Below are 144,179 nucleotides of genomic sequence, written 5' to 3'. Positions count from 1 at the left end.
TAAAGAGACAAAAATAATTTTGATTTGTTTCCACCTGAAAATCTTTTTTTTTTAAAGAATATCTACTGTTACACATTTTTTTTCTTTTTTTTTTATGATAATTATAAATAATAAAATAGTGTCATTAAAAAAAAGAAAAGAGGAAATATTACTTTGGAAAATATAGTACACTACAAAACTGAAAGACAGTAAAATGTTGGTACATGTCAAAACTGAAAAGGTTCGTTTTTATCCAAAAATTAATTTAATAAACAAGGAAAATTGCCATGAGAAAAACATTCCAGCACCGAAAGTAAAAGAGTTGAAATAGATGCAATGATACTCTAAAATTAGTGGTTTCTTTTCACAAAGGGAATGAAGTAATGAGACAAGAGAACGATTTAGAGCCAAGATTTTTCTACCATTCTTTTTTCTACCCTTCTTTTTTTCTTACCCCTTTTTATAAAGGTACAAGGTAAGATAGTAGTAGAATAATTCTAATTCAATAGTGAAAAACTATCACCTCACTGAATTCTCAGCATCTAACTATGCTATCCATTACCATGAATGCACAAAGGCAACAACAAAAAGCACCACCTATCTCCAAGTTTACCTATTTAATCGCGTATGGAACCTCCTCGAAAATTTAGACATGAATACACCGTACAACATCCCAACCTATAACAAATCCAATTTCAAGACTAAACTGAAATGATACATCCTAAACAATATAGTACTTTGTGTTACTACCGGTTGAACGATTAGATTAACCAAGTTAATGAGACTTTGTAATTTGCTTTTTTTTCTACCCAATCCACTCTTAAGTTAATCCAGAATAGAAATTGTTTGACCAAGAGAAATATGAGAGAAGACATTTAATTCACAAGATAACCAAATACCAAGTATAAACAAAAGAAAATATTTATCTGCCAATAGGGAAGAAATTAATTGCATTGAAGATGTACAAAAATAGCACCATGTTAATGGTTTACAGAATGAGGCAATGAATTCAATGGAAAAGAGATGGAAGATACATGAGATATATAGTTTCTTTAATGAAACATATTGCTAAGCATACAAAGCAAAATCGACTAGGCCAAGGCCAAGCCTTTCAAAATAATGGCCGAGAAGCACCATGATTCATAAGAAACATGGTGCAACAAGATTTTACCCTTTCTAACTACATTAGCAAGAATAGTCAGAATGAATATCATTCAACTAACAAAATAGAAAAAAATAGCATACTTCTATCTGCTTACCTTGCTCCATTCTTTCTGCTACCTATATCTTGCCTCGTTGCTACCAATCAAAATTCAGAAAGCAAAGGACAAGTAATATTATTCGTTAATTAATATCTTTCTGCCATATCCACTACTTCAGCTTGTGCGCTCGAATAAGAACTGTCAACTACTGATGAAACGGAACCTCCAACCTTCTCTTTAACGTCAGTAGGTGATTCTTTCACAAGTGACTGAACCCAAGAAAGATCAGGCTCTTCACCATTGTTGCCAAGCTCAAAAGACGAAGATCTCCTGAGTTTACCCAGTTCATCTGTGTTTGTACCCCAGTCTGGCTTACCGTTGGAGGAACCCCATCTTGACCAAGAATGAACAGGAGAACCCACAATGGCACCCAAGCTGGTTCCAAGATCCCGAGAGCTGAGACTGCGGAACTGATGAAGCTGTTGCTCCCGTTGAGCAAGCATAGAAGCCCGAGCACTCATTGGGGAGATGGGTTCCACACTTCTTGGAGACATTCTTCCTGACAATAATGGATGGTCAGCTACACCCTTAGGGGAGAAATTTGTATTGATTGGAGAGAGCATGCTTTGCTGCTGCTGTTGAAACTGGTTGAAAACAGCAGATTTATGAGTAGGCGAGTAAAGACATGAACCCAATCCTTGATCATTGTACCGCGGAGACAAGCTTTCAGCAGAAAAAATATCATCCAGGTTAGAAGGGTTCAGAGTTTTTGAGCGGTTAGAGCGGTTTAAAGAATTAGGGGTCATAGAAAGGCAAGAAAATTCACTCAGGAGCTGTTGCTGTTGTTGCAAGTCATAATCTTGCAGCATATCAAACTCTTCAGCTGCAATATCTCTTGCATTAAGAGATGACCTCAGCCTACTGGACTGAAGATTGCTGCCTGGAAGACGTAAAGACGGAACATTTGGCTGTGGCCAAGCCAAGGAAGAATGAGAAATTCCATTAGCAGCTGAAGGTGACATTGGTGGAGTGAAAGCAGAAGGAGACATAAGAGATGAGGGAGATCCTGGCATGAAGTTCATAGCAGCAGCAAAATCCATAGAACTAGAAGCGCTTGAGCGGGGTGAGGGAACAGCAGAACCAGTAGACACATAAAGAGGTCTCAGTTCCTCAGGTATATGAGCAAAGAAACAAACTCTTCTAGCGCAACTTGGGCCATCCTTGCAGAGACGTGTCCTATATTGAGCTGGATGGAGCCAACACTCAAAAACCCCATGAGCATATTCACACATATCCCCTCTCCTACAAGCTCCTTTTCTAAAATCAGGGCAAGGAACACAGCTGTAATGGTACTTCCGCGGATCTCGTCTCCTAGCATTTTCACCTGGATGAACAAAAGGGCATTCTGTCCAATCATGAGAATAGGCACGAGAACAAGGGCGAATCTTGAAAGAGTACATACGGAATTCATCAGTTGCATAAATGCTGTTCTTAATATCAGGTATGGATGGATCAATGGGGTATTCTTTCTTCTCAGATGTGTAAGATGTAGCTTGGATATCATCAAACTTTGAGTTGATTGGTGAAGGTGGTGAGTCTGAGTAAGACGAAGGAGATCCATTCACTGGTGAAGATGAGAGTGGTGGTGAGTTTGAATTAGAAGTGGCGCTTGACAGCCTCAAAATGCGCTCACTAATAGAACCATGACCAGCAAGGAGTTCTTCAAGAGCAATTTTAACATCATTTTGCCTTGGTGAGACCATGATAACATCAAAAGGCCGATGTCCATTGGCATCAAGTGCATTATGATCAGCACCTGCCTCCAGAAGCAACCTCACAGCATCAACAGCATTCATAGAACCACCAGATGCAGCACAGTGTAGTGCAGTGCTTTTATCCTCACCACATGACCGGTTAACATCAGTGATGGAGAGAGAAAGAATCAATTTCAGAACATCCATACTGCCGTAAATTGAAGCAACCATCAAAGGAGTTCTATGCTCATAGACCATCTGTTTGGAGCCTTTTTTCCGGACATACCACAACCCAGGCTCATCAATTCCAGACGGATCTTCTTCAATCAACCGTTTAAATGCTTCCACATCATTATTTGCAGAAACTTCAAGCAGGCTTGAAAATGTATCTACGGTCTCAACAGTCAAGTTATTCATGTCTTTGACAGAAGGCAACCAACAAAAAGAGGAAATGCAGGCCAGAAATCAACAGGTTCCAATCACCCAACTTTACAGCGCATGATATGACTATCTAGACCTCCATCTGCAACAATATAAACCACAACCACAATTAAACATCAAACCCTAGTACTCGGAAGCATGGAGGGAAACATAGAGGAAATGTAAAAGACGAGTGCTACAAGCAAATGAGCCTATTTTCATCCACATATGAAGATTATGAAACATCGCCAAAACAATGAATTCCAAGAATTATTTCAGGAACAAACTTTATCTCACAAGAATCTCTCACAAGTCATGTACTTACATGTAAGAACAAGAGCAGACAGATAATCAACATTCAGCAACAGTCAAAAAGTTTAAATCCAACAAACCCATGGGACCAAGTTCCTGTTGATACAAGCAAAAGATTTTGTTTTCGAAACAAAGCACAACTTCCGATTAGTACAACACTAAAACCCGAAAAATTAATCAACAATCAAAAGCAACCCAGCCCCCCTTCCTCCCCCTCCAAATATGCAGGCATCAACAAACTGATCTACAATCATGAACATAAAACATTCAAAAGAAAGCAAAAGGCAAACTTTGCAGCAAAACCAATAGCTTTTCTAGTTTAGGGTTTCACCTCATCTTCTTACCAATTACACACATTTCCGACAGTGGGTCACATGCAATAATTCCTACTGAATCTGTACTATTCATTAACCATTCAAATTGATAAATTCACAGGCATGTGACCAAATTCTATAATCAGAAAAATTCATAAGCCCTAAAAATTAAAACCAAAACCAAATCCAATACACTACACCTAATTCTGTTTATCAACCAAAAACCCGGAAAATAAAATTAAGGGTTTTTGTCACAAACACAAGCATACTTCGGATGAACATGCAATAAAACAAAGCTTATTGGCCCAAATATAAATTTGGGTTCAAATTAATTTTCCCCAAAAAAGTTGAAACAATCAGAAAACATCACAAAAGCAACAGAAACTTCTGATTTTCACAAAAACTGGACTAAAGTCAAAAGATTAGAGAAAAAACAGGGAAAACCATAAAACCCCACATCATATTTTAATAAATTAATCCAACCCAAAAAACAGAAAATTTATAATCGGAAGAAATTAATTAATTGGGGAAATTACAAAAAGCAAGAATAAACAATAAAAAAATCAAATACATGCAAGTAGAGCAAAGAACAAATCAAACCCATTAATTCAAACAAAACCCAGAAAAAATTGGTCAAGTACAATAAAATTAGACAAGCAAACTTCCAAGTAAACAACTGAAATAAACTATCCAACAAGAAAACCCAATGATCAAAGGGATTATAAATTTGATTTTTAAAAAAATGGGGGAAAAATCAAAGAAAGACAAAAAAGTTACCTTTATTTATTAAATATAGTTTTTGTGAAGCTACTGCAGCAAAGAGAGAGATCGCATATGAGTAGAGAGAGAGAGGAAGAAGGGAGTTGAGAGATCTAGTAGAAGTAGAGAGAGAAAGAAGAGGGGTTAAGAGTTGAGAGATCTAGTCTTGTAGTAGTAGAAACAAGAGAGAGAAAGAGAAGAGGGAAGCAGTAGAAGAAGAAGGAAAATGAAAAAGTTGTGAGTAAAAAAAAAAAAAAAAGAAATAAAACAGAAGATCGCGTCTTTTCTTTTTCTGTTCTCTTCGTTTCACCATTGCCTATGAACAAGGGCTTTTTTAAAAAATTAAAAATATTGCAAATATTTTGTATTCTGATTAATTACAATTCTTTACCCAAAAAAAAAAAGGATTAATTAAAGTTTACGAAAAGTTTTTGTTTTATAAATGATTACTCCGTACTAACATATGAAGTATAAGGATCTATTCTCATTTACTAAACAGTTGAACTGAACTTAACTAAACTGAATTGAATTGTTTATGAGAGAAGAAAATGAGAAACTGAATTGAAATTAAGTTGAAGGAAAGGCCCTAAGTGAAGAAGGGAGGGAGGGGTGAACCGTAGGTGTCCAAATTATGGACTACTCAAAATATCCCTCCTTCGCTTTACTTTATATTTTACAAAAAATTAGATAATTTAATCAATAAAATATAAATCAATGATGAACATTGACCAAACTAGAGAAATTTAACCCTATTGACAATTGATTGATAGGCTTTAAAAACCAATATAGGCAAACACTAAAATTTAATATTGTCAAATCTTGAAAATTAGATAAGAGAAAATGATAAAAAGATTATTTTTAAACAAAAACTTTTTATGAGTGGTTAGTCACATAGTGTGGCTAGTCACATGGTGTGGCTAGCCGTCATAGGATTACTCTGCTAGTGTTATATGGGTTACTTTGTTAAGGTTATAGGGGTTATTCCGTTAGTGATGTAAAAAAAGAGTCTCCTTTCTTATAACTATCTTTATTGTTTTATTTAGGTACTCTCTTGGTTTTACCTTATTCTTAAAGTGGAGGTTTTACAAGTGAATTTTAATAATGTTTTTATTATTTTGTTAGTAGTAGTTATGAGCCCTTGGGCTTCCAAAGTGGGCTATCTTGGTTCATTAATTAATTATTAATAAGTTAATCTAGCTTACTTGCGGAGCAAGTAGGATAGATTTATTTTTCCTATATATACTAGTTGTATGTCAATTATTTTAATAGGATGTTTTTTATAATAAAAGTTGAGTTTATTGAGATTTTGCTTGAAGAGAACTTTATTAAGGTTCAAACTAAATTCAAACAGTAAAAAAATGCGTATTCGTTAGTCTAGATTATTCCGTCAGTGTAATTGAGTTACTATGTTAGTGTTATAGGGATTACTCTTTTTTTTTTTTACAACACAGGAATAAGATATGTCCAGCCGCACTGCAAAACACGTTGATTTTTTAATTATATCATTTTCTTCAATTATAAGGTAAAGTGGTAATCATAAACTTAAATTTGGTAGATATATTTTGATTAATTAATTTGTATGTTTGTTAACAAGAGAATGAATTAGGTGGGGAAATCCAATTGCCAAGTTTGAAATTAAATAGGAAAATTATGGAATTTTTTAAATCATTTTTATTCAAACACAAAATTTAAAAATGGTTTAGACAATACTCCGTAATATTTATTAAGTTATAACCACGAACATCTTTCCATTGATAAAGTATTTTAATACGTTTGATGAATGCGTGCATAGAGTACTAGTATCTAACACTTTAAGGGCTTAACGCTAATTAAATATACTCCCTCCGTGTTTTTTTAAGTGATACATATTAACCGTTACATAGTTTTAGGCAATTTAATTGACTTAAATAAAATAAGAGGTAAGTGGGGTAGTGGAGTATTAAAAAACTGTTAAAGAAAGATAGTGGGGTTAATAGTTTATTAAAAAGTAATATATATATGAGAGGAAAGATATAATAAAAAAGTAGTAGTGGGTTTGGGTGGGGACCATGAGAGGAGAGAGATATAATATTTTAATGTATTGTTTTGCCAAAAAAGAAAATGTATCACTTAAAAAAACACGGCCGGAAATGGAATATGTATCACTTAAAAAAACACGGAGGGAGTATACTGTATTTCAAAACATTGCAAGTAAGAATATGATTTGTTGGATGCATGTCAATTCATAATTTTTATACTCCCTCCATCCCTTTATTAGAGTATCATTTATCTTTATTATGTGAATAATAAATGTTAGAAATGAGACTCTAATAAGGGGATAGAGGGAGTACTTCTTTTGTAAATAAGTATATTGAGATATTCGAAGTTCAGTTTGTGCATTGAACATTGTGCAGAAAAAAATAAATAAAACAATTTAGGCAAATAAAAAGAAATAAAGGTAAATATCACGATGTTTATTTTTATCATACTTTGTATTACTGCGTAACATTTTCTAGTTTCAACTAACATATTATTAGTAATACTCCCGTTGTCCCTTTTTTCCTACTCTATTTGACTTTTCATGGTTTCCAAACGCATCTCAAAACATACTTCCTCCATTTTTTTTTTTGTTGATAGCTTTTGACTTTTACACTATTCATACAACACGTTTTGACTTGTTTTTTTAGTTAATAGATACAATAAAACATTTTCATGTGGGATCTTGCTTGAATCATTTCAATGTATATTTTATTAATATCCACTTTTTATAATTTTACAATGTTGATAATTAAAGATATTAATCTTTAAAAACATGCGTTGGCAAGCGTGATAATCGAATGTGTCAACTAAAAAAAAAGAGGAAGTATATAACTCCAATTTTATATACATAAAAAATCTATAACTTGATATTAATAAAATATATATACAATGAGACGAATTCAATAGCACACCGCTTAATTATATATTATCTCTTATATATAAGATTAAAGAGAATTTACGGTTAAAGTTTTAAAAATTTGATCCATTTATTTGCTGTAGGACAAAAAGGGGAGGGGGGGTGGAGGGGACAGAGAGAGTACTAATTATCAAAGTTTACATTGATTCATGTTTAACGTAGACATAACACATAAAATAAAGAATATTTAAGGTAAAATTGAATAAGTAATTTCAAATTTTGGATATTTTACTCCAAAGCTTCAAAGAACCAAACAATCTGCAAGCTAGTCTTGAAAAATTACTTTACTCGGTATATATTGAAGAAGTCGGTAAGTAGGTCATTTTATGATTTATTTAAATAGTTTGGTCGAGCCGTTTGATTGGATGTATGTAACCAAAAAAATAATATAATAAGAAAAATAAAAAGAAAATAAAATATGGTTAGTACAAACAACAGTTTTTTAAGAGCCAAAAGTTATTTTGTTTAATTTAGTTGAATAAATGGTCTATGTCTGTCCAATAGAATTAGAAGACATGATAGTTTATAAATTTATATAATAAAAATTTGTTTAAGCACGTATGCAGTTTGTCGTCGTCGCTTTCTTGCATTAATGTGATTTACTCTTTTTTAATTATTAATTTATTTTCTGGTGAAAATCTAATGTGATTATGTCTACATTCTGAGTTTGTACCAATCACTTGTCGCATGCATGCAGCATGCGTATGATTGAGATAGATTAATACAGTAGCTACGGGCCTGTTTTTAATACAATTATTTTCAATTCAGTTCAGTTCAACTCTAATAAGGGTCTGTACTCATACATTGAAATTCAGTTTAGTTCAGTTGAGCTCCTAATTTCCTTCTCTTATAAAATATTCATTTCATTTCAGTTCAGTTCAGTTCAGCTCCTAATTTCCTTCTCTTATAAAGTATTCATTCCAGTTCAGATCAGCTCCTAATTTCCTTCTCTTATAAAATATCCATTTCAGTTCAGTTCAGCTGAGTTCAATCAATGAGAACAGGCCCTAAGTTCAGTTCAGTTCAGTTCAATTCAACTCCTAATTTCCTTCTTTTATAAAATATTCATTTTAATTCAGTTCAGTTCAGCTCTAATAAGTTTAGCTTAGTTCAGTTCAGTTAAGCTAATTTCAGTCAATGAGAACAGACCCTACTAACTACTTTTCGGCTCCGAACAATGCCTCATATTATTACTCAAATATCATTTGTTTGAGCTCGGTGTGAAATAAAGTCCCGTACTCGCTCTAATACAACATACACTCTTCGTATTTTAATAAGTGTTACAGTTTGACTTTTTTTATTATTTATTTAGTGATTTTCGACTAAAAAGGTTCATATGAAAATTCGAGTAGTTTATAAGTTTGAAAGATTCTTCTAAAAAATGATAAAATGTAAGTTTATTTCCTATTTGCGCCGGTTTAAAAACTTATTCCACCATATTGTCCACGTAGGATTGGTGGAAGGTTCGTTAAAGCAATGAACCGCTAACGGTGATATCAGTTAGCGGTACTATACATTAACAAAACCAAAATATTGGTGTTAAAGCTTTTATTTTCAATGCACATATTCTCATTTTCAAAATTAATTTAATGTCTTAATACTTGGTATATGTGACATCTAATCATTGCTTTTCATAGTCATTTCTTTTTTAAGCGTGTAAATCACAAACATAACTTTATTTTGAAAACAGAGGGAGTTTGTTTGTTTGGTTTTTTTTTCTTTTCTTTTTTTATATATTTTTTGAAAATCTCTAAACTTATTCTCTTTCAAAACATGAAAAAAGGAAAATTTGTCAGAAAAAACCTTTTAAAAGGCTCATTTTGCAAGAAAAAACCTTTTAAACCATTATTTGTTAGAAAAAACCACCACGATCACTTTTTTTGTTGAATGAAACCTGGGCCCTCTTTTCCGGCATTGACCAAGACTTTCAGGCATTGACTCCCTTATTTTCCTACTTGCTGCCCTTTGTTTTATTAATTGCACTCCGCCTTTTATTTCTTCCCCTAATTTCCCTCCAAACTATTTCCTCTGTACTCTCTCTCTCTCTCTCCTATCCTCCATGAATGCTCTGCAACATATCACATCAAATTGGATGGGTTTCTCTCTCTCTCTCTCTCTCTCTCTTTCTCTCAACTCGCCATTAATACTTGATCAATGAATTGAGGTAAGTCCGTAAGTGTAAAGTAATCATTCTTAAAATCGAAAATCGCCAAAAAAAAATTGGGGTTTTACTGTGTGTTCAAGACAAGCAAACTTCTCTTTTTTTTTTTTTTTAACTGTTTTCAATGGGTAAAAGATGAAGGAAGAAGACGCTTAGATGCATATCTACGTTTTCCAATTACGTAGTGAAGTACAAACCTAGGTATGTTCTTCATTTGCTCAATTTGGGGTTAAATTGTTAGGTTTTTTCACCAAAAATCAACATAAATCAAACAAAATTAACCTAATTGTTGTTCTTTGTTTGATGATTTTGAACTACAAAAACAGAGGTATTAGTGAAAGAAATTGATGAAAAACCCTAATTTACCTATTAATTGATCTGATTTTGGGGGAAAAGTTGCCCTAATTTGGAATTGAGTGATTTGGGGAAGGCTTTCCTAGACTATATATAAGGGAGAAGTAAGGGAGCAAAAAAAAGGAGGGAAAAGGTAGTTACTGTAGGTAGGGGTGTTTAAAAAAAAAAACCGGCCGATTGTCCCGTCCCGATTTCCCGATGACCCGCAAAATACCCGACGGGAAATTGACCTTTTTTTCAGTTTTTTTCGGGTCGGGTACCCATCCCGCTAAAATAGTAGTTTCGTGGGCCGGGACATGGGACATGTTCAGCTCTTCTCGAGTACCCGGATTCCCGATAGAATTAAAAAAAATATATAAAATACCCCTAACTTTCCAAGCCAGCCCACTTACTCACTTAGGGTTTTAGTTTTCCTCTTTAGCCGTCACTCTCTTTCCCTCTCCTCACTATCTCTCCTTTGTACAATCTCTCTTTCCTTCTCTACAAACTCTCTTAATCTCTTTCTCCCTCTTTACAAACCACGCAGTGCTGTCCAGACAGAGGGCTCGGCGGTGGTTGCGGACCATATGACAGTGGCCGCGGAAGCCGACCCACTTCCCAGAATTTGTTCTCACTCCTTTCATTTCCGTCGAAAGATCTAGCATTTCCTTTGATATTGATATCATTTCTGCCAATAATGTCTAATGCAACCCAATTTTCAATTATTATATACCTTAATTCCATTGACTCTTCTCTAATTTGGTGTGCGCCTATCTCCTCTCTTTTCAAGATGATGTATTATAAATGGTAAATAAAAGAGTTAGTATAAAAACAGTTATGTAAATTTATTTTTGGTTAGATTCAAGCAGACTTACCTATTTAAAAAAAGAAAAAAATAATTGTCAAGCAGATTTCAAATTTAACGGGTACCCGATGACCCGGCCCGAGAAAATCGCGTACCCGATTTCTCGGGTCGGGACATGGGTCAACTTTCAAACTACCCGAAGATCCGGGTACCCGCCGAAAACCCGGGAACCCGGATTTGATCACCCTTAACTGTAGGCTACAAGTAGGAAAATAAGGGAGTCAACGCCTGAAAGTCTTGGTCAATGCCGGAAAAGAGGGCCCAGGTTTCATTTAACAAAAAAAGTGATCATGGTGGTTTTTTTAACAAAGTATGCTTTAAAAGGTTTTTTCTTGCAAAATGAGCCTTTTAAAAGGTTTTTTCTGACAAATTTTCCAAAAAAAATTACTCCTAAATAAAATGAATACTCAGAAGTTTTTCAAAAAAAAAAAAAATGAATACTCAGAACAAATAAAATTGGGGGAGTAGCAATTTTTCCCAAGTCCCCAAAAGTGGCTTTCCCAAAAAAAAAAAAAAAAAAAAAAAAAAAAATTCCCCCCAAAGTTTCACATCTTTGACGGAACTAGAGAGTTAAGCACACAATTAGGTACTCAATTCTTTAAAATTTCACCTTTTAGGTACTCAATTATTTTTACTTTGATTTTGGGTACTGAGTTAAGAATTCAGGCCAAAAAAATTAAATCAGCCAAAGAATTGAGTACCTTGGGTTAAAGAATTTAGTACCCTTGGTTAAGTATGTGGGCACCACCCGATTAAAAAATTAATATTTATAAAAAAAATGTATTAAATTAGACTAAGAAACTAGCCGTTGGTTTCTCTATTTAAAGAGGCATGAACCTGGCAGAAAATTTATCAAAAACAGCAAGAAAATTCATCAAAAAAATTTCTTAGTGTAAACCTGCAGGCATTCGATTAAAAGAAACAGATGGGCAGTCCTCCATCCACAGCTGCTCCTCAATCAAATTGAGGGAAAGTTTTGCTTAGAATATCATCCACAGCCACCTTATTACAAGTTCTAGACTGAAAAGAAAAGCAACAAACATCAAACAAACTAGCCATGCTTAGAACATCAAACAGACAGCAGCAAGTTGATTAGATGAAGGCAATCCGAAGAGGCCTTCAATCTCCTAAGCCCAGCATCATATTAAACATGGCATGAGCTTTTGCATTACAAGCACCAATTGAACCAGAAAAAGACTTGCTCCTAGCCATAAGTTCATCAACAACAGCAGCTTAACCAGCAACAAAACAGGTTCATTGAGCATGTTATTTAGGCATAAATTCTACAAGGTTTTGCCAGATTTTGTAGAAAAAAACAAACCAGAAACAGAAGGGTTGCTGCTTTCATTTGATGCCGGTACTTCAACTCTGCCACAAAACCAGAGACAAATTTGTGAGAATTACAAGTGCATATCAAAGCCTTGTTATATTTTTTCTAATTTTTGTTGTTACTAACAGTTTGCACAGTTTGAACACCCATAATTTCATTTTCAGCTCCTCCCTGCTCCATTCTTCGCTAAACAGAACAATTACCATATTTTGAAGTTAGGCACTTCAAATGCACAACAAAAACACACACACAACACCATGTATCACACATACACAATTTCAGCAAAACCTCCCCTGTTTTAGTGCGAAACTTCACACATACACAATTTCACACATACACAACATGAAATCAAAATTCTGCTACAATGGAACTTCCAAATTATGACATGGGCCACTAAATCAAATGATCAACCAAAACTTCGAATATTCTGTGAAGACACAAATTCAGCATATATACACAATATCACCAAAAAGTCTCCCCTGTTTTAGTGCGAAAAACATGTATAATAATCCAACCCTTGCACATTGTAAACAACAAGAAATCAACATTCAACAACAACACTACCTTAATCCAACAACAAACAACAACAAAGCAACAAATTTAACACAAAAACCACAACCAATCGACATCATCAATTTGTTAAAAAAAAAACCCCAAAATTCGAAAACCCTAGGTCGCAACAAACATCATCAAATGGGCAAAAAATCCAAAATTTATATCAAATTCACGACATAAATGATGAGAAATTGAGGTTACCTCAAAAAAATGGCGGCTTTTGGTATCGTTTTCACCAGATTCGAGCACAAAGAAAGAATCTGGTGTCGTTGTTCTTCGACAATGGAGTACGCAGCAAATTTCCTGAAAAGGGAAAAAATTAACTCGCAAAAAGGGGAATAAAGAAATAGAAAGGGAAAAAAAATGGGTTGACCCACGAATTTTTTAATCGGGTGAGGCCCACATACTTAACCAAGGGTACTAAATTCTTTAACCCAAGGTACTCAATTCTTTGGTTGATTTAATTTTTTTCACCTGAATTCTTAACTCAGTACCCAAAAGCAAAGTAAAAATAATTGAGTACCTAAAAGGTGAAATTTTAAAGAATTGAGTATCTAATTGTGTGCTTAACTCCGGAACTTGATTAAGTTTAATAATATAGTCTGACTAACATTTTTTCCAAAAAAAAATAAATAAAAAAATGGGGGAGTAGTATGATTCATGATCTAGACTCGACACTCGACCTAATTACTTAATTAGTCCCAACTCTCGGTTTAAAAAAAAAAAAAAAATTAGTCCCAACTCTCAACCAAATCCAATGACCCGAATGGACACCTCTAGACTCGACCTGATCATTTTGGCCCGACCTAACAAATTTACGTTTCTTCCCCACCCCCCTGCGACCCTTCTCCTACATTGAAGCGTACTCTGAATTCTTCATTTCTCTCCTCCATTGAAGCAGCTTCTGAGGTAACATATTTCTTTAATTATCGCATACTCCGTATCATTTTCATAAACAGTTCCACACTTACGTTAGTTTAATTAATTGTCAGTATAGTTAATTTAGGTTTCGGATTATTGAATAATTACTCGAACAAGTTATCGTGATTTTTGGAGTCTAATTTGATGATTAATTCATATTTTGTTGCTAATGTGATGTAGGTTTTTGTTTGTACAACCCTTTAATGTCAACGTTTTGGTTCTTAATTGATAATTTGTTCTTGATTTTCTTATTATTTGAATAAATTTATTTACAATACTCTATACACATGATGACATAAATGTTGTGAAGTGGGTAGATTACTCTTATAAATCAAACATCCTCAAAGTATACTAGTACTCAGTTTGGGAGTAGGAATTTCTTTTCAAATTCTGGATTTGGATTAATTCATTTGTTTTGAAAGTTCAAGAATTTGGATTTGTATTTGCTTCAATACCCTGACATTGAAAATTACTACAAAATTTGAAGATTTCAAATTCTTTGTGAAATACTGTCATTTACAAATCTCTTCCCATGACTTTAATATCATGTTTATCCTTACTTAGATGATCTTAAAATGTTGTCAAACTAAATTGGACCTTTAGAAATGGTTACTTCAATCTATTTCATTTGTTTTGGCAGGAGATGGCAGATGTTTTCTACATAAGTTTCCTAGGAGAAAATAAACCAACAATGTTTTTGAGTGAAATATGTTTGTGGGTTCTATCACTTGCTTCAGATTTAGTTTCGGGTTAACATGTCCATTTAGACCAGATTGCAATGCACAGGTCTAATTCCTGTTTTCATAAATTTCTCACAAAACCGTTGGTATAAAAAATGTTTTCCAATTCTCTCTTTTCCAAAATCATCAAACAATCAAATTCCTCCTTCCTCCATCATCTCCTCCAACGATTCACCCATCACAGAACATTCATTGATGCAAGAATCAAATGGGTGCGAGACCCATTCCTCGATTTTGCAGTTGAGCGAGAGAAAAACCTCCGCCATTGTTGTTCTCTCAAAAACCTTCTACTCTCTTCCCCTTCTTACACTCTCCCTATCTCCCTCGCCTCCCTTCATAAGTCTCTCTTAAACCTCCCTTCACACACCACTGCACTCTACTTCTTCCAAAGGTACCCTTCTCTTTTCACTCTTTCTCCTCCTAATGTCAAACTCACCCCTCAATTTCTTACCCTTCACAAGGAAGAGCAGGAGATTCATGATTCAATGTTGCAAAAAGAATCCGCTGTTCAGAGGTTAGTGAGGTTGTTAATGATTGCTCGAAGCTGTAGAATTCCTGTTAGTGTTATTGATGATTTGAAATTTGATCTGGGTTTGCCTGATAATTATGTTCTCGATTTTGTTTCGTATTATCCTGAGTATTTTAGGCTGTGTAAGTTAAAATGTAGTGAAATTGGTGGTATGGGTAGTGATGATTGTGAGAATTGGGAGGGTTTTGAAGTTGGATTGGAGTTGATTAAATGGAGGAAAGAATTGGGGGTGCCGATGATTTTGAGGGAGTGTGAGGATGACTTGGGGTGTAAAAAGGGGAGGATTGTGAAATTTCCAATGAATTTTCCACCAGGATTTGATTTGCAGAAGAAGGTGAAGGATTGGGTTGATGAGTGGCAATGTTTGCCTTACATTTCACCTTATGAGGATGCATTTCATTTAGCGCCTCGAAGCGATCAAGCTGAGAAATGGACTGTGGCTGTGCTCCATGAAATCCTGAGTCTATTGGTTTCGAAAAAGACTGAAATGAGAAATATCTTAAGATTAGGGGACTATTTAGGTTTTGGGATGAGGTTTAAAAAGGCAATTGTTCATCATCCTGGGATATTTTATGTTTCGAATAAGATTAAGACACAGACAGTGGTACTTAGAGAAGCTTTCAGGAAAGACCGTCTGCTAGAAAACCATCCTTTGGTTGGTATGCGGCACCGGTATATTTACCTTATGAACAAATCCAGGAAAGGAAGGAAACCTGTTAAAGACTTGAGTTCTGGATATGGCTTGCAGATGAGTAGGTCTGATTCTGACAGTCATGCAAAGTGTTTCTGAAGAATGAGAAAACAACATAAACGTATGTGACAAATGTGGTTTGAATGTTGGATGGATATAGGTTATTGATGACGATGTTATTGACTCAGGGGTGGGGGTGGGGTGGTGGAGTGCATAGAGGTGAAACTTATGCGATGAGTGTGGTTTGAATGTTGGATATTGGTTATTGATGACAATGTTATCGCCACAGGGGGAAGAAGGGGGGGGGGGGGGGGGGAGTGCATAGAGGTGACTGACGTAGATAGCATGGATGTTGCAAGAGCCTTGTTTACTTGTGGAGTGTAAGGTGGTAGTCAGTTATGCTATGGCCCTGGCCTGAATTGTTTACATCTGAAATGGGCAGTTTTTTCTCAATAATAGGGCAGGTTACATTGTTACATACCAAGTTCTTAGTTTTGTGCAACCCTCATGCGCTCCAAAGAAGACCTAGGATAAGCATCGAGAATTTGTGATGCAGTTGGGAGAGATATCGCCCAACCTAGATCAACGCAGTTACACAGAGGTCAAACTAACTAACCAAGGCAGAAGCCAGAAATTCAAGTCATGAAACACTTAGCTGGTCCTTGAAATTGTTATAGAGTTTGTAATATACTCCGTAACCTAATTTATCTATCTTAGATGTTTTCTCTTGAGTTTATGTGTATAAACAATTGATCTTGATCATATGCATAATTCTTGCTGACCTAACAAAAATCTGTGCTGGGGTTTTAACATTTTCTGGTCTTTTCATAGATGCGTGTCCATAAAAGTTACATTCAATACACAATAACTCCCTCAGTCCCTCCGCTTCGTGTTGTTTGTCACTTTGTATAATTTTTATACAATTTTTTGTACAATTTTTTATGAATATCTTTGAGCAATATGAACATAAATATCTTCAAGTACGAATTACTATATATAAAAACAAAATTAATATTTTAAAAGCAAATAAAAAAGACCAAACTTGATTATATCAAGTTATCAACCAATGAATATACATGGTCTCTCCTCGAACAAAAAGGTAATGGGACAAACTAGGAAAAGAGTTAGCAAAATATTGTTAAAATCATCTAATAAGAATAGCTTTAATTTTCTGTTAACCTTTCCACTTAATTAGCACCACCAACATAATTCTTTAATGGTAGATATATTCTTAGAATCTCAAACAGTGGAGGACAAATCATTTGTGATAAAGCACTAGTAGATCTTAAACATTAAGAATCGATCTCATTAAGGTATAAGTACAACTTACATGAAATTAGTAATTCAACTTGAAAAAAAGAGAAGAAACTAAAGAATTTTTTTTCTTGTTTTGATGATAAAAAAGTGGCTTTTATATTAAAATCCATATTTAGTAGTATTAAAAAATTATCATACAAGATTACAAGTACACACAATAAGAACTTGGAAATTTTACATTAAACCACCTTTTATAACACTTTTATTGCAAGAAACCACCTTATAAAAAAATTTTCGCAAATACACACCTTAATTGTAAATTTTTTTGCAATTACACACCTTTCCCCGGAAAAAGGCCTTTGACTTGGTTTTCAGGGGTTGACCCGACCACGTGCGTGTCACGTGTCCCCCTAAAACCACTATTCCTCACTTTCCCTTTCTCTCTCCTCTAATTTTACCCAAAATTTCCCTCCATGACAATTTACCCCCTTTTTTCCCTCTCTTTCTCTCTCCTTCTGTACTGTGCTTTCCCCCCCTCAAATTAAAGTCGATTTCTTCCTCCTCTCCTCATTAATTTTTTGCTGCTCTGCCATGGCTGCCACGAATTGAATGCTGGTTCGAGTTAAATTGTTGGGCAGGTGAAAGTAAGTTCTCATTTTCTCTCTCCTTCCTTTTTTTTCAATTGGTTTACTCTCTGCTAATTGGATGTCATCGCTTTCTGCAATGGGTAAAAAAAGGACCTCTGCTGCGTCGTCATCATCAAGAAGGAGTAGTGTGGGGACCAGATACTACATCATTCAAAAACCAAGGTACAATTTTCGATTTTTATAATGTTAGGGTTTAAAAAATTGAAATTGTTTATGTTAAAGTGGGATTGATTGTTGGGAAATCACATGCATGCGCTTGTTTATTGTAGTATATGTGATTAGTGTTAGTTGTGGGTTGGATAATTTGTTGTTTTTAAATTTCTTAATTAATTTTCTGGGAATCAGTGTTTGTTTTGTGTTTTGTATGATATGTATGTTAAGTTGTGTGTTTTGTTTATTGGGACATTGAAATTGGTATATGTGTTTGTTTTTGTATCAGGTTTAATGGTAGGATAAATATTTTTGATCCTTGGTATAAATTTATGGATCCAATTAATATTAGGCTTATGTATGGTGGTGAATTTGTTACTAAAAGGGGAAAAACAACATATGAGAAGGGGAAAAGCAATTTCTATGGACTGAGCTTACATCCTAATGTGTCTGAAGTGTGCTATTTTGAATTTGTACATTGGATAAAAAGTGAGTTAGGATATGCTGAAGTTGGAGAGATTTGGTATAGGAGGAAAGGGTGTACTTTATACTCTGGCAGAAAACAAATCTTAAGTGATGATGATATACCAGATTTTTTGGAGTCAAAAGAAAGAGATGGCTGGTACATTCTGTACTTGTACCATCCCCCCAAAGACTTAGCTTTAGAACAGGCTAAACTTAGGTATGGACCAGGGGTGGGGTTTTATACAGATTCTGATGTTTCTAGTGCTAGGACCTTTACTAAAGATGAGTCATCAGGTAGGAGTGACTCAGTAATTTGTTTGGGTGAGTCAGCAGGAGGTGGGCAAGAGTTAGGTGAGTCAGCAGGAGGTGGGGCTGAGTTAGGTGAGTCAGCAGGTTGGGTGAGTAATTTTGGTGAGTCAGCAGTAGCTGATTTAGGTGAGGCACATTCAAAAGGTGTGGGGGCCCCATTTACCAAAGATTCCCATCCAAACCCTAGATCTGAAGATAACACTTCAGTTTTGCTTCAAAACACTCACATTCCCAGCAGAAAACTAACACCCCCACCCAGAAGAGAAAAACTCCCTACTGTCTTTCAAAAAAAAAGGTAAGCAACCTGTTTCATGTTTAATTGATGTACCAGTGAGGGATTTACCCATCATACCTGAGACTGATGAGCAAGAGAGTACTGATGAGGGGAGTGACAGTGAGCAATTTGATGCCATTTTGAGTGATGATGATTGTGAAGACAAGAATGATGATGACTTATTTGCTGAAAATGTTGGGGCTGGAATCAGTGAGAGGGTGTTGCAAAGTTTAGGGGGTGTAGAGAGATAGCAGTGCAGTTAAATGCAGAGGATATAGAGGAAGAGGGTGATGAAGAGGACCTTAATGAGGTGGAAGATGATGCTGACCTTAATGATAGTGATGGTGAGGTGGTGAGAGAAGTTGGATCTGATGATGAGGGAGTAGAGTACCCCATATTCAACCCAGAAGTTGATTTCAAACAAAAAATAGACCTCAAATTTGGCCTTAAATTTCCATCAAACACATGTTTTAGAAAACCTTGAGGTATCATGCCATTGAGAATGGCTATGACTACTACTATTTGCACAACACTAAGCTGAGAGTGACTGCCTACTGTGCAAAGAGGTGTGAATGTCCATGGCAGAAAAATAGGAAGTTGTACAAGTGTGTGTGTGGGGTGCAAAGGAAGTGTAGATTTAGGATTCATTGCAGGAAAGTGAAAGGTGAGGACAGCTTTCAGATTAAGAGTTTTAGACCAGAACACATTTGTGGGCATCAACATGTGAATCCAAAAGTGAGCTCTTTATATCTTGCTGAAAGATATTTAGATGCATGGAGAGATGATCCAACCATGAAGATGAAAGCTTTCATTAGCAGAGCAACAAGAGAAGTACAAGCTGAGATCGGGTATCATAAAGCTTGGAGAGCCAAACAACTTGCCCTCAGAAATGTTGTTTGGTGATGCAGCAGTAGAGTATGAAAGGGTATGGGATTATGCATCAGCTATTTGCAAATATAACCCTGGCAGTACAGCAATAGTTAAAGTTGTAGGCATAGAAAATCCACCACCTCTGTTCCAAAGGATGTACATATGCTTGAAGCCTTGTAAGGAGGGGTTTATGGCTGGCTGCAGGCCTATTTTGGGAGTTGATGGGGCACATTTGAAGGGCCCTTATCCTGGTATATTACTGACAGCAGTGGGAAAAGATGGGAATAATAATATATTCCCAGTAGCTTGGGCTGTAGTTGAGACAGAGAATGCTGATACTTGGAAGTGGTTTCTTGAACTTCTGGTCAAAGACATTGAATCAGTTTCTCAGTCAGTGACATGGGTGCATGAGAATGAATCTCTGACCTACATGAGTGACAGACAGAAGGTATTATGCTAATACCTTATTCATTTGTTGTTACTTTGCTGTATTCATCTGCTGTATTGAATTGCTAAAGTTTGTTGTTTTCCTTTGCTTTGTTTGTTGTAGGGATTGTTGGATGCATTCAAATATGTAGTGCCTAATGCAGATATAAGGTTTTGTTGTAGACACATATGGTCTAACTTCAAAACCAAATTTCCTGGTGAGATATACAGAGAACACTTTTGGAAGGCTGCAAGGTCATCCACTAAGGTAAACAACTACATTTACAGTGAGATAGTGGTGGTTATGTTTGTTCCCTAGTGTCCTGTGCCTAATTGCATCCCATTTTATGTATCAGCATCATTTTGAGCAACACATGCAAGCTATTAAGAAGATAAACACAGAGGCATTCACATACTTGCAAGCAATTCCACCTCAAAACTGGTCAAGGCATGCTTTCACCACTAGGAGCAAATCTGGTATGCTTCTAAACAACTGTTGTGAGAGTTTTAACAATGTTTTGAGAGAGGCAAGAACTAAACCAATCATATCTCTTATGGAGTGGATAAGGAGGTATGTAATGAAGAGGTGTTGTATGAAAAGAGATGGGTTGCAAAAGTTTCAAGGCTTGATTATGCCTTCTGTTGTAAAGATGATTGAGAGAGGTATGCTGAAGGTGTCAAGTATGGGAGTGAATCAGGCAGATTTACATGAGTTTGAGGTGGATGATGAAGATGACACCTATGTTGTCAATTTGCAGACTAAGGAGTGTGGGTGCTATAGGTGGAGCTTATTAGGAATTCCTTGTTGGCATGCATTGGCATGTATTGTGAAGAGGAGGCTTCAATATGAGGATTTTGTGCACCCTGCATACCATGTGAGCACTTACAGTGCATCATATGCACCCATGTTCAAAGCTATGCCTGGTTTTAGGCAGTGGGAGGTGCAACCATTACCCAAACCTTTACCCCCTCCTTACAGAAAGATGGCAGGAAGACCAAGCAAAAAGAAAAGGAAAAAAGAACCAGGAGAAGATAAAGAAAGGGAGTTGGTGAAAAGGGCAATAAAAAGCAACAAATGCTCTAATTGTGGTGGCCTTGGGCACTACAGAACAAAGTGCAAAAATGACCCTATGCCTCAGACATTAAGCAAGGGAGGGAGACCTCCAGCTTCTAGTCAGACAGGGACGGGACCAGGACCCTCCCAGCAAGTTATTTCCGAGGTTGGTGGAGATGGAACTGGAACTGCTGGTAGTCAGTCAGTATCAACAACAACAACAGCACCAGTAGCACCCAGAACAACCACTACAGCATCTGCAAGCACAACATCACCAAAGGGAAGAAAACAAGGACCACCTAAGGCTGCAACCCAACCAAAAACCAGAGCTGCAAAAGCAAAGGCAGCAGCACCAACTACAACTTCAACAACAAAGCAACAGCACCCAAAGAAATAAAAGAAAACCTCAAGTTCTCAAACTGTGCAATCATCCCAAGCTTCTCCAATCCAGCTCCATTATCTCAAGGCAAGAGTTCATGAATAACATGTAGTTAGTTTACTTGTTTTTGTTTAGCTTATGATGTCTTAGGTATGGTTTGGTGTACTCAGTGTACTTGTTTTTGTCAGTAAACTAAGCAAGTTTTTGCTCTTTTGTAAACACTACAATTACACCCCTTTTGTGTTTATTCAAACCAGTACTAAATTTGTCTATGGTATTTCATTAACAAACATATGAAATTTTGCTCAAAAAATTGAAACAGTACAAAGCAAATAATAAATAGAGTGCATTTGATTGCATTTCATTCAAAAGACCTAATCAAGGTCAACACATTACAGTAGTGTTAGCCAAATGCAATGGCTTTGATTTCATACAACCTAACATATCATTCCATGACCAAATCCTAACCAAACAACTTAACAACAACTAGACTAACAACAACAGAAACAATAACACATGCTGCAACCATTACTCCAAGCTGATCTGTCTGCAATCTTTGTGAAGCTTTGGCTTTGTCCTGTTGCTTCCATTGCTTCTTCTCCATCCTTTCCAATTGTTCAGCCAACCTTTGTTTCTCATGGTTGCAGCAATCCATCTTTGCCTGTAACAGCCTCAGATCAGTGGTTAGTCTGTGCTTCTCAGCCAATAGCATGTTAGTCACATCTCTTTGCCAATCAAGAATATCCTCATCAATCCACTCAAAAAAATTACAACCCCTATGCCCTGTCTCGAAGTTGTAGAATTTGCATGCTTTAAACTTTCTCCCAGGGTTCTCATGCGTCCATGAGGTCCTAAGACCTATAGGAATGCCGCAAAAACACTTCTGGCCTTTGAAATCCATGCTGCAAAGAAATCGAAAAAAAACCCCAAATTATTAACCCTAATTTTCGGATTCGATCGAAGTAAACCCTAATTTCAGCAAATGCAAGCAACTAGAAGCAATTTAGACATACTTACCTGGGCCAATTGAAGTTCCTTGGAGAATTCGCCGAGAAATTTGAGCAACAATGTCTTCAATTTTGAGCAATGTCGAAGAACAGGGTCGGGGTAATAAGAGGAGAGAGAAACAGTTAGAAAGAGAGAGAGATTAGATTGAAATAAGGAGGGAAACTGAGGATTAGCGGTTTTAGGGGGACACGTGACACGCACGTGGTCGGGTCAACCCCTGAAAACCAAGTCAAAGGCCTTTTTCCGGGGAAAGGTGTGTAATTGCAAAAAAATTTACAATTAAGGTGTGTATTTGCGAAAAAAATTTTATAAGGTGGTTTCTTGCAATAAAAGTGTTATAAAAGGTGGTTTAATGTAAAATTTCCTAAGAACTTTTTTCATTTTATTAACTTTTCTCAACCGATTTGTATGGGGGTATATTCCCAAATGAACATGCAACCATTCACAAAGAAGTCTCTAGGAAGAAACTACTCAAGAAAGGAAAAAGGTTATAGTCTCTTTTTAGTACACCTACTATATTATTGTTATTTGTTCATGAGGGTGTGAACATGATCAACAATGGAACTTATTTATATGTATGCCCATCTTATTGTACTACTTGCCTCCAAAGCTGGGCAACGGGTGGGTACGCAGGTCTATATGTTATTCTTGAACGGTTAGCTACATGTCAAGTTCGTGGTTTAACCCGGTGTGTTTGTGTCAAATTTTGAAAATATTGATCATGCGCAGCCATAGTCTATCGCTGCCCCAGCAGTTTGTACCAGACTTACAACAAGGTCATGCTAAGTCGAGCCAATTTTGTGTTGGGCTAAGTGATATGCATGCTACTAGCTTGATCCATGTCGTGTTGGACTAGGGAGTTCCTGATTTTTACGTCAGAAAGTTTAGGGAGTTTATGTTATTTACCTGTTATTGTAGGTCAAAATTGATTATAGTGAGTGATTTGCAACTTTTGAAAGTTTAGCGAGTGATTTGCTTTCTCATTTCTTATCATAAGTGGGCATATGACTAGCTACTCTGTATTTGAAAACGGGTCGTTCGGGTCGGGTCACTTTCGGGTCAGCAAATATTTGGGTAGGGTGTGGGTCAGATCAATTTGGGTTTCGGGTCAAATTCAGGTCAACACTTCGGGTCATGCCTGTTCGAGTCGGGTTTGTTCAGGTCGGGTCAATCTTTAGGACCAATTTTCGGGTCAATTTCGGGTTTGATCAATTCGGGTAGGATCAAGTTTGTGTCGGGTCACTAAAATAAATTCACTTTTAAAAAAAAAAAAAGTTGAAAAAATATATTAAAATCGTTAAAAAAAAATCATGATGAGTACCTACTACTTAGGAACGAAAGAAAGAAGCCCTAAACTAGGTAATTCACCATTTCACCCTATTCACTGCAGGAATCGGGTAACTTTGGGTCGGGTCAAGTTTGGATTTTGGGTTGGGTCACTTCGGGTCATCGGGTCACATTCGGGTCAACTCCATTTCGGATCGGGGTCAGGGTCGGGTTGGGTTAGGACCTGTTCACATTTACTGAACTGAGCTGAACTAAACTGAACTGATTGGAGCTGAACTGAATTGAACTGAAATTAAGCTGAAGTGAACAAGGCCTTAGTTTGGATCACGGGTCAATGATTTCAGGTCGCGGGTCAAATCATTCGGGTCGGGTTAGGATTGCTAGGTCTGATTTGAAAGCTATCAAAACAAGCAATCACCTAAATTTTGAATCAGATCAACCAAAACACAATTTAAATCAATCTGATCGGATTTTTACTCACCCATATAGGACATTCCGATCCAGTGCCATCTTTTACCACATATAATCGTCCATATTATTCGGTCATCCCTTGTACAAAGACAGGCAACATTCTTCAAAAAAACAAAAGTCATAAATCCCTCGTGGGTCTTCGTCTTCTTCCTGGGTCCAACTTCACAAAGCTGACAGCTGACTCCTCCAAAGATAACTCGCCTACTTTTTAAAATTAAAACTTGAAATAATCAAAATCAAAAATAATAAAAATCAAAAAGTAGAACTGTACTGTACTAGACTATTACTCTACTAGACTCTGCTTTACTACACTTGACTAACAATAATGCAAGTCGTCGTCTTTCATCCTTTTCTCTCACCTCTCAATTTCTCTCCACAAAATCTTTGCCATTTTTTCATGGATTTTTGAATAGTTCATTATTTTTTCTTATCTGGGTCAAATTTGTATGGTTTGAAAATAAATCCCATTGCCCAGATTTTCGTATTTTCAATTGATTTCTAATTGGGTCCACATTATTAATTTCCAAAACCCCAGATACCAAACCCCATCAACAAATGAAATTTTCAAATACCCAGAAAAAATCTGAAAAAAAACCCTAGATTTTTGCTAATTTTTGCTCTAAACTTGCTTCATTTTTCTCATTGGGGAATTTGTACAAACACTTGGTGGGCATTATGTAACTAATTACTCCGTTGAAATTTCTGGGTTCAGATGTCATTTTCAGGCACACAAATTCTTCACCAGTACAAACTTTTTCCTCTTTAGCTGGTATGTTTTTTCTTATTGATTGTACATCTAATTGCCTAATTTATTTTGGAAAAATGTGGCCATTGAAACCATAGGTTATGTGATTTACTAGGGATTTTGTCAATCTTAGTTTGCTCAACATTATGTTAATGAAACGCTTTTACTCGAAGTACAGATTAAGTGTACAACACCCATTGTAAATCCTAGAGTAATATGTGCCATCCAAAATGCTCAATAGTTGCATTTTTGTGGGTAGTTCAGCACTTTTGCTTTGCCTATTTCTTGTGTCATTGCTGTTTTCAGTAAATGCATCAGAAATTTCTCTGGGTTCAAAGCTTTCTGTTTCTGATAGATTGTGGGTTTCTCCAAATGGGGATTTTGCTTTGGGTTTTTTCAATAATTCAGATCATGTAAATCAGTTTAGTTTAGGAATTCGGTTCGATTCGGACACTATACCTGTTGATAAGAAGGCTGTAGTTTGGGTTGCTGGTGCAGAACTCACTGTTAGTAATCAATCCTATTTACAACTCACACAGAGGGAAGGATTAGTTTTATTTGATCCTTCGAATGGTGGAGTTGTATGGACGAGTAACACGGCTGGGAAGCCTGTTGCTTCTGCCTCCCTGCAGGATGATGGAAATTTGGTTGTTTTGGATGGAAACAAGGATTTGGTGTGGCAAAGTTTCGATACACCGTCTGATACACTCCTGCCAGGCCAGTTTTTGTCTGTCCACAAAACTCTTCGTGCTCTGAGTGGAAATTTGCTTTCCAGTCACTATAGTTTATATTTGAATGACTCAAGGCAGCTACAGTTGAGGTGGGAAACCGATGTTGTGTACTGGGTAGGTGGAAGCCCTTCAAATAGGTCACTTAGGGCTTCCCTTAGTTCTAATGGTTCCTTCCAACTTCTTGATGAAAGATCTGAAGCTTTTTGGTCTGTATTTGCGGAAGATCACAATGACAATGTGACATTTCGGTTTCTTAGGTTAGATGTTGATGGAAATCTTCGAATGTACTCATGGGATGAAGATTCAGTAGCATGGAGTTCGGTGTGGCAAGCTGTTGAGAATCAGTGTGATGTTTTTGCAACATTTGGTGATCATGGAATTTGTTCCTTTGCCAATAATAGCCTCCCTACATGCAAGTGCTCATTTGGGTCAACAATGCAGCCAAACTCAAAGTGTTTGGCTCCCTATCAGCAGATATGTGACACTAATGTTAGTATGGTGGAACATATGCACACTTCAGTTTATGGGATTTATCCGCCAAATGATACAGTCATTGTAACCAATTTAGACTTTTGCCGGAATTCTTGTCAGAAAGACCCACTTTGCACTTCTGTGACATACTTGGAAGATGGAAGTGCACAATGTTGGATAAAGAAAACACGGTATATTACTGGTTATTCAGATCCATCCCTGAGTTCCATATCCTTTGTCAAGACATGTCAGGATCCCTTACCTGCCAAGCCTAACTATCCTGCTGCTGCTTCTCTGCCGCCGCCCTCTTTCTTGCCCTATAATAACCAGTCAAGTAGAAGCCATATTCGTTCTGTAATTGATGCCGCTTTAGTTAGCTTCTGTCTGTTTTGTATGCTTCAGATAGCTGTTGGATTTTGGGTCTGCAAAAGAAGAGTGGCAAATGTCAGGAAGCAAAATAGTTCGCCTTCTCATGGTTTACTTTCTGCTGGATTGATCAGATGGACATATGGTGAAATCAAGGAGCTAACTGGGAACTTCAAGGATCAATTAGGGCCACACTCATATAAAGCCGTGCTTCAAAACAACCAAATTGCACTAGTCAGGCGGCTAGAATTACAAATTGAAGAGAGGAAATTTAGAGCAATGGTTTCATTAATTGGAAGCATTCATCATAAGCATTTGGTAAAGGTGGAGGGTTTTTGTTGTGATCCAGGGCACAGATTTTTGGTGTACGAGTTTCTAAAGAACGGTTCACTAGAAGACTTCATGCATCGTCCTGCATCATGCAAAAAGCTTACTTGGAAAAATAGAATGTTGATTTGTCTCGGTGTGGCAAAAGCCATATTGTATTTGCACACAGAGTGTAGGGATTTTGTAAGCCATGGGAATTTGACTTGTAAAAATGTGATTCTGGATGAAAACTTGGAAGCTAAGGTCACAGATTTTGGCCTACAGAGACTAGATGGAATTGACACTTATGCTGAGAAAGATGTGGAAGACTTTGGAAAGATGGTACTGTATCTCATATGTGGGCGCCAAGAAGTCCATGAAGACATTTGTGAGTGGTCTTACAACAAATGGGTTAGCGGGTATGGATGGAGAGTTGTGGATAAGAGAATTGAAGGTGATGTTGACTTTGAAGAGCTAGAACGTGCTCTTAGAATCGCATTTTGGTGTTTGCAAGTCGATGAAAGAATGAGGCCATCAATGAGTGAGGTTGTGAATGTTTTGGAGGGCACGTTGACAGTTGATCCTCCACCGCCCCCATTTTCTGACTCGAGAGCTTTACTGGAAGACAGATCATCAGATTCAGAGGTGGTTTAAAGATTTTTCTCCTGCCAATTCCCATGTATAGCAGCACTAACTTTGTGGTAAGGCAACTGTAAAATTTGAAGGAATACATTGGTTAGGATAAATCTTTGATCACGTTTAGGGCTAACAAATTGTTTTTGTTTGGTGAGTGAAAGACTGACAATTGATAGCCTTCGTATGTTTAACACTCATTTTTCAATAATGATTTTTTTGAAATCTAACTCCTTCATTCCCACTCCTAATTCCTTTGTAGTAGTTTTTGACTTTTTGTTTCCTATTCCTTTTGCTTCGTGTTTCTGTTTGTCTTCCTTTCCCTTTGAAGCTTTGCTTCCACTTTTGTAGCACGCACACACACAAGTACTATGTTTGCTTCCTGCTGTTGGATTACTGGAAGACTTTTGAATTCATGTTTCGACCTTCAAAGTATATTAGTGTCTATCATTTATGGCTATCAATTTGTTGTCTATCATGTAGGCCATACTTGATTTGGGTTAAAGAATTAAGGGTATATAAAAACACTGAGAATGAAGATGGTTGGAGATGGTCGTAGACTGATGGTTGAGGTAGGGAGGATGGGTGGGGGAATTGTCACCCTACTCCACCAACGTTGTAGTTTGCTTCTCACTTAAAGTTATGCACTTGTTTTTCAACTTTTAACCAAGCATGTAGCTCATTTGATTGCATCTCTCAAGTTTCATCTGTTGTGCCAAACTCAGTTAAGCAGGGTGAAATTCCAGCAAATTGATAAGTTATGTTATTCCAAGAGAAATTGTTAATTGCTAGCGTCAATGCCACGAAAACAACTAGTATGGAATCAAATTGTTTTGTATACTGCCGGTACAATATGCAACAAACTTGATCGCTCAGAGTACTTGTTTAACGGTTTTAATTAATTTAGTACTCCGAAGTATACGGAGTAGAACTATAGATGTCGTTAAGCGACAAAACTCGTTTACCATATGCATAATCTATAGACTATAGGCACGTTTATGGTAGGAGACCCGTGAAGATTAGTTCTGTGTGTTGTTGTACTTATTAAGAGTTACAGTACAAATTCTAGTTGATGTAAATTATTGTACATTTGTACTAGTAAAGTAGTAATGTTATGGCTTCGATGATTCTAGTTATTGTACCTTTAAACCTATTTTATTATTGGGTAGTTCAGATTTATGATAGCTGAGGTATTCATGGCCACAAACTCCTTTCTACTTTGACAGCAAAGTAGAGATGATAAATAGGTTGTTCAGATTAGGTTCGAATTTCAATACAAACTGATGGTGAGTTATTTGATTCAGTTCGCTTATGGTGGTTATTAATCTTTCAAAGTACTCCGTATTACTTTAGTTTTGAATCATTACGAGTGATTACTAATTCTGTAATTCGAATCTTATGATTAATGTTTAATTTATTTTTGACGTGACTAAGGGTCTGTTCACATTTACTGAACTGAGCTGAACTAAACTGATTGGAGCTGAACTGAATTGAACTGAACTGAACTAAGCTGAAATGAATATTTTATGAGAGAAGAAAATTAGGAGCTGAGCTGAACTGAACTGATTGGAGCTGAACTGAACTGAATTGAACTGATTGGAGCTGAACTAAACTGAACTGAAATTAAGTAAATATGAACAGACCCTAAGGGCCTATTCTGTTCAACTTAATTTCAGTTCAGTTCAATTTCTAATTTTCTTCTCTCATATACAATTCATCTCAGCTCTATTCAATTCGATTCAATTAAGCTCCAATCAATTTAGTGCACTTCAGTAACTCGAACATGCCCTCAATTAAGCACTCGTAATTAGTAAAGGGGTTTTGTAATGATGCACTTGGAGTATGTTGAATAAACTTCTTACTCCAAACATTCAATTATAGAAAGAAAATAAAGGAAATTTTGTGTAGAACTACCCTAAAAATACGGTCATTTGTGAACAACTACCCATTTTTTTTATTTGTTTAGAACTACCCGCAAGTTTGGAAAAGTTTGGGTAGCACTACCCACTAACGTTTTTCGTCCAATAAAAACGTTATTTTGGGTCATTTTTTCACTTTTTTCAATTACAATGGCCAATTAATGCTAAAATAAGCAAAAACCCCAATTCAATTAAACCCCCAAACCTTATAAATTAAAATCCCCAAATAATAATACACTCATGAACCCTAAAATGAATTATGATTAAAACCCTAATTAGGTTAATTAAAATAGATTAAAACCTTTATACAAATTGGGAGAGTTAATTGGGTGGCAAAAGTGAAAAAAATGAGCCCCGATAACGTCTTAATTGGACGAAATATGTTAATGGGTAGTGATACCCAAATGTTTTCAAACTTGTGGGTAGTTCTAAACAAATAAAAAAAATGGGTAGTTATTCACAAATGAACCTATCTTTAGAGTAGTTCTACACAAAATTCCCGAAAATAAAAAGTTTGTAATATATTAAGAGAACGTTAAATAAGAAGTTAAAGAGGAAATATTGAGAGCAATTAGTTATACAGATTAGGGATTTTTTTTTTCTTTTTCTTTTTCTTTTTCTTCTTCTTGACATATACACTATTCATATACTCCATTTCAACTAATTTTGATGATTAATAATCAAAGAAAATATATTTACTCGTTAAATTCATCTCAATTTATACTTTTATATCAAATTAAGACATGAGTAGTTTTTTTTTTGGTGTTCCACCCGGTTCATCCCTTTGCCCTAATCCGGATTCGGGGGTCAGTTCTGGGTGGTTAGGTTTCAGTTCCCTCCCAATTGTTGTTGCGGGGGATCGAGCACAGGTCCTCCATATCAAGTGTAGTCCCAATCACCACTACACCAACATCCAATTAGTAGGACTTTTGTAGATGGTAGTACCATTTACATTCAAAAAATTAGGTTGATTTTGACATGTTGGCCATGAAATTGAAGGAAAAATATGTGGAAGTAGGCCTGGACTACTCCGGACATTAAATGTGTTGGGGTGTCCCAATTACTATTGTTGGCTTTGATAAAAAAAATTATTAAGGCCTACACATTTTATGAAGCTTAATTTTACTCATAATCTGTCTTAGTGGACTCGATTATACGTAATGGGCTGGATACTTTGATTTTTGTCCCATAATACAGAATTTGATCCATCAAAATGTCATAAGCACCCCAAGTTTTCCCTCATTCTCAGCCTTAGAGGGTGTGTGTTAGTTCGATGTTATGATTTTTCCTCATTTTTCCTTATTAGGTTTGTGAGGGATAGAAAATAATTTCTCCAATAATGAAAAGTGATGCTCTTAAAACAATTTCCTTTACAAAAGACGGGGATTGAGATTGCATTTCCCTCACTCCTCTTTACCTCCTCTCATCCATACTCATTTTTGCAGTTGTGGTTTTCTTCAAAAATACTACCTCCGGTCCAAATTACTCGCAACTTTGGAATATTTTATATCTCACAAATAATACTCCAAGGTTGCGAGTAATTAGGACTGGAGGTAGTACATTTTTTTTCATGAAAAATGTTTTAGGTCAAAATATATGATACATAATGTTGTTTGTTAGATTAGTGTTATTGTTTTTTCCTCTCTTCTCGGCCTATATCCTACACGTATTCTCATCCAAGGTATTTCATTTTCTTTTCCTATGCTTACTATATGCCAATACCAATACCAATACCAAGTACCAACACAACCCTAACTCTAACCACCAACAATTCCAACCACCTTAACGCCACCCATTGACATATTACCCTAATCACCGGCCAACATCGTATAAAGCGATTAATTACGAAAGCAAACGATCCACAAAGTAAGGATTGTTTAAAACTAATTCAACATGTGAATAGCTTAAAGTTGGAATTATTTTTTTTTACCAAAATTTCCTTTTTTTTTGTTTCAATTACAACATTAACTAGGTTAGAATCAGTGCGATACACGGTTTATGTAAAACCTATTTTTTAATTTGTATATTTTAAAAATAAATCGCTATAATACATGAATATAAATAAGAATTACGTATATTTAATAATTTAAAATCTTTTATTTTCAATTATGATATAATATATGTTCAACGTCGTCTAATTCATAGTTCAGTGTTGGAGGTCATTTTTTAGTGTGCTATTTAAAATTGTTTCAATTTTCTACGATAAATTGATAGGTTTTAGTTGTAAAGTAGAAGCTTCTAATATTTAAATTTTCAATGATGTTAAATATGATAGCTCTACAACAAAAATAAAAAAAGATGACATCATCATTGCATTTAGGCAGGAAATTTTTATTTAAGAGAGCGACACGTCGACGTGGTGACGTTAGCATCTTCTGTTTTTATAATAGTTTATAGAAGTGACCTCATACATATTTTCTTAAAAAATTATAACATAAGAAACAAAATGAGGGTTATAAAATATAAAGCAAATTTGGTGGGGTGTATATAATTGTTAGTGGGAGGGAGAAATAATAATAATAATAATAATAATAATAATAATAATAATAATAATAATAATAATAATAATAAAAATAATAGTGGGATTAGTGGAAGTGAAAATTAATAAACAATAATGAACCTTTACTAAAAAAATAAGTGTTGCAATTAATAAGAAACGATTATAAAATAAACATGTAGTTTAGATTAATTAGAAGTAGTTTTAACAAGAACTATTTAAATCTTCATAGAATTAATAATTCATCCTTTTTTTTATATATATTGTTGTTGTTGAAATTGATTGTCCTTATTATAATATATTTCTTAAACAATACTCTATAGCTTAAATTTGAAGTGAATGAAGTAAAATAAAACACATTGAGTTCACCCTTATTCTGATTAATGAATTAAAGTACAATATATTTAGTAACGATCTTGGGCTTTATATCCATCAACATAAGATTTAATTGACTTGGTTTTAGAAGCAAGCGTGATAAAGATTACAAATTCAAATAATCTCATTCACCATTCTTTTTAAGTAGTTGAGTTAATCCTTTAGGGACTATTTTGATTTACTAAATTGAGATGAGCTGAACTGAATTGAATATTTTATAAAAAGAGGAATTTAGAATTTGAACTAAACTAAATTTTTAAGCTGAAAAAAACAGACCCTTAGATTACATATGATGCTCAAAGTACATTCGAATATATATTGAACATTGTAATTACAAACCAAAAGAATGAATTATGAAGTCTAAACATAGAAGCATCATTTTCGGATAAGAAAAGCAAAAGAATGTGAAAGGGTTGGTGATTCATTGATATCATTAAACCAAAGTGCCCCCATCTCCCAAAGCCCTTTTGTAAGTTAGTATGAGGTGTCCCTTTTTTTCATTTTTTTATTTGATTTTTGTACACTTTTTCTTACTGTTCCCTAAATTAGCATAGGTGCGACAACTACGTGTGTTAATTCTAGGGGTTCATTTTTTTTTTTCACTTTTTAAAGTATCACCTATTTTCCAGAACTTTTGGACACGTGTAATCTTTTTTATTGGTTGCTCTTATTTGCAACGACATTGCCCATTAACAGCCACATCATGATGCTTACACGTGGGGGCCCCTCAATGGCAGGTACTAATTTATTTTTATTTTTATTTTTTATTTTATTGCATGGACACGTAGCTAGTTTGATTTGTTGATTTTGTATTTACTTTATTCTAGTTACATTTTTGAGGTTGCCCTAAAGTGCCATTAGGGTTGATAATAACCCTAACCTCCAATCCTTGGTGGTTGTTAGTTACTCGACTCAAGCTCAATTAGACCAAAACTCGAGTATTTATTATTGTAGATTAATAAGTATATCAAATTAATATTGATGCATGCTTGTCTCTAATACTGACGCTTCTTTATTTGGTGGGCTTTTAATTTCTTTTCACTCATTCTCCTCCGATCCTCAGCTACCGCATCGACTTTAACTGATACCCAATTTTTTTTTAAAAGTGCTCATAACATGACCATGATATAGATAGTTGTGATAGATTTTCTCCATTATCTATTACAACACCGAGATGAGGAATAATTTGCTCAAGACAAGGAGGGAAGTCCATTATTGAAGTCCGTCCCTAAATTAAAACTCTTTTTTCCTTTATTATGTGAGTAATAAATGCTAGAAAGAGACTTTGTATTAAGGGACGGAGGAAAAGTAATATCAGCCCAACACTTGGACTTCCAACTTTTAATAAATTGAAGTTAAACGTACTGCCTTTGTTTCAAAATGATTTCTCATTTTGATTATACACGTTTGTTAATGCATTACTTTGATCATAAATATTTTTAATTGCATATTAGTAAAAATATATAATTATTGATCGAATTTTAATAAATTACTCATTGAGAGATTTGAGACGAATCAAACATGACCCAACATGACTAAGTTATATTTTATATATAGAGTAATTTTAAAAAATCTTTTATCTTATGAATAGTGTCAAGATTCAAAGTGAGATCATCTTTTTGAAAGGGAGGAAGTACTCTTTTGTATAAAAGTTTGACCTGTCTAAACTTGTACTTGTTTATAATATATAATAATAATTTGTTTTATTTATTGAACTTGTTGTAGTTCTAAATTGGATTCATTGGTGCTTACAAATAAGTTGAATAAAGCACATTTTAAGTGACAATTGATTAATTGTCTTGATGGAAAGCTATGTCATTATGTTTCCATGTATTCTCTAATCTCTATCATAAAATGACACAATTTTCAAATTCTACTACAACCATAATCAAGGTTTTCAATATGACAATATGTAAACAGTAAAAAATAATAAACATTAACCTTTAATTAATTAGATCAATCAAAAAATATATTTTCATAATGGCTCATCCATTGTACCATGCATAAAAGTCGATCTTAATTTGGCCGACTGAAAAATATTAGTCGGCCAAACTGTTGATTTATCTTCTCTAATTTTCAGAATAAAAACTCCTTATATTTTTAATTTATATTATTGTACCGAGTAATAATAATTAAGTTGGTAGTAGATATTCCTACATTTATGAAATTTTAATAATGTTAATTGTTAAAGACTTCATGCTCGAGATAAAAGGACAAGTAGTTCAATTCCACGAATGTTTTTGATAGGTTGTATTTTGTTCACCAATAATTGTAACAATGGTACTTCAAACCTAACACTAAGAGTACTAAACATATAGAAATTGTGTTACTAATATACTATGAAGCAATTATATAACATATGAAGTTTGTAAGAGTTATTTTCCTTGTAAAAATATATGTTAGACCCATTTTTTCTTTTTCGGCGACTTTAAGGGTACAAGCCCAATTCATATATGACCCAAAGCCTAGCCCATCCAGGCCAATATAAAGTCATACAGTCCAAACAAAAGAGGATGGAGCTGAGACACGAAGCTCGAATAAGAATAGGAACTGCTATTAGTAGAGTGGAAGAAAACTAAGACACCTCAATGTGTAACTATAATTAAAGAGTTCTATATAAACAACAAGAAGCAACAAATTAATTAGTCATACAATCAAACGGCACTTTACATTTCTGTAAACTTTCTTAGTTTCTTAGTTCCTTTGCATTCTAGGTATACTAGCCTAGATTAATGTATCGATAGCAAAAACAATGGGATGTTGTGAACTCGATCTTGGAGCAAATATAATAGCAAATCTTTGATTGCGATTAATCATGGAGGTAACTCTTCCTCCTTAGATCTAACTTAATTGTCAACTTGTTCGTTGATCCCTCTAAATTCTCCTCCTTGTGTTGTATCTTCGCTTAAATCAATTAATTTTTTTTCCATTAAATTCCTTATTGCATTGGCAATCATACATAACTCGTACACTAATAAGGCCTCAAACTCAAAAACCAATAGTTTATAAGGGCATACCCCTAAGGTATTATATACCTACACAAGAGTATCATTAACTAGTTTGCATTTTTACACCAACAACTAACATATATACAAAAAACAAGAATGATCAACATCGACATTGGAACAAATACACCTATGACTTTTGGTTATTTATTATCTAGCTAACTATGACATTCTATAAGTATGAGTTTTCAAAACGGCTACAAAAAATTGATTACATCAAAGAAAACCATCGAGGGATTCTTAGAGTAAAGCCATTGGTTGCCCAAGCCAATGGTGGTCATCAAATATTTAATACATATCTCTCTCTCTTTCATCTCATTTATGCCCAATTCTCATACCCACCTATGACCATACACTCTCATTGGTTGCCCACTACTTGCCCTACTCATAAATAATTTCTTTATTATACTTGTACAAAGAAAATAAAAAATAAATACTATCAGCCAATTATAGATGGACAAGTGGCGGACTCAAATTCTTTGCCCACCTTTTGCCAAAGGTCATGGCCATGACCTGGTCATGGCATTTCTCTCTCCAAAATTGATGAAATTTTATTTTTTAAATATTATTTCATTTTCTCTCCCTCATGCCCACTACAAAAGGGCAACCAATGGCTTTACTCTTAGGTATACCTTAGTGCATGGTGTAGTACATAGTGTACATACCCATAGGTAAGTTTTGCTAATTTTTAATAATTATTGCTTATTTAATTATTAATTAGCAAAAAAATAACCTATCATAATGCACCTTGTATTTGAGTTTGTATAAGAATCTTCACAAATTATGCATGTTACACGTGTAGCTTAGGCACCATATTAACACAATTTAGTATTTTTTTAAAAAAAAACAAAGTTTTCTAAAATGACTGGAGTGATTAACATTAAAAAATTTCGTGGCTAATAATTATCGTTTGGGATTAGTAATGAAGTTTAATTTGATTAAATAAAACACGATACCAGTGAAGAAAAATTGAGCTAATAAGGTACGGACATTTCTTTCGGTGGTTCGGCCTTCAATGAGTCACACACATATAACGATCCAAAAAAGAAACACCGTATCATAATTATATTTATTCTAATAAGTTGTTACCTCAAACAAATACTTCATAGTAGCCTAGTAGGTGTAATGATAATTATAATAAACTTAGTACTATACCGCCTATACGTACCACAATTATACGTTCAACTTTTCTTTTTCTTTTTTTTTTTTTTTTTTTTTTTTGACAAGAACTTTTCTTTTTCTTTAAATTACTGTATGTACCAAAAGATTAACAATATCATATATTTTCTTAAATTTGTTTTTATTTGATGGCACCATTTGATAGTTAATTACTTAATTAAGTACTTCATCCTTTTCAAAATAAAAGTCTTACTTTGATTTATGCACCTTTTTTTTTTAATTTAAATTTTTTAATTTTAAATTTTTTTATTATTTTTTTTTTTAATAAAAAAACCAGACTCATAGTTACACATACCATTTTGACTATTATTGGTGCCTCATATACAAGTATAAGATTTACATATGGTCAAGCAAATACTATTAAAAAACGTATCACTATGCATAGTAGTCTCTCTTTTTTTTATTTTTTATAATCATTTATAATTAATAATAATACTCCTTCCGTCCCCAAATGATAGTCACTTTTGAAGAAAAATCACGGGAATTAAGGAGAATTAAAGAAAGTACATCGAAAAAGTAAATTTACATTGGGTATGCAAAAAAGTAGAGAGAGAAAGTAATTAAAGTATATTGGAAAGTAAAATTTACATGGAAAAGTTAAATTTGCACAAATATTTTTGCAAAAGTTAGAGAATTTTGATAAAAAAATAATATTAATGGTACTTGAAAAAAGCAAATGTGACTAACATTTTGGGTCACTAAAAATGGCAAAAGTGACTATCATTCGGGGACAGAGGGAGTAACAAATATAATTATTGATCAAAGTTGTACATTGAAAACTGAACTATGTTATTCAAATTGGACAAATTAAAATTTTTTGAAATGAAGGGGGTATGATCTCTTCTACTACGTATTAAAACAATTAGACATAGTTGTTCATATGATTTTCACTTACAATACCAACGCATGCAATGTGATTGCGTACCCTTGCATTTTCTCTTAAATATTATGCCAAAGAATAATGCAATTAAATAGAAATGAAGGAATTAATATAAATTATCAAAAATGTTAATGAATAGGTTTTGTTAATAATCATCTAATACAACAAACAAAAGCAACCAAAATAATTTGAAGCCCACACAATAAATTAATTATTGTCTCACTCCTCCAACGTAAGATGAACGTCATTTCGTCACCCTAGCCACAACACCATACCCAAAACAGTTGGGACCATACTTTACTAAACCCACCCCACCTTAAATTAGAAATTAAACACCCCCAAAATACAATAAATAATTATTATATTTAAAAAAAAAAAAAGGTTTTAAATAGTGAAAATAAATCAAGTTTATTCCCTAAATTAAGGTAAAGGTTTCAACGTTGTTGCCTATGGTCTTTGGAACATCAACACACAATCTTAAGGTTTCATCGTTCTTCTTAAGCCGCCGCTCATAGTAGGTTTTCTATTTAATCTCTTAAGCATCTTAATTGTTTTCATGCTCCTTGAAATTAATTATTTCGAAGCATAATATTTGTTTTTCATTTTTTTTTTAAAAATTTATTTGTATCCATTTTTTGTTGTCTAGATTTTACACAATAGTACATCTTATATGTTTATTTTGATATTATAGGAAGAATGGCTTCCATACATATAGGATGCGGAGTAGTAGATATCGACTAAACTCATTCTTGTTCAAATAGAAAATTTTAATCTCGATCTTAACTTTTACATAATTTTTATTTGCCCTTTGGTTTTTTCTTTTCACTTTACAAGATTTACTATTTCTTAAATAAGTATATTTTTTCCGGACTATAAATGGGCCAATAGTGTTGGTATATTGGATTTTTGTTATACTATTACTCCGTCTTAATTTCTTTATGGGTCTTAGTCTTCTTACTGATTATATTTTTGTTTCTCGTTACCTTTCATTAACATACAAGTAACATGACTTATCATTATTATTGAACCAAAACTAATTTCATTATGAGCTAGGCTAAACAAGTAGCTAGTTTACCATATTTTTATTGTATTTTCAGGTACTTTATTTCTCAACTAGAACTAGCAAGAAATGAATCAAAAGTTTCAACAACAATACTTTGGCAACAAATCATCAACAAAATCTCATCATCCTCAAATGATTTGTTGGTCATCAGATAATTTCTGGCAAGATCCTTCATCATCTTCTGATCTTTCAATAGAATGCAATTCAAATCATCATCACTATAATTATCTTGAAGATTCCAACAACAACCTCAAAGATGAACAACATTTTCTCATGTCGCCCTTAGGTATATTATTCAAGGATTATGTAAGTTTAATGCTTATATTTGTTGTTTATCTTTAATTAATTATTTTCATGTGTATTGTTATTAATATAATTATCCATGTATTAATCAGTGTGTGTCACATCCTTTCACTCCAAAAAAATATAAAATTGTGTCACGTAATTAATCATACATATTTGAATCATATTGTAATCTCAATGATTGATAATCCCTTCAATTTAATTAACGTGTCATTTTCATTTTTAGTAGTTTTATTTATTTTGATGGTGAATTGCTCTTCTACTAAATTGTTGAAAATTACTTAGCTTGCATAATTTAATAATATGTTTTTGAGAAATAATTTATGATTAATTAGTTCAATAATTTAAATACATAGTATAAAAGACACTTGTTTAGTTTAAAAGCTGAGTTGCACAATAATACAATAATGGCTCGATTAATTATTTCATTGGTAGGTAAATATGGTGAGCAACAGAAGCAAGAACAACATGGTGTTTTTCCAATGGATCATCATCAAATAATATATGATTACAACATGCCAATCTCTCATCAAGGACTTCCTCAACATAATACTGTCAGTAATTGTTTCTATTGTGTGCAAATTTTTTGTTTGTAACAAATCTACATATGCAATTTAATTTAACTTTTTTATTCAAATTTATGAAAGGTAATTGGATGCGCTATGTAGGGTGTAAATGATTTCATGATGTTTTTTTTTTTTTTTTTTTTTTTTTTTCAAATAAAAAAATTTACATAGCATATTATATATAGAAACAACAAAATCCAATCTAATAGAGGCCACAAGTTTTTTCAATCAACTTTTCATATACTTGAATTTAGACAATATGATAGTTATGATTCAATTTTATCTTATTGTTAGGTACAATATTTATAGTACCCTCCTACACATACTTTCTTATAATTTCCATTCTACATACACGTGGACGCGATTTAACACCCACTCACTTACTTCCCCCTATACTCATGTGCAAAGCATATGGAGAGGAGAATATGGATAGGAGAATGTTAGACAGTCTAAGACGAACAATAAACTTTATATCTAAACTCCCAACGACCTGATAAAACTTTTTTTAACCTTTGATTGTGAAAGAACTAACTAGTTGTACAAAAATCTCAAAAGTTGTAACTACCTCATACACAATTTGTTGTTGTTAGAGAGGCCCAACCATAGGTTGTATTTTTACCCCCTAATATATATGGAGGCCCACAATTTTTTTTTTTTTTTTTTTTACACTTGGATAGAAAATTAAGGACAAGAATAAAGTAAAAGGAGGACTAAGAAAACCTATCACAAATCCCATCAGGATTCAGGACACCACAAATCCAGAATAATGATCAAGTTCTTGAAGTATGGATACTTAATGTGTATTTTATCACCAAATTGTCACTCTATGCACATAACATTTTAAATTTTTAATTATCTTAAAATACTCTACTTGTAGGTAAAATTGTCATCACCCATTGATAGGTAGTAATAATCACAAGCTCATAAATTTTTGTATTGCCAATCAATAGTCAAAACCATCTCTAGAAGTATTTGAAGACGGACAAACATTACTATAAACATTTACAAAATCATGTACTCGTAATAAATTTGTTACCAATATTGGCAATATCACCATTTGAATTTATACACTGTTTTTCTACATCATTTAATTAAAACTTTTCAATCCATCCGATCCAAAACATTTTATGGTGTTGCCAGTTGTTTTATAGTCACACACTTTACAAACTCAACTTTTTTTGCTCATTAAGAATATTCTAAGTGAGCATATAAACCAAGAACAAGGTTGAATGTACCAAAGAGTTGGTTCTACTTATAAACTCTCAGGTTTCTCACCTCAAAATGATTGTCAAATTCATTTCAAGTAGAAGAAAAGTCAATAAGAAACAATATAATAGATGGATCATGGAATCATGGTAATGTATTTGAAATTTTGAATAGCAATGTCAGGGAAAGGAGGGAAGGTAACATTGGGCATGTTTTTTTTTTTTGTTGAAACTTCATTTTGTGATGTACCTGTAATTTGTAATAATTTGAAGAAGATAAATCATGTCACAATCTTGATTAACTAATTAATTTGTGATAGTGCATAGTTCTATTTCTTATATGTGATCATTTGGTTTTGTGATATGGTACATCTTTCAGTAAATTGGTTTTGTGGTAGTGCATTGTTCTTTCAATTAGTTTTATGATCCAAGCCCTCGAGTATCCCAAACGCCATTTCTAATTTTAGCAAAATTTAACATGGTATCAGAGCATTATATGGGTCTCTTCAAATAATTAATTAGGTCTTTAATCAAACTTGATTATTTTAGTTAAGGATTTGCATTAGGTTTGTCATTGATCAATAGCTATTTTGTTTTGCTCTACAATGTAATTAAGAGTACTAGCATGTGTAGGAAGCATTGAAATCTTGTATTACACACATATGACCGAGTTGTCCTATAAGCACGAGGAGTGGCATAACACATCTTATAAGCTTGAGGAGTCACTCCACCTTATTGCCAATTAATTATGGGTAAATGAAGCCTCTTCTAGGCTTGCAAACAGTCCAAATTATCCATATCATGCTCAACAATTTTCCCTAGAAGATTTTGTTTAATATGGGAATTGGAATTGAAATTGAGTCCATACATTACCTTCCCTTAGTAAATCTCTCTATTTTCTTGTTCTAATCTTTTCATCCGAGCACAATGTCAAGATTGTATCTGAAGTATAACAAATTAACATAGAAGTTGAGCTTAATAATACAAATTAACCATTAGGATGATATGAATACGTCTGAATCTATTTGGTAGAGTCGAGTTAGTTTGTGCTTTGTGTATAGCTCCTATATCCAAGTGTAGCAATAAGTAGCATTACTGAGCAATAATCACAAATCACAATGCAGGGTTACTATGAAGGAATGCATTCCAATGGAGTACCTCTTCCTGGTGAAGCAGCAAATTATGAGCCCATTTATGTAAATGCGAAGCAATACCATGGCATTATGAGGCGAAGGCAATCCAGAGCTAAAGCCGAGCTGGAAAATAGGGCTGTTAAAACCAGGAAGGTATGGTAACCCTTTCGCCCATCTTTATTTGTACTCCATACGTAATCTTTATATAAATCATGGAATGGATTTAATGACATCTAAGCTAGCTACTAAATTTCACATGAAATATTGAAATTAAAGAGATTAAAACACGAGGATAATTGTACATACTTCTATGGTCATAAATTAGTTGACACGTTGTTTTTAACTTCTAACAACAAAGATTTAAAATAAGACAACACTGACATCCTTATTGCGAAGAATGTTAATCGAGTAGTCTAGAAATCCAAGCATGAATCATATATTACCATTTTTGAAAATGTGACTATTCTTTTCGTACATTTTAGAATCTATATTGTAATATTAGGTTATGGATGGGGGAAAGAACATTACATAATGTTTTATTCAGACATTAATTCGATCCATTATTGGTATATATAGGCAATATTTTATGTAGGAACAATCTTTCGAATTGAGAATATAGCATTATAGCATTGCATGCATATGTATTAAATGTATATATAGTATTTGTTATGTAAAATTATAATAACAAAATCTCCGTTATGGGGATTCTACTTTATGAAAGATTTAAGGTGCGACCATTAACATCTTATTTTTTCTAGGTAAAGGTAAGGAAAAAAAAAATTGATAACATCAGGATACCCTTCTCACGAGGGGAAGTACATACATTGTTCATTCACTCCTACATATATAAACCTAGAATAGTGGTATAGAAGAGGGTTTTATTTAGTTAACCACAAAAGAGTTTATATAATAAAATCAATTGGCCTTGCTTAAATGCAAAATAGTACTTCGTACAATGGACCTGCTATAAGATATGATACATGGTATCCATCATTTGAGCATGTCCAAGCATAACATATAGGCATAATAATAAGGCCAGGCAAAATGTGAATATGCAGCCATATCTTCATGAATCACGGCATCTACATGCGCTGAGAAGACAAAGAGGCAGTGGTGGTCGTTTCCTTAACACAAAGCAACCGGATGGCCCGACATCTTCCAATTCCAGCAATCAATCGTCCTAGCTCATCTTTGGGACATGCAACAACACAACTACTAGTGTATTTCTTTTATTTTCGATCTTTCGAGGGGAAAAAAATGGCCGGGCAAGAGGCTTTTGTGTATATATTAACCAAGAGGAACTACCCATAATTTGCTTTCAGAGTTTTTTTTTTTTTTTTTTCACTTTCTTATGGTAGCTTTCCTTAAAAAATCCCATCCCCCATTCACCCAAAAAAAGATATGTTTTTTTTTTTTTTTTTTTTTTTGGAATGCCAAAAACAGTAAAAACACTACTCTTCACATCATCGCATATCATGCATATATAGGTTTCAATATTGTAGGTTAGACTGTTAAATGTTGATTGAGAAGTATGGTTGTTACCTTTTGCTACGATTGTGCGTTCATGAGTATAAAACACATTAATGGATGATATATTAATACATGTCATAACAAGTGTTTCACTAACTAAATTCCTTGTATTGCGATTTGATTTAAAATCTCACTTATAATTTAACTGTCTGAATTTATTTATTTTTTGAACCTTCACCATATTAAGTAACTATGTATTGATATATTTTACTCTCTTCTTACTTCGGTGTTGCAAAAAAATTTAAGAATAGTGGAAAGAGATTGACAAAACACATCTCAAATTTTATTTGAGGTTAGCCCTTCCCACTAAGCTAAGAGTAGACCTAAGTGCATGGTGCGCGCGTTTGGTTTTAATTTCCTCGACTCACCCAATGCGTTTGGGGTATCATACATACCCCTTGCTCTCGCACTAGTACTAATCCGCAAAAAAATGTGTAGTATTGGACGAGCCATCTGATCGCCTCTACATTCTTGATAAATGAAGCTTAACTAATAGGGAGTATGAATACTTTCAACCTCATGATTTTACCTAATAAGGGCCTGTTCTGATTGACTGAAGTGAATTGAACTTATTGAAGCTGAATTAAACTGAATATTTTATAAGAGAAGGAAATTATGATAAGAACTGAACTGAACTGAAAATAATCTGAAGAGAACAGACCCTAAGTCATTATGGTTTATAGCAAAGAAAGGACATGGTTTTTTATTTATTTATTTATTTTTTCGTTGTTGTTTTTGTGGAACGAAGGTTTTTAATAGGTTAAGTCTAATCAATCACAAGTATTTATTCTTTGTTTGAGTAATCAAGATATGATGCCAAATTTTAGACTATGGGACCATCGTCTCCTTCGTTCTTTCATATCTCTTCTCTTTTGTTGTTGTTGGGCCTTACTTTTATGTTTATGTTCTCTAGCCAACTAAAGTATATTTCATTCTCTCTTTCATTGGGCTAAACAAGCTCATTTTGTGAGACAACTAGAGAATATGATCACAAACAAATTCGACATGGTTCCATTTAGAAACAAATACTAATATTACATGGTTCCATTTAAAAACAAATGCTATAGGTGGAGACGTGGAGACGTGGAGTATCGAATGAGATTTATATATTTGTCATCATCTTTTTCAAATATAAGATGATTAGTCGTAAGTCGCATGTGAGTTTTCCTTAGCAAATTGAAGTAAGACATTAATTAAACCATTAAATATGAGCCTTGTACAAAAAACGAATGCAATTAAACGCATATTACTTGTTTGTTACCCTTTATATTACTTTCGTCCAATCCTTTTTTGTGTGGCCTAATTATTGTAACATCCTGGTTTTCCATCCAATAATACGGAGTAATAAATAAAAAGTAAAGGAAAATAAATAAGCTTTTACTATATAATTGTATTACCGTCATATCTATTAACTATTACTAAAACAGAAAATTGCTGACAATATCCTCTTCTCAAACTGTATATGTGTCGCTCTTTCATAAAATATTTTCCCGCCAAATGCAATTATGATGTCATATTTATTTTTGGTTTTTTTTTTGTAGGAATTTGTTATTTTTTTTATTCTTTTTTCATTTCAATCTTTTGACCGTGTCAATAAATAAATAAATATATATATATTTAACTTAGACTTTTTAGGTAACTGGTAACTACGAAGTTTTTTATTTAAAAATAAAATAAAATAAAATAAAAAAGGTTTTAATGCTATTTGTGTGTGTTTTTGTTTTTTTTTTTTTGTTTTTATTTATTTATTTTTGTTTTTTTTTTATTAATTGTACAATCAACCTAGCTATGAAGCCATGTACTAATAATATGGATGTTTGTTTTACAAAAATGAACTAGTGTTGTGGGTAAGTGTTATCATTGTTTCGTATTTCCAAGGTGCTTCACTCTTTCTATTTATTTAGATTAGAATTGATAGAGTATGAAAACATAATCCTAGGCTTCAACCATTGGCTTAATTAAACTTTTGGTTGAGTTGGTCGTTTAACAAGGATTTTTAGATTATAATTATTTTTATTTTGTATTTCGAACTCTTAGATGGAGTATATAATAAATTCATATGCATACGGTTTGATTAGATTAGGTTGGCATTCAATTTTATATTTTGTTACAGCTCATATAATTTATGATGATAGATATGTATTTATGATCTAAGTTATATGTATATATGAGAAATAATAATAGAAATAAGCTATTTTATTCAATAATTTTTGCAATCCGTGCATCGCACTGGTCTAATCTAGTTTAGTGCTAAGGCTACAAAGTCTCAACTAATACAACTTGATAAATGGATCTTGCTAACGAACGTCCTCGGAGCGTTGGATAAGCGTTTAAAATAATAGCTAAAGTGGTATTAATTTGGGAAATCATGACAAAATCACATGTCGATCGGTGAAATTAATGTTCATTTTAATTTAATCTTTCTACTTTTAAGTAACTTAGCTTATCCAACGCCCCTAGAGCGTTTGTTTGCTTTTGCCTAATAATAAGCCTAATAATAATAATAATAATAATAATAATAATAATAAAACTAATAATAATAATAATAATAATAACGACCATGATTAATAATAATAACAATAATACTACGTAGTAATAATAATAATAACAATAACAATAACAATAATACTACGTAGTAGTAGTAGTAGTAGTAGTAGTAGTAGTAGTAATAATAATAATAATAATAATAATAATAATAATAAGTAGTGTAGGTAGGGTTGGTAAGAAAGAGAAATAATAAAATATTTATGAAAATGAGGTTAGTGGGAGAGAGAAACTATAAAATAATAGTGGATCCTTAGCTTTCTAAATATAAGAAGTATTGCAATTAATATAAAATAGATGTACAAAAAAAGTGTTGCTACTAATATGAAGCGGAGGGAGTAATACAAAAGTTGAAGTGTTGCAAATAATTTTATAAGAAGGTTAATACTAAATCTTACACTTATCATAGGTTAATTAGACCAGCTACATATGTCAACGCTTGAGAGATCGAGATAAGGAGAGAGGTAAGAGAATCCCTATTTCTAAGCATATGTAGTTGGTGGGCTCAAACTTGTGATATTAAAGTCACAATGTGAATCCAGCTTGTTCTTTATATCTGGGTGTATAACAAATTCTATAAACCCCCACTCCTAAGCATATATGCCACTTAAACCAAAACACATACAGGTACTTATTTTGAACAGATAGAGCATCTAAAACTAGGTTAGATCTCAAAATAAACACCTAACCATCCTTATCAATAGGAAGGAAGGAGGTTGTTTCCAATCCTATGACCTATTAGTACTAAAAAAAGGAAGGAAACAAAGCACGATACCAACGCACATGATTGCGGCAACACAGCAATGTTATGGTAGAGACTAAAACGTGAGGGTCACAATAGCGGGCTCCACTCCATCTCTTTCTTAACTGTGCGTCGTGCACTGCTCCCGTGAGTTTGAGTAAACACTTGGAAATCTCCTTTTTCTTTTTCTTCTAGTACTAGATCTCAATTGGACCAATTCCAAACTTTCAACTAGTCCTTACAACTTATAATTATTTTCTTGTTAAATTTAATGTACGAGTAAGATATTTTTAAAATCACAGTGAAAATAATGAACATTGATTTATTACTCCCTTTCGGGCCTGTTCACATTTATTTAATTTCAGTTCAGTTCAGTTCAGTTCAGCTCCAATCAGTTCAGTTCAGTTCAGTTCAGTTCCAATCAGTTCAGTTCAGTTCAGCTCTTAATTTCCCTCTCACATAAAATATTCATTTCAGCTCAATTCAGTTCAGTTCAGTTCAGTTCCAATCAGTTCAGTTCAGTTCAGCTCCAATCAGTTCAGTTCAGTTCAGTTCAGCTCAGTTCAGTAAATATGAACAGGCCCTTTGTACTCATACGTCCTTTTTACCTTGATTAATTTTGTCTCACACAAAAGGATTTTAAATAAAAAAGAGACTCATTTATGTAAGATCATCCTATATTCTATATAATTTTCGTAAATATTTAGGGCCTGTTCACATTTACTTAATTTCAGTTCAGCTCAGCTCCAATCATTTCAGTTCAGTTCAGCTCTTAATTTCCCTCTATCATAAAATATTTATCTCACTTCAATTCAGTTCAGTTCAGCTCCAATCATTTCAGTTTAGTTCAGTTCAGCTCAGTTCAGTAAATGTGAACAGGTCCTTAGAAAACCACATGAGTATTTTTACCCAAACAAATATGCATAGTGGATTTCAAATCAAATTAGTATTATCTAACTGATTTTAGGGTTTGTTCACATTTACTTAATTTCAGTTCAGTTCAGTTCAGCTCCAATTAGTTCAGTTCAGTTCAGTTCAGCTCCAATCAGTTCAGTTCAGTTTAGCTCTTAATTTCCCTCTCACATAAAATATTCATTTCAGCTCAATTCATTTCAGTTCAGTTCAATTTAGCTCCAATCAGTTCAGTTCAGTTCAATTCAGCTTAGTTCAGTAAATGTGAACAGGCCCGTATTGCTTCAAATGTATGTAGTTTATTTATTTATTTATTTGTTTATTTATTTATTTATTTAAAGCAATTATTAGTCAAATATGCAAAGTATTTGAGTTGAAATTTTAGATTTTTTATGAAATTCTTTTATCTTTTGCCTTAATATATATATATAAAATTACTCTTGTGGATTTCTACACCATCATTATTATTAACTCCAAAACAATCTAACATATACAAAATATTTTTCTTTCGTATTTAATAAATGAAATGTTTTCCTTGTGCATGTATGTTAATATAACACTTTGACTGATAATATTTTAAATTATAAATAAATAAAAATTATCACAATTTAATTCACGTAAATTAGATAAATAGTGCAAAAAGTTAAAACTTTTCATTTTTTTTAATGGAAAACTTTTCATTTATTTAAACAAAGAGAGTATAAATATAGTACACCATTTTAACAAATTTAAATTAATTAGCTAAAATCAATAGGCCAGTCAAAATGTTGCATTTTAAAAAAAATAAACAAAGGGAGTAAAAAAATAACTATAAATTGGGAAGAAATGATAGTAACGTCTAGAACAAATCAGCTTGTCAACTAGTCCGTAATTTAGGGGTATTTAAGTGAATGGATTATTCATAGTCAAGATTCAAGAACAAGCATACTAGTAAAAGGCGGCCAAAAGAAAATAAATAAAGGAAGGCGCCTCTTGCTTTTGTCAGCTATACATTTGGTACACAACTTTAGACCTAGTCAACTTGCAACTTGAGAAGGCATCAATGGAAAACCTCCTTCCACCTAAATCGTTAAAAGTACATCATCCTTTAATAAATTATAAATATTATTACCCTCGAAAGTGCTATAATGTCCATTATACACTCGAATATACTAGGCACTGCATAGATACACCGACAATCTATCATGTTTGTTTAAACCCTCTCAAGTTAAGATGATCCTTTTGTTTTGTATAGGGCAATGCATTGAGAGTTTGACAGTAGACTTGGATCGTCAATACTTTACCCATTAAACACGTTGTTATACAAAGTTATAAGAGATAAGTTATTATAGGATTATCCATTATAATTTTAATACGTGTAGAAAAGTGAATTTAAAAGTTATTGATGCATTAGTAGGACTTTTAACATAGTGATTTTACCAAAACAGAAAATGGGCTTCCAATTCTCCGAGCAATGATAAATATATCTCCAAATTGCGGGAATAACTACACGTTACAATAATATTCCAACTAATGAGCCTCAATACGTTTGTCGATTTAACCTAAAGTAGGGGTAATTTTGAAAGGTATAACTCTTTTGGTTTTGACCAAGAATGGGGTTATCATGACCCCACAACAATCTAATCTTATGCTAGTTAACCAACCTAACACCAAATTACCAACTACTCGTAATACATTCATGAACTTTCAAGTAATAAAAGGACATGTATGTATAATCCAAACTAGAGATTCCACCCAAACAATAGCTTAATGCATCATTACTAAAATCGTCAAACAATAGATGAATGAATGTATCTCAATCGAATTTTCCTAAAATCGACCATTTGAATTCTCGAAATTTTGTGGCAAGACTGGCAACAATTGCCACTCCAATTTTGATGGTAAAGGAAATAATGGTATGGAAAAAATGACCAAAATTGAAAAAAATAAGTTGGCTGTTAGCTTGTTTAGAAGGATGTCAACTCAGCTTTCCGAACCCATTAGCCAATGAGAAAACGGAATATAGATCTAAACCTCGTGTCCGTCCGGGTGCCCCTCCTTTGAGTGAAGAGACATCCAGCACAAACCTGTTCAACCCAATAAACAAAGATTAATGAGAATATTCATATCTAACATAGCTGAATATATTCGACTGCAAGAGAGACTTACGAGTTCTTTGATGCATTTCCGAGGTCTAGCATTGTAGAATTTAAGTATATTTTGTTACCCACTTTTGATACCGAATTCACCATAGGAAAACCAATCTTTGGGACTGGAAATAACAATTTAAATATTTCATCAGGCATAATGAGCTAAGGGAGACAGATCATATGAAGCAAACGTCTCGATTTGGGAATTTACCAGATTGGTTTGTTTTGTCAGCAGATTCATCTAAGCCCAGGAGATTCTACAAGCCAAAATACATTATTTAGCATTTCACTATCAACATGCTGACTCAAAAGAATGAACTTTGAATTAGCAAATAATCACCTTTAGAGTCTGGTAACAGGCCTCAAGATCATCGTTGACCAGGACATGATCAAAGAGACCGGGAGACTTTCCCTGTTCGAGTTCTCCCTTGGCATTGCGAAGACGCTTCTGAAGCTGCTCCTCTGTCTCAGTCCCTCTGTTTAAAAGGAGAAGCAAGTTAGAATGAATCACAACACTAAACTTATATAGGCATCCCAACTGCAAGCAGCTCTAGTTTACCTAGAACGAAGCCTCTTCTCGAGATCTTCATATGATGGGGGGCATATAAAGATAAAGATCGCATCAAGAGAACTAGCCCTCACTGACTTAGCACCTTGAACATCAATGTCAAGTATGCATCTCTGCGTAAAGAGACCAATATAATCGTCTCAAGGTTTTGTAGTATAGACAAGCAATAGCTACTAATCTCTTTAAAGACGAATTGTTTACTAAATATCATATTGTTTATACAAAGACGGAAAAGAAATAGAACTTTCGTCCTCACCTTTCCTGCATCAGCAACAACCTCAACAGATTCGACACTAGTTCCATACAAGTTTCCATGAACTTGAGCAAACTCGAGGAACTTTCCGTCTTTTATGTCCTTCTCCATTACACTTCGCTCAGTAAAATGGTAATGAACCCCATTAACCTCCTTCTCTCTGGGAGCACGGGTTGTGTGGCTCACAGAGAATCCGAACATAGACGGAAACTCCTTCATCAGCATGGCAATTAAAGTACCCTTGCCCACACCAGAAGGACCACTGATAACAATAGGTTTACCAGCATAACCCATCACTCCCTTACTCCAAGCCACAACATTATCACACCCTAAAACCTTTTTCTGTTGTCTAACATATGGTGTGTCCACCTATCAATAAATTGCACATTAATTAATCATAACTGCCTCAAATCACATAAAACCAAAATATATTCCAAGAACCATCAACATTGAATGTTACAACTAATATACCCTCTTAGATTCATCATTCCACACAAATTAACTCAAATCATCATAATATTTCTCCAATTATATAGGATCCTCACCTCAAGAAACCAAAGGTTATCATCTGTTGATGCACCATTTTTGATCACCAAAACCCGATCCTCGCCTAGCGGCAGAGCCCAAAGATCAGAGCTCAGAGATGGCTTTGTGCCCAAAATTGTAGGATATACCCTATAATGTTCATAACACTATGTTATTCAACATACAATTAGAATAAAAACCAACATAATCAACACATAAAACAGCATTCATATAACTTACCACTTTTCCAAGGAGTTGTCAAAAACCTTAACTCCAATGGACAATGTTGAATCATCATAATCCCCAATTAAGTACTAAAAACAAACGAACAAAAAAAATCAATAAAATTGATACAAATTGATTAATTTTAAGTATTGGTGAAATTTCAAAATTAAAAAAAAAAAAAAAAAAAAAAAAAAAAAAAAAAAAAAGGTACTCGTTAGTTTATTATAGTATGACAAATTGCAATACCTTTGTTTTACCTACAATAGTTGTTGTTTCTCTACCCCTACAATACAAATCAACCCCATTTCCATTACTTTTCTGCAGATCATCAAACAAAAAAGCTGGCGCTTCACCCTGTCAAAAACAACCCCAGATCAGATTTCTAAAACATTACAGGTTACCCAATTTGATCCACCTATATTTCAACAAAAAAATCATCTAGTTCAGGGTATGAACCATTTTATTTAGGTGTCAGTAAGACAATGATGTAGACGATATTTGATCCGAGTCTCGAAAAAATATAACAAATCTTTTTAATAGGAAGGAAAGTGAACAGGAGCAATGAACTTACCATGGAGTAAATCTTCTTACTCCCACAAGAGACTCAAAACACCCCTAAACTGCAATTAAAACACAGAAAATAGATCAAAAACAAATTCATACACCCAAATAAAACCTAAAAATGAACACAATGTAGCACAGAAAAAAATTCTGGCAAATTTAACATAAACCCCAGATGGGAAATTACAAAAACAGGGTAAAAAACTTACCCAAATCCTAACTATAACCAAAGGATCAAAGAAGCAATGTGTAATGAACCCAGTACCTAAAATTTTGAATTTTTCTTTGTTTTATAGAACCAAAAGAGAGTTTTAATAGAGGGGTTTTAAAGCAATGGAAGAATGAAGAAAAACCTAATTAAAAAAGGAAATAAAAACCCTAAACAAAGATTGATTGACAAGGGGTGAAAGATGACAACTTTAAGTGAAAATCAAATCAAATAAAATGAATGGAATTAAAGTAAGACAAACTTAGGATTGAAAAAATCAGAAAAGTGTAGGAAGAAGAAGTAAGGAGAAAAGAAGAGAAGAATTGGCATATTTGTAGGCAAAGAGAGAGAGAAGAAGAAGAATTTAAAGTGAGGGAAGGGTTAACAGAAAGAGGTGGGGTTTGCTGGCTGCCTTTGTTTTTGGGGGTATTCCAATTTCAATTCTTTGTAGAAACACAACCCAGATTACCGGACTCCTTCCTCTTCTTTGGTGGGGAGCTTTTCCCTTTTTTTTTTTTTTTTTTTTTTTTTTTTTTTTTAACTAAAGAACATAAAAAATAAAAATAATTTATGGGGTCCTTGTTGATTTGAGTGGTTGCAATGAATTTTTATTTTTATTTTTATTTTTTGTTTTCATTTGTATATATAAATAAAATAAAAATAAAAATAAAACAACTTGCCATTGGTAAATTATGTAAATAAAATTCTTCATAAAATACTGCTATTTTCTTCGTTTTATTATTTCTAATCTGTATGTTCTTTTAATATTGCAACACAGGAGAACTGTGCTTTAGCTGTCTTAGCTTTAGTGTGGCTGGCAACGCAGAAGATAAAACGTGTGGTAAGCTGGCAATGCGCGTCGCTTCAGTAATTAACAGAACTCATTAACGACATTAAAATATAAGAAAACACGCAAATTTCGACAACAAATCAATTAATGAACTTTGATGCTTTTACTAACTCTATTTCTTTGCAAAACACGAATCAACACTTTAAATTTAAAGTAACAAAGATTTTGATAATATAGAAAAATAAATGACGAATCAAATATAATCTTCAACTTACCATTCAAAAATTCATAATATTTATTGAAAACTAGATGTGATCATCAATGACCAAGCCTAAAAAAGAGTGAATTTGAGGAAGGCTAAATAAGCATTGTTAGTTTAAAACCCAAATCCAACCCTAAAAAATCCCAAAAACCCAATTTTGGCCCAATAATCCTGACACTATTTTCGGGTTTGTGCACAGGATTTTATGCATAGGCCCAATCTGATTTTATCACCCCTACCTGCTTGAAACACACAAAATATGACAAATTAGGTAAACCATGTTATATAAACGGGTAACACATGTAACTCAAAGAGGTAATTCCATATATAAATAATGTGTTGTGACCTTCTAATATATCCTCTATTTCGTAATAATCGCAACACTAAGTATTGCACAACGTTTTAGAAAAAGTATAGGGCGGGGACTAGAGAGGAAATTCTATAATATAAAATGTAGTTAATGAGAATGTAATTAATTGTGAACTAGTTAAAGAGAGAAATAATAATAATAATAATAATTTTGCGATGGCCATTACACTGCTGCAGTTCGGGTTCTTTCTTCTTCAGGCGTTGCTCCTTATAATGACGCCACTCTTGCGGATTTACAGTCCAAGCACCCTTCATCTCCAGCTCCATCCTTGCCTGATATACCTATTGATCACCTTCATCTCGTAATGACTTCTGCTGTTGTTTTGGATCGGATTAAGAGCTTCCCCCGTGGCACATCATGTGGTAGGGATGGTTTGCGTGCTCAACATCTTATGGATTGCTTAAGTGGTGCAGCTGTGACAGTCTCAGATGAGTTGGTTGACTCTATTACCGGGGTGGTTAATCTCTTTCTAGCTGGAAGATGTCCTATGGAATTAGGAGAGTACATTGCTAGTGCTCCTCTTACGCCGCTTGTCAAGCCCGGTGGTGGTATCCGTCCTATTGCTATGGGTACGGTTTGGCGGCGTCTCGTTTCGAAGGTGGGTGCTGTTATGGTTGGTCAGTCTTTAGGGAGTTACTTTGATGGCCTTCAATTTGGTGTTGGGGTTTCTTCAGGTGGTGAGGCAATTCTTCATGCGGTGAATCGGTTAATTGAGGATCGTGGTTCTGATGTGGGTCTATCTATGTTGTTGGTGGATTTTCAAAATGCCTTCAATCTGGTTGATCGTTCGGTCATGTTAAGTGAGGTACGTCGCCGTTGTCCAGGCATTTCGCGATGGGTTGAATTCTGCTATTCTAATCCAGCCAGGTTGTACTATGGGGACCAAACCTTATGGTCATCTCAAGGGGTGCAGCAGGGTGATCCCCTTGGTCCTTTGCTTTTTCCTTTGGTTTTACAACCTCTGGTGTGTAAAATTAGAGAGACTTTTGATGTATGTCTTCAGGCTTGGTATTTAGATGACGGCACGATTATTGGAGACACTTTGGTGGTGGGGCAAGTTCTGCAGTTGATTATGGAGGAAGGACCTCGTTCTGGGTTATGTCTTAACGTGGAAAAAACTGAAGTTTTCTGGCCTACGGAAGACCCTCAAAGCAGGCTGCTGGTGGGTGTCTTTCCGCCTAATATTGCTCGACCTTTGCGTGGTGTTAGGTTGCTTGGAGGTCCCGCTAGTTCCGATTCTGGTTTCTGTGGTGAGCTTGTGATGTAGAGGGTGACCAAGACCATTGCCCTTATGGATAAGGTCGCTATGCTAGATGATCCTCAGTGTGAACTGTTGTTACTTAGGGCATGTACTGGAGTTTCAAAACTCTACTTTGCATTACGTACTTGTCCTCCTAGTACTTTTGAGGTAGCTCAGTGCACTTTTGATGGAGCTCTTCGATCTTCCTTGGAGCGTATTGTTACCGCTTCGGGGCCTGGGTTTGGTGATTGGCAGTGGCGGCTTGCCACCTTACCATTTGCGTTTGGAGGGCTTGGTGTTTATTCAGCAGGTGATGTTCGTCACTATGCTTTTCTTGCTTCTCGGTTGCAGTCTGCTGGGTTGCAGACACAACTTCTTCGGCATACTGGCATTGTTGGTCTTGGACGTGCCTTTGAGGATGCGTTGTGTCTGTTTAATGGAACAGTGGAGTCTGACATTTTGAGTAATCCGAGTGAGGTCGCTGCCCCTAAACTCATGAAGAAATTGGCAGATATGTATTTCACAAAGATTACCGCTTCTGCAGAATCTGCTTATTCTTTAACTCCTCGACAATCAGCATTGTGGAAATCACAGCAGGGTGATCACACCTCTGCTTGGCTCCGGGCGGTTCCTATTTCGGGGTTGGGTCAGACGATGAACGCCAAGACTTATCGCTGTGTGTTGTCCTATCGGTTGGGTGTTCCATTGTTCTCTATCTCGACGTCGTGCTCTACTTGTTCGAGGGTTTTTGCTGGAGATATTTTCGGTGATCACGCGGTGTCTTGTGCTGGTATTGTGGGTATTAAACATCGGCATAATGTTGTTCGGGATACCCTTGTTGATGTTTGTTATCGTTCTGGGATTTCAGCGAGAAAAGAGGTTGACATTGGGTTGGCTGGAGGGAACGACGAGGCCCTCAGACCTGCGGATGTGTTACTTTATTCATGGGATCGTGGTCGCGATGTCTGTATTGATTTGACAGGGTCTTCTCCTTTGACACAGTCAGGGCTATCTGACTTTATTCCTGGGCGGGTTGTGGCTGATGCTGCTCATCGGAAGCGGGTTAAGTATGAAGCTCGATGTCAGGCGATTGGATATGGTTTCATTCCCTTCTCCTTTTCTTCGCTTGGGGAATTAGAGAAGGAGGCTGTTGCGTTACTGAAGCGGATTCAGAGGTTCTCGACAACGCAAGACATTGGGGCTCGTGCTGCAGCTCATATCTTCACTAGGGTAGGATTTGCTATAGCTAGAGGAGTGGGGGCCCAGATTGTATCTCGGCTTCCCACTAATTTATTGTAGGTTGTATGACTTTTGTTTTTGATAATAATAATAATAATAATAATAATAACAATAATAATAATAAAAAGTAGTGTAAGTGGAGTTGGTACCTTTATAAAAATATGTACCAACTATTAAAGTACCCCGTGCTATTAACCATGTGGTAAGCTGTCAATTAGTTAGAATATTTTCACTTATAACACCACTAAAAAACACAAAATGGATTATAACACTACAAAAACTAAAACTTTTATTAAAAAGAAAAAAAAACCCAAAAAATTGGATTTTCACCACCACTTAATTTATTCCATCCAAAAAATTATTTGTAGGCCAGCAACGTACACGTGTCACTAATCTATTGAATAAAATAATTAATAATAAAAAAGAAAAATGAAAAAACCTAAACCATAACTCAGCCACCACCGTTAGCCTTAGCTTATTACACCCCACCACGAGCACCTCCCGTTGCCTCCAAGCGCAATTTGCCGCCAAAACCCCTTACTTTACCGTCGAAACCACAAGTCCTCACCCCCCTCCCCCTTATCACGAACATCCGTTTCTTGTAGGATCTCCCATGCTGTTCAACCCCTAGCTCCAACTCCCTAAACCCTAACCAACCAGAAACACACACAACTCCTATTCCACCACCAAAAACGACCACTAGTAGTTGTAATCAGCCGGTTTTGGACCTAAGTGGTCGAATTTGACCTTAACTTGGTTGAATTCGACCCTAAATCGGTCAATTTCGACCGCTAGTTGTTATTTTATTTTTGAGGATTAATAAGATGGTGGGTGGTTGCTGGCAGTTTGTGGTGGGGTTCCCGTTGATTGGTGGGATTTGTTGGCGGGGGGGGGGTCGTTGTGGTGGGTGGGGGTGATGGCCAGTGATTTCGACGGTGAAGGAGGGGTTCTGGCGGTAGTGAAGGTGCCAACGTTGGGGTGTACGGCTGCCAGTGGGGGTTTCAGGGCAGTGTTAGAGTATAAGGTTTTTTTATTTTTTTATTTTTTTTTCTTACAAAAAATATTTTTTAATAAAAACTGTGCCTTAGGGCTTGTTTGGCATCGTTTTTTGTTTTCAGTTTTATGTTTTTTTCAAATCAAATAACCAAAAACAAGAAACAAGAAAAATGTGTTTCTACTTTTCTGTTGTCAGTTTTCAAAATTATCATGATTTTTATAAGTTGAACTAATTTTTGATACATTATATGACACTTATCATATGATTCTATAAAATAAAAACTAAAAAACAGAAAACTACAGCCATGCCAAACGAGCCCTTATTAACACGTGTCCATAGTGGGTCCCACTTAGAGCTGATCATATGCAAGCCGGCCCGGCTTCCCGATATTTCAAAAAAATTGGGCGGGCTTGGGAAAGCATTTTTATGCAAATTAAGTTGTTTTTTTTTTCTCCGGCCCGAAAAGCCCACACGACCCGAGCATTTTGGGTGGGTTTGGGCATGAATTTTACGACCCGAAGGTTGGCCCGATTTGACTTGGTTCACGATCTGAAATTTTAAGCCTTGGCTTGGCCCAAACCAGGCCCGACCTGCCCAATGCTCACCTCTAGTACTCCCACTAACGGATTCCATTCAAAAACCCGTTAAGTGTAGGTGAAATTCAATTTTTAGGTTTTTTTTTGTGGTGTTATAATATAAAAAGTTTTAGATTATGTGGTGTTGTAATCCATTTTTTTTTTTTTTACTATTTTGTGGTGTTATAAGTCAAGAAATCCAATTAATTATTATAGTGACAATTATATTTACAAATATAACCTTATTTGAAAAAAAATAAAAATATGGTAAATTAAAATTAATTCGGATTTTTTTTTAATTTTAAAAATATGATTTGGTTGTTATTATCATATAGGATATTATATCTAAAAGAGCCTAGAAGGAAATAATTAAAATATATAAAATAAAAACTATAAAAATATGATTAAATAAAGCACAAATTCTCATATGTGGCTGGCCACACCGTGTGGTCAGTCATTATAGGGGTTACTTCGTTAGTGTTAATAGGGTTACTTGGTTAGTGTTAGTGGAGTTACTTCGTCAGCATCATAGGAGTTATTTGGTTAGTTTACAGGAGTTACTTGGTTAGTTTTATAGGGAGTTGCTTTGTTCTTTTATAAATACACACAAGACGGATTGTAGATTGTAAGGGTCTGTTCTCTTTAGCTTAATTTTAGTTTAATTCGATTCAATTCCAAATTTCCTTCTCTCATGCATTAACATCTTAGTTCAGGTCAGTTCAGATTGGCTAAGTTTAGTTCAGCTCAATTCAGTATATGAGAACAAAACCTAAATTTTAAATCTATTGAAGAAACTTTCCGTTGTTATTATCATATAGGATATTATATCTAGAAGAGTCTTAAAAAACCGAGAAATAATTAAAAAAAAAAGTGATAATAACAAAATATGGCTAATATTAATATTTAGAAAATACATAATTTATAAAAATATCAGATAAACTAGGTTCCATAGAAATAAAAATAAAATTAAAAATCAAGGAGGGATTTCAAGTGGCAAGATTTCTAAGGGCCTGTACAGTTCAGCTTAATTTCAGTTCAGTTTAGCTCAACTACAATCAATTCAATTCAGTTCTTAATTTCCTTCACTCATAAACAATTCATTTCAGCTCTATACAGTTCAGTTCAGCTTTAATTGGTTCAATTCAGTTCAGTTGTTTTCAGTAAATCAGAATAGGCCCTTAGGGGGAAAAATATAGGCCCTGTTTGGGAGAAAGCTGAAAGCCGAAGCTGATTGAGTTAGCTAATTTTGACTAGCTGATTTTATTAACTGATTTTACTAACTTATTTTATTAACTGATTATATAAAAGTGTTTGGTAAATAGCTAATAGCTTAAAGGTATTAGAGTATGTTAAATGACCAATAAGCTAATTATGGGGTAGGTAGTTTATATAGGATTTTAAATTAAATGAGGTAATAAGTGTCATTTCACAATAATTGATGAATGAGCTAATTGAAAAAGCTCCTAAAATGAGCCTTTTCAAAAAGAGCTTATTTAGTGGAATAAGTTTTTTCAATAAGCTTACTACCAAACACTTGTATTAGCTTGTTTGACTAGTCAATCAGCTAAAGTTAGTCAAATAATTAAGCTAATATACCCCAATAAGCTTACTACCAAACAGGGCCATAGGTTTATTTTAGATTTTTAGTATAGTAGTATAGATGTGAAATAGGAGAGTACATTGGATGTATTGTTGACTTGTTGTTTTGCAGAATTTATTGGTATATTTTCCCACTCAAATACAAATCCACATCCTTCCAAGTAGATCAATATATAACTCTTAAAATGTGGGATTATGAAATCATTTTAATGGAAAAGAGGAAATAAAGTTTTGTTGACCCCTCGAATTTGAAAATCACCTATTCGTCGTAAGGAACAAACTTGAAATTATTGGTATAGAATATAGAGTTGTACAAAAGAGTACAAGTCAGTAGCTAGATCCAATAGAATAGAAAACAAATGACTCTTTCAATCCTTTATTAATTTTAGAAAAATGTATGGCTTGTCAATTTGCATAATTATCGTACAAATTTAAATTACACGAGCTTTACAATAAGTACGAATTATAAAATAAAAGAGTGCCGACAATAACTTTTATATAAAAAAAATAAAAATGAATTGCAGACGTAGGAATAAAAGTAACCTAGATTCTTTTTCTATTTTAATTTATACGATTGTTGATAATTCGACTACCACTCGTAAATGCCACAATAATACTATTTTCATTCATTAAATTAAAAGGGTACGCTTTATTCTATACACCTTCATTATTGAGTAATATCTCTCTTGTTTTGTTGCTTTAATCATATATCTTAGAGTGATCATGGACTAGGCTAGGCCAGGTCGATGGGGGAAAATAATACTACCTCCGTTACATATTATTTGTAACGATTAGACATTTTTTCTCTCTACTTTATGTCAAATCGTTGCAAATAATGTGTAACGGAGGTAGTAGAAATAATTTCAAACCGGACTGATTTTTTACATCCAAAACTACTTAAAATCGAGCCAAGTTGGGTGGACCCAACTTGATCAAATTGATTTTTTACTCATACATCTTTCCTTGTCTGCTGGTTTTCATAGTGTATTACATACTTCCTCCATTTCTTTTTAGTTGACAGGTTTCTTTAGTCACGTTTGCCAATGCACTTATTCAATCATTAATATTTGTAATTATCGATAAGCAAAAATTATGAAACATTGATATTTTGAAAGTGTATAACGTGAAGAATCTAACAAGATCGCACATGACTATATTTTTCATTACGTACAAAACACGGTCAAAACGAGGTGTGTGAATAATATTAAAGTCAAAACGTGTCAACTAAATAAAAACGGAGGTTGTAGTAAATAAGATGATTAAATAAAATAAAAAGAGGGAGTATTTGTTTTTGATAGAGTATATAACATATTTCTAGGTCTCAACTATCAATCCATGTTGAATCCACATTTCAAGTCTGATAGGGTCTCGTGTGATGGGACGTGATAAAGTATAAAACGTATTATTGGGTCTTAACTATCATAAACCGATCTTAGGCTTTGTTTCTGGAAAACAGAGTTGCTCCTGGGAGTCTTAGAGTATTCCTGGGAGTTACGGTAATAATGTCAAGATGTCTTAAGGCAAAGTCCTAGTGATGTCCGAATTTCCCTCCGCTATGCCTTGCTGTCCGAGAGCTAGGCCTGCAAAAGAGAGAAGGTTAACTACCCCGGGGGTGTGACCCGGGAAAGCCCCTCCGATGCTTAAGTCAGCGATCGTACTTTAGAGAGAGAAAGTAGAGAGAGAATTAGAGAATTAGGAAAAAGTTACCATTGCTAATGATTGGAGAGCTATTTATAGATGTACTTTCAGGTGGCAGAAGTTGTACTTAATTGGATGGATTAGGGGTAAATTCGTACTTGGTGCTGACTAATGATGGGCTGGATAATGGAGGGGTATTTTCGTAATTCCAGGTCAATGGGCTTAGGACAATGGACTTAGCCCCAAACATTTAGCCCCACGCGTGATGTGGGAACGAGATCACATGAAGTTCGGATATCATGCGGAATAGAAATAAGAGGGACTGTCTGATATACCGGAGAGAATCCCGAGGTGTATCCGAGGGCTAAAATGAGCCCCAAGCGACTTGCAAGGGTGAAAACCAGCCCCAAGCAATGCATTAAAAGTACTTTTTAGAATATTTTTCTTCGGGTTGAGCTCCATGTATTTTGCTGAAGGCATGTCTTATCTCCTTCACCCCTACCCTTAGGGCTTTTTGAGATAGGCTGACGATGTTTTAATGTTAATTAAGCTTGTATTTAAGCTTTAATCCTTCCATGGTAGTATTCTGGGCTCAAGCATTCTTCAAGGCCCAACTGAACCAGGGTTTTGAGGAGTTGCCATCTCCTTTACTTGGAACATATGACCTCCCACTTGCACCTTCACTTGTTTTTCACTCATCACTTGCCTTAGAGAAAATCTCAAAAATCCTCTCCAATTTTTCCCAAGAGTTCTTGAGAGTTTGAGTGTTCAAGTCACATCACTCGGTGTTCATCCAAGTTCATCAAGATCTTCAAGAGGTATGTGAACTTTTCTAGTTTTTGATCCGTTTTTCATAGATCCGAATGCATGCTGGGTGTTTTTGCACTTGAAAAATTTTGAATTTTGAAATTGCTTTCGGGGTGTGCATATCTGAAGCCTAGAATTCCATGAATTGACTTAACCCGGGGTAAAGTCGGCTATTTCCAGCCGAAATTGGGGGTATACAAAGCCGAAATTCAGCTTGGTCTTGGGGTTTTTGCGTTGAATTTAGCTTGGTCTTGGGATGAAATGGCTATACCCAGCCGAAATTGCCGTTTTTCGGGTTTGTGTTTAAGGTTTTTAATATGAAATTTTTGAATGTTTTGAGGGTATGTTTAGCTAAAATTTGAAATGTATGCTCATGTGTCTAAATTTCGAATTTGCTTCGGATTTGTCCTAGGAGTAGACATTCGGATTTTAAATTAGAGGACTCACTCCCAGGGCGATGTCTGGCCGAAATTAATGGTCTTTAATAAGCATTTTTTTTTTTTTTCTTTTTTTTTTTTTTTTTTTTGGGTTGATGTCGAAGGAGGGAGGGGAAGCCGAGGTAGGTGAGAGAGGAGGTAGCTCCCTCGGCCAGAAGCAGTTGGGTGCTTCCGGGGGTTTATGCCGAGGGAGTGAGGTGCTATGCTGGGATGTGAAGGCCGAGGGAGTCGGGTGAAAGCCGAAGGGATGATGATGATGCATCCGAAGGAGGTGAGTGCGAGGCCAGGGAGGTGAGTGCGAGGCCGAATGGGTGCAGCAGCGGGTAGAGAGAGCGAGAGAGTGCGGAGATGCCGAGGGAGGCGGGGTAAGAGCCGAGAGAGTGCGGAGATGCCGAGGGAGGCGGGGTGAGAGCCGAGGGAGTTAGAGTCGAGGGATTATGAGGGAAGTGCCGAAGGGGTTTGCTGAGATAGCCGAAGGAGTATGAGGAAATGAGGGGTGAGATGGCGAGGGAGTGAGGAGATGCCGAGAGGGAGTTGATGTGCGAGAGAGGAGAGAGAGCTCGGGCCGAGAGAGAGAGCTCGGGCCGAGGGAAATGCCGAAGGAGAGAGAGAGCAGATCCGAGGGAGTTTGCGAGGTCTTGGGTGCGCCGATGCTCTCGGCCTGGCTGGGGAATGCCTAGCCGAGGGTGTCTTGCCTTATTTTTTTTATTTTTTTTTTTTTTGGCTAATTTGGGAGTTAAGTGATGGAGATTGTGAGTTTGCTTTATGGGGTTTTGGCTGAACGCTTGACCGAGGGAGGAGTGAGAGATCCGACGCTGATAAAAAATATATATATATATATTTTTTTTTTTTTTTTTTGAATCATGCCCCTCAGCTAGACTTGTTTTTTGAGAATTTTTTCTAACACTTGAAACTTTTTGTTGATATTTGCAGGAGTACTTCTCTCCGGGGTGCACTTGATTTTGCTTGGGGGTAGCTTTTCCGGCCTCTCTAACCACTTGGTAAGCACTCTATACTTAGTTTTTTATGCTCTAAGTATCATATCTCCATGCTTAGTAATTGTTTGTTATTTCTCCGTGTATGCTTTGCTTGTTCCTCGGCTGCGCTTGTGATGATATTAGGCTTAGAGGTACGCTTGTTGTATTTTTGCATGTACATTGAAAATTCCTGGGGGTAATCTTGAGTTGAGCTATGCATGTATTATGAACGACCAAGCGATTCAAGATTACCTAGACTCTCTCCCCGGCCCTTCATCTTATGACTTGTCTAAGGAAATTTGGTCGGGGGGAGTACTTGTAACAAATGTAATTGGTAGTAGCATTGATTCATCTATTCCCTTGGGTGTGCCTTTTCCTTATGTGCCATCCCCGTCCCCTGAGCATGATTTAGGCTTTGATTATTTTTTACCTCCTTCCCCTTGGGAAGTTTCTCTTGCACGTGAACCGACTTCTAGAGGTTCTTTGAACAGATTGCTTGTTGACGGCGTGGTGACTATGTCAAGTGAGGATGACACTTCCACTTCTCTTGGGGCGCCGGTGACTTTTAAACCCCCTAGTAGGAGGAGGATTAGCCCCTCTATGTGCCACCCTTCTGCTACTTGGCTTAGATCTTTGTCGGAGGGGACTAGGCATTTACAGACTGAGTACCATATTAGGGACCCTTTTCTCATTTCTTCCCCTAGGGGTGATAGCACTGTAGATAACCCTCCACCCGGGTGTGTAGCTGTATATAAGCAAGATTTGGATAATGGGTTGAGATTTCCGCTTCATCCTTTCATTGAGGAGTTGTTGATCGAGTATAACCTTAGTATAACCCAACTTGTTCCTAACTCTTGGTTGACAATAAATGCGTACATAGCCACTTGTAGTTTACTTGGAGCTCCTTGCACCGTCACCGCCTTTAGGAATACCCATAGGCTTCAGGAGGTCCCAGGTAATGTAGATAGCCACGGGTGGTATGCTTTTCATGATAGGGAGTTTTATCTTACCATCAACACAAAACCCACGAGTCAAAAGGGTTTTCGCCACACCTTTGTTTTCATCTTCCATGCTGGGGGTTGGAGGATTCCCCGGGATCATAGTGGTGTACCTAGGATTGGCTTGAACTATAATGTTCCTGCTATGGGAGTGGATGAAGCCGTGCCGGCTATTTGGTTGCAATCTTATAAGGAAAAAGGGTCCAAGGATAAGCTTCCCACCATGTGGATTGTGAAGGATAAGCATTTCAAGAAAGAGCGGTTCTTGAGTGTCGTGGGCCTGAGCCACACCTATGACTGTGGTAGGACTTGTTTATTTATTCATGTATGTTCTGTACTCTTTGTGATTTCTCCTGGGCTTTCCCATTGACTATCTATCTTGTTTGAATGATGATTTCAGGTGTTGCTTACAGCCAATTGTCGGAGAAACTTCAAAACAAGATGTCTCAGATCAACTTTCGAGCTGGAAAACTTAAGCTCTCCTTGAAGAGGGGAAACATGAGCATCCCTCCTCCTCCCCCGGTAACGTCACTACTCTTAAAGTTGATTCCTTCAAATGTTTTTGTTTTTTGCTAACTTTACTTGTGATTTGCTTTTCCAGAACCCAAAGAACTCCAAGCTCAGGAGGAAGGCCATCGAGAAAGGGGAAGGATCATCCCAGGCTACGACAATGGAAGTGGATGACCAGGGATCCCAGCACGCTTCACCAGCGGTCTCTCAGCACATTGATACTCTGGAGGCTGAAGGCTTTGCGGACCGGGGGAAGCAAACCCGGTTTGATGATTCGAGTGAAGATGATGATGAGGAGGAGGATGGTGACACTGAGGTTCCTCCCTTCTTTCCTCAGTCTATTCTGGGCCTGACCAAGCGGGGTCGGAGGAAGATGATGAAAAAGACCATGTCCCGCTTCCCTACGGCTAAAGACTTTGAGGTGATGAGGGCAAAACCCTCCAGGGCCATTACCTCCGCTTTTGATGGTGTCATGAAGGTATACTTATCTTATAATATCATTATGTTCTTATATCCTTGAGGTTGTATTAACCCTGTCCTTGTCTTTTGTGTTGGTGTAGGCTGGCATGACCCTGAGTGTTCTTGCGGAGGACTACCGGAAGGGGGCCATGAAGGATGTCAAAGGCCTCAAGATGGAGCTTTCGCAGGCAAGGACCGAGATCCATGATCTCAAGGAGGAGCTTCACTTGGCCCAGGAGGAGGTGAAGAAGGCCAAGAAGGAGCTCTCTGATGCTCAGGAAGCCGGAAAGTCTAGCCTCTCCGCCGCAGAGGCCAAGCTGAAGGAGGCCTTGGATGAGAAAGCAAGAATCGCCGCCGAGCTCAAGGAGAAGAAAAACGAGGTGAAGAGGACGAAGAGTGAGCTGGCCGAGGCCCGGGAGAAGTTGGAGCGGACCCAGGAGGAGGTGATTGCTGAATGGAAGCAGAGTCCTGATTGTGCTGATTATCAGGCCATGATAGGGAGTGAGGCCTTCGAGGCGGGGATCACCGACGCTATTACTCACATGGAGACTGCTTTCACTTCCCTTGGTCTCCAGGATTCATATCCCAGGGTACGGGATAAGGTTAGGGACCTTGTTCGTGCGGCCGAGGAGGAGGAGCACAGGAGGTTGTTGGCCGAGCAGGGTGAGGCTCAGGAGCAGGGTGAGGCTCAGGAGTAGTTTTCTCTAGCTTTCATTTCAGACTTGTCTTATCCTTTTATGATGTACTGATTCTCTGGGATGTATAATACTTATGGTTCTTTGCTTTAAGTTTCGAACATTAACCTTGTCGTTTTGGATGACTTGTAGATGTACATTTGGTTTTGCCTTTGTTTTTTATGATGCTGTAGAACTTGTAGGCTTTTCTCTTTACTACTCCTTGCTATTTATTTGTTTCTTGCTTGATCACTTTCCCCTGGGGGCCAAGATAAGTCCCTAGTGTTTTGAAGAGTCCTTAGCATATCTATTATTGCTTGTTGAAGGCTAAAACGAGCCTTATGTTGTTCTTACAAGAGTTGCATGATCACCCCAGGTTAAACAAGCCCTTAGTTATAAAATTTGTAAAGATAATGTAACTGAGCTAGGGGCTAAAAACGAGCCCCAAGTTTAAGAATTGTATGAGAGCTGGGCTATTCCAACTCTTTGAGGTAAGCTGAGGGCTAAACGAGCCTCAAGTTATAAGTGATGTTTTTCCGGCCAGGACTCTATCTCAAATATTTGAGTATAGGCTAGCATATTGCCCCAAACATTGGAACAAATTTTAGCGAAACCAAAATGCCTTATGCTAGGCATATGGTGCTATGCTAACAAGCGATGTGAAAATTGAAAAAATAGGCTAAGTAAAAGTAAAAGCAAAAACAAATAAGGGCAAACGTCCCAGCTGAGGGGTTTTTCATTATATAAACATTGATGCAAAAAAGACATTACAATGATGCACTATACAGAGAGGTTGATTTCCTCGTATCGGCTCTTATTGCCCCTAGGGCATCATTGTAAGGGAAAGTTCAGACATAAAACCTTCTTAGGTTATCAGCATTCCATGGCCTGGGGAGGTCTTTGCCATCAGGAGTTTGTAAGCGAAAGGTCCCCGGGCGGATCACCTCCTTAATCTTGTAAGGCCCCTCCCAATTTGGGCTTAGCTTTCCCAATGCCGGGGGTTTGCCAGCAGCCTCACACTTTCGGAGTACCCAATCACCCTCAGCTAGGGGTCTTGCCTTGACTTTGTTGTTGTAATAACGAGTTATTCTTTGCTTGTATGCTATAGAGCGAAGCAAAGCATCTCCTCTTATCTCTGGGAGTAAGTCTAACGCCATAGGCTTCAGTTGATCATTCTGGGTGTAGTCATAGAAGGTTACCCTGGGAGATGGGATCCCAACCTCCACTGGGAGTACAGCATCACTTCCATATACTAAGGCAAAAGGAGTTTGCCCCGTAGCTTCTTTGGTGGTGGTACGAATGGACCACAGAATCCCAGGCAAGTCATCCACCCAAGAGCCTTTTGTACCCTCCAACATTGTTTTTAACCCCTTCAAAATTGTTTTGTTGGCTGCCTCGGCTTGGCCATTGGTCTGGGGTCGGCACACAGCCGAAAACCTCGTTTTAATTCCAAAACGCCCACAATACTCTATGGTTGGCCCACTATTGAATTGTCGGCCATTATCAGAGATTAAAATGCGAGGTACCCCGAAGCGGGTGATGATATTCCTCCAGATGAATTTTTGGACTTGCTTGTCGGTGATTGTTGCTACGGGCTCGGCCTCAACCCATTTAGTGAAATAATCAACAGCCACTATCAAAAACTTCCTTTGTCCCGAGGCTACAGGAAAAGGTCCCAGGATATCCATGCCCCATCGGTCGAAAGGTAAGACTGATTGAATGCTTGTGAGTGCGTTGGCTGGGATATGAGGCACATCAGCAAACAATTGACATCTCTCACACTTCTTAACAATTTTCATGGCGTCATGCCTTAGGGTTGGCCAATAGAATCCGGCCCTCAGCGCCTTTCCAGCTATAGTCCTCCCACCTTGATGACTACCACATGCCCCTTCATGAATTTCTCTTAGGACATAGTTCCCATCCTCCGGGGTAATGCATTTGAGCAATGGGTGAGTGAAAGACTTCTTATAAAGTGTCCCCTCATGAAGCACGAACCATTCAGCCCGTTTTTTAATCATCTTGAAGTCGGGGGTATCCTCAGGCAATTCCCCTTTTAAGCACAGAATGATCTGGTCCATCCAAGTCTCTCCCCTATCAATTTCCATGATGATGGGCCTTTGGGTACTTGGCCTCTCCAACACTTCCCACATGATGTTCTTGGGAGCTATCCCCTCAGCTGAGCTTGCTAAGCGTGCAAGAGCATCTGCTTGTTGATTCTCTGAACGGGGGATATGCCTGATTTCAAAATTTTCAAATGCTTTTGCCAAACTCTCAGCCTTCTCAAAGTAGGCCTTCATGTTTTCCTCCTTTACTTCAAATTCTTTTGTTAATTTCCCCACGATGAGTTGTGAATCTGAGCATACTTGAACTGATTTGATTTTCATAAATTGGCATAGGTTTAGTCCCAAGATGAGAGCTTCATACTCAGCTTCGTTATTAGATGCATGGAAGGCAAACTTAACCGCATATTCAAATTTCTCTCCCTCCGGGGAGATGATAACTAGCCCAGCTCCACTTCCAGCCTTACTAGACGACCCATCCACATAAAGAGCCCAAGGGGCGGAGGTGTCTGTTGGAGTTGGCCTATGGGCGCATTCGGCTATGAAGTCAGCCAAAGCCTGGGCTTTGATGGCCTTGCGGGGCTCAAACTCAATCCCAAAATCAGCCAACTGATCCGACCAATCAGTCATTCGGGATGAGTGATTTTTGCTTTCTAGCACCTTCTTGATGGGCTGACTGGTGAGAACTTTGATGGGGTGTGCTTGAAAATAAGGTTTTAGCTTTCTGCTTGCCATTACTAGTGCATACACCACCTTTTCAATAAGGGTGTACCTTGACTCAGCCCCCCTCAGAGCATGGCTGACAAAATAGACGGGTACTTGGCCTTCTTCTCTCTCAGCAACAAGAACCGCACTCAAGGCATAATCTGATATGGCCAAGTACACAAACAATGTTTCCCCAGGTAGGGGACTAACGAGCTTCGGGATGTTGGTGAGATGTTCCTTCAGTTGCTGGAAGGCTTTCTCAGCCTCCTCATCCCATAAGAACTTGGGCCTCTTAAGGGCCTTGAAGAATGATAAACTCTTATCGGCTGATCGGGATAGGAATCGTCCTAGGGCAGCTAGGCAGCCTGTAAGGCGTTGCACTTCTTTAACATTCCGGGGGGATTCCATATCAAGAATTGCTTGAATCTTCTCCGGGTTGGCATCAATACCCCGCTGATCTACCATAAATCCCAGGCACTTTCCTCCTTGTACCCCGAAGACACACTTGCTGGGATTAAGCTTCATCTTGTATTTTCTAAGGGTAGTGAATGTTTCCCTTAGGTCTGCTATATGGTCTGAGCTTTGTTTGCTTTTAACGATCATGTCATCAACATAGGCCTCCACATTCCGGCCTAGCTGTCCTTCAAAGATTTTATTCATTAAGCGCTGATACGTAGCCCCAGCATTCTTCAAACCGAATGGCATCACATTATAACAATAGACCCCTTGACTAGTGATGAAGGCCGTGTGAGCTTGATCTTTTTCAGACATTGGTATCTGATGATACCCAGCATTGGCATCCATGAAGCTTAGGAGGGCGTGACCAGCGGTCGAATCCACCAACCTATCAATCTTAGGTAAAGGATGATCATCCTTAGGGCAGGCCTTGTTCAAATCCGTAAAATCCACACACATACGCCAAGAGCCATTTGGCTTCCTAACAAGCACAACATTAGATAACCACTCGGTGTACTGGCATTCTCGAATGAAACCCGCTTCGAGAAGCTTCTTGACCTCAGCAGCTGCAGCTTTGTTTCTCTCCGGCCCAGCATGCCGGAGTTTTTGCTTGATAGGCTTGTAGTCCTCCTTTATGTTCAACTCATGTGTCATTACCCCGGGATCTATGCCCGGCATTTCATCTGCTGTAAAAGCGAAGATGTCTTTGTACTCTCTAAGTACTTGAATGATACTCTCCCTGAGCTGGGGGTCTAAGTTCTTTCCCACTCTCACAGTCCGAGCGGGATCATCTCCCAAGGGTATGCTTTCATCCTCTTCGATAGGTTTAGGCCTACCATAGAGCTTGGGATTTTCAGCCATGTATATGTTCATTATGGGGAGCTGAGGGTCATCTATATCCATTGCCTTTCGCTTAGCCCCCTTGTCTTCTTGATTGTCTAAGCCTTCATGCTGCCTCAGGCTATCTACATAGCATTTTCGTCCCTCAAACTGATCTCCATATATCTTCCCTACTGAGCCATCATCGGTCTCAAACTGAAGGAGTAGGTGATAAGTTGAGATTGCCGCCTTAACCTCGTTGAGCAGGGGTCGGCCTATGATCATGTTGTATGGCAGAGGGGTGTCCACAACTAAGAATGTGAATACGAAGCTTCTCCCTTTCCTCTTCTCCCCTAAGCGGATTGGGAGCCTGATTGTACCCAAAGGGTAGACATGGTTTCCCCCAAAACCCACTAAGGGCTTGTCAAGGGGTGAGAGATCTCCTTTGCCAAAACGCATTTGCACGAGGCAATTCCAAGTGATTATGTCAGCTGAACTCCCACTATCCACCAACACTTTCCTGACCTTGGCATTTGCCACCTTCATGCTGATCACCAGTGGGTCATCATGGGGCCTTTGAATCTTCTTTGCCGAATCCCCCCCGAAGACCATGAGAGGGTCCTTCGGGGTAGATGAAGGGGCGTCAATATCATAGATAGCTTCCCCTAGCGATCGCAAATGACCTTTGCGTGCTCTATTAGATAAGCCCCCGGAGGCATATCCCCCGGCTATGACATGGATAGATATGTTGGTATCGGCTGAGCTGTGGGCCTCATTCACGACCCTTGAAGCCTTACTCCTTTGCTTGTCTTTCGGAGGGTCTTTCAAATAACGGTTAAGCTTTCCTTCTTCTGCTAGCTTATCTAGGGCTTTCTTGAGTTCTCTGCAATTCCGAGTGACGTGACCACACTCCCTATGGTATTCACACCAAAGCTTCTTGTTCCTTTGCTCCATTGGTGTATTCATTGGATTAGGCTTGGGGAGGATAGCCTTGTTCTTTATGTCCAAATAGATCTCACGCCTATCAGCATTGTATTTGAGCCCTTCATCATCACTCTCAGCCCTTCTTGGCCTTCTATTCCTGTTCTCATGATAGTTGTCTTCTTGCTTCCTTTTCCCCTTGTTGTTAGCCAAGGGTGCCTTGCACACCTCACTAGCTTCAATGATCCTTTCAGCTCTCTCCATAGCTTCAGAGAAGGTACTGACTTTATCATGCACAAGTTCAAACTTCAGCTTGTTGGACTTGAGCCCGAAGAGAAGGGCTGTGAAGGCAACATTATCTTGGAGGTCGGGGATAAGCTGGGACTCGGTGTTGAACCTCTTGATATAATCCTTCAGACTTTCATTCTCTCCCTGCTTGACAGTCATCAAGTGCACGCTGGTCTTCGTTTGTCTACTCCCAGCAATGAAGTGTTTTGTGAATTGAGTAGCCAGCATGTCAAATGTTTTAATGCTCCCAGGGGTAAGGTTATTAAACCAGGCCTGGGCTATACCCTTGAGTGTAGTGGGGAAGAATCTACACCATGAGGCCTCACATCCCGTTTGGACTCCCATCTGTGCTTTGTAAGCGTTCAGATGGTCCTTCGGGTCTGTCTTCCCATCATATGGGTCCAACGTGGGGATTTTGACTTTAGGTGGAATGGGTGTGTTCATGATCTCCTCACTGAAGGGGGTGATATTCTTGACAATCCCAAGTCTTCCTGTCCTGGGAAGTGGAGAGCGCTCCGGGCTTCTTCTTGGTGAAGGTGTAGGCCTAGGAGAAGTCCTTCTTTGCCTTGAAGTAGCTGAGTTAGCTGTATTATCTTGATATCTGGTGGAACCACGGTGAGAGTGAACTCTTGTTCGACCTCTCGGGGGTGCATCCTCTTCTTCCTTAGAATTATCTCTCCTCGAGTTGATTATCTGACGGGCATCCAAAGTTCCTTCCCTCAGCCTTCGGTCATTGATTATTTCTCTAGCATCTCTCGGCTGGGTGGGTTGCTTTGACCCCCGCCGGGAGTTGGGAGATTGTCTTGGCTGAGAGCGGTGAGACTCCTGATGCCTGGGACGGGAGGAGGCTTGATGGAGCTGGGAGACATGAGGTTGGGGGTTAAGCTGTTGAGCGTTCCCTAACCCGCCTTGCCCCCCGCCCGGGTTGACAAGTGCCCTGAGGCTTTCTTCCAAGTTTTTGTTGATTTGGAGGGCCAGTTGATCCAAGTCTCGGCGGGTGACCACCTGGGGGCTAGTCACTTCCCCGACGGGGTCACTGCGAGCCTGGGGTATTATCTCCTCGACTACATGAGCATGCCTAGCCGAGAGAATAGGAGCTCGCCTAGTAGCATCTTGGTATGTACTACGGGGACGCCTAGTGTTCACCATGACTTTTTGTTACTTATCCCCACAGACGGCGCCACCTGTTTCTGGAAAACAGAGTTGCTCCTGGGAGTCTTAGAGTATTCCTGGGAGTTACGGTAATAATGTCAAGATGTCTTAAGGCAAAGTCCTAGTGATGTCCGAATTTCCCTCCGCTATGCCTTGCTGTCCGAGAGCTAGGCCTGCAAAAGAGAGAAGGTTAACTACCCCGGGGGTGTGACCCGGGAAAGCCCCTCCGATGCTTAAGTCAGCGATCGTACTTTAGAGAGAGAAAGTAGAGAGAGAATTAGAGAATTAGGAAAAAGTTACCATTGCTAATGATTGGAGAGCTATTTATAGATGTACTTTCAGGTGGCAGAAGTTGTACTTAATTGGATGGATTAGGGGTAAATTCGTACTTGGTGCTGACTAATGATGGGCTGGATAATGGAGGGGTATTTTCGTAATTCCAGGTCAATGGGCTTAGGACAATGGACTTAGCCCCAAACAGGCTTCAATCAAGTACACTACCAATTTTATTTTATTTTATTTATTTATTTATTTTTTTTTATACAAAATTATTATCAAATCTATGGAAGCAAATATTGAATCTATAATATTTACTTTTTCAATCTTGTTAAAATCTCCAATGCACATGATCAGACCTAATATATAAAAATATGTTAAGATATACAAAAAAATGGATATGACAACTCAAATACAATCAAAAGACACTAAAATATATTGGTAAATTGCTATGGGTTGTACACGTCTTAAACTAGTTGGATACTAAAGATATAATTTTTCAGGCGGAGAGTATATTTCCTCAACTAAAAGATCGAATCTTGCACCTTCCAAGTTCCAAGTCCAAAGATCAAATTTGAGGTTGATAAGATATTATTAATTAATATAGTGTTGCTGTTGCATTATATTATACGCAGGTATGATGCTCACCTTTGAACGTAGGACTGCGTGGGTATGTAGTGTTGTGTTTTTATTGAGGTGTTGGCTTGATGATTGAATTCTAGCTAATTTTGATTTTGATAGGTATGATGTGTATGTAATTAGGATTTTCGCGTTACATTATTCCTATTGTCTCTTAAATTTAATTCAACATAAATTTATGAACACCGACACGTTACGAATAATTGAATATCTTCATTTTCATAAGCGTAAAATATATTAATTCAAATTATTTTTCAAAAAATATCATCTTTTTGTAATTACTTAATATTCATTAATAGACCATTTGTAAATTTTTGGCTTATTCACCTTATGTAAATTTTAAGGTAAGGAGAAGAACATGGTTCAGACCTAAAGGATCCTCAACCTCAAAGTATTTCTCGTAAGGATTGACCTCTCAACCTCAAAATTGTTATGAAACTATACTTACGATAATACAATGTACGGATTAGGATAATAGGACAGTATGCGATGACTTAGGAAAGCCGTAAGCGTTGATGTTTGATGGTTCGTTTAAGGATGTTAGTGGAGCAAAAGTTTTAACAGTTGGGTGATGCAAACTTGCAAAGGGATAAGTCCTTACTTAAGTATATGGGTGATCCACAGGCCGCAAGAAACATATCGCAGAGCAGCGGGCTTCCGAATGGCTCTGCTGCCTGTGCGCCTGTCGGCCTGTGCGTTGGCCCTGGGCCTTGCTGTCTGGTCTGCTTCCTATATTTAGCTTTGTGTTGGAATTGTGAAGTTTGGCCCTTGGGCTATAAACATATACTTCGTATTTCATTTTTTATAATCATATATCTTAAGTTTAGCACTAGTATTAGGTTTGGGTTTTAGCATTTGGACAATTATTGAAAATTACAAGAGATTCGTTTTTTATTTAAAAGCAATTGGGTTTCGGATCATATAGCCCAATTTGTTGGGTTTTTGGAATCTTTTATAATTGTGTGACATTTGCTTTTGTGGTATACGCTTAGGGATGGCAATGGATCGGATGTGGGTCGGGTGATGCTTCATCCGCCTCCATCCGCCAAAAATCCATCCATCACCCGACCCATCCATCACCTAATTTTCCTTCATCCACATCCGATCCATCCGTCATCCACGGATGAATCGGGTGATAATTCGGGTGAAATATATATATATAAATACAACTTTGCACTTTAATAATTAAAATTGAGATTTGAAAAAAAAAATGATCAATTAATTAAAACTTTTATACATCCTTCTAATACTCGTTCCTTTTTACTAAATTAAAAACAAATGTCAATTCCTAACACTACAATAGACATTAATTTATTAAAAAAAATATTTATTTTTATTTTTTTATATATAAATTTAACGGGTGGATGGATGGGTCGGGTGATGGGTTGGATGTATCATCATCCGTATCCGACCCGATCCGTCACCCAACCCATCCATCATCCATCCGTCATCCGCTTAAGTTCGGGTTTTCATCCATATATTTGGATCGGGTGGATGGTTATCCATCGGGTTTGGATGATATTGCCACCCCTATATACGCTAAATAACAACAACTTTTGTGTGTGGCTGGCCACATCCACATGGTGTGGCCAGCTAACACACGAGTAATACTTGACCAGATCGAGGAATTCTAGACCAAATAATCTCTGATTGACCGAGTAACCTCTTACCGCGTGAGTAATTCATAACTGACCGAGTAATCTATGACCAAATAACTTCGACCATTCTTTAAAAAAAATGTGGTTAGCCACATATGAAAGTTTGTGACCAATTATTGTTATTATGTTATAATTGTTATAATACAATGGCGGATCTTGAGTCAAAAAATTAAAGGGGGGCTAAGGTTTGATCCTCCAACCTTCAGCTCAAAAAATTACAATGTTTAACACTATATATGCCACACTTTTTTATACGAAGTATGTTATTATTAGACAACAATTTAATTATAATCAATAGCTATAAAAAAATTTAGGGGGGTCGGACCCCTCCCCGCCACAACTAAGATGCGCCATTGTTATGATAAGATCATAAGGTTAAGGTTGAGTACATTTTTCATAAAACATTTTAGCTTTTGTATACTTGTGAGTTTTGTATTCATAGTTGGAATAAGGAGAGAGTATCGTTTCATCTAATTAAAACTTATGGGACAATAATAAAAAGTGGAACGTTTCAAAAATTAATAGATTGTTTTTAATTTTGCTAAAACAAATAGAATTTTGGATTCTAAAGTGAATAATTACTTATCAATTTAGAGAAGCACTTCTCTTGACCTTTCTATGGAGATTTGAGGGTCCTAAGCTACTTGTACACACTAACTAATTGTACTTAACAATTTGCTCACTATTAGGGTTCAAGGTATATTATCCTTTTTCATGCTTGACTGGCATGTTATCAAGAGTGTACTCTCTACAAGCAATAAATATAATTTCCTATATTGACTTATCACGCGACTGCTGATATCACACTAAAAATATAAACTATTATGATTGAGGTGTTTATAAAACCAGAATAATATGCAGTTGTTAGCATTAAACCAGAATAATATGCACTTGTTAGCATTATGCTGAAAAAAAAGGCATATCAAATTTAAGTGTGCATTAGAAATAGATCATTTGTTCAAAAAAAAAAAAAAAGAAACGAAATAGATCATATATGAAGGCAAAATTACAATAAATAAATAAATAAATAAATTATTGCGCCTCTTATATTATGGGAATTGCTTTATTTTATTTTAAATATAGGAACCTAAGTTTATATAAGCCAATGCATCCCTTTAATGTGTTTTAAATTTTTTTCTATTAGGGACTAGTGATATTCACTTGTTGGCGTTATTGCGCGGATTTAATAAACCAAGCATATCTAGAAAATTTAAGTGTGTATTAGAAATATAAATATATTTGACCTCTAATTTGTATTATGCTTATAATATTCTACTTTAATATGTATCAATTAGTTATAGTAAGCTATGCTTTCCTACTTTTCCATGTCATGAGTAGATCTAGCTATAAAATTAAATTTTATATTGTAGCAAAAAACCATGGCATAATTAGCGTATGCTTGTTAGATCATGGAAAAATTATATATTACCTATGACACTAGCTAGTGTAAAGTCTGCCACAAAAAAACTACTCGTGGCACAAATATAAAGTTTACCACGGAAAAAGTGCTCTCATAGCACAAAAGTGTGATTTATGACAATATGGAGAATCTATTAAACTCTAGTTCAACTTAAATTATTGCAAGCAGCAATTGTTATACTTCGTATTGATTTGGCCTTTTGCAATTGCTTGTCTACTATTAGTGTGTCAGGCCAAAACATGGCTGTAGCAAAGTTATATTATTGGCGAGTTTGAATGAGTAAATAAATATGCAAATTTATAAGTAATGTCCACTTGAGAGTTGTGATCATAGAATTAAGAGGAAATCCATCAGATTTCCATTTTATCAGATTGTGCTATTACAACAACCTTTTCAAATTGCTTGTTTAATGACATGCTTCTAATAGTTGTACTGCATCTTCTTCTTTTTTTTTTTTTTTTTCCCTCTAAATTACTTGTCATGCCGAAAGATTATCTCTTGAAGCGTTTGTAGGAGACTTACTATAACACGCTAGAAGTTAGCTTCTTTCAAGTAATAACAGGTAGCAAGAGTTTATTTTTCAATGCTTTATCTCTTCTCTTCTTTCTTTTCAACATATTTAAGCCTTTTCTTTCCCTTCCAAATAGTATGCTATATTTGAAGTCAATAATCAATACAATTCTAGACAAAATGTTCTTTGTGGTAAAATGTTATCATGTCGAAAAATGGAGTACAACTATTAGAAGCATATTATGGTAATTTACATTGTTGATTCTTTGATTCTTTTGTGCATCCCTTGTTCTTATGCTGGTCTGTGTGTGAATTCTTGATTAATGTACCCGTAAAACCTACATTAATGAAGATGTTAAGCTCATGCAACAAGATTACCTAAAGTGAATAAAAAAAAACTTTAAAGTAAACCTATTAGCTCAACTGGTAGAGAACTATGTAGATGCATAGAGGTGTAGGTTCAATTCCTACACTGGTTATTTATAAAAAGTAGATACAAAAGAAAAAAAAAATTAAAGTAACTCAAAATATCTCAAAAGTAAATTAAAATAACTAAAAAGTAAATCAAATTAGTTATAAGCCTATAAGGTATATAAATTAAAATCTTGTATGTTTAACTTATAACTAATTTGATTTAAAACAAAGTAATTCAAAACACCTCTAAAGCAATTTCGAAAGCTACTCGTATAAAGTAAACCAAAATATTCTAAAAAAGTAAATCATAATATCTCAAAAGTATAGAGAACAATTAAATAGTAAATCAAAATAACTAAAAAAAGAATCAAAAGTAAATGATCAAAATATCTCAAAAGTAAATCATAATAACTGAAAAGTAAATACAAAACGCTAAAAAATAAACAAAATTATCATTAAAGTAATTAAATAGTATTAATTAAAAGTTAATAATATTACTCCAAAGTAAATTAGAAAAACCTACGTGGGATTTGAACCCACATCTTTGTGCACTTGCACAACGCTCTACCTATTGAGCTAGTAGGCTATTATAGAGTAAATATAATTAGTAAAGACAGTGATCAAACCAAGGGTAATAGGCTGGATATTATAGCCACTCACTGAAGGGGCCACATGGATATAGACAAAATGAAAGAAAGAGACCAGTAACACTTTTTTTTTAAAAAAAAAGAGGGGCGGGAGGGGGGGGGGGGGGGGGGGGGGGGGGGAATACATATGCATGACGTAAATAAAAAAACCTCAAAAGTAAATAAAAAAAATCTCAAGAGTAAACCACATAGAAGTTATAAAAATTGCATATAAGTTTATAAAAGTTGGAAGTGGCATGCCTCTAAGAGCTCATACCTAAACATGAAAAATGCCTATTTCAGCTGAATAGACTAAAAGTCTCTAATCCATTCTATTCTTAGTTGACTAGACATGAAAATGGAATCCTTATTCAATCTAAAAGTCAGATGCAACATAGCTGTGAAGTGTGAACAAGGTCTATTTGGAATTCCTATCACCCTTGAATTATCATAAACACAAAAATAGGAGCTGCTCCTACAACTTTCCTCTGAACTGCTCGAACAACATTAAGGGCATCGCATTCAAGAACCACGTGTGTATACCCCATCCTCCTTGCCACTTCCGCACCATATCATGTTGCTGCTGCTTCTGCCATGTCTGGCTGCCATTAGTGGCTCGTCTTCTTTGCAACAACCAGCAAAAGACAACCTTGATCATCCATCACAGCCATGCCAAAGCTCACTCCCCCCTCCCTAGGCACACGGGCGTCAACATTAACTTTGACAAAGCCACTTTGAGTAGTAGACCACCTAGAAAAAGATTGCACGTCAACTTGGGAATACCATCGAGCCACTCTAGCATTATATGCTGCATAATCCTTACAAAGCTTGACAAAACCCGTAGCAACCCCCACCCCATTTGCATCAGAATTCCCACCAAAAATTTCAGAGTTTCTACAGTACCAAGCTGCCCAAGATAGAGCAGCAAAAATTATCATCAGTTGGTTTTTATCAAGTTAACGTGCCATCCAGATGAAGACCTCTTGAAAAGAAGACATCGGAGCATCAACAAACATTGCACTCAGGCTACTATAACCCCATATAGCGGTAGCATGTAAATACTCTCCAAAGAAATTTGAGAGTTGAAAATGTAAAATAAACAGTAATAACATTAAGAATAAAAATAGTCTGAGGTGACAAAATTGAATCAATTCAGCGAAACAATGAGTAGTAATTACCCAAAGTAATGAAAAGAACTTTAGTCGATGCTTGAATAATCTTCTAAATTTTTTGTTATCTAAACACGTTGGATAACATAGTGAAGGGAAAATCCTGATGACAACTCTCTCATACAGAACAACATCAATAACTCTCCATAACTTCAAATGCATATTTATGAAGCATCACGTACACTGTCTTGCATAGTAATAAAATTACTCTAAAGTAAACCAAACCATCTAAAAAGTAGATAAAGTAATGTATAAAGTATATGTACACTCACTGGGGGGTTTTAGATAGTTCTTAGTTGCTCAGATAGCTAAGATCTTCAAAGGCCTCAAACACAACCCAAAGACTGTAAAAAATGAAATTAATAAGTAGCAATATAATAAATTTCACCTAATATGATTTCAGCAAGGATTATAAATCCCATTAGTCAAAGGCTCATAGCACAATTACACCACACTAACTTAGAGAAACCAAACAATACAAAGAATACAAAACTCAAATTCAGATAGATTAAAATGAAAGCTCAATCGAACAAATTTATTAAAATAAGAAAATCGAATCATGTATAAATCAAACAAATAATTATGAGGGAGTAACTGAATTAGGGAGGTACTGAATAAAAATTTTCAAATCATATGTATATCAATCGAAACCATTAATCTAATTATTCAAACTCAAAACGCAAATTAATCAGACAAATATTAATGACAACATCAAATTATGGCAAAGAATTGATGCTACTGAAGGCACCAAGCTCGTCAATAATCGGATTGAGGTGAACATTATAAAAAAACGTAAAAAACATGCATCAAATAATCAAAAACTAAAACAAAAATCAATTAAAAAGTAACAAACGAAGACCCTAACAAAATAAAATACAATAATAATCAAATTGAGTAAACCACAACAATCGAAAAAGAAAGTCGAACAAAAACAAAGAAAAAACCCCAATTATATGGAAATTATTTTTTTTTTTTTTAAAAAAAGAATTTGTAAAATTTACATCTCCAGAATGATCGATGAACAGAAATTGATCAACAAATTCGAAGAATTGGAACTAAAGTTAAGATATCAAACAGCAAAATCCAAAAAATTGAGCAATGAAATCGAACAATCAATCGCCATTGAGAGCTTTCGACAGAAGAGAGAGAAACTAAGAAGAAGAGAGAGTAAAAAAAAAGCGAAGAAATTAGAACAAAGGTCATTCACTGACATAAAGTACGGAAATACCATTAATAAAGCGGGTGAACTACAGGCCGTTAGATGAAGTGCGATGGACGGCTCAGATGAGTTCCTACTTCTTATTATTCTACTTGGTTCTCACATAATCTTGATTCTATATGCTTGTAAATATATACTACCTCCGGTCCAAATTACTCGCAACTTTAGAATATTTTATTTCTCACAAATAATACCTCAAGTTGCGAGTAATTTGGACCGGAGGTAGTATGTATAATGAAGTACATACATACACTAAGCTATATAAGGGTACAGAGGGACTTGAAAGTCATAAATAAAAGATAAAAAAAAAACACATAAAGCCTGCATCCAAATTATAGTAAATCAACTTTGACCAAGGATTTCCTCCATTGAAGAGCGAGGGCGGCATATAGCCTCCAAAGGCTTATCCTTAGGAACAATGATGGCACCAGAACCATGATTCTCGGTCAAGTCCACTAATCCATCCTCAACTGCTTCCCAATCAAAACATTGAATAAGTGTTGCCACTAACAAATTAACATTCCTTAAAGCAAAGTTGTTACCGGGGCAAACCCTCCTCCCTATCCCAAAGGGCATAAACTTGAACCCTTCTATCTCATTTTCAAACCTCTCTGGCTTAAACACTGTTGGCTCATCCCATAGGTTAGGGTCCCTATGTATTGCCCAAGCATTGACAAAGAGAATAGTACCTTTCTGAACATGGAACCCTCCAACGGTGCAATCTTTGGATGAGCAATGTGGGACTAGAAGTGGTGCGGGTGGGAATAGTCTTAGAGTCTCGTTGATAATGCATTTTATATAGCTCAATTTTGGGAGATCAGAATCATCTACCAGTCTTCCTTTGCCAACATGTAGATCGATTTCTGCCCTTGCTTTGGCTAAGACTTCAGGGTTGTTTATGAGGTTTGACATTGCCCACTCAAGGGTACGAGCTGTAGTTTCTGATCCTGCTAACAACATAACCTACAATAGACCATCATATAACTCGTGTAAGTAATACTCCATCTCTTTTACGTAAATCATCAATCAGACAACAAAAGCATTAAGGGAACTATTTTATTTAATTAGTAATATTAGTGCATTACTTTGACTTTTTCATTGTTTATATACTAAATTGGACCAACTAAAATTTCATTTAAAGATAACTATATATTTTTTTTAGGTAAACAGAGTTGTAAGTACAATAATGTAAATGGTATTCGACATTTTGGTAACAAGTTTACCGTATCAACCCTAAGAGTTTAGAAAAATAAATTAATTGACATCAAAGCTAAGTAAAGTATATGTATAGACAGAAAAAAAATAATTAAATTGAGTACAGTAATGTAAATGGTATTCGGCATTTTGGTAACAAGTCTACCGTATCAACCCTAAGAGTTTAGAAAAATAAATTAATTGACATCAAAGTATATTTAAAAAAAAAAAAAAAAGGTATAGACAAATACTTGTTTGTTACTTGAAAATGAGGTTGTAAAAGTAAATTGATTTTCCTTATAAAGACAACACATTACTAGTGTTAGCTTATTATCTCAAGCCCATGCGAGTTGTAGACCCACCAAATCTACTCATCAATATCCTTTGATGACAACCAGCGGAATAGAATGCGTGGTTTTCGTCCTCAATTTGAGTCTTGACACTCATCTGACTCATGTCATTAGACTATGTTTGGTTCAGATTTGTTTAAAATTATTTTATTTGAAGTTATTTTTCTAGTGGTATACTTCGTATGTCAATTCCATCAATTGAGAATTGGAATCATGGATACGTCATCTTTTAAATCCTCTATCCTTAATTATAACTTGTATAGTTACTTGAAATATGGCATTCATGAAACATACGTACAAGAAAACTAAGTCCTTATACTAGCCTTAACTGCTAGGTTCATAGGTCTCGACAGTTACTTGTACTAGAATGTAGATCTATATTTATTGCGATGAATCTTTAAATATTTTGGTTTCTTACAAAAATGAAAAAAGAATTGTGATTTTGGATTGCTGCGATGAGAAGTTCTTTGAAAAAAATAAATTCTTAAATTATATAAAAGATTAGTACTCCATATTTCGTATATCTTCACATTAACGAAAAACAGGCCTTATTTAGTTCATGCTATTTATATACATTTGACTTTTTTGACACGAGTTCAAAACAAACTCAAATACGCTACTCGTACAAAATAAGCTTTACCTACCACAATAAAAATAAATTCAACTATCACTCACTTGACTAAGATTTGAAGCTCTTTTACTTTCAAGTAGAATAATCAATGAACATAATAGTATAAAGATATACGGAGTAAAACACAATTTACACAAAATACCTTCATCCAAATAATTTAATCATGATTCTCTCATTATCTTTAAAATAATCTCTTACTTTTTATATAAACCTTCTCAATATATAAAAATCTCATTTCTTATTTATTTTACGGAGTACTTATTAGTTATTACTCCGTATTAATTTATAATTGGTTTATCTTATTACGAAGTACTTTGTTTAACTTCAATTTTCTATATATGAATTGCACAAAAGACAATAATTACACTTTATTTAGGACCAGTTGGAGTATACTAAATATAAATATACTTCATATGTTTTTATTTACTTACAACATAACTTTAAGACACGCATTTTAAAGTCGAGATTATATAATATAAACGGACTAATTATTCAATGTAATTTTTACACATGATACCTAACCCTACTCTAATTATCATGTTAAAATATGATAAAATTGCTTATTTCCCTTCACTAATCATCTATTAAAACAGTGCGTGTAAAAGGCGTGTGACAAATGAAAATGAAGACTATTTTATTAAGAGATGAATGGAGTAAATATGTTCTTACCAAAATAATTCCTTTGATAGTTACATCAGTGTAGTAGTCAGGATCAGTTTCTTGCAAATCCAATAATTGTTCAATCAAGTTCTTAGTTTTTCCATCAACATTTGTTGATCCCTTACTTTCTCTGATTTCATCAACCAAACTCTGTAAAAAAGCATCTCTTTCTTTCATTAACTTCTTCAACTCCTTTTCAATCCCTCTAAACCCGACCCATTTCAAAACGGGTATAAAATCACATACTGTCATGAGTTCAGCAGGCGGCTTAATTATCATCCTCTCCCATGGCTTTCCATTCACTACCCTCATCACAAGGTTCCTAGCCACCTTCCCAAACAACTCATACATGTTCACTTTTCGGGTCCCACTCGATACGAGCTCCGTAATCAAGTTACGGATCTCGGTTCTCCGGTTGGGGCCCGCTTCGTTTATCCTTCGAAAGGATAACATTGTTAAGGTTGACACACGTCGGAGGTTCCTCCAGTGGTCCCCATACGAGGACCATATGAGGAGGGAATGGTTATAGCCTAAATGTTCACCTACAACGAACTTAGGCCTGTTAGCAAAAACGATGTCGTTTTGGCTAAAGCATTCTTCGGCGGCCCATGGGGAGGAAACCACCAAAACGGGCTGGCAGCCCAATCGGAGAGAGAAGATTGGGCCGTAACGTTCAGAGAGGGATAGGAGTGTTCGATGGAAAGGAGGCTTGAGAAGGTGTAAATGGCCCAATATAGGAATTGATGGTGGGCTTGGTGGGAGATTCTTGTACTTTGGTTTAGAGGTTGGAATGATTTTGTAAATGAAGAATATGATTGCAAAAAGAGATACGATGGTGTATAATTTCTCCATTTCCATGGTTTTGTAACTTTTGTTGTTATTTTTTGTGTGAATGATGTGATAAGGATAGATTTATTTTGGAATGAAGATAAGTGCATATTTATATAAATTTTGTGATATATGGAGATACTGCCTCTCGAAAATAATAGGGTCCACGTCGACTTTTCAGACAAGAATTAATTGAGTTCGAAATAGTAGTACACTTAATTTTAAAATTTTAGGTGACATAACGTGATCTATCGATATACTCCCTCTATTTTCTAGTGTCTAATTCCTACGGGTGTCTGTATCGCGCATTGTACAGACGTTTCGTGCAAACAACATATTATAAAAATGTGAAGAACATACTATTAAAATGTAATGAACATATATTTAAATTAAAAGTTTTTTTTGCACCAAAAAAGAGTGAAAATAACATATGTCCATGTTCTTTGATTGTCAGTGTAATGTACTTTTATTAGCGATATAATGTTCATTGCTTATTGTGAAATGTTTTTGAATTTTGTCTTTGAATTATGGTGGGTATATATAAATTAATAATATTCATTCATGATATTATCATTTTTTTTTTATTAATATTACAGATGTTCTTTAAATATAAATAAAATAAATAAATTAAATTAGATGTTCTTTATAAAAACAGCTATATATTCTTTACAAAACAGCTACTAATTCTTTACAAAACAACTACATATTTTTTCCGTGTGTTTTATCTGTACCAAGCAAGGTACATGCGGCTGCACCTTAAATTTTCATCTATTTTCTTGAATTTAACTCGATCAGTTTATATAGCAATGGAAACTGAATAGAACTCAACAGGAGGACGATTCATGTGGGTATTTTGTTCGTCCTACCTATCTTACACATTCAGTTAAGAATGCATTTCTTTTTGGTGCCCTAAAATAATATTCTAAAGCTTTAGCTTCGTATCAATGTCTAGCATCAATAAGAAAACCTTTAGGCTTGTTATCCGAAAATAGGGTTTTATTGCTTAGCTTCTTCCTTAATTATATATGGGATTTGTTATTCAAAATTAGCTTCTCCCATACTTAAGAGCTTGTTAAATACACCTACGTGTATCGTACACCTAAGAGTATTTTGTTCTCATTTTGATGATTGTTTTTTATTTAATCATCTATTCATCAAATAAAGAGCAAACACTAACCTGTATACCCGAGTATATACAACAAATTCTACCCCATACTTCCATTTAAGACTCTTTAACTTTCTTTGAAGTATGGAGCTTAAGCTAAGGTTGTTCGTTGAGGAATTAGCTTTGACCTAATATAGAGAGTAAGCGAAATATTAAATATTATTCTTGGATGGAGGAAGTAATTAGCTAAACTTCCACACCAAGTATAAAATTAATTTTACAGTGGGCGGAAAATAAAAGTTTCTAGCTTGCTTCGTGTCCCTAATCTTCCCAAAACCATTTATTAGATGACGTAAGTGATTACAACAAACTCTGCATGTAAATTGGCAATGTAAGCGATGAGTTCACCTACTTTGTCCATTTACTAAATTTAAGGCTGTGAATATTTACCTTATTTTTTTTGCTTATGTAGTGGATGTGAATTATTTTTCTAACTAGATTAGCCCCGTGCGATGCACGATATAAAAAAAATTCATTGAAATAAATATATTTTTTATGTATGTCTATCATATGAGATAAATTATAGAAACATAACCATTAATTGCCATTTGTAATGATATTTAAATCTTATTAATTTTGAAGAAGATTAAAAATTTAAGCAAACCATGCATTACGGGGTACCCTATAATCAAGAGTAATTATATTAGCCAGATAGTCACTCATAAATTCATAATATAAAATATGGAGTATAATATAATATAATAATAAAAATAGTTGTCTTACAAATATATTGTTATAATTTAATTTTAAAAAATAAATAAGAATATGATGTCAGCAATTAATTTAGGCGGGAAAATTTTTAACAACAGCTTGACATGTATACAATTTTAAAAAGTGATGATGTCAGCGGTTGTTGTTTTAGTTTATTTATAGATGTAATTATCTGATTTGATTCGTTTTAACCTTATATATAATTTGATTTATATACCACAATGTCATTTTTTAACAAATTGTTGATATGGAAAAATCTGATTGGCCTATATTTAGTATTTTAGTTTCATTTTGATAAAATCCATAATGTATTAAAATGGTTTTGTTTTTGTATTCTTTTCAAAGATGTATTTTTTTTTTATAGAAATACATAATTATAAATTATGAAAATCTATTTTTTTTTGTAATATTAATTAATTTTTGAATTTATAATTATAAATAAAAATCACAAAATTAAAATCGATCAACATTGTTCATGTTGTTTTACAAACGTTCATCATTTTTCATACCGTTCATCATTATTCATATTGTTCATCAATAATGTCATAGATTCGCCCCATATTCCCAAAATAAAATCAATTTTAGTTGTTGATGAATTCGCAAATCTAGACTAAAAAAATTAGGATAAAAATTCGTAAACAAATTGTGTTTGTTGCAGTTTTTTATTTTAGGTTTTTGTTCATAAAAAAATCTCAACAACAATTTCATTTATAAGTATTTGCAAAGGACGAATCTCGCTTTGAATGGTTCGAAAATATCATTTTGTGGACTCAAATTGTGTAATTTTGTCAAAAAACACGGAGTATCAAGTTTGTATAAAGAAGATGAAATGGTCGCATTTTTTTACCTACCGCAACCCTGGCTTGTTTGATGCGATAAATGTAATTAAGTTTCTCGAACTTGTATGTGGGTTAGTTAATGACTTAAACTATGTTTGGTCATAACATAGAAAAACAATGTTTTTTAAATTCTAGTATTAACCTTATCATATTATGGACATGACAAAATATTAAACTATGATATACTTTCTCACACTATTCTATATTATACTTATGTGTTGTTAGAAAATAAGTACTACATATGTTTCATAATAATCGCAATAGTGAGGTTGGCTAAAAGTTTTTGGAAAATTATAGGGTTTTGACTAGAAGGAGAATTATTTTCTATAAATTAAGTATGGTTACTAGAGGTAAATTAAATTGTTAGTAGGTGAAAGAAATGTAGTAATAAAAATTAGTGTTATCCCTGTTCACTTCATCTTATAAAAATAATATTTAGTAAAAATAATTTCAGTTCAGGAAAAATAATTTCAGTTCAGCAAAAGTTTAGTTCAGTAACAATAAGATCAGTTCAGTAAAAATAGTTTCAGTTTAGTAAAAATAATTTCAGTTCATTAAAAATCTGTAACCTTAAAGAAGAAATATAACTGAAAATCAGTAAAAATAATCTCAACGATCCAGCAAAAATAAGTTAGTTTAGTATAATTAATTTTAGTTTAGTAAAATTAATTTAAGTTCAACAAAAAAAAGTTTAAGTTTAGCAAAAATAAGGCGAAGTGAACGGAGCCTAAGTGGGGTTGATAGGAATAGAAAGTAATTGTAGGTCATTACAAAATAAGGAAATATTGCTATTGAAATCAAACATATGAAAACGGAAAGTTTTGCGAGTATTATGAAATGATGCGAGTAATGGCTAAGCTTTAATGTTTGTTCAATATATAGAGGTGTATATGAACTAAGTCCACTACAAGAATCAGGTCAAATAACGACGAACCAGTTCCGACGGACCTGAAAATCCGTCGGAAAACTCGATATTTCCGACGGATTTAATTTCCGTCGGACAATTCCGACGAATTAAAAAATTCCGTCGGAAATTCGTCGGAAAATTCCGACAGAAAATAAATCTGTCGGAATAATTGGACATTCCGACGGAATATTTCGTCGGAAAAGATCATTTCCGACGGAAAAATATTCCGTCGGAAATTTCCGACGGAAATTTCTGTCGGAACATGTAATTTATTAAAAAAAGGAAATGCAAAATATATATTTAATTCTAACCCTAAACACACAACTCCTTTCCGCCCCCTTTTTTCCCCTTACTTCTATTTCCTCTTCTTTCTCTCTCCTCAACCTTCCTCCTTTCCTTTCTTCTCTTTCTCTCTGTCATCCCCTCCGTCCTCCCCTTCTCTCGTCTTCTCTTTCCTCTCTTTCTCTCTCCTCATCCCTCCTTTCGTCTTTCACCCCTACCACCATCAATAACAACAACACCATAATCACCGTCGCAACTCCTCTTTCACCCCCTACCATCATCAACAACAACACCATAACCACCGTCACAACATACAACGACGACTACAACAACACCGGCGACCAGCCGACCACAACAACAACGGCGACCAAAAGAAGGACTACCACATGCGCATAGATCTAGTTAATTTTCTATGTAATTGTAATTTTAATTTATAAATTTTATTAGATGATTGTATAATTATATATTTCCTTTAATTTTTGTGGTTTAATTATCGTTTTTTTTAATTTTCTTTATGAAATTCGTGCTAAATTTGTAGATCTATTGGTTTTGATTTATTTGTGTGGTGTTTTTCGATTTTATTGTCTCAATTTTCGTATTTTTGGGTTGATTTTCGATTATGGGTTATTTTCGGTTTTTTTTTGCTAAATTTTGTGTTTTTTGGGGTTTATTTTTGGAGTGGTGGTGTTTGAAGGTGGGAAGGGGCTAGGGTGGGTGTCGGTGGTGGTGTTTGAAGGTGGATTGGTGGCTGGTGTGGGTGTCGGTGGTGGTGTTTGAAGGTGGGAAAATGGTTGCTGTGGGTGTTGGTGGTGATGTTTGAAGTTGGGAAAAGGGTGTGCAGTGGGGTCTGGCCGTCTGGTGGTGCAGGGTGGTTGCTGGTGATGTGGGCTGGTGGTGGGGTGGTGCGAGGCTTTTTTTTTGTTTTTTTAAAATAATTTTCCGACGGAAATTCCGTCGCAACATACCGACAGAACTCAGTCCTTCGGAAACTTGCGACGAACTTTCTCGGGCCTGGAATATTTTCCGGCGGACTGAATTCCGTCGGAAATTTCGTCGGAATAGTGTTTCCGACGGAAATTCCGTCGGAAAAAGCCCATTTTCCTACGAACAGTTTTCCGACAACTAGTTCCGACGGAATTCCGTCGGAAACGCGTTTTCCGACGGAAAACAGGGTGTTTCCGACGGAAAATTTCCGTCGTTATTTAGCTGTTTTCTAGTAGTGGTCGAGTATTATATTTATGTTCATTTGACTTAGGCGAGTCCATGCACGAATTGAGATTTCACATGAGAACATTAACAAAGCTTCAACCGAGCTTGAACGTAAGTAGGTCATGCATTGATCGGCTCTATTCTTTTACACCTATAATTATTCAAAAGATTTTTTTTTTGGTGTTTAGAGAGCCACAAGGGTGGGGTGAGAATCGATCCCAGGATTTCCTAGGACCGGGAGAGAAGCTCTAACCACTAGAGCTATCCCTCACTCTCATAAATGTTCAATAGATGATATTATTGATCACATATATTAATCAATATTATCCCTACTCCAATCCAACTCCAATGGCAAACTAATTTTCGAATTAGATATGTATGTAACATACGTTTTTTTAACTAGCTACATACTAGATTGATAATTTTTTGAAGTAAAATAAACTCTAATTCATTAGCTATAAAGACAATAAAGTAATACTTCCTCCGTTAACAATTTGCAACGAAGGGGGTGTTTGCGGACTCTTAGGCAAAATTTGTTTGTGAAGTAAAATGGAGAGATGAGAAAAAGTTGGGTGCATGTGATGAGGAGAGAGATAGAGAAAAATGATTACCTAAAAAGGAAAGAAAACATTTGTTGCACATAATAGTTAGCATCCATTTATAGTATATGTTGCAAATAATAGTTAACGAAGGAAGTATTTTGAATTCAAAAAAATCATAATTTAGTTTTACATATCGAGGTAATAACCTTTTCCATTATACTCCCCCGTTTCAAAATGATCTTCCTGTTTCGTAAATCGATGCAAGTTGTTACCCATCTTTGATCGCAAATATCTTTTATCTCACACTAGCAAAAATTATAAAAGTTAGATATTAATAATCTACTCACCAAGATGAATCACTACAAGAAATTAGCTTATTTCCGATGGTTATAATCCATCGGAAATCACCCAAAAACCGTCGGAAATTTGGTTTCCGACGGTTTTCCATTGGAAACGTGTCATCGGAAAACCCTTCGTCGGAAATTTCCACTTTTCCGATGGAAATGCCATCGGAAATCATTTTTCCGATGGTTTTCCAAGGCCATCGGAAATTTCCGACGGATGAAACCATCGTAGATTTCCGATGGAAAAACCGTCGGAAATTTCCGACGGCCGACCAAACCATCGGAAATTTCCGATGGCTTTTCCATCGGAAATCCCTGCAAATCAAAATAAAAAAAAAAAACCAAATCCCCCGCCCAAAACCACCCATGACGCCACCGACCATACTATATCCCCTTAAGGGATGAAATTCACCACCATTCCTCCTCCCAAACCCAGACCCACGACCCAGGCCCACCCACCTTACTCCTCAACCACCGCTACAATTAAACCCATAGCCACCTAGACCCATGACTCAGACCACCCGTTGCTACCACCACCAACCGCCGCTACAATTCAACCCAAACCCATGACCTAGACCACCCGCTGCTACCACCATCGACCGCCGCTACAATTCAATCACCACCGCCCACCAAAACACGCGAAAACATTATACAAAAAAAAAAAAACACAATTCAAACAAAAACGTAAAAAAATAAAAAAAAAAGGAAGAAATAAATAACAAACCTTCGTAATTGTAAGAAAATTGGGTTTACATGGTCTAATTCAGCCACGAAAACTCCAGATCTGGAATTTTCATGGTTGAATTTGGCCAAAAAAACCCAAAAAAAATTAAACCCACCATTGCTTAAATTCTTGTAGTGTTTACTTTTCTTGTAGTGATGAACTAGTAATAGAGAATTGAAGAATTAAAAGAAGAGAAATGAAAAGAAGAAGAGAGAGAGAAATTACATGAGAGTGGTGCATAAGGGGGGAATTGTGGTGATGGAGTGAAAAATGAGAGCAGTGAGAAAGAAGAGAAGTGAGAAGAAGGCAGAAGGGAAAATTAAGGAGAGAGAAAGGAAATGAGAGAGGAAGTGGGCGGCTGCGGCTCATCTTTAGTAATACCCTTTAGGGTTTTTTTTTATTATTATTTTATAATTTCCGACGGCTTTTTTAACAAAAGCCATCGGAAATTTCCGATGGTTTTAAAAACCATCGAAAATTATCTATTTTCCGATGGTTTTTAACCATCGGAAATTTCCTATGGCTTTTAAAACCATGGGAAATTTCCGATGGTTTTAAAAGCCATAGGAAAATAGATATTTTCCGACGGTTTTTACAATCATCGGAAATTTCCGAGGGCTTAAGCCATAGGAAAATCCATCGATAATACACTTTTCGATGCATATTAGTGCCGTCGGAAATTTCCAACGGCTTGATCCATCGGAATTTTTTTAAAACCATCGGAAATTTCCGATGGCTTTTAAAACCATCGGAAATTTCCCATGGTTTTAAAAGCCATAGGAAATTTCCGATGGTTTTTGATGGCCATCGGAATGATTCCATCGGAAAAGCCGTGTTTTCTTGTAGTGAATCAAACTAGATTTCACATGACTATATTTGTTTTTATAGATTAAGAATAATTTAGAAGATTCTCTTTTTTTTTTTAAAAAAAACTCAAAGATTCCAAACAAGAACTATAAGGAGGGTGATTCCATCGTAGGGGATCTTCTCCTTAAATGCCCATGGCCCTTTAGAAACTTAGGACTTTATACTTGTTAAGGTGTAGTAGGATTTGAATTCCTGACTGTTTGGGGGACCTTGAATTAGAATTGATTCTATCATCACGCTTTTTTGTAAGAAACAAGTAGGGAGTCGCCAATGAGTTTAAGGAAAACTCATAAACCTCGTTCATGCCTTTCTTCCACGTGGAGTTTAAAGAATAATTAGCACGAATCATAAGTTTATCCATGCCCAAACTATAAACCAGAAATGAGTTCGGGAGCGAGGGTACTAAAATAACGTTTCCTTTAGGGGGGAATCGCTATCCTAGCCCTAGTGCGGCCTCTACTGTACTAGCTCATCCTTTTTTACAATTTCATCACCAAACAATATATGCAACGCGATACCTAAAACTATGTTAGTTGATTTTATTTACACGCATCAATTCACGTAGGAATTACATTGCAACGTCGTTATTCTTTATTTAATCAAATTCGTAAAAGGGACAAGAAAATAAACAATATTCGCCTTGGCTTAAGTGATCAAACAATAATTAATTATTCAATTCTAATTTTATTTAATGCAAGATACTATGTGGAATTTGATTAATTACTCCTTTAAGGTGATCAAGAAACACTAATTAATTAATTAATTAAAGTTCTTTTAAACAAGAAAATAAATATGATTTAACTAAGTGCTCGGGAATTCACCACTTCTCTATGCTAGATCTCCGTTTAGAACACTTATGGACTCCTTCTTGTTGGGGAACCTCCACCGTAGTAACAAAATATCAAAGGGGTGAGTGTTTAGGACAAGAGTGGTTAGGTAGCACAAGTTCACAAGTATTCTGCCAGAGTTTTACGTTATTTTCTATGTGTTTAAGTCTCGGTTTAAGCCTCTATTTATAGGGAATGAATAGGTTTAGGGTTTAGAGCATTCTATCGCAGCAGGTGTCGCGCGCAACTGGATGAGTTGCGCGCGGTATCCCAGCGCAAGTGAATTGGATGCGCTGCCATGGGCAGCGCAACTATTTGTCTTGCTCGCGGTATTTAGGTAAGATTCGATATTCCAATTTTCAGAAAATTCTGGATCTCTTGCAAGCGCATCTCTGGAAGTTGCGCGGATTGTCGCGCGCAACTGAATAATTTGCGCGTGACTTCCCAGCGCGACTCATTGAGATGCGCGCGGCATTTTCTGCTGCAGTGTTCATTTTAACCTAGGCGCTCCTAAATCTGTCATTATTGGGTTTTAAGCGTGGGCTTAAGCCTTATTATGATCGGATTTAGTTAATTGGACCTTGTTTGGCCTTGTTCTTTTGGTTTGGGCTAGTCTTTTGCGTTTTGTGTCTCAACCAGTTATCCATAAGCATTCTTCACTTCAATCCAACACCAAGATAGTTTTATTTATTGTCATTGCACTTCCCGTCGGGACAGGAGGCCAAAAGTAGGTGTCTACAAGAACACCATTAGGAAACGGAGGGAGTAGGTCATAACATATAAATATATAATATTACATGAAATTGATAACTTTAAGGAAAAATTGATTCTAATAATCCTAACTTTAGCGGATTCGTTATTAATAATCCCACCTTTGGATTATTATCTAATAATCCCACCTTTATAAGACATTCGCTTCTATTGGTCCTCTTTGACCAGTAACCTGTACATTAGGTTATTTAAAAAAAAATAATTAAGCGACACATGTCACTTAGTGATTGGTCCAAATAAAAAGAAAAATAAAAAGAATTTTTAAGAATGGTCTAGAATCCCCGGCATCCCAACCCCCACGCCACCCTAGGCCACCTTGTCAGCTGACCCTCCGGAAGCCGCACTTCCCACCTCCACAGCCGGAAACCGACCGTCGGCCCTCCCCACTTCCCACCTAGAAAAAACTACCTCTCCTTCCCCTAAAACCATCCTAATTCCCGCTCCTCTTCCCCTAACAATCCGATAAATTACTCTAAGTTTCAAAAATACGGACCCGTGTTTGATTTGAGCCGTTGCCCAGCCACGCCACTACAGCAGCCAGACACGCAGCCTGACCACCACAGCAACCTGTTGCTGCGTCCAGGCCAAAGCCCAGCAATAGTAACGCCCCAGGCCAAACCTCTATTTTCTTGAAGGTTTTCCTTCAATCTTCTCCTTCTCTCTGTTTCTCTTTTATCTCTTTTCTTCTGGTCTCAATTGTAAATTTTTGTAGGGGCTTCCATCGGTGTTTTTACCGGTGGTGAGCCCCAAAAAAACTTTTTAATTGCTTTCAATAAAGGATCACATCTTTATGATGGAGTTTATTCTATTAGGTTTAATTTATTTTTTTGTTCGTTTGTCGAAGATTGAAGATTTAGGGTTTCACAATCTCCAAAAGTGTCTAGAAGGCCATATGAGTTTTTTCACCCAAACAACTATTCATATGTGGATCTCAAGCCGAATTAGTGCTAACTCACAGATTGTATTGCATCAGATGAAGATTTTTATAAAGGCGATCGTTGGTCGAATCTGCAATGTAACTAGTTCTAAAGTGAAATGTATTTGTATTGGAATTTTAGATTTCCTCGGAATTGTTTGTAAGCGCCGTTTGAATATCTTTCATTAATGAAAATGAAATCCTTTTTTTCTTGTAAAAAAAAAATGACGTTACAATATAGTTTTTCCAATACTTTTTTATTTTTTTATTTTTTTTATTTTTTGTGTTTTCCTTAACTCTATTAAAAATTTAGTATTCTTTTTAAAAAGATTCTTAAATAGGTCGAAAGCGGTCCGGTTCGAGTTTTGGACCGATTTTTCGGTCCGGGTTCAGTCCTAACTTAATCGGTCCGGTCTTCGGTTCTTAAAATTCTAATTTCCGATCTTCGGTCCAATCCGGGTCGGTCTGGTCTTGGACCGATGAACATCCCTAATGGTACGTACAAAAAATCTAATACATATATATGTAGGCATAATAACGTAAACAAAAATATAAATATATGATGTATATAAAAATGGCAAAAAACGTGTACCTTAACGATAATAAAAACGATTGGTCCTAAAATTATGGATGTAGATGTATACGGCATGTAATTTAAGAAATTTATCATAATCTAATACATATACTACATATATAAAAAGATGGTTCTTAAAATTATGCTTAAATTTGATTTATTTTTTTTTTTTAATAATCTCTTAAACGTGATTTTTTTTAAAAAATATATATACTCTCTTAAATGTCATTAAGGAAATTTTTGAGAGTGAATATTTCTCTATAAAATTGCTAAAAAAAAGGTGGCAAATGTTATTATGAATATGTCAATTAACAACAAATTAGATAGGCGGCCAATCGGAAGCGGGTCAATTAAGTACAAATCCAGTTGTCGAGCAATTGGATATGGCTTCCTTCCTTTCTCTTTCTCTTCTCTTGAAGAGTTAGAAAAGGAGGCTATTGCATTGCAGAAGCGTGTCTAGAAGCTCTCGAAAACTCAGGACATTGGGGCACGTGTTGCAGCTTATATCTTCACTAGGATAGGATTTGTGATACCTAGAGGAGTGGGGGCCCAGATTGTATCTCGGCTTCCCACTAATTTTTTGTAGGTTGAATGACTTTGTCTATTTTTGAGTTCTAATAATAATAATAATAATAATAATAATAATAATAATAATAATAAATGAAACCATTAAACTATAATTAAGATCAATAATAATTTTTCAAAATTAATATTTTCAGTCTAACCTTCACTTATCGTAACAATGTACTTAGATATTTTGATATCATATCTACAAGCTATATTTGTATACAAACAACTAATTAGGTATATACCAAAATTATAGGAACAAGTTATTTATATGCCCAAGATTTCAAAAATATTCTTTCCAAAATATAATAAGATAATAATCCCATAAATCTTACCAAAATGATAGCATAAGAATTCCATTTTTTTTTTTTTTTTTTTTTTTTTTTTTTTTTTTGCTATATGATCAACGTAAAATTGTGATTTCCACCAAAAATGAAAACACAATTGTTAGGTAATTCATATGTGCCTTGAGCATGAGCAGATTCCAATTAAAACATAAAACTAATTTTTTAAGTAATGACCAAAACTAATACTGATGAAATGAAATAAAACTAAATAATTTTTTAGGTAATGACTAAACTAAATACAGGTAATTACTACCTAAACACAAACAGATTACAGTAATCGCATACCTCGATTATGGATGAAACAAGTTTGCGAAAAAAATATTTTGAACTCTAAATCGTAGAGCACACCCTCGTTATCCATTGACCCGTTAAAAAAAATTGAAAGATAGTTGTTTTTTATCATCATAATACATGCTCCTAAGACTATTTTCATCCTTAAAACTGTCAAACAACTTGATTTTTACATAAATCTATATCATCAATTGAACCCTAAAACGAAATTTGTATACAAATCATGGAAGCAAATTCGAAAACCAATGCAATCAATCCGATCTTTAGACGGAATTTTGGTCTGAATTTCGAATAGATTATACAAGATTTTTAGGGTGGTTAATTAAGAACATGAATGAAGAACAATGAAGAATTTTTTACTTTCTAAATTTTAATTATATTTTAATTTTTGAAAATGATTTTAAAAAGATTAAAATAAATTTTAAAAAGCTATAATTACGTATTCTCTATAAAAATACATGTGTTTACAATCATACATACATGTATAGTACCTTTAGGATTTAAAAATAAATAAAAAAAATGATTAATCATAACATGACTCATCATCATGTTTTAATTTGGTGTTATTTTTTGAAAAATGACACTGTAGAAACATGGATCCAACAAAAGTATTGACTCACTTGGTATGGTTTTTTCATCATATATATCGTAGTGGTTTGGGGTTTGAATCCTACCCTCCTCTCTACCCTCTCTGTACTCTCAAGTGTCTGGCTTGCAAATACTGAACTAATTAAACCGTGAGGGTTAATTGTTATCCCCTACCTTTTCAATTTACAAGATGTTTTAATTTGGTGTCATTTTTTGAAAAATGACATGGTAGAAACATCGATGACTCACTCGGTAAGGTTCTTTCATCATATCGTAGTGGTTTGGGGTTTGAATCCTACCCCCCTCTCTACCCTCTCTATACTCCCAAGTGTTTGGCTTGCAAATACTGAACCAATTAAACCGTGAGGGTTAAATTGTTATCCCCTTGTTTTTCAATTTACAAGAGCTATTAAGACTAATAGTAGCATAAATGAAACTAATTTTACATCACAATTGAAGTACATACACCAAGGCGACTAAGCTATGTAAGGAAACAATTTTTTTTTTTTTTTTTTGGGACTTGAAAGTCATCAAAGATAAAAAAATAAAAAAAATATAAAAAAAAACACAAAAATCATGCATCCAAAAATTTTCAAAACCAACCTTAAATTTTATAATATAACATCTACTTAACATATACTGTTAATCAACTTTGACTAAGGATTTCCTCCATTGAAGAGCGAAGGTGACATATAGCCTCCAAAGGCTTTTCCTTAGACACAACGGTAAGATCAGCACTATGATACTCAGTCAAGTCCACTAATCCATCCTTAGCTGTTTCCCAATCAAAACATTGAATAAGTGTAGCCACTAACAGATTAACATTCCTAAGAGCGAAGTTGTTACCGGGGCAGGCCCTCCTCCCTATCCCGAAGGGCATAAACTTGAACCCTTCTATCTCCTTTTCAAACCTCTCCGGCTTAAACATGGTTGGTTCATCCCATAGTGTAGGGTCCCTATGTACCGCCCAAGCATTGACAAAGAGTATAGTACCTTTCGGTATATGGAACCCTCCAATGGTGCAGTCTTTAGATGAGCAATGTGGGACTAGAAGTGGTGCTGGTGGGAAAAGTCTTAGAGTCTCGTTGATAATGCATTTTATATAGCTCAATATTGGGAGATCGGAATCGTCAACTAGCCTTCCTTTGCCAACATGTAGATCAATTTCTGCTCTTGCTTTGGCTAGGACTTCAGGGTGGTTTATGAGGTTTGACATTGTCCACTCAAGAGTTCGAGCTGTAGTTTCTGATGCTGCTAACAACATGACCTACAATAGACCATCACATAATTCATATTAGTAAAACACTAAAACTCCTTTCATTTTATATTGTTTATCAGGCTACTAAGGCATAAAAGGGAGCATTTTTTATTTCGTAAGTAATACTAATGCATTACATACTTTGACTTTTGTATTTTTTATATACCAAATTTAACCGTTTAAAGTTTCACATTTTTTTTTTTTGATAATTTTTGAGTAAAGAGAGTTACAATTTTAATGTAAAAGGAATTCGGTTATAGGTCTTAAGTTCTACCGTAGAAACCATAAGATTTTACAAAACAAATTAATTGACATCCAAGTATACATATAGAGACTAAAGACAAGCTAGTATGCCACTTGAAAATGATGTAAAGTCTAGAGGTGTCAAAACCACATCCGGCCCAATCCGATCAAAATCTGATTATGAAAATATTCTATTTATATTTCAACTTGTATTGACACAATAATTTAACATCCTCAATTTAATTAATTAACCCGACCCGATCTCACCAAACTCAATTTGATCATATAAATCTACGCCTCTAGATGTAGTTATTATGATAAAAGTAAAATGATTTTTCTTTAGGGAAATTTGTAATTATTAATCCCGACTTTCGCCGATTTCTTTTCATTAGTGCCAACTTTCGATTATTATTGAATAATCCCAACTTTGGGGGGCTTTTTTTTTCATTATGTCAAATGACCGGTGACCTGTTTAAAAGGTAACTTTTTTTTTTTTCTTCTTAAATGCCATATGTCGCAATCTTATTACTCAAAAAAATTAAAAATAAAAAAACCCAACCCAGCCACCTTCATCCCACCGCAGCCCCACCGCCTCCTGCCCTAGCACCCACCGGAAACCACCACCTCCTTCCCCAACCCCACCGAAACCACCGAATTTCCCTGAAACCGCTCGCTACTCCAGTCTCTTGCCCCGAAACCACCCGCAATTTCACTCCCTTCCCCCAAAACCACTCGCAGTGCCACCCACCGTCACCGAAAACAAGCCCAGAACCACCGGCCGCGGATTCCCCCTCTAAAACAACCATCTCACGCAAACCTCGACCCCCTTTCACCGCTGATTATCCCTCCCCTTTGCGCCGGTCCCCCTCCCCTTTCACCGCTGATTCCCCCTCCTCCTCCCTCTGTTTCTCGTTTTCTCGGAGTTTTGATTTTGGGGTTTCTGTGGCTGGGTTTTGGGGTTTCGGTGGCTGAGAACTTGGGCTTTCAGTGGTTCGGTGGTTTTCGGTGGGGTTCGGGAGGGAGATGATGGTTTTCGGTGGCTGCTAGGGAGGAGGTGGTGGGGCTGCGTGGGATGAAGGTGGTGGTGCTAAGGGAGGATTTTTTTTAAAAAAAAAACTTTGATTTTTTTTGGACAAATTAAGTGTTGATACGTGTCCATTAACCTGGTATAACAGGTGATTGATTTTCGTTGTCCGGTTTTGGCCTGATAAAAGAAGACGCCCCCCAAAATTAGGATTATTTAAAAATAATGGATAGTTAGGATTAATGAAAGTAAATCGCCTAAAGTTGGGATTAATAATTGCAAATTTTCCTTTTCTTTATAAAGACAACACATTACTAGTATTAATTAGCTTATTATCTATAGCCCATGTGGGTTGTAGTTAGGTGTATTAGTTAAATATGTAAATACGAAGTGTGATAATATATTTTATCTAGAAACGAAGGGAGTAAACTTACCAAAATAATTCCTTTGATAATTTCATCAGTGTAGTAGTCAGGATCAGTTTCTTGCAAATCCAATAATTGTTCAATCAAATTCTTCGTATTTCCATCAACATTTGTTGCTCCCTTACTTTCTCTGATTTCATCAACCAAACTCTGTAAAAAAGCATCTCTTTCTTTCATCAATATTTTCAACTCCTTTTCAATCCCTCTAAAACCGACCCATTTCAAAACGGGTATGAAATCACATATTGTCATGAGTTCAGCAGGCGGTTTTATTATCATTCTCTCCCATGGTTTTCCATTCACTACCCTCATCACAAGGTTCCTAGACACCTTACCAAACAACTCATACAAGTTCACTTTTCGGGTCCCACTCGATACGAGCTCCGTAATCATGTTATGGATCTCGGATCTCCGGGTGGGGCCCGCTTCGCTTATCTTTCGAGGAGAGAACATGGTTAAGGCCGACACACGTCGTAGGTTCTTCCAGTGGTCCCCATATGGGGACCATACGAGGCTGGAATAGTTATAGCCTAAATGTTCACCTGCAATGAACTTAGGCCTGTTGGCAAAAACGATGTCGTTTTGGTTAAAGCATTCCTCGGCGGCCAATGGGGAGGAAACCACCAAAATGGGCTGGCAGCCCAATCGGAGAGAGAAGATTGGGCCGTAGCGTTCGGAGAGGGATAGGAGTGTTTGATGAAAAGGAGGCTTGAGAAGGTGTAAATGACCCAATATAGGTAATGATGGTGGGCTTGGTGGGAGATTCTTGTTCTTTGGTTTAGAGGTTTGAATGATTTTGTAAATGAAGAATATGATTGCAAAAAGATATAAGGAGGAGTATAATTTCTCCATTTCCATAGTTTTGTTATTTTTTGTGTGAATGAATGTGATAAGGATAGCTTTACTTTGGAATGTTGATAATCGTGTATTTATACTCACTTCGTGTTTTAATAAGTGTTACATTTTATAAATGCGAATGTGTTTTAATAATTATTACACTTTTCTTTTTGACAAAAAACTACATTTTAATATTATATCTTTTTCTAACCCAAACCCGTTACTACTTTTTTTTAAAATTATTTTTTCCCTTACACATTTATTACTTTACAATAAACTATTAACCTTACTATCTCTCTTTAATATTTTTTTAATACTTTTACTATCAAATTTACCTCTAATTTTATTTAAGTCAATCAAAATGCCTAAAATTATGTAACGGTTAAAGTGTAACACTTATTAAAACACGGAGGCCAGGGAGTATAAATTTTGCTCTTAGAGGAAACAACGATTAAAAAAAAAGGATGACAAATGGAGAATTGGAGATGCTTCCTCTAGTAAATGATAGGGTCATCGTCAACTCTTTCGAGACAATTCAGTTCGAAATAGAAAAAAAATACGAGGGATTGCGTGAAAAGGGATAACCGTTATACAGTTTTATATGCATAACATAGTATGGCTTCTTCATAAATACATACGTTAAAAGTTCATAATATATATATATATATATATATATATATATATATATATATATATATATATATATATATATATATATATATATATATATATATATATATATATATATATATATATATATATATATATATATATATATATATATATATATATATATATATATATATATATATATATATATATATATATAATTTTTTTAAGAGGACCCTAAACTCCTGAAGAGAGCTCAACTCTCACGGTACATTATAAGTTAACATTAGTAGTTGCTAATTGCTATTATTATTGAATTGTGAAATTGTATCATTGATAGCTAAAGATGGCTAGCTATAACGGACTAACGGTATACGTTTTAAAGTAGATATATGTACCATTATATTGTGAAAATGTTGTTTGCAAAAAAAAAAAAAAAAAAAAAAAAATAATAATAATAAAATAGAAAATGTATTATTAACAGCGTAACTGCATAATGATTCCATAAATGCGCCCGTGTATTGGTACAAAAAATGGATACAATAGTACCCTAAATTTTACTTCCTTCATTATCTTTTACTTGCAACACTTCTCTAAAAAAGAAATGTCACAATACTTGCAACACACTATAACAGGAAAGTTACTTTAAGGAAATACTATACTATATCCCTTATTTAAAGCACATGGTCCACTAAATTACACTCCTAACAACCACTCATCCTATTTAAAGTATTTTATATCATGTAATTTCCACCTTTCTTAACTACCGCGCTAAAAGGTGTAATGCATCTAAAAGAAAACGGAGGAAGTACAATTTAAAGTGGCGTTATGAGATCCCATCATCTTTTATTGTTATGCTCACTCCATTTCTTGAAGAAATTCTTCACATGAACTTATTTTTAACTGATAAATGTTTCCCAATGGTGAAATTTCACTAAAATTCTCACAAACTACTATGAACTTATTTTTAACTAGGTTAGGTCCGTGCCATGCACGGTTATTTTCAATAAATGTTTTTAAAATTAACATTATATTAAAAAAAAAATTACTTTCATATGTTATATTCATATCAAATTCTAACCATAAGTTATTCTAGGAAATGTTGTGTGTTGTCGAAGTGCACACAAAATTAAACCTTATTCACCTTAACAAATAGCTAGGGCAAGAAGAGTCGATCCCATTAGGAAAGTAAGTCTAAAGTAACAAGTCACTAGATCCAAGTTCCACAAGAGTAACACGATTTGGGGGGGGGGGTTTGATATGAGAAATCTAATCTAAAATAACAAAAGAAATAATAGTAATAAAAAGAGTTATAATTAAAGAGCAAATTAAACAATCAATGGAGAAAACACTCAGTAGATAATCATCAGATTCCAGCCATGGAACTTCGTAAAATCATCGACACATTAATTAACCCTTTAGGAACAACTTGACTTATGGAACAGGTTCCTCCGTTTCCCCTTATTAAGGGTTAGATCCGGTACGACTTTCACTAACCCTAATCAACAAATAACCCCTATACTATGAGAAAGGAATTTAACGTGTTGACAACATTATGAACTAGGAAACATCAAGCCTAGACAACCAATACATTATTGGAACACGGTTTCACCTAGATCAAGAAGTACTTTTCAATTAATAGAGAGGAACGTCCTCCTCTACAATTGTCTGCTACTTTATTAACATTCCCAAGCAATTACGGACTTAGTAGTATTAATTAGCATTAGAAATCAGACTCGAACAAATAGTTGCGCACCAACTTATAAGAAATCATCATTCATGTGAACAAAAAAGTAATTCAAGAATATTCCAAAACATTAATTAATTATCATTAAAACCAAACTAACTTGTCTCAAATACTAATTACATGGCCTCCTCTAACTACTACTGAGTATAAAGAACTACTCACTCATGTTACCGAGCAAAGAAGAAAGGTTTTTGGAGTCAAACATGTCAAGTTCCTCTAGGTGGTTTCTTCTACATGAATACAAGGGAGAGATGAATGAAGAATGCATGATTAATGGACGAATAAGGAATAACTCTGGGGTTTTATAGAATTATGATAGAATTATTCTCCAAGTAAAATCCCTAAAAATATGGAAGATAAATCTAAGATATGGAAAGTAGTTAGATAGAATCTGTGAAATTCTATCTTTCGCCAAATCTTTTCCTAAATGATAGGATCTTCTTCTTATCAAATGTATCTTCCTTCCAGTTGTAAATATTCTAGAATTATCCTCCAAGTAACCAAATATCACGTTGCAATGAACCTGGACATTTGTCGGACTGTCAGTAAGTTCCTTTGCGTCTGCGTCAGTCTTCCAGTTCCTCCATCCGAAGGAACTCTGCATATATTCATTTGCATTTGACATTAGCTCTTTTATTCCGTTCATCTTTTTATCGTCCAAAATGGCTCAATTATCTATCAAAACACACAATGAGGAAATAAATCACAAATCACCAAAAATATAGATAAAAGCACTAAAATACTAAAGGTACTAACCTAAAATCTAAGGATCATGACTATAAAATAGTGTCATGAATGGCACTCATCAAAATGACAAAATTATCATTTGTTGATTAGATGTTCGTATTTCATTATTTAAGTTTGTAGCTTCTATTACATAATTAAAAAATTAATTCAAGAAAATAATGTACAATCTTGTTGTATTAAACGTACGTAGACAATGTAATACATAATATGTCTTCCTTAAAAAAAAGTATATATCTTACAAATTAAATTAAGAATATTCTTTTATTTATTTATTTATTTATTTATTTTTTGCTTAAGTTAAAAGTAGTTGTAATATGTTTTAATTTTTTATTATTTTTTTTTGGAAAGCTACATCAAATAATCTATCATACTTTATATGTAATTATACTTATATGTAGAAAGATTTAATTTATTTCTTAATTAAATAGATTGTTTCCAAAAAAAAAAAATAAAGACATACAAGGAGATGATACGTATCATTATTGGTGTTTCTTTTAGTATATGGATGATTGATAAATGATTCTCAATGGTGAAATTTCACCAAAATCCTCACAAACTACTAAGAATAACTTCTCAGTGAGTAAGTTCACAGAAATTGTTCACGGGGGACCCACAGCCAAAAAGTGTGTCATGTTGTCCAATTTTCACCTTATTTTATTTTATTTTTGTAAAATTTTAAATGCTCTAAATATGTATTTTTTTATTGGGAAAATAAGAGAGAGATTTGTAAGAAAAATTTTGATTTATTCATTGATGGGATAAAAAAAATTCCCTCACAAAAGAAAATGATGTGGAGGAGAGGGAATGCAGAGGGAGAGTGATTAGGAATTTTTTTTTTTTTTTTCATCACCACTGTGCATGCTATCCTACACATTCGATCAAGAATGGATTTCATTCTAGTGGCCTAAGGTTGTTCAAAACAAGCTTCTACCATTTAAGGCTCTTTAACTTTCTTGGAAGTATGGAGTATAAGATTTTTCATTGAGGAATTAGCTTTAATTACCTTATATACTCGTATAATTCTGTCACAAAGGTGGAATGAAAAATGTTAATATATGAATGAATGATTGAAATCAATGGAATTTAAATAAAAGTGAGTACTTTAAAAAATGAATGGGAACGGAAAGTACAAAAATTACCATATGCTACAATTATGCACTTTTTTTTTTTTTTTTTATGTTTTATATGCTACTATTATGCACTTGAACAACATTGTAATAAACTAATAATAAGTGCAAAAAAGTTGGGATATTTTTTAAAGTGTATGAGGAAGAATAGTCAAATGCTACTATTATGCACTTGAACAACATTGTAATAAACTAATAATAAGTGCAAAAAAGTTGGAATATTTTTTAAAGTGTATGAGGAAGACTAGTCAAGGTTTCAAAAAAAAAATAAATAAATAAATAAATAAAAAGGAAGACTAGTCAATGTGCGAGCAATGCATGTTACATTTATAAATAAACCGAAATTTAATGTGCGAGCAATGCATGTTACATTAATAAATAAATCGAAATTTTAATGTGCGAGCAATGCATTGTACATCATTAAATAAGTTGAAATTTAGTTATATTTCACTATACGTACGTGACAATCCTAATCCGGGCTTGATAACCATATCCGATCCGAATGACCCGACTTAAGATCTGAAGTCTCAAATTCGACCCAAAAACATCAGTCCAAAATCAACTTGAATACGAAATCTACTCGATTCGACCCGTACTCGACCCGAAAAATAGAGTTGATCCAACACCCGTAATAACCTGACCCGAAGTGTTTAACCTGAAAAAACCTGATACCCGAAGTGCCAAAAATGACTCAAATTGTTCATCTCCAATCGTAGCCAAACTTATAAACCGAATTGATACTTCTTAGTATTCCGTATAATAATAACAAAATATAAAATTATTATTTTGAAGCCGATCCGAAAATGGAAAAACCCAAACATAAATCAACCTGATTTTAACCCGATTCGAATATAATCCGAATATACTCGGCCCTAAAGTAGTCTAACCCGAACTCCATACCTGAAACCCTAATTAACTCGTTGACCCGTGTATTAGTTGACTTGTTTAATCAACATTTGCAAAATTAATACAATTCGTACCCGATCCTAATGACTCGTGTAGACTCTTTAGAGCTTGCTTTTGTGTCCCTGATCTTCCCAAAAACAGGTACTCCGTATTAGATGATGTAAGTGATCACGACAAACTTTGCATGTAAATTTCACTGTAAGCACAGCAATGAGTTCAACTACTTTGTCGGTTAGACCTAGTTAATTAGTTTAAGGCCGCGTTCAATTTATTTAATTTTATTATTTGATTGATCTGAATTGTTTGTTTTTTTTTTCTTCTTTTTACTAATTGTGCCATCGCGCGCGATGCGCGCGATAGCCCAATACACTAATATTAAATATCGGTTTTATAGTAGCGTAAGTTAATGTGTAGTAATGCTTATTGTTGTATTTATCTTTAAGAGAAACCGTTGTTATTGTTTTGTTAGATTATAATATGATATTTAATGGAAAATGTAAGAACAATAAAGCATTTTGTAATTAAGTATAGACATATTATTCATATAGTCTATAAGTATAATAATATTGTATACAATTACCTCACCTTTATAAAAATTACTCATCCCTAAAGTATTTGCTTATCCTTATAGAATTTATAACCATAGAAATCATACAAAATTATCACCTTTAAATAGTTTTCTCACCCCCTAAATGTCATATATATACAATTAACTCAGTTACAAATGAATTGCCTACTCTAAAAATCATATACAAATAACCTCACTCCTAAATACATTGCTCACCCGTATATTACCCTAAAATAATTTGTTCACCCCAAAGAATTTTCTCACTCCTAAATATCATATTCAAATTACATTACCCTAAAATTGTTTGCTCACCTCCGTATAGTTTGCCCATGCCTAAATAATTTGCTCACCCTTAAAAAATTGTATACATCATCAAAGATTGCATCTTGTATAACATATTCTTTGTGGAAATAAAAGCTACCTTTGATTAATTATAAAAAGCACTATCCTCTATTACAGATCACAATTCATCTTGCTTAATTGGTTCTGATTTTACATTTGAGATCGAGTGATATTCGTATGATCGGTATCCCATCAACCTGCAGCATCAAATAAAATAAGCAAATAAACACCACCACTTTCCTGCCAAACATATTGAAAAATTTGAATTCAATGAAAACAAACTCATTACCACGTATGTATTTAGGGAGCTTGAGTATAAATTTGATGAGAATAAACTCTCACTTAATGACCTCCAACCATAACTTTGCATCAATCAACAGTATTTAGAAACAATGGCTATGTAGCATATACCTCTCTAGCAAGCTAATTTATGGAAAATATATTGGCCTAAAAAAAGGTAAAAAAAAATATAACAAATTGCAATCTTGAAACTAAGTACTGCCAAGCATGTGACGTGTCAAGCAATTCAAATAATTTTTCAGCATATTTTAAATAAACAACCTTATTATGCAACTCAACAAAAGTAATCCTCTTATATACACAAGACTATATATAACATGCAAAATTTAAGTTACAACATTCTTCATAGCCATGGGAAATCTTGTTATTTAAGAATCAAATACCGCTTACTAAAAAAAAAAAAATCAAAATTTGATTACTAAAGTCTTTTAAAAGTGCTCCTATGTTTTTACAATTTTATACAACTAACTACAACTTGACCCCCCTCTTCACTCACTCCTCTGTGTCTAAAGGTGATCTCCACTCCCTCTCTCTACTTCTCTACACGTCTATTTGTGATATTGCATCATAGAAAATCATTAACAAATTCTCTCTATCTATTTTTTTCTTCAATTACACTATGTAAAAACAACTACATTACAGAGCATTACCAGGGAAGCATATTGCATGCAAAAGGAAGGATCTACTATATTGCAAATGGGAGGATCTACTAAGATATAGTGCTGGACAACATTGTCTTTGTTATTTTAGATTATAATCATCATATATTTTGTGTTTAAACCTTTGTTTTCCTTCCTTCTGTTTTCAAAGTTTCTTCTACAATTATGTGATTCAAGATAATACCCTTGTCGAAGTGTTGAGTGTCTAACATGGATAAAGAAGAAAAAAATGAAAAGTCAAAAGTATATCTTTAGTTTACTTCAGTTTTCATTATCCATATCACCAAAGTGGGCTAAATATGCTTTATAATAGCAACTTGATTCTTCCCCACTGAGTCACCTCTTCCCCCATCAAAATTAAAGGTCCTTTCCAACTATCCAACCATCCAAGTTTCAAATTATTAAAATCATTCAAGAGGAAAAACAAAGCTAAAAGCAATCTGCTTTAATGAAATGAAAAAAAAAGTATAAAAAAGTGTTCGTCTACTAATGCCTTATAATCTCCAAAAACTGAGACTAAATCATAACAATTTCATTGTTAGCTAATTAATTAACTCCTAGACATTATGCAAGCGTTTAGGATAACCAAAGTAAATCAGTGCATGTGCAATAAAAGGGATAGAGAAACACATTCTGAATAGGCTAGGCAATTCAAAAGCAAACCAGGAAGATGTAATGCATGCAGGTAAAAGCTCCTTGCACAGGGAGAAATAAACAAATAATGTAGGCTAACACACTAATGTATGAGAAAAGGTCAAGAGAGTACCTCTTAAAATGTCAGCAACTATTTCTGTAGACCAATTCAGTGAAGCCTACTCAGGGAACCTAAAGGCAACTTTTGGTTGGTTTAAAGATAACCTATCCACAAAGCAATCAAGTTTAAAAGTTAAAACATAGCCTGTTGGTACTTTCTACACCTTTTCAATAGGTTTAATTTCTAAACCTACATTTATACCATGAGCAACAGCGGGCTGTGCAACCTTCGCTTTCCTGTGCGCGTTGAGACCTCCCTTAAATCCTGTGTCCATTCACATGAGAAAACCGTTAAAATATAGGTCAAACTTGTGTCTAACCTCTCTCTCTCTCTCTCTCTCTTGAATTGTTTCATCTCTCTCTCTGTCTCTCTCTCTCTCTCCCCCCCCCCCCCCACACACACACAAACACGCACTTTTTTTAGTGCCTTTGAAAATTACAGGTCAAACTTGTTCCCATATCACTCATTCATTCCTTTATCAACCCATGTCCCTATACTTTTTCTCTTAGTCTCTTTCTTTCTAATCCATTTTGTCCTTATTCTATCGTATTAAAGACATTGAAAAATTATAGGTTACACTTACTCCCTTTTCCCCCAAGCCCTCCCCCTCTCTTTTTACCCAACCCCCTTTATTTTACTCAGCTTCTCTCTATCTTCCGGCCTCTCTATCTCTTTCCATACTGGGACTTGTCTCTCTTTCCCCCAACCCATCTCTCACTCTCTCTCTTTGTATTGCTCTTTTTCTTTCTCTTTCGAACGCCATTATTGCTTTCTCATGTCCCTCTCTCTCATTCTCTTTTTATTTCACTCGCTTTTTCTCCCAACTCCTCTTTCTTGATATCTCTCTCTCTCTCTCTTCTTACGATTCCCTACTCCCGGACCTTTTTCTCACTCTCTATCTCTCTCCCTTCCCTTCTTTCTTTCTCTTTTTCCTGACCTCTCTATATGAACTGACCTGCACTACACAAATTTACAATTGTAGAAAGATCAACATCAAGTTAGGGCTCAGACAACAACCCACATATTAATTATTATTTATTAGTACCATAACTTAACTCAACACACAAAGTATATCAAAATAGGATGTGTTTCAAGGCTTAAGACAGACAAGTTTCAAGGTAGATTTTACGCGAGTTGAACAAAATGATACTAAGTAGTATGCAACATCTATATCACAGTTGAGGTTAACAATAGCTGAAAATCTAAATCAAAGATTCCAATGCCATTAAAAGGAAAATTATCAGAATTGCAATGATTGTATTTAGACACTCAAATTTCCAAACAATTTGAGCGAAATTATTAGCAATAGCAATTCATAAAAACATGAATGATGGGGAAACATAAAACCTAACCAAATCAACAAGAAGATATGTCTCAAGAGAATTCTAAAAAACACGAACAAGGATATCTACTTCCTATCAAAATATCTCCATTTACCTCATTTTCGACATATTTGTCCCTAATTAGACTAAGCCTTTCTTTTTAGGAGTTTGGCAATGTCACCAAGCACTTGGTGAGCAGGTATCTTAGCCGCCCTCGAATGTTGACCCAAACTTCTAGACTCGTGTGTGTCAAGGATGTACTCGGCTACTCTTGTACACGAAAATAACCGTAGGACTCGATAATTAAATTAGAGGAACACATTTATTGGGCCCGATTCCTCCAAACAAGATCTCCGTTCCTCATTAATCAATCCCATTTCAATCTCACTCCAGGCAGTTGGATGCTTGCACTCTATCAATTCCTCATGGACATACTGAGAACAAAACCCACAATAGATAAGAAACATCAACATGGTAAAAAGTTCATCCACAAAAAATAAAATAAAAAAGCAAAACACCCAATCAGTGTATAATTATGTCCCAAGGAAAAGTGAACAAATACTGAGATAACTTGCAAGAACGAACTCTTATACATCAATAAGAAGCAGAGAGTAGTAAAAATGATCCTTTAAAATCTTACTCTTTTACAGAATGTTCCCAAATTACACACGTTGAGATTTATCCAACAATCCAACAAAACAATGAACGGATAAAGAAATTGAAGTTACATGATTTGATACATATACTGGACTGATTTCTGCATACTGCTATATATGCATCTAATAATAAAAATAGTGACTCACTTTAGCTAATTACTTAATTGCAATGAGAGGAAGCCTATGGTCTCTTACAGACCAAGCACCCTCTTGTCCGTAATTATATTTCACATCGGCGTTTGTCTGCTTTCTAGACTTAAGGTCCCAAAATGAATTCAACAAGTCATGGGAAGCAGGTGTTCGGGGTTCTTCGAAAGCAAGTTAGCTCATCCTCCTATTCAAACGGGAAGAATTAGGGATAGTCTATAGATACACTGTTAAAATACAGTTTAAAATGATCTTAACACTTGTTCAGAGTTTCAGCCAATCAGATGAGTATTTTTCATAGAAAGAAGCAATGACTTGAGAATTTTAAATCCCTCTAAAGATACTAACTTTCAAGTAGGAAATAGCTACTCTAAAAATGTTGGACATGAAGTATAGTAAATCTATTCATGTTGACAATTACTATGCTAAGTTCACAACTTAGAAATTGTATCAATATACTTTGGTTCACTGTATATCAAGATCAAATAATTAAATAGGACAATGCTCTTTTAAGTAATGATACAAAACATTTACATTGCTGCAGTCAATCCCATGACATGAACATCAAATCGCCACCACATTTACTTTCTCAGCCTACCAGACATCTGCAGTAACCACCTAGCCTTTTTAATCTCCTCCTCTTCTCATGGTAGCCTTTTTAATCTCAATAAAGCTTCTCACATTCAAATTTCTCAAAACCAAACACATTTTCTCAATATTAATCACAATTCAATTGAATCAAACTTCCCAATTTACCTAATCTTTTGGCTAATAAAAGCTAAGTTTCCTTTTAAAATCCCATATTTTATCCTATAATTTCTCACACCAGTCCCACAAACCAAAGTACTTAACATTAAACACCACTGCCCCACTCTTCGGCTTTCCCTTCTCAGCTGTAAACATCAAGTCATCAATACATCCTATTTATGGGAGTCCTCTCCAATGTTTTGACAACACCATGGAAAGAGAAGAGAGTACCTTTAGGGGAGGTGCAGAACATATGTAAGAAATAAAATATTTACCCAAACCAGAGTAGAAAAGTGTAGAAAATTTACGCCCTCCCTAAAGATAGAACTTACCAGTGAGAAGGATAATATTTGCTGAAATTGCAAGTTTTTCCGCGTGTTCAATCCTTCAGCAATAGCAAGTCTAGCTTGAAGTGACATCCAAATTTGAGTAATGGCCTGAAAGAAATTAGAAAGTCATTAATAACAAAGGATATAATTAAGTAGTCATATGTAAATTTGGTCCCATATAAATAAAGCTCATATATCAGACTTCATTAGCAAAACAAGAAAATGCCTCAAAAGCATATCCAAGATGATAAGTATGGAAAAAAAAAGATTTCCTATAGACAAATTTAAGAAAAAGGCGCTAGCACAATGCGTAGCATGAAAAATTAGTGCAGAACATGGCTATGGTAAAGTGGAGATGATAAATCAGATAAAGATGAAATGACCATTTGTAAGTACACCAGATTTAACAGCTCCACAAACTACTCCCCAAATCGATAGAGGCCATGTAATAGGTTGTTGAATCTCCCATAAGTTATGTAGAAATAGAACTTGATAATAGAATTGTGATAAGCATACATTAGACTAATAACAATTTTAATATTAATGCACTAATTATCCATAACATGCTTCTTATTGTCAATATAAACACTGATTGTTAATATATAATGAAATTTCACCATCCTCAATCATATGCAAATCACAATAAGCCTAACCTGAAGAGATGATAAGTTATACCATGTAATTTTGCTCAGAGTTGGTGACTGCAACCGGAAAGAGTCGGTGTATTGGCCTGTCCAAATTCTAATAGATAGTATATAACATTTTCCACAATGAGACAATGTAGGAATTGTTAAAAATCACCAAAAATCCAAAAGAACTTTATATTTCACAAGCCATACATACAAATAACCAAAATAATCATTCATACACATATCAAGTGTAAATATCATATACTCTGTAGGATCCTGCATCCTTATTTTAAAGCGAAAGTAGTAATTTAGAAGACAACTGCAGAATCCTTGTAAATTCATAGAATCTGCATGGACCAGAACTCATAAAATAACAATGCTATACATCACAAAACAACATGCACAACAACTCAAAGATAAATAAATAAATAAATAATAATAATAATAATAATAATAATAATAATAAAATAAAAATATAAATTAAGAATAATACTCTTAACGACGTCAGATATCAAATATCAGATAAAGGCATCTAAATAAATAATAATAAACATATTGAAAAAGAACCTAGGCCACCAATTCTCCAATTAGCTATGAATGCCGAACTCCCGATATCCGCCCACAAATTATGTGCATTCCTTCGAATTCGAATCTTCGCCGGAATTGGCTTCTCTTCGACGTGAAACTATACCCAATATAATTCTGGAAAACCATCACACTAATTGTCACCTAAGGTGCATCGAGGAAAAGGGTTGCGAAATTGAAGTAATTCGTCACAGTCTGTCAAATTTAGGAGGAATAAAAGATATACTTCAATGGAGGAGAATCCTAAATTGAATATACTGTGAATTAAATAGTTGTGAAATTTAACCAAACCCTAGATCGTCAAATTGATGTTCCACGATTATTAAAACAAGCTAAAGATCATACCTCAACTTCAATGAAAAACTCGGAATACGCTTCAACGGAGAAGAAACTACCCTAATATGCTGAAAATTTCTGTTTTAGGGTTAAGAGTATCTACAGAGACTGGAAAAATTGGAGGGAGGAATGGTGAGTGAAGAGTGAAGACCGGTTCAAAGGAGAGAGAAAGCAAATGGAATGGTGGAGCATGAAAAGGGGAAAAAGCAAGACTGAAAGACGACCAAGAACACAAAATGCTGAAATCAAACGAGGGTAATTTCGAAAATAAAAAATAGGTTGAGGGTAAAAGTGTCAGTACACTATTAATTTCAAATAGTAACATATGTTGGGGCTTTTGAAGGGTTGTAGATATAATTATTTAATTTGATAAATTTTAATCTTATGTATGTTATATATATCAAGTGATTATTCCACAATTAATCCGACCTTTTGATTATTCCACAATAAATAATTCAAGTTTTGGGGGTGTCATAGTGCTTGTTCACATTTATTGAACTGAGTTGAACTGAATTAATTGGAGCTGAACTGAATTGAACTGAAATGAACTGATTGGAGCTGAATTGAACTGAACTGAAATGAGCTAAAATGAATATTTTATGAGAGAAGGAAATTAGGAGCTGAACTGAACTGAACTGATTGGAGCTAAACTGAACTGAAATTAAGTAAATGTGAACATGCCCTTAGTCTATTAGGCAAGCAGGTCACTAAACCTAAAAGTACAGGTCACCTACTACGTATCGGATTTTCATTTGTTTGAAATATATTTTAAATTTTATAAAAAAAATACTTTAAATTAAAGAAAAGTTATTTTTTTTCCTTTCTTCTTCTTCTTCCCTTTAAACCTACATGAATACAGCAGCAGCTCCATACACAACCCCTTCCCCTCCAAAATCCAACCACATTCACCTCTCCCTTCTAAAATCCGACCACCCTAACCCCCTCACCTCTAAAATCCGACCACCCACAGCCGGTCACGTCCAAAATCCTAGAATTAATTAGATAAAATAAAAACTGCATATATGTAACAAAAGATACAATTCAAATTTGATTGACAATCAATTACATACGACTAAAAGCGAATCTATGACACTTGTGAATTTATTATTAAAAAATTTCCTCCCAAAATTTACTTTTTCAAAAAAAATTATTACATAAATAAAATAAGATTGCATTCAGATTTCCTCAAAAAAAAAAGATTGCATTCAGATTATGACTTTAATTTTACTCTATAAAATTTAAAATAAACATCCTAAAATATCGACTTGCATATTATAACTATAAAAACTTTTGCATGCCCCCTGTTTACAATAATTTTATTGTACATCGAACATTATGCGAAAAGTAACTTTTTTTTTCTACAAAAGTGACCCTTTTTGTTCACAAAAGTGTCCCCTTTTATCTACAAAAGTGACCTTTTTTTCACAAAAATAACCCTTTTTCACAAAAGTGGTTCTTTTTTCCTCAAATGTGACCTTTTTTATTCACAAAAGTGACCCTTTTTTTCCACAAAAGTGACCCTTTTTTCACAAATGTAATTAAGCTACATGTGCAAAACAGAGTATCAATCCACGTCTACTTTCATGAGCCGCACCATTCAAGTAAAAGTAAGCCCAAATGAAGTAATATCAAACGTTCCTAATCACAAATATTAATGCTTTTTCCTACGACCAATCAAAATTTACACATTGACTTACTGATTATATGTTTTAGTCATTGCTCCTTCCACTTTTCCAAATTATCACTCGCTCAATTTTCTAAAAACTTTTTCAGTAATTCCTTGTCTTCATCACCAATTTTTGGATAATTAAGTAAGCTCACAAATGATGATATAGTGTGGTTATCAGCAGCAAACTCTTTGTTTCTCATTAAGCTGAAATTCTGTTGCTTTGATTCGAAATTTTCAGCTACTACTTTGATCTAGAGGATTTGGCTTCGTTACATTCGGAAGCAAAGAAGAGCTTGATGCTGCGATCGAAGGAATGAACGGCCAAACACTCAACGACCGTCAGATCACTGTTAACGAGGCTCAAGCAGTCAAGCTCGAGGCAGTGGTGGCGGCAGCGGTGGCTCCGTAGTGGGTGAAAAATAAGTGAGAAGAGAGAGCATACTGATTTACAGTAGCGTTATTGTACATCGGATGTTTTTGAGCATTTGTGTTATAACTATCGATCACATATTTAAATATTTTCTCTCTCATGTTCTTTTTTTTGTTTTAATACGAAGTATATTTCATACGATTTAATACTGATCAATCAATTTAGTTTTATAATATTTAATTAAATTTTCATTATAGTTAAACATCATTCCTGCATTGCACGGGGTTTAACCTAGTAATTTAATTATAAAAGTAAAAGAAAATTGAACTACCTTGTGAATGGAGGAAAAAGATTCAAGTAGTGGGGTTGTATATGTCATGGACTGATAGCAAGATTGCTTGAATAATGGACATGAACATTCGAGAAATCTTACTATCGTTATTCACAATGATGTCTCAAAATCAGTTGCAGTGGGGTGGAGTGGTTCGCTGGCCGGCGCGGTGGTGTCGGCCTGTTCAGTCGCCAGGGAGGGGGAACGGGTGGGAGTGGCTGGGCCTGGGAAAAGTGGGCCGTGGGTGGCTGCTTATTTTTTTTTTAGTAAAGTTGAAAAAAAAAATCTTACCTGAGCCAGTTTGGCCTAGAAATGGGCAGCGTGTCGAGCTGGGTTGTCGTGGGCCATGCCTGGTGGTGGCTCGTGCCGTGCCTGCATCTTAGCGTGCCGTGCCGTGTCGGACCACCATTTGGCACATCGCAGCACACGGCACAGCATGACCCACGTGCCTGGCGTGCTGTGTCGTGTCGTGCCGGGCACCGGGTCACCCATAACATTTTTAATTTCTTTTTTGAAAAAATCAAAATATTTTCTTTTTGAACAACTTATAAATGGATATACTATTTAAATAATTTTATTAATCTATGTTCATGTTTTATTTTATTATTATATTACAATTATTCTTTTTTATTATTCTTATGATATGATGGGCACTTAAAAAAAAGGAGAGAATATTAATAATATAAATAAAAGTCTCTATATTTAAAGATAAGGAAAGTATATAAGTGATTATGTATATATATATGTCACTATATATAAAAATATTCAAACCCATATCATATGTGCAATGCAAGTACACAATGCTTAACCAATTGAGTTAATAGACTTATGGCACACACAAAAAAAAAAAAAAAAAAAAAAAAAAAGCTAATTCTCATAAAATAAAGGTTGATCGAAAAACAGGCACAATTCATATCATAAAACCCAAATGCAGCAAAAGGTCATAATACCAAAAACAACACACGGAAAACTGTGATACTGACTAAACATTTAACTAACACTTGCATATTTATACGTCTTTTCCTAATTTATACTAGATGTTGTAGCCCATGTGATACACGGTTTGTTTGTCTTTTTTGAAACAAATAATATTGTATTTATGTGATATAATTTGTTATTTTATTCGTTGTACATTTTATCATTTAATATTTTTATTTTAAAATAAATTGTGAATTTCTTCTCATCATATAACTAATATAAAGCTAAACTTTTAGCCAGGCGACGAGACAACACTTGGCGTTCCAACTTTTCGCCTAGTGTCATCGCCAAGTGTCGCGCCACGTAAGATAAAGTTATATAGAATACAATTTGTAGGTTAAAAAATTAGTTTAGAATTCTATTTTCAATCAAATTTAGATAGATTTTAGGATGAAATTGTTAATTTAGATTTTTATTTTCGATAAAGTACCAATATTTCATATGTACAAATTAAAATATAATTTTATTAAAAAATTATTAGATTTTAACTCTCATAAATTATCATATAAATTTATTTTTTAAATCATAATAATTTTTTGAAGCGAAGGAATTAGTTCAAAATGTACCACATCCATTATTTATAATATATTCTAATCAATTAAAATAATATATTTTACACTCTAATATAATTTTATTACTGTGTATAGACCTGTCAATCGGGTCGGGTCATGAGTCATTTCGGAGAGACTCATTATTTCAGGTTACAGATCAAGAAATGTTTTTCACCAATATTATTATTATTAGTCATTACATGTCTTCTACATAGTTTAAATCGTCACAAAAACACATCAATTACTAACTAATTTTGTATCAATGATATGTTTTTAATTTTAACATATAGTTTAAAAATTTATCTTAAAATTCAATAAACAATCCGGGCATTGCACGGGCACAAAACAAGTTCATTATATATTCGATAAAATTTCTAATCTCAAAAGATAATATTTTATATTTAATTACTTTAAACTGTAAAACCTCATTCGCCAATTTTGCTTATATGGCATTTGAATTATTTAATTCCAAAAGAACTTACTATTCTCTTATTTAATAAGCTATTACATGGTGCGTTGAGAAATTTAATCTACGTGGCTCTCTAAAAATTCAGGAAAAAACTCCACTATATATATATATACTAGTTTTGTGCCCGGGTGATGCCCGGATTGTTGATAAAAAAATTTTAAAATTATTTTTGACTTGAATGTTAAATACGGTCATATAATTTCTTTTGATAATTTGAATTATTTAGACACACAATATCATATCTCTTATTTATATATTTGTTTACTTTTTTTATTTTTGTTTGTAAATTGATATCTATTTTATTATTGACTTGATTTTTTTTTTTTTACCGAACTTGACGTACTTTTATTGAACTTATATTGTTTTTATTGATTAAGAATTATTTTTACTGATTCCCTCTATATATATATATTAAAAAAATTAATTATTATATTATTAATGGATTTTGTTTGAAAGAACTTTTTTTAAACGAAGTTTATGAATTATGATGGAATAGAATGATTTATTTATTAAAAGTTAGGATTAATTTTGTATCTTAAAAAATATATCTAAACATCGCTTACTTAGTATCAAATGTGTCACAATAATACCTATTTGTTGCTTACGTGGCGCATTATTTGGCGAAAATCTAGAATACCATGTGTCGTTGTCTCGTGGGCTGGCTGCGAAACCGGCTTTATTTATTTGTGATATGATATTAGATTTAGTGACAATGTAGATAGTAGATTATATTTTTTGCTAGGGAAAGGTAACAAGATACATAAAAAAATGCTATAACAAAAAAGACAAGATAATTAAGGGTATTTAATTTTCGTATCTGTTAATGTCACAAGACATCATGCAGTTTCATTAATGCAGAAAACTCCAAGCCAACATAAAAAATCAAATTGCGGTCGACTACATGGATCAAAAGTGATAATTCTATACAGTTGGCACAAAAATCTTCCTCCTCCATTCCTTATAAGTAATCTTTGCATAATTGTTCCTTTTAAAGAAATTAAATGCATATAAACTCGGTTATGCACTAAACCCATGGTTTATCAAGCATGACCTCTCCAACATCCTCGTGCATAATCCACATATTGCTACTCTTAGCAAAAATACCAAAAACTGCTTACAATTTCCCAAAAACAAACAGACACTTCATTCCTACAATATTAACTATTTTATCCCTTTTTTGTATTTTATATCATACATTGTATTCATTATACAAAACAACCAATATCATGACACAGTTTGAGTACAAAAGTAATTATACCTTCTTTATCGTGCAAAATAACTTCAGTTGAGCTTTGAAGGTCTATCTTTCTTGTAAACATCAATCCACCTCTAGTTTACACCATATTAAATTATTAATGTAAATCTAATCAAAATTGAATGAAAATGAACAAAAAGTGAAATTATACACAATACACAACAACCAGAAAATATTCCCCAGTCAAACGTCTACTTGTTTAGATTTGAATTTAAGAATAATAAAAGTCTTAGCTCGCTATATAAACTAAGGGTACACAATAACTTATAAATAAAGTCATAAAAGATAAAACACAAATGGATCATATCCAAACAAGAAAACTATCGACCCCTTAATTTTACTAGCTAGTAACTAAAAATAGCTAATTAACTTTGAGTTTCGCAACGACATCCACCATTGAAGACCTAAGGTGGCAAATTGCCTCCAAAGGCTTTTCCTTAGGACCAATATTTGCACCACTTTTCACAGTCAAGTCTACTAATCCATCCTCAGGTGCTTCCCAATCAAAACATTGGATAAGAGTCGCCAAAGCCAAAGTGATGTTCCTAAGGGCAAAGGCGCTCCCCGGGCAAGACCTTCTCCCAATTCCAAAGGGTAAAAATTTGTACCCTTCGATCTCATAAGCAAATCTCTCCGGATGAAACACGTTCGGCTCGTCCCATAGGCTAGGGTCCCTTTGTATCGCCCAAGCATTGACATAGAGCATAGTACCTTTTTTTACATGGAACCCTCCAATAGTGCAATCTTTGGACGAGCAATGTGGGAATAATAGTGGTGCAGGTGGAAAAAGTCTTAGTGTCTCATATATTATCCAACGTATATAGCCCAATTTCGAAACATCAGATTCGTCTACGAGTCTTCCTTTTCCTACAATTAAATCAATTTCTTCCCTTGCTTTTGCGATGATTTTTGGGTTGTTTATGAGGTTAGACATTGCCCACTCCAAGGTTTGAATTGTTGTTTCTGATCCTGATAGCAGTTGCATCTGATATATAGATAATCATATGGATTTTATGAGTAACAATCCCTCCATTTATTAATAAAAAGGAAATTCTATTAATTCCTAGTAAGAGAACATTTTATTTATTAATATATATTAAACGTTTGAGGTATGAGATACACACTTGCTAGTAGAAGTAAGTTTATCATTTTGTTGGTCAAAGTTTCATCACAAATTCATGTGACATCAAAATAAGTAGCTTCTAACTTTCTAAGTCTTATAAAATGTTAAACTCGTTTTTTTTTTTTAAATCAATGTGGGATAATTATATTGGTTGATTTAGAAGTCTATACTTCAAAAAAAATTACACTTCCCTCACATTATCAACATACACTACATTAATTCATGGCTATTTCTTGTGATGCGCCATTGTCGCTGGTCTCTACTTGTGATGATGATGATATGATGATTAATGAACCAAAAATTAAGCAATAGTAAGGCCCTGTTCTTTTCACCTTAAAAAAATAATATTAAGTAAAAATAAGTTCAGTTCAGTAAAATTAATTTCAGTTCAGTAAAAATAATTTCAGTTCAGTAAAATTAATTTCAGTTCAGTAAAAATAAGTTCAGTTCAGTTCAGTAAAATTCAGTTTTCTTAAAGAAGAATTATAATTGAAAATCAGTAAAAATAATTTCAGTTCAGTAAAAATAATTTAATTTCAGTAAAAATAATTTCAGTTCAGTAAAATTAAGTTCAGTTCAGTAAAAATAAGTTCAGTTCAGTAAAAATAATTTCAGTTCAGCAAAATTAAGGTGAATCAAACAGGGCCTAATATGGGGATACTAAAAACCACAAATTTAGTCAAACATATTCCTCACAACTAAATATTGCATTTAGGCTCTGTTTGATTCACCATAATTTTGCTGAACTGAAATTATTTTTACTGAGCTGAATTTATTTTTACAAAACTGAACTTAATTTTACTGAACTGAAATTATTTTTACTGAAATTAAATTATTTTTACTGAACTGAAAATATTTTTACTAATTTTCTATTATAATTCTTCTTTAAGAAAATTGAATTTTACTGAACTGAACTTATTTTTACTGAACTGAAATTATTTTTACTGAACTGAAATTAATTTTACTACTGAACTTATTTTTACTGAACTGAAATTATTTTCACTTAATATTAGTTTTTTAAGGTGAAAAAAACAGGGCCTTACTAATAAATCTTTCATGATAATTAAGGCAAACTAGGATAAAACCTATTCTTATTTTTTTTATCCTAACATAATTCTTTTGTCTTAAAGAGTTTCTAGTTTTCTAAGGAATAATATTATTATTTTATTTATTTCCATTTTCTTACTTGACTCTTTGCTTTATTATTCCTATTTGCCACATCCCATTCCACATAAAATTTCTGACAACTTATTTATTTTTATCAATCACATATTACAACTTATGAAAATTCTAAAGGTTGTAATATGTGATTGATTTTTTTTTTTTCCCCGTCAAAAAAAATCAATCACATATTACAACCTTTAGAATTTTCATTCAATTTAATTATGATTTTTTTATATAAAATATTTTTTTATTTATTATTTTTTAATTATTAACTTACCTTTTATTACATGTTATAATTTATACATGTAAGAATATGTATGTCTAAATGATATTTTGTAGGATACACAAATCGATAAGAGATCTAATTATTCTTTTAATGAACAAATATCAACTTAAAAATTTTTGAATCAAAAATAGTCTTATTAAATATTTTTGAACACAATATTTTTATTTTAAATTATTACATAATTAGTGACATTGCTCATTATTTACTCATTATTTGAGTAATCAAATTTATACATGACATGCATCAAAGATAAATTATCGTAATTAATTAAAAAATTGAGGAATTAACAAAACTATATTTTTATAGGCAAAGGGAATAATCTTACCAAAATGAAGCTTTTGATGAATTCATCTGTGTAGCAATCAGGTTCAGCTTTTTGCAAGTCTAGCAACTGTTCAATTAAATTTTTTGTCACACCTTCCTCACCACAAGATGATCTTCTTCTAATACTTTCTCTACACTCATCAATCAAATTTTGTAGATATTCATCTCTCTTCTTCCAAAGCTTTTTCAAATTTTTCTCAATCCCTCCAAAACCTACCCACCTCAAAATGGGAATAAAATCACACATTGTCATGGAACTAGGGGGTGTCAAATCCATGTTATCCCATGGCTTCCCGTTTACCACCCACATCACAAAGTTGTGCGCTACCTTATTAAATATTTTATTTAAGTTCACTTTTCGGATCTCACCCTCGGACTCGGTTAGAAGCTCTAAGATCATGTTATGGATCTCAGCTTTCCGGGTGGGGCTTGCTTCATTAAGATTACGAACGGAAAACATTGTTAAGACCCCAATACGTCGGAGATTTCTCCAATGGTCCCCATATGGAGCCCATATAAGGATCGAAAAGTTATATCCTAATACCTCACCAACAATGAATTTAGGTCGGTCAGCAAATACAATGTCATTTTTATTGAGGCATTCCTCGATAGCAGATAGAGAAGAGACAACCAAAAGGGGCTGATAGCCCAAACGCAAGGAGAAGATTGGGCCGTAACGTTCAGAGAGGGTTAGGAGTGTTTTGTGGAAGGGGGGCTTGAGTAAGTGTAGGTGGCCCCATATAGGAATTGATGGTGGACTTGGTGGGAGGTTCTTGTTTGCTTTAAAGGACCATAGGATTTTGTAAAGGAAAATTATTATTGCAAAAAGAGATGGGTACAAGAAGATTTTCTCCATTTCCATGGGTTTATGTTGTATGAATATGGGTGTTTGTGATTAGAATATCGTTGCATTTGAAAGTAGGAGAGAGTAGTATATATATTCGAAAGGGAAAATGGTCACGATATAAGGCAATAAATAAATTCCTTGGTCTTCGTTACTAGTCAAAGATGATGACAATGCATGTAATACATGTGGGCTTGGGCAGTTAAGGAAATAAAAATAAAACAATATTTTTTTTTATAGGAAATTAAAGATTCTTAACATATAAGGAAGATATTTATACTTAAAAATGGGCAAGATCAATTTGATTATATCCTAATTTGATTTTTATATAAGGTAGTAAATATTTAATGAGTAAACTACATATTGACTATCTTAAATCTCTTTAATTGATAAACATTTAATTTATTTTGAAACATAAACATTTAATTTTTGAATGACAAAATTTTATCTGATAAAAAAATTAATAACATCTCTATTTTCATCAAATACAATACACCATTTTGGGACACACTTTATGAAAGAGATTAAGCTATTTAAATGATCAAATTATTCAAAGGAATTTATACACGTAGTGCCTAACCCTTCTCTAATCTTGATGTTTGTAGACACCCATTTGTGTCTCCCCAAAACCAAACCCAGTGATGGATACCTTTTGCGTCGAACCATAATCGAATGAAGTGAAAGTGCGAAAAGTCTAGTGTTGCGGTTATTTTTTTATTTAAAATATTTCTTTCTGTTTTTGAAAACCCAACCTATTTTATGAAAACATCTAGTATAATTTAGTTTGGTCCATGATAAGGGTCCAATAATGATGTATTTGAATGGGGCTTGAAAAGACCTTTTCAATGATATATTAAAAGCCCAATTCCGATGAATAATGAGGAAGTTATGGCCAAAATACTAAAATGGGCCCAAACCGGATTTTACCTACGACCCAATGATCATGTGGAGGGTCCAAAGGTTTAATCCTATTCTTAAACTAATTAGGATTGATTAGAATATTCTATAAGATTCTAAAAGATCTTAATTATCCTTTTTTGAAAAGATAAGATCATAGAGTTTGAATTTGAATAAAACTTTCCTTTTTAAAAGTCCTAATTCTATTCGAATTTAAAGATGTTCAAAGACAGTCATATTTTATTTTTGTGCCTCATATTCTTTATCCAAATTTTATATTGTTGGATAGTTCTTGAAATTATCTTTCCAATGATATATTATAATATTAATTCCGAGCTATAACGAAAATAATATGAAAGGAATACGAAACTTTATCCAAAACTGACACCCTTTCACTATTTTGGCCATATCGTTTTATCTACAAAAGATTTTAATCTGATTCTAATTACATTGCAAAGTAGACTTCAAGAGCTTTCCAACGACATATTATACGACTTATTTGGACTTCTGGTTCAAAAGATATGATAAAAAAAATCCGCAAAAAACTGTCTTTGTCGCAAAACGACAAGGCTTGTCGCCTGGCGACAGTCTTGTCGTCTGGCGATAGCGCGGAGTTTTACTCCTTTTCAAATTCTAACTGTTTTCTATTAAATTCCGGACTATTTTCTTATAAATAGGGTCCTGGACCTCCGTTTTTATTCATCTACAATCAACAATCAATCTACAATCACCTAATTATCTGTATTCTCTCTTAAGCAATATAACCTTCGTCCTAGACGTGAAAAGTTTATACTTTTCTGAGGGTTTGGTCCCAAATCCATTCTAAACTTTTTAACTTTTTCTTTCAATTCTTTAATTTAATTATTTAATTTTATTATTTTCATTGAAGATTACTAACACGTGTATTTTGTTATTAGAAAGAGGTACGAGGCATCAAAGTATGTAATCTTATTGCTCTATTCTTGTAGAAAGCATGTTTAGATTTGATTAATTCCTAGTATCATGTTAGGATGTTATTAATGCTTTTTAGAATCATGTTTAGGGTGCCTTGTATTATTTCTAATAGCATGTTAGTATCATGTTAGGTTTAAATCTTTAAGCTTTATCATATCTTTTGATCTAGAAGTCCAAATAAGGCATATAATATGTCGTTGGAAAGCTCTTGAAGTCTACTTTGCAATGTAATTAGAATCAGATTAAAATCTTTTGTAGATAAAACGATATGGCCAAAATAGTGAAAGGGTGTCAGTTTTGGATAAAGTTTCGTATTCCTTTCATATCTTTTTCGTTACAGCTCGGAATTAATATTATAATATATCATCAAAAAGATAAGTTCAAGATTTATCCAACCATATAAAATTTGGATAAAAAATTTGAGGCACGAAAATAATATTTGACCAGCTTTGAACATCTTTAAATCCAAATAGAATTAGAACTTAAAAAATGAAAGTTTTAAAAATGGAAAGTTTATATTTAAATCAAATTCCTTAATTTTATCTTTTCAAAGAAAGATAGTTAATATCTTTTAGAATCTTATAGAAGATTCTAATCAATCCTAATTATTTTAGAAATAGGATTAAACCTTTGGACCCTCCTCATGATCATTGGGTCGTAGGTTAAATCCGGTTTGGGCCTAGTTTAGTATTTTGGCCATAACTTCCTCATTATTCATCGGAATTGGGCTTATAATATATCGTTGGAAAGGTATTTTCAAGCCCCATACAACTACACCATTATTGGACTCTTATCATGGACCAAACTAAATTGGACTGGACATTTTCATAAAATAAAGCAGGTTTTCGAAAACAGAAAGAAGGATTTTAAAAAAAGCTACCGCATCACTAGACTTTTCACACTTTTACTTCATTCGATTATGGTTCAACGCGAAAGGTATTCATCACTGGGTTTGGATTTGGGTAGGGGTGGAAAAACCTGACCCGAACCCGACCTGAAAATAGTGGGTTAGGGTTGAGATTTTTGACCCGATTTCTTAAATGGGTTGACACGAACCCGACCTGAAATTAAATGGGTTAGGTTAAGGTTGAAATTCTCAACCCGAAAATGACCCATATAACCCGAATTGAGTTAAACCCAAACTAAAAAAAAATGAGGTAAATTATGGCCCAAGCCCAAACATGAATCTCTAGTAAAATCATAAACCCTCGCCTAAATGCCTAATGTTGTTTAGCCGCCGCACACAACTCACCCTCTCTCAAATTTTGCTTCTCTTTAACTCTCAACTCCTCAAGCTAAGGAAATGAATTATAGTCTGCTACTTTGTTAGTTTGAGTTACTCTCGCTCGATTGCTCCACCAGTCCACCTCCTTCAAGCTTCAATGTATTTGGTTCTTCAAGCTTCGGTCTTCAATGTATAGGTTTATGTTCATCTTAACAGGCACTTGTTTGGCCTTTTTTGTTACAAATTAAACCCAAATTTTCAGATGTATTATTGCTATGTTTCTAAATATTTTTTAATTTGATTAATTTCGTTTATAGTATGAGAATGATATTTTTATTTTGGTTGGGATTGTGAGAAATTGAGATACCTTGAAAAATTTATGTTATTTGAACAAAATCAGGTTATTCATGTTGGATCAACACAAAAATAGCAACCCGATTTAGAGTTTTAAACACAAAACAAGAAATAAAAAATAAAAAATCAAGTCGAAGTGGGTCAAATTCAGGTTGACCTGAACCCGAAAATTTCAGGTTCAGGTTGGATTTTTCAACCGAAAACTTAAATGGATCAGGTTAGGGTTGGGGGGTAGCTGACCCGAAATAAGTTGACCCGAACACGAACCCGACCCGACCTGATCCATTTGCCTGCCCTAGTTTTGGGAAGACACAAATGGGTGTCTACACTTGGTGACATGCTAGGATTTGTTATTAATCTTGTTAGTATCATGCCTAGGATCTTGCTATTATTAAGCTTTATTATTAACATGATTTTGATTATGATTGTTATTATCATGATTATATTTATTATGATTAATATTATGTTGCTTGATTATATCTATTGTTATTGCTTGATCATGCCTTTTATGCTTGTTAAAGGAAATTTGTATTTGAAATCACGCTTAATAAGATAATTAATAATTTGGTTTAGGCTAGCTAATATGATTTTATTTCAAGTGATCGCCAATAATAGTTTTATTTGTGCATTAATATTCAACCAACATAGATTAAACAGGTTTAGAATTAATATAATGTTTGCATGTTAGTCAAAAAGCACACATGAATACGAGCAGAATAAAGTAGAGGCCTATTTTATAGGGCGGGTCCTTTCTTTTGTAGATTGGATTCGTACCCTCATCCTCGAACCTTATTTGGTTCAAGACCTTATGAAGTTGACGATCTCATGGATCGTTAAGGGGTGTAACGTTCACCTCTCGTGAACGGTTTACAAGTTCCTAAAACTTGTTGACGACTCTTTTGCTCTCTTTTCTTTCCCTTTGGACGCCACCTTACTTAAGTGTATGATCACAGTGGGGTTCAAGCTTGGGGTTATGATGCTTGAAATATTCCCTACAATGTTCAACTTATTTTGATTAAGTCACTCGTTTATCATGGGCACGTATTTAAAAACGAAGGGAGTATAAATTTGTCCATAAGAGACTATCAAAAGGGGACGGAGGGAGTATTTATAAGTGACTTGAAGGTTCGCATATTCTTAGGTGCACACTCATGCACCTAGAAATAGGTGTAACAACAGCACAATATGAACATTAGCTTTTTAGAAAGTGAACATAGGCATAAAAAATATGAATATTAACTTTTCAGAAAGTGAACATAGGCATACAAATGTGTGATTTTCGATTTCTTATGTGGTGCCTTTGTGATTAACATCGATTGATTAGGTTATACTACCTCCGTCAACATTTAGTTGCAACTTTGGGGTATTATTTGAGAGACATAAAATATTCCAAAGTTGTAACTAAATGTTAACGGAGAATTTTCTTAATTTTAATGAATTGAATTTTATCTGATTTTCTGCATTTTTTTTATCAGTGAACATAATCATGCAAAATATAAACATATGCATAGGTTCCCTAAAATGTGAACATTAACTTTTCAGAAAGTGAACATAGGCATAAAAAATATGAACTTATGCATTTCAGAAAGTGAACATAACATTTCAAAATATGAACGTAAGCATTGGTTTCTTAAAGTGAATATAAGCATTTAAAAGGTGAACATATACGTAAAAAAATATGAACATAAACATTTAAAAAAGACAACATATGCATAAACATATTTAATTAATATTTCATGAACAACACTACATATTTACATTATGAATATTTGAAATTATATATGAACATATAAAATATTATTATGAATATAATGCATTTATTTATGAACATAAAAAATTGAATTAATAAAAATAATATGATTATGAATCATATGCATTATAAGTATTAAATGTTCTTACGTGTTTATTTTTTATTATTAAATATTCATTTTTTTCATGTTCATATGTTTTACCTAAATGTTCATTTTTTTTTACTAATGTTCATTTTGTAGAGTGTAGTGTTGATTTTTTTAACGTTGTTGCACCTATCTAAGGTGCACAAGGGTGCACCTTAGACTAATTGTTGAAGGTTGGTATCGACAATTTTTTTTTTTTGATCTAATGCTTTTATTTTTTATTTTTTAAAAATAAAATAAAGTAACAGAGCGAGTGATTTTTGGAAATATATAGTTTCAAGAGACAAAGGTATTTAATTGCATAAAAAGTTGAATACTTGATATTCATGATTTCATCACATTATCAATGCATTAATGCATGTCTCATGTGAGTCATATTTGCTTCTTGTGACGAACCTTTGACCAGCGCTACTTGTGATGATGATGAACCACAAATTAAGCAATAATAAAGGGGATACTAATAACAAGTTAACCAAACAAGCAGGATACTAATAACAAGTTAACAAATTACAGTTTGTTATTATAATTTTCAAACAAATATAAATCGTGATTAGTATGATTCCATCCCTAATCTTAGGTTGTAAAATTAGTTATTAGTCAATCATGATCAACGACTCAACGAGTCATCATTAAATTGTCCAAATAACTTATCGTATTAGAAATGAAACATAATAAAAATAGTAATATTAATATACTTATGACAGTTCCCTCCAAAAAAAAAAAAAAAAAAAAAAAAAAACACTTATGACAGATACTAAAAATCATAATTATTTATTTGTTAGAGTTTATTTATTTTATTACTAGATGAAGCCCGTGCGATGCACGGGTCGATCAAATTTTTTTTTTTTTTAAAAAAAATATTGTCATATTTATGTGATTACATTTGTTATTTTATTAGCTGTACACTTGTACGTAATATATCATTTTCTCCGTATTTGTTTTAAATATTAGATAAAATCCTAATCTCAAAAGATAATATTTCGTATTTAATTAATGTAACTATTAAAATCTCATTGGTCTTATGTGGCACTTGAATTATTTATTGGATATAACTATAATTTATAATCCTACGTGGCATAATCCTATTGTAGCATTTTAAAAATATTAATCCTATGTGGCGCTCTAATAATTTTCAAAAAATATAAAATCCTACGTGGAGCTCTAAAATCAAAACAAAAACTAAACCACACCGAATTTTCTAGGCCTTGTTTATTTGGGCGTTAATCTGCAATTTTTGTGGGCTTCCAAACTATATAAATCAAACTGAAATATCATATTCATCAAAATAGCAGTAGCATAATAGGAATAAAACAACATTAAGGGGTCGTTTGGTTGGCATGGCATAATCGGAATTGAATAAATAATCGTGTAGTTGATGGGGCTCGAAAAGAACTTTCCAACGATATATTATAAGCCCGATTCAGAGTTATAACGAGGAAATTCTGGCCAAAATACTAAATTGGTTCTTAATTGAGCTTTATATGCGGACCCAATGATCATGTGGAAGGTCCAATAATTTTAAGGAAAAATTCATTTTATAAATCCCAACTTTGGGCGGTTGACTTTAAAAAATTCCAATTATGCGTATCCTAGAAAAATCCAAACTTTCATATCCATTTTCTTTTAGAGGACCCAGCAGGTCACCAAACCTGCTACTCCAAGTTTCTAGGCCCATGTCACACTCTAGTTGATCCAAAAAAAAAAAAAAAATTCAGAAAATAACAAAAAATAAAAAACAAAAAAATTACGAGGAGGGGGAGGGCTTCGAGGGATCGGGAAGGGGAAAGGAAAGGGGCGGGTTTCAAGGGCGAGGGAGGGCTGGGCGCCGTATTCCGGCGTACCAGGAGGTGTTACGAGGGTTAGGGGCAAATTACCGGCGGGGGTAGGGTGTTTTCCGGGATGGGGGCTGCTGATTTTGGGTTAGTGGGGCTGGGTTGCGTAGTTGAGTTTTTTTTTATTTTTTCATTTTTAAATAAAGCAGATTTTTAAACAACTATTTTTTATTTTTTGAGCCACTAGCTGTTTGACACGTGGAAATTTTAGAAAAAAAAAAAAGTTAACCTTATCTTCAGGTAACTGGTCATTTGGGTCCTATGAAAGAAAATACCTTCAAAAGTTGGGATTTATCAGGGATAACGCACAGTTGGGATTTTTAAAAGTAAACCGCCCAAAGTTGGGATTTATAAAATCAATTTTTCCTAATTTTAATTATTAATTTTCTAGAAATATCTAGAAGGTTATTTTAAGTTCTAAAGACATTAGGGTTGATAATTATCCTATTTTTGAAAAGATAAAGATTAACTTTTATTTCGGATAAAACAAGTGTTTTTAAAATATTCAATTCTGATTTAGTAAATATAAGTACGGACTTCAGCTAACCCTATTTGATTGTAAGTTGGATTCCGTACGAAATCTAATCATACCGAGTTTGTCGCGCCGCGATAAATCCATCGCGTTGCGATGGGCTTATAACGTCATGATAAACTTATCGCGCCGCGATGAATCCTGTTTTACTCCGAATTGAAATCATATCATTTTTTGATCTTTTATTTCGGTCGCTTTTCTCTATTAATAGGGGACGATTTCCTTCGTTTTCATTCATCAACACGTACCAACAATCATCTAATCCTCTATATAAGCTAAAAACTAATTTTCACTCTTTTAAACCTTTTCCTAAACACACACCATACCTCCTTTGCGAGACACTAATACACCAAGCCAAACTCGAAGTTGCCTTAGACCTCGGCGCGAAAGATTGATAGTTATGAGGGTTTGGTCCCAAATCCATATTTCAATTGATATTATTTTAATCGTTTATTAAAGTTTACTAACGTGTGTATTATTTTGATAAAAAGAGGTATGAGGCTTCAAAGATAGTAACTCAATTAGTCTATCCTTTTAGAAAGCATGCTTAAATTATTATATTAATTTCTAGCATTATGTTAGGATGCTTATATTGCTTTCTAGTATCATGTTAGGATGCTTTTATTGTTTTCTAGTATCATGTTAAGATGCTTTTATTGATTTCTAGTACCATGTATGGGATGAAACTTTGATTTTTTATTATTTAGTGACATGCTAGGATTTGTTATTAATTATAATCATGCTAGTATCATGCCTGGGATCTGCTAATATTATTATTATGCTTTGAGAATATTATTATGATGACGATGATGATTGTTGTGTAAATATTATTATGTTGCTTGATATTATTGTTATTGCTTAATCATGTCCGTTCTTCAAGATTAAAGGGAATTTGTACTTGAAATCACAGATTTATTTGTGCATGTTGGTTTAGATTAATATGATTTTAATTCAAGTAATTGCTAGTAACAGATTTATTTGTGCATTAATATTCAACCAACATAGATTAAACAGATTTAGAGCTAACCTAATGATTGTATGTGTGATTAGAAAGCGCACATGAATATCATAAGAATAAAGTAGAGGCCTATTTAGGACGGGTTCAATCTTTTTTAGGTTGGATTCGTACCATCATCCCACATATTTAGTCATGGTTCTAGACCACTATGGAGTTAGCGATCTTTGTGATTGTGAATGGGGTGTAACCTTCACACCCTTGAACGGTTTAAAACTTCCTAAAACTAGCTAGTTGGCTACTCTTTTTCTCTAGTTTCTTTCCCTTTGGACGCCACCATGCTTAAGTGTATGATCACAGTGGGGTTCAAATTTGGGCGCTTTTCCCTACAATTATACATTAATAAAAAATTTAAATAATATTTATATTTAAAAAATCAATGAATTATGATGAATAATGATTAAAGATACCCGAATATGTTGAAAAATTTAAAGCTAAAATAATCGATAATAGTAAACCAACCAATTATAGATTATTATTATAAAAGAGTAGATTTAATTATTATGGAGTATATATGTAACTAGTGGCTGTTCAATTAATGTAACCAACAATAACATCTTAGAGTGAGGGGTAACTCAAGTGGTTAGAACTTTTCACCTGGTGCCAAGAGATATTGGGATTGATTCTGACCCCCGCCCTTGTGGCTTTCTAATTAAAGCCTACAATTTAAAAAGCAATAATGTTTGATTAATTCCTTGTTAAGGATAAAAAGAATGTGCAAAATATTAAAAGTAAAAAAGAATAATGAGAAGGTGGATATGTTTATACATCAAATGAGTCATCATACAATTAGATTCACAGAATATTTTGAAAAATCATTTAGGTAATTATTGATTTGAAGATGAGAAGATTGATAACTTAAAAATCCTGTTGTAATTGGGAATATTTTGAGTTAATTGATAAGGGAATTAATTTATTAAAATCACTGATTAAAACGTCATAAATAACGAATTATATATTTGATTTAGAAAGTTACATGATTGTAAATTTGTAATTGTAGAAGATGATAGAGGAGTTTTTTTTTTAACCCTTTTTATTCAATATTGTAGTGTAAGACATCAAGAGGGGTATTAAAGTCTTTAGATAGACACCACAACTCCCCTCTTGGCTTATATATAACAAAGATTAATATCTAATGGTGCATATATAATAACAAAGAAAAAAAATATAATATGGAGTAATAGAGGTAAGAATAATAAAAGTTTTAGCTCGTTATTAAATTAAGGGTACACAAGAACATATAAATAAAGTAATAAAAGATAAAACACAAATGGATCATACACCCAAATTTAAAAACCACCCCCTTAATTTTAAAAGCTTTCAACGAAAACATATTTAATTAACTTTGAGTTGGGCGACGACATCCACCATTGAAGACCTAAGGTGGCAAATTGCCTCTATAGGCTTTTCCCTGGGGCCAATATTGTCACCACCTTTCACAGATGCATCCCAATCAAAACATTGGATAAGAGTAGCCAAAGCCAAAGTGATGTTTCTAATAGCAAAGGCGTTGCCGGGGCAAGACCTCCTGCCAATCCCAAAGGGGAAAAACTTGTACCCTTCGGTCTCATAAGCAAACCTCTCTGGCTTAAACACGTTCGGCTCATCCCATAGGCTAGGGTCCCTTTGTATTGCCCAAGCATTGACATAGAGCACTGTGCCTTTTTTTACATGGAACCCTCCAATAATGCAGTCTTTGGATGAGTAATGTGGGAATAGTAGTGGTGCTGGTGGGAAAAGTCTTATAGTCTCATACATTATCCAACGTATGTAGTTCAACTTTGGTACATCAGATTCATCTACGAGTCTTCCTTTGCCTACAAGTAGATCAATTTCCTCCCTTGCTTTTGCGATGATTTTGGGGTTGTCTATGAGATTTGACATTGCCCAATCCAAGGTTTGAGTTGTAGTTTCCGATCCTGCTAATAGTTGCATCTGATATATAAATAATCATATGGCATGCATTAGTTGCGTCCCCTCTATTTATTATAATAAAAGGAAAAACCGAAAATTCCTACTTTGTATTAATTCATAGTATGACATCATCACATTTATTTATTTTAACATTAGAGGTATGAGATACACACTTGTTTGGGGAAGAGAGTTCATACCAGTCCAAGAAGGTTACACCACAAAGCCATGTGACAACTAAATAAGTATCTCCGAAGTATTAAAAAAATGTTGAACTATCTCCTTTTATAATTTTTTTTTTATAAAAAAAAAATAAAAATAAAAAAAAACCAAAAAACCAAATTTGTGATACTTATGTTTGTTGTTTGAGAAGTCTGTATTTCAACAAATATTATGATCCCCCTCACAAATTCTACTTAATTTACAGTAACACATGTCCGTTTCTAGCCATTGGCCATCCCTTCTTGTGATGAGGATGAATTTATTAATTTGTGAACCAACATAGTCAAATCTTTTCCTTACAATTAATTACTGCATTTACTACAGTTTCTATAAAAATCAAGGCAATTTATTAGGGTAAAAGCTTTTGTTATATTGTTTTTAATCCTAAAAATATTCTAGTAATTCAAAGAGTTTCTAGTTTTCTAAAGAGTAATATTGTCATTTCATTAATTTTCGTTTTTCTACTTGCCATTTCATTATTCTTATTCTCCACTGCACTTACCAGATAAAATTTGTGTCAACTTTTTATTTATTTTTTTTCACATATTGCGACCTTTAGCAATATCTCTTTTTATATATTATTATTAATTATGAACTTTCTTTTGATTCTACGTTATGATTTATGTATGTAAGGAGAAATATGTTTGAATTATTTTTTATAGATATGATCTTATATGATCGAATAAGATAGGAGATTTGATTGTAAAAAAAATAAGCGAATATCAACTTCAATAATTTGAATTGAACATAGCTTTATTGTATATTTTCCATCATAATTTTATTAATTGATTATTAAAACTTGAACATTTTGTGAAAAACTACCTTATATAGCACTTTTTTTGCGAGAAACTACTTAATAAAAAAAATGTTGTAAGAAACTACATTATAAAAGAGTAAATGTTGTAAAAGACTACCATTGGTCAAAAAGTCACCATTGACTTTCATTTTCCGACGTTGACCATATCACGTGCCGATCACGTGACTTTTAATTCACCCTTTAATTCTCTTCTTTTTTCTTAATTGGCACGTCACATGATCAAAGCCGGGAAATAAAAGTCAACGATGACTTTTTGACCATGGGTAGTCTCTTACAACATTTACCCTTTTATAAGGTAGTTTTTTACAACATTTTTTTTATTAAGTAGTTTCTCACAAAAAAAATATTTTATAAGGTAGTTTTTCACAAAATGTCCTTAAAACTTATATCTAAAATTGAAATCATTGAAGTTGATATTATCAAAGTTGAATTATAACAATTAAGGCCCTGTTCTGTTCACCTTAAAAAATAATATTAAGTAAAAATAATTTCAGTTTAGTAGAAATAAGTTCAGTTCAGTAAAAATAATTTCAGTTCAGTAAAATTCAGTTTTTTTAAAGAAGAATTATAATAGGAAATCAATAAAAATAATTTCAGTTCAACAAAAATAATATCAGTTCAGTAAAATTAATTTAAGTTCAGTAAAAATAATTTAAATTCAGCATAAATAATTTCAGTTCAGTAAACTTAATTCAGTTCAGCAAAATTAAGGTGAAGAGAACGGGGCCTAACTAAAATTTTGAGGAATTTACACACGATATTTCTTGAGGCAAAGGGAGGAAACTTACCAAAATGAAACTCTTAATAAATTCATCGGTGTAGCAATTAGGTTCAGCTTCCTGCATGTCTAGCAATTGTTCAATCAAATTTTTTGTCACTTCCTCATTACAAGAGGATTTTTTTACACATTCCCTACACTCATCAATCAAATTTTGTAAATATTCATCCCTCTTCTTCCAAAGCATTTTCAATTTTTTCTCAGTTATCCATCCAAAACCTACCCACTTCAAGATGGGAAAGTAATCACACATTGTCATGGAATTAGGGGGTGTCAAATCCATGTAATCCCATGGCTTCCCATTAATTACCCTCATCACAAAGCTGTGCGCCACCTTATCAAAAATTTTATTTAATTTCACTTTTTGAGTCCCACCCTCTGACTTGGTTAAAATCTCTAAGATCATGTTATGGATCTCAATTTTTCGAGTGGGGCTTGCTTCATTAACCTTACGAAAGGAAAACATCGTTGTGGCCCCAACACGTCGGAGATTTCTCCAATGGTCCCCGTACGGGGACCATATGAGGATCGAAAAGTTATAGCCTAAAACCTTACCAGCAATGAAGTTAGGTCGGTCAGCAAATATGATGTCGTTTTTGTTGAGGCATTCCTCAACGGCCGATGGAGAAGAAATTACCAAAAGGGGTTGGAAGCCCAAACGCAGAGAGAAGATTGGCCCGTAACGTTTTGAGAGGGTAAGGAGTGTTTTGTGGAAAGGCGGCTTGAGTAGGTGTAGGTGGCCCCATATAGGAATTGATGGTGGACTTGGTGGCAGGTTCTTGTTCTTTGCTTTAGAGGGCCAAAGGATTTTGTAAAGGAAGATTATTATTGCAAAGAGAGATGGAAACAAGTACATTTTCTCCATTTTCATGGATTTTTGTTGTAAGAATATGGGTGTTTGTGATAGGATATTGTTACATTTGAAAGAGGAAGAGAGTATATATAATCGAAGGGCAAAAGGTCAAGATATTAGGCAATAAAAAAATATGTGGTCTTAGGTACTGGTCAAAGATGATGACAATGCATGTGAGACATGTGGGCTTGTGGTAGTTAAGGAAATAAAAATAAAACAATATTTTTTTTAGGAAATTAAAGATTCTTAACTTAAAAGGAAGATATTTAAACTTAAAAAAGGGTAAGATGAGATTATATCCTAATTTGATTATTTTTTAAATTATAGTAAACATTTATTGAGGAAACACAAAACTGACTATCTTAAATTTCCTAAATTGATAAACAACATTTAATTTTTTGAATGGAAAATTTTGTATGACAAAATAAATAATAATACAAAGTATATAATTTTAAGAAAAAGTTGTTAATGTAGTTTTAGAATTTTTTAAAAAAAAAGAGACGAAATAGTAGTTAAATTTATTTGCACATTATTCCTCTTTATAGCATCTCCAATATTACTTGTAGCTTACTGTAGACACCTACATTTGGCCTCTTGTCCTGAAAAAAAGTGTCATCATGTTACAAAAAACCCGTTCTTCATGCTAGATCAAAGTTAAAGTGTTTATGGACTACGAACTGCATTATGAAGTAAGTTAAAACCCATATTTGAGATCACGTTATCTTAGAGCCTTGTACGATTACTAATTAGGCCTAAAAAGTGTTCATACATGTTTAAAATTGATTAATAACGGGCCCAAATGCGTCAAATGCAATGATTGGATCCAATGGATCTTACACTATTGAAAAACCAAGCCAAGCAGATAAACCAACTATAAAATTTACCTTCATGGCCTATACAGATAGATAGCCCTTTCAAAAAGCTTTCCAAGGTATATTATAAGCCCAATTTCGAGCTTAAACGAAGAAGTTATTATCAAAACACTAAACCGGGCCCTAAAACCGACACCCTTGCACTCCAACGGCTATATCTTTTGATCCATCACAGATTTTAACCTAATTCTAATAGCATTGGAAAGTAGACATTCAGATCTTTCCAATGATATCTCACACGCCTTAATCCAAATTCGCAATCAATTTGAAAGCTTAAAAAACGCATTTTCGTATAAGGCAAACCGCACCCCAGCGCAACTCAATGAGTTGCTCACGCCTGGCGCGCACGACTCATTGAGATGCGCATGCCACCCAGCAGCGACTCAGAGAGTTGCGTGCGCCACCTAACGTCGCGGCTCTAAAAACCTAAACCTATATAGATTCCTACGCCTATAAATAGGGGTCTTCGTTCAGCACTAAACAGACAGAAAAAATTAGAATTAAAACTCCAAATTCTGAAAACCCTAATCTCTCTCAAATCTTCTTACTATCACACTACTTTTTTCCTCTTTCTTCCTAACTACTCTTCAATCCTAATCCATCCATTGAAGCTCTTGGAGGCATGAAGAAGAAAGAAAGTCCATAAATGCATTAAACGGAGATGTAGCATAAAAGAAGAACAGTTAGTTTACTGAGCTCTTATATAAATCACTTTTCTTTTATTGTTTAAATAACTTTAATTGATTAATTAGTGTTGGTTGATCACTATAAAAAAAAACTTTTAATTAATGAATTTACATTAATGTGTCTCCCCAAAAACTAATCCCAGTAATGAATACCTTTCATGTCATTTGATTATCGAACGAAGTAAAAGTGTGAAAAGTCTAGTGATGCGGTTATTTTTCATAAATTTCTTTCTTTTGGTTTTCGAAAATATTCCTTTTTCGTACTCTATTTATAAAAATGTCCAGTCCAGTTTATTTTGGTCCATGATAAGGGTCAAATAATAGTGTAGTTGGATGGGGTTTGAAAATACCTTTCCAACAATATATATTATAAGCCCAATTCCTATGAATAATAAGGAAGTTATGGCCAAAATATTAAACTGGGCCCAAACCGGATTTTACCTACGACCCAATGATCATAAGAAGGGTCCAAAGGTTTAATCCCCTTCCTAAACTAAATAGGATTAATTGGAAGCTTCAATAAGTTTCTAAAAGATCTTAATTATCTTTTTTGAAAAGATAAGATTAAAGAATTTAAAATTGAATAAAAAATTGGATTCTTTTTGAAAATAACACCACAAATTTTACAAAAAATGGATTACAACACCACAAATTCTCAGACTTTAATTATAACACCACAAAAAAAATCCAAAAATTGGATATCACCACGACCATGTAAGGGATTCTTGGATGGAATCCATTAGTGGGGCCCGTACAAACACATGTGTCAAGTGGTTTAAATAAATATTTAACAAAAAAGAAAAAAAAACCTAACCTAGCCATCCCACCACCTTCCTCAACTGCCAACTGCCGCCGGCATCCATTGCCCCAAAAAAATCTGATGAAACCAACCCCTTTGACTGCCGATCCACCATTTCTCCCCCTCCCTCCCCGAAAACCACCTTTGTTCAGAGATGCGTGGACATATCATCAAGCTCTTTTGTTCAGAGACGCGTGAACATATCATCAAGCTCCTTTGCTCAAAGACGCGTGGGCATCCTATCAAAGCTCTTTTGTTCAGAGACGCGTGGACATCCTATCAAAGCTCTTTGTTCAGAGACGCGTGGACATATCATCAAGCTCTTTTGCTCAGAGATGCGTGGGCACCACATCAAGCTCTTTTGTTCAGAGATGCGTGGAAATATCCTCAAAAAAGCTCCATTGCTCAGAGACGAGTGAACAGTCCTCAAAAAAGGCTATATTGTTCAGAGACGAGTGAACATCAACAATAGCAAGATGGCGTTCCCTAGCTTGTGGAAGGTTGTCACAACAACAAAATGCAGCAAAAAAACGGTTACTCCAGAGACGTGTGCTCGACGGTGCAAGATACGTGTTTCTTAACTCTCTTTATCTGTTTAACTAACGCTAGTTTGCAAGTATCGGCGTTACAAGAATGATTTAGGATCGCAGAACGTTCTGAATCATTCTCCGTCCCTATCGATACTTTGACTTTTGTTTTCGAAACCTAAGTTTCTCCAAACTCAGTTAAAGTGGGGGCTTCTGTAGACACCCAACTGTGTCTCCCTAAAACCAAACCCAGTGATGAATACCTTTTGCGTCAAACCATAATCGAATGAGGTGAAAGTGTGAAAAGTCAAGTGTTACGGTTAGTTTTTATTAAAATCCTTCTTTCTGTTTTCGAAAACCTGCTCTTTTTTATAAAAACATCCAATCCAGTTTATTTTGGTCCATGATAAGGGTCCAATAATAGCGTAGTTGGATGGGGCTTGAAAAGACCTTTCCAACGATATATTATAAGCCCAATTTCGATGAATAATGAGGAAGTTATGGCTAAAATACTAAACTGGGCCCAAACCGGATTTTACCTACGACCCAATGTTCATGAGCAGGGTCCGCACGTTTAATCCTATTTCTAAACTAATTAGGATTGATTAGAATATTCAATAAGATTCTAAAAAATCTTAATTATCCTTTTTTGAAAAGATAAGATCAAAGAGTTTAAATTTTTATAAAACTTTCCTTTTTTTAGTCCTAATTCTATTCGGATTTAAACATGTTCAAAGAAAGTCAGATATTATTTTCGTGCCTCATATTTTTTATTCAAATTTTATATAGTTGGATAGATCTTGAAATTATCTTTCCAATGATATATTGTAATATTAATTTCGAGCTATAACGAAAAAGATATGAAAGGAATACGAAACTCTATCCAAAACTAACACCGTCCCACTATTTCGGCTATATTTTTTTATCTACAAAATATTTTAATCTAATTCCAATTAGGTTGGAAAGTAGACTTCAAGAGATTTCTAATGACATATTATATGCCTTATTTGGACTTCTGGATCAAAAGATATGATAAAAACAAAATCCGCAAAAACTGTCTTTGTCGCCAAACAACAGGCTTGTCGCCACGCGACAAGGTCGGTTTGTTGGCGACAACGTGGAGTTTATTCCTTATCAAATTCTGTTAATTTCCGGACTATTTTTCTTATAGATAGGGTCCTCGACCTCCGTTTTTGTTCATCAACTCTTATCAAGAATTACTTGATTTCTTCTCTCTCTTTCTAAACCAACCCTTTTAAACACAATACCGCATTCACAAGATTTAGAAACATCTAGCCAAGTTCAAAGTTGCCTTCGCCCTAGACGTGCAAGGTTGATAATTTCTGAGGGTTTGGTCCCAAATCCAGTCTAAATTTTTTAACTCTTTCTTTTAATTATTTAATTTAATTCTTTAATTCTTTATTATTTTCATTGAAGTTTACTAACGCGTGTATTTTGTTATTAGAAAGAGGTACAAGGCATCAAAGTATGTAATCTTATTGTTTTATTCTTGTAGAAAGCATGCTTATATTGTTTTAATTCCTAGTGTCATGTTAGGATGTATTTATTGGTTTCTAGTATCATGCTTAGGTTGCCTTTTACTCTTTTTCTAATATCATGTTAGTACCATTTTAGGTTTAAAGCTTTGATCTTTATTGTTTAGTGACATGCTAGGATTTGTTATTAATCTTGTCAGTATCATGCCTAGGATCTTGCTATTATTATTAAGCTTTATGATGCCTTATCATGATTATGATTATATTATTATTATTATGTTGCTTGATATTATTTATTATTGTTATTGCTTGATCACACCTTTTATATGTGTTTAAAGGGAATTTGTACTTGAAATCACGCTTAATAACATAATTAATAATTGGGTTTAGGCTAATATGATTTTAATTCCAGTGATTGCCAATAATAGCTTTGTTTGTGCATTAATATTCAACCAACATAGATTAAACAGGTTTAGGGTTAATGTAATGTTTGCATGTTAGTCAAAAAGCGCACATGAATACGAGTAGAATAAAGTAGAGCCCTATTTTATAGGGCGGGTCCTTTCTTTTGTATATTGGATTCGTACCCTTATCCCCGAACCCTATTTGGTTCAAGACCTTTTGGAGTTGACGATCTCATGGATCGTTAAGGGGTGTAACCTTCACCTCGTGATCGGTTTACAAGTTCCTAAAACTTGTGGGCGACTCTTTTGCTCTCTTTTATTTCCCTTTGGACGCCACCATACTTAAATGTATGATCACAGTGGGGTTCAAGTTTGGGGTTATGGTGCTTGAAATATTCCCTACAGTATGCGATGGAGATCATTGAGAGAACTAGTATGACTAATTGCAGCTCTTCTCCGAATCCTGTTGAGACCAAACCAAAACTGAGTGCTTCGACGGATTCACCATGTGAGGATCCCACTACGTATCGCAGTTTGGCTGGTGCCTTGCAGTAACTCACTTTTACTAGACTTGACATCTCTTATGCAGTTCAATTGATTTATTTACATATGCATGATCCCGAGAACGAGCATATGAGTGCCCTTAAATGTATTCAACGCTACTTGCAGGGTACATTGTCTTACGGTCTTCACTTGTATAAGTCCTTAATCAATAAGCTTATTTCTTATACTGATGCTCATTGGGGAGGTTGCTCGGATAGTTAGATACTAGATGTTCTACTTCTGGCTATTGTGTTTTTCTAGGTGACAATTTGATATCTTGGTCGTCCAAAAGAAAACCAACTTTGTCACGTTCTAGTGCCGAGGTTGAATATCGCTGAGTAGCTAACGTTGCTTCTAATTCTTGTTGGACATGAAATTTGCTGCTTGAACTACATTTTCCTATTCATAAGGCTACTCTGGTTTATTGTGACAATGTAAGTGCCATTTATTTATCAAGGAATCCGGTATAATATTAGCGTACCAAACATATTGAGATGGATATTCTTTTTGTCAGGGAAAAGGTTGCTAAGGGCGAAGTACGTGTTTTACATGTTCTCTCTCGTTATCAAATCGCAGATATTTTTACGAAGGTTCTACCTCGTATTTTATTTGAAGATTTTCGAGACATTCTCAGTGTTCCTGATTCATCCATTTCGATTGCGGGCGTGTGTTAGAATATATGCTACATATATTCCAACATATTATAAATTTGTTTATATTTTGAATAGTTTGAATTTGTCTCCTAATTTATTAAGGAGAATTATCTTGTAAATATTCTGCCAAATTCTTAGCCATTTATTTCCTAGTTTATAGGCTAAGATCACTCCTTATAAGCTGTATATAATTTGACATTAAGCAATGAGAAAGACAACACATTGAAATTTTTTATTATACTATTAGAGATGCTCTTACATCAAATTGTCTCTAAAGCATTGGATGTGGGGTAGCATACTAATCACTTCATTACTTAATAATTGACTAACTGTAGTTAAATAATTTTTATAATGAAAAATTAAGTTATTGGGTTTGGCTTTTTTTTATCTAAAAAATGGGATATGTGAGAGTGAAAAAATTTAGTATGCCACGTCTCCAATCCCTACGCGCTTAACTTTTAATTGTGTATTAATTATTCTGAAACGACCGACGAAAAAAGTGCGTAACATCCTGACCCCGTATCAAGGTGGGGCTTATTGTTACGAAATGCGCATCAAGGGCCAACAAGTGTCCTCATAGATTAACACAAGTTCTTCTGGCGCATTTTGTCCTTACTCATGCGCACTCTTGGAAAACTTCCCAAAAGTCACCCATCCTAAGACTAATCGTGAGAAATATCTTAGCATATGAGCTTCTTAAAAGAAAGATACATCTTGTTTGTATGAGTAGTATATTATATTCCTTTTAAAGCAATCATGAAGGTTATTACAAAGCAATTAATTATTTTAAAATTGAGGAAGTACTGATAGAGCCATGAGTTTAATTGTCTAGTGTTAAAAAATATCTTCTACACACTTAGATCATACCTATTGAAAATGAGCGACCTAAGCTTTTCAATGTGCAAATGAAAGTTGAGGTAGGGGAATGGTAGTAATTTAAATGTTTTTCACTTGCTCAACTTCTTATTTCCAACTTGTCAATGTCTTATTTATTTTAATTCCTAGTACATGTTATTACTAATAAGTAAAATTCATAAAAGGATTTTTTGTCAGAAATTACCTGTAAAAAATCGCTTTTTGTGAGAAACCAGTTATTATAAAATGTGTTGTAAGAGATAAACGACTTATTAAAATGCAAAATATTGTAACCATAGGTCAGAATCTCGTCGTTGACCATGTTATGTGACCCTTACGTGACCTTTAATGAACCCTTTCCCACCTAATTTTCCCCCAATTTTCCCACTGGTCTTCTTCTTCAACTTTAGTTTCAAGTTGTCTGCTTCATCCATAACCCTCTTCTTCTTCTTCTTTAATAGCATACTCTGTTATTTAACACTGCTACCTTACACTCAACAAAATGCTTTTCAACAACAAACTGATTTGTTACATCTCTTTGCCAATCATTGATTTCCTCATCCACCCATCGACAATATTTGTAGCCCCTTTGATTTGTTTCAGGATTGTAGAATTTTCAAGCTTCAAACATTCTTCACGAGTAACAATAATTAACTAGAAAATTATCAATAATTAGAAGCTTAAGGGATTAGGTTCACCAATGATAATAATCCGGGCATTCAGGGTAAAACAAACAATCAACAATCAATGTTGCAATTAATTTGATTAACATGTGAAAGAGTAGTGTCCTTTGGTTAAGTGTATTATTCAAATAGATGGTTTAGTTAATTACGGAGTTAATTATTTTGTGTAGTCAATTAAGTGATCGAAATGTCAAGTTGGAGGCCGACGATACAATTATTCTCACAATTAATTTGCTCTTTACTGAATCTATTATCACATCTTAAGCACGAAATCAACTCGTAAGGTTTAGACGACGAACCAAGTCCAAGCGTACAACTTCAATTGGATCAATGTATCGCAAGATGAAAAAACAAATTAAGCGACGACGAGCTAGGCCTAAAGGCCAATCACAAGCCCTAGGCTAGCGCGCCAAAAATTGGCCACAAGGCCTAATCGAGGTTAGGTAAGCCAAGACTGAGCACAAGGTTCAGTTGATAGGTATTTTCATGTTATTTCCGATTTATCTTCCCAATAAATTCTCTATTTATAACCTTCATTTCATTTTATAAATTTCATATAATCTTTAATTTATCTTTCATTAGAGTGATTTGTTGTTTTTTTATTATTTTTGGTTTATTTTTCGTATTTTATTTCTATGTTTCTTATTTTCTACTCCCTCCGTCCCCAAATGATAGTCCCTTATGGCCTATTTTTAGTCCCAAATTGATAGTCTCATTTGCTTTTTTCAAGTACCATTAATATCAATTTTTTTATCAAAATTTCCTCCAATTACAACTATATTTGTGCAAATTTAACTTTCCCATGTAAATTTTGTTTTTCAATATACTTTTATTACTTTCTCTCTCTACTATTTTACATATCCAATGTAAATTTATCTTTTCAATGTAATTTTACTACTTTTATTTAAGTTTCTTAATTCCCGTGATTTTTGCCCATAAAGGACTATCATTTGGGGACGGAGGGAGTAAGATTTATGCCATGTGCTTTTGGATGTTTCTACAGTGGACATTTGAAAAATGACTAACATTATTTTAATGATAAACAATATGATTGGTACTTTTCTTCACGTTATAAAATCACAATTAATCTTCTAATATTAACATTGTTTATACAATTTATGAAAAAATAATCCAGCATAAAATGAATATTTTTCAAGAAAAACTATAAAATAAGAATAAAAATTACACATATAAAACAAAAAATTAGATAAATAAAAAAAGTTAATAGTTGTAGACACCTAATTGTGTCTCCCCAAAAACCAAACCCGGTGATGAGTATCTTTCACGTCTTTGATTATCAAGTAAGAAGAAAGTTGAAGAGTCTCGTGGAATTCTTCTTTCTTTAAATGTTTTAATCAAAATAATTCATTTCGTGTCCTTAAAATAATTCTTTTCGTGTCTTATTTATAAAAATGTCCAAACCATTTTATTATGGTCCATAATCTGGGTCTAATAATTGTGTAATTGGATGGGGTTTGAAAATAGCTTTCCAACGATATATTATAAGTTCAAATCCGAGTTATAACGAAGATGTTTTGGCCAAAATACGCAAATTCTTCTGTGCACCTTGGTCCATCTAGGACCACCTACTAAACGTAACCCTATAAATAAATCCCAGCTTTGATCTACTCCTCCTTCTTCCTGGTTCCTGCCATCTTTACTTCTTCTTCTTTATTTTTTTTGTTAATTATTTGTTTCCTTCTTTA

At 34.5% G+C, this 144,179-nt stretch overlaps 7 protein-coding genes, 1 long non-coding RNA gene and 2 pseudogenes across 8 annotated transcripts; 3 read left to right on the top strand and 7 right to left on the bottom strand.

Moving 5' to 3' along the window:
* Positions 1-949: 949 nt before the first annotated feature.
* On the bottom strand, positions 950-5,002 carry LOC145608335 (zinc finger CCCH domain-containing protein 30-like). Its single transcript, XM_081663949.1, has 2 exons — positions 4,759-5,002; positions 950-3,458 (listed from the first exon to the last, which is right to left on the bottom strand). Exon 2 carries the CDS (start codon positions 3,350-3,352, stop codon positions 1,328-1,330), a length of 2,025 nt encoding a protein of 674 aa, XP_081520075.1. The 5' UTR covers positions 3,353-3,458; positions 4,759-5,002; the 3' UTR covers positions 950-1,327.
* An 8,706-nt stretch (positions 5,003-13,708) lies between these two features.
* On the top strand, positions 13,709-15,978 carry LOC145609006 (protein WHAT'S THIS FACTOR 9, mitochondrial-like). Its single transcript, XM_081664584.1, has 2 exons — positions 13,709-13,828; positions 14,481-15,978. Exon 2 carries the CDS (start codon positions 14,676-14,678, stop codon positions 15,897-15,899), a length of 1,224 nt encoding a protein of 407 aa, XP_081520710.1. The 5' UTR covers positions 13,709-13,828; positions 14,481-14,675; the 3' UTR covers positions 15,900-15,978.
* An 8,478-nt stretch (positions 15,979-24,456) lies between these two features.
* LOC145609428 (G-type lectin S-receptor-like serine/threonine-protein kinase SD3-1 pseudogene) lies at positions 24,457-28,206 on the top strand (annotated as a pseudogene).
* Positions 28,207-37,900: 9,694 nt separating this feature from the next.
* LOC145609392 (nuclear transcription factor Y subunit A-10-like) lies at positions 37,901-43,090 on the top strand. The gene is made up of 5 exons (XM_081664886.1): positions 37,901-38,018; positions 38,602-38,853; positions 39,306-39,424; positions 41,766-41,927; positions 42,833-43,090. The coding sequence occupies exons 2-5, from the start codon at positions 38,634-38,636 to the stop codon at positions 42,956-42,958; spliced, it is 627 nt and encodes a 208-aa protein (XP_081521012.1). The 5' UTR covers positions 37,901-38,018; positions 38,602-38,633; the 3' UTR covers positions 42,959-43,090.
* A 6,124-nt stretch (positions 43,091-49,214) lies between these two features.
* Positions 49,215-52,443, bottom strand: LOC145607892 (guanylate kinase 2-like). The gene is made up of 11 exons (XM_081663487.1): positions 51,973-52,443; positions 51,774-51,822; positions 51,449-51,556; positions 51,218-51,291; positions 50,998-51,127; positions 50,456-50,821; positions 50,191-50,312; positions 49,972-50,107; positions 49,843-49,888; positions 49,651-49,753; positions 49,215-49,568 (listed from the first exon to the last, which is right to left on the bottom strand). The coding sequence occupies exons 2-11, from the start codon at positions 51,774-51,776 to the stop codon at positions 49,460-49,462; spliced, it is 1,197 nt and encodes a 398-aa protein (XP_081519613.1). The 5' UTR covers positions 51,777-51,822; positions 51,973-52,443; the 3' UTR covers positions 49,215-49,459.
* A 27,420-nt stretch (positions 52,444-79,863) lies between these two features.
* Positions 79,864-83,635, bottom strand: LOC145608929 (cytochrome P450 81Q32-like). Its single transcript, XM_081664511.1, has 2 exons — positions 82,720-83,635; positions 79,864-80,838 (listed from the first exon to the last, which is right to left on the bottom strand). Exons 1-2 carry the CDS (start codon positions 83,566-83,568, stop codon positions 80,218-80,220), a joined length of 1,470 nt encoding a protein of 489 aa, XP_081520637.1. The 5' UTR covers positions 83,569-83,635; the 3' UTR covers positions 79,864-80,217.
* A 12,796-nt stretch (positions 83,636-96,431) lies between these two features.
* LOC145608430 (isoflavone 2'-hydroxylase-like) lies at positions 96,432-99,868 on the bottom strand. The gene is made up of 2 exons (XM_081664046.1): positions 98,969-99,868; positions 96,432-97,276 (listed from the first exon to the last, which is right to left on the bottom strand). The coding sequence occupies exons 1-2, from the start codon at positions 99,815-99,817 to the stop codon at positions 96,656-96,658; spliced, it is 1,470 nt and encodes a 489-aa protein (XP_081520172.1). The 5' UTR covers positions 99,818-99,868; the 3' UTR covers positions 96,432-96,655.
* Positions 99,869-105,677: 5,809 nt separating this feature from the next.
* Positions 105,678-107,883, bottom strand: LOC145606612 (uncharacterized). Its single transcript, XR_014105395.1, has 3 exons — positions 107,749-107,883; positions 107,568-107,659; positions 105,678-106,039 (listed from the first exon to the last, which is right to left on the bottom strand). It is a non-coding gene; the product is annotated as an uncharacterized LOC145606612 (long non-coding RNA).
* A 1,302-nt stretch (positions 107,884-109,185) lies between these two features.
* LOC145606916 (cytochrome P450 81Q32-like) lies at positions 109,186-121,688 on the bottom strand. Its single transcript, XM_081662744.1, has 8 exons — positions 120,828-121,688; positions 118,300-118,914; positions 111,953-112,070; positions 111,600-111,732; positions 111,410-111,497; positions 110,760-110,864; positions 110,520-110,573; positions 109,186-109,311 (listed from the first exon to the last, which is right to left on the bottom strand). Exons 1-8 carry the CDS (start codon positions 121,686-121,688, stop codon positions 109,186-109,188), a joined length of 2,100 nt encoding a protein of 699 aa, XP_081518870.1.
* Positions 121,689-131,709: 10,021 nt separating this feature from the next.
* On the bottom strand, positions 131,710-134,973 carry LOC145606915 (cytochrome P450 81Q32 pseudogene; annotated as a pseudogene).
* Positions 134,974-144,179: the final 9,206 nt, after the last annotated feature.

Source organism: Chenopodium album, chromosome 23, assembly GCF_948465745.1.
Source record: "Chenopodium album chromosome 23, dcCheAlbu1.1, whole genome shotgun sequence".
In the NCBI taxonomy this organism is placed as follows: domain Eukaryota; kingdom Viridiplantae; phylum Streptophyta; class Magnoliopsida; order Caryophyllales; family Amaranthaceae; genus Chenopodium; species Chenopodium album.
This window is presented reverse-complemented; position numbering and strand designations above follow the sequence as displayed.

Excerpts from the sequence above, each read along its gene's own strand:
- LOC145608335 (XM_081663949.1), bottom strand. The coding sequence starts at position 3,352 with ATGAATAACTTGACTGTTGAGACCGTAGATACATTTTCAAGCCTGCTT.
- LOC145606916 (XM_081662744.1), bottom strand. The coding sequence starts at position 121,688 with ATGGAAATGGAGAAAATCTTCTTGTACCCATCTCTTTTTGCAATAATA. Across the intron at positions 111,733-111,952 it reads TTGGAGAATTGGTGGCCTAG|ATTCTATGAATTTACAAGGA; the intron begins GTTCTTTTTCAA and ends TGGTCCATGCAG. Across the intron at positions 109,312-110,519 it reads GTTTAATGTTAAGTACTTTG|TATGTCCATGAGGAATTGAT; the intron begins GTTTGTGGGACT and ends TTTTGTTCTCAG.
- LOC145609006 (XM_081664584.1), top strand. The coding sequence starts at position 14,676 with ATGTTTTCCAATTCTCTCTTTTCCAAAATCATCAAACAATCAAATTCC.
- LOC145609392 (XM_081664886.1), top strand. The coding sequence starts at position 38,634 with ATGAATCAAAAGTTTCAACAACAATACTTTGGCAACAAATCATCAACA. Across the intron at positions 39,425-41,765 it reads GACTTCCTCAACATAATACT|GGTTACTATGAAGGAATGCA; the intron begins GTCAGTAATTGT and ends ATCACAATGCAG. Across the intron at positions 41,928-42,832 it reads GGGCTGTTAAAACCAGGAAG|CCATATCTTCATGAATCACG; the intron begins GTATGGTAACCC and ends GTGAATATGCAG.
- LOC145608929 (XM_081664511.1), bottom strand. The coding sequence starts at position 83,568 with ATGGAAATGGAGAAATTATACACCATCGTATCTCTTTTTGCAATCATA. Across the intron at positions 80,839-82,719 it reads CTATCAAAGGAATTATTTTG|GTTATGTTGTTAGCAGGATC; the intron begins GTAAGAACATAT and ends GGTCTATTGTAG.
- LOC145608430 (XM_081664046.1), bottom strand. The coding sequence starts at position 99,817 with ATGGAAATGGAGAAATTATACTCCTCCTTATATCTTTTTGCAATCATA. Across the intron at positions 97,277-98,968 it reads TTATCAAAGGAATTATTTTG|GTCATGTTGTTAGCAGCATC; the intron begins GTAAGTTTACTC and ends GGTCTATTGTAG.
- LOC145607892 (XM_081663487.1), bottom strand. Across the intron at positions 51,292-51,448 it reads CTATTGTAGGTAAAACAAAG|TACTTAATTGGGGATTATGA; the intron begins GTATTGCAATTT and ends GTTTGTTTTTAG. Across the intron at positions 50,313-50,455 it reads TTGTTGCTGATGCAGGAAAG|AGATGCATACTTGACATTGA; the intron begins GTGAGGACGAAA and ends CTCTTTACGCAG.